The sequence below is a fragment of the Echiichthys vipera genome (genome assembly GCF_963691815.1).
Source record: "Echiichthys vipera genome assembly, chromosome: 4".
NCBI lineage: Eukaryota > Metazoa > Chordata > Actinopteri > Perciformes > Trachinidae > Echiichthys > Echiichthys vipera.
The window spans coordinates 22050194-22194372 of NC_139829.1; the positions used below are offsets into that span (position 1 = coordinate 22050194).

At 38.7% G+C, this 144179-nt stretch overlaps 1 protein-coding gene across 3 annotated transcripts; it reads right to left on the reverse strand.

Annotated features, from left to right (window-relative positions):
• Positions 1 to 5164: 5164 nt before the first annotated feature.
• Positions 5165 to 116392, reverse strand: edil3a (EGF-like repeats and discoidin I-like domains 3a). Of its 3 annotated transcripts, none has more exons than XM_083912855.1 (10): positions 116082 to 116392; positions 86556 to 86582; positions 76366 to 76494; positions 52651 to 52764; positions 44822 to 45003; positions 36769 to 36924; positions 35517 to 35661; positions 35150 to 35334; positions 17337 to 17492; positions 5165 to 5573 (listed from the first exon to the last, which is right to left on the reverse strand). In XM_083912855.1, exons 1-10 carry the CDS (start codon positions 116143 to 116145, stop codon positions 5424 to 5426), a joined length of 1308 nt encoding a protein of 435 aa, XP_083768981.1. In that variant the 5' UTR covers positions 116146 to 116392; the 3' UTR covers positions 5165 to 5423. The 3 variants fall into 3 exon arrangements, with proteins under 3 accessions (XP_083768981.1, XP_083768980.1, XP_083768982.1); XM_083912854.1 differs by having other exon boundaries at positions 86556 to 86585; XM_083912856.1 differs by lacking the exons at positions 76366 to 76494; positions 86556 to 86582.
• Positions 116393 to 144179: the final 27787 nt, after the last annotated feature.

Consider the following 144179-nt stretch of genomic DNA (forward strand, 5'->3'; position numbering starts at 1 on the left):
GCAGCTGAGGTGCACTTCAATCGTATCTCTGCCGACCATGAGGAAGTGTCAGTGGACAGGAAAGATGCTCACACCTCAGATGAGGCAATGCAGTTCTAAACATTGGTGGCTCATGAGACGAACAGGCCAAGCTAGCTGTACTGCTGGCTCAGTACATAGATGTGTTTACTCTTAAAGAGGAAGATCTAGGTTATACTGATAAGGTCCATCATGAGATACATTTAGTCGATGATATTCCAGTCATCCAGCCTTACCGACGTGTGCCTCCAACACAGTACAAAGAGGTTAGAGACCATATAACGCAGCTTCTAAAGAAGGGTGTCATTAAGGAGAGCACCAGCGCCTACGCGTAACCTATTGTACTTGTAAGAAAGGCAGACAACAGTTTGAGACGGTGCCTATTTAGCAGGGGAGAATGTAGTCAAGTGGGAAAGCTTATTACTCATCAACGCCACTAGATGGCACTCTCGCTGTTTGAGTAACCCTGTGAGGGCAAAGGATTTTGGGTAAGCACCATCTTGTTTTTTACCGCGATGCGGACATGCAGTTTTTCCCCGGAGTTCACAGAAGAGTTTTAAGATATGCAGACCTACACAATTGTGTCATGAGTATTGAGTCTGATAACTGATGCAGTATCATACCATCATGCTGTACTCTTGGATATGTTGAGTCAAGTCCGAGTCTAAGCTACTGTAGTTATTCTTGCACTCAAGGACTAGCCTGAAAACTGTAATTTCTGATATTAATTGCAAAGTACATTTAACTGGAGTTCTAAGTTAAATTTATAGTTTGTGGAAAACATTATATTTGGATTTATTTTATTAATTTTGATATCAAGCTGAATTACCAATTTTTTCATCCAGAATAAAAAACCCAAAAAGAAAGATTTCTGTGTCCTGAGCGAGTTTATTCTGCTGGGCTATAGTACTTATGTGAGTTCTAGCTGTCATTTGATGGAGGTAAAATACCGCACCGCAACATTCATTTAAAGAGGGAACAATCCTCCCCAAACATCCACCAAAACATGGTCACTTTGAATGAAGAATGATTACTGATCAAGCTTTAATGGAGAGGACATCAAGACTAAACTGATTGTATTCTAAACAGCTTTTAATTTTCCAAGTAGCTTCACTCACCTGAGTTACAAGCCAATTACCTCCCACTTTGATAACAGAATCATTACTGGACATTTCAGCTGCCGCTGTGTTGGCCTTGCGACTCACACTGGGATCCCCTGCCACAACTGTGAGAACTCATTTGAGAAACAGAAACCAGGCAGGACAAAGAAAATCAATGAAAAGAGCTTAATGTGGTAAAACCATGTTGACACTGAGACAAACTTAAAGGAGTAGAGGGCCAAGCAGTGCAAAGCCAACAGACTAGTTTACAAGATTTGTATCTGAGTAATAAAACAATTATATTATGTAAATGTAATTGCTGAGTCAGCACTGTAATGTCTATGTGTTACAACCTGCCAATTATTGTAACTAGAGAGCTGTTAAGACATGGACATGTGACATTGGATGGTCACTGCCATAGCCCGGTGAGTAAGCTAAGGGAAGAGGATACTTACCCCATGTTTTTATAAATTTAACATTTGTGGGCTTAAGTCTGTTTAACACACACAGATGTGCAAACGAATAGTTTGACATTTTGGCTAAAGTCTTTACAGGGGATATGAAGCTATCACCAGCAGCAGGTTAGCTTAGCTTGGGGACTTCGTGGAGTAACACCCCTGTAAAACTGATTATTGACATTATTACACAGATTAAATTAACTAGCTGTTTCCCTGTTTTAAGTCTTTATGCTAATCTGATTTGAACAATCATCTGCTAGCTCCAGCTACACCATAAAGCGTGAGTGATATCAATACTCTCATCTAACTTTTAGCAAGAATTTTCCTAACTCCATTTCCATAAAATTTTGAACCGTTTATTAAATTAGTCATCTTTAGGGGATCAATAAGCTGTCTTTTTATACATTAAAACATAGTAGCCTATTTTAATACAAAGCATTGTTGGAGGGAGTCTGCAGTTTAAGCCTTCCCCTTGCCAAAACCACTTCTTTGTAATTGTGCATATGACAATAAAGAACTCAAGACTTGATCAACAAGTCAGATTATACAATTTCTGACAAAAAGGTAACATCATTGTTAGTGTAAGAATCCTGTCTGCTCAGTTTTTGGAGTGTTCACTCTGATTTCTGAGTGATTTTGTTGAGATGTTACATACAAAATGGTCAGTGCACTATTCATTTGATTTGACTTACCAAGAATAATTCCCATAAGTCCTAGTCTTTGTAGTCATTTACAATGACAAGTTGTTTTGTAATTTCTTCTAGGAATAAAGCAACAATGTGCACAACCACAATCTGCTGTATGAACACCTGACTCAGCCATGGATACAGAATACATTGTGTATCTAGAAATAATAGAATAAGTAATCAGACATTTACAGAAAACAAAGCAACAACATCATTTTCACAGATATGTTTTTATTTGTCAAACTGAAAGAGCTTTTGTTTGAAGCAACATCTTTTTTGACATTACACAGTTTCTCACTCTTCTCTGCAGGCTTGAACCTAACCAGCATTACAGTTACGTCTTCCACATAGTGATTAACACTCAGACTGAGGAGGTAAGAAATAATTTGTGAACTGTGGACACAGAAATACAAAGACAGGCTGAGTTTCAACTTTACTCCCCCTTTGAACCTGTAAGAGGATGTTTTTAAATGCAAAAGACAATGGATGGTGAGTACAAAGTAAAGGCTATTAGCTCGATATGCAAGAACATAATGTGCCTGTGACATCTTTGTTGTTATACTGTACTGTTCAAACTCATACATCATGCAAACTTCCTCAAGGCTTTGTAGTGTGCCTGCTGACAGGAAGCTGACTACAAAGATCAATCAGAACAGATGCTGGCCGAGATATAGCTATTTGGCAATAAACAATTGAAGAATGCACACATAATAAGTTTATGCTTTTATTTTATGTGACCATGATTCTAAGGAATGGCAGTCACTGATTCACACCAATAACATTTTTTACATACTGGTAATCTACAACCAAATATTTCACTGTAACTTGAAGTAAAAAAAAAAATCGAGTTTGGCAACATAACACAAGTAACTTTTCCAAGATATCCTACTGTTATTCGCCAAACCAGAATACGAATTGGCCATACTCCAATTCCAGTTCCAACTATGCAGATAAGACGGAGAATATGTTTTTCATTTTTTATTTTTTTATAGTTACTTGTCAACTACAACAACATCCATGTTGATGGTATGACAGCTGAAAATGCCCTGGCTCACAACAATATAAAGTAAGCACCAACATATTTCGACGGTGACATATTTTCTTCATTTTTTACCTCACTGTGCTTTAAGAAAAATGTTTGATTTCAATGCATTTCCATTCATTGAATAGTGATAAAAATAACAAGTGGCACTCCAATCTAGTCAGGCAACCACAATTATTTGGAGAGGTTGGTGCATTAAACTAAATAAGGTTTTCCTTACTTTCCTTTCAGGCTTGGCTGCAATCTCAGAACAAATACATTGTATTCCTTCAATATGAAATGATTGGATAGTTACGTGACTGAAAGCTGGCAAGTCTTAAGTGAAACACAGAGCATAAAAGTAGTTCCTTTCAGCTGTTATTCAAGCACTTAAACACTTTTGAAAGAAAGAGTGGGGGCCACTAGAGTAATCCAGGCCTATTTTTAAGCTGTGTAGAATGAGCTTTAAGGTTGAACACTGCTGCAATACCTCAAGAACTTGTTTACTTACATTTATTTAACCAGCCAAGCATCACTGTTCATTTACTACAGGATGCAGCCAACAGCAGAATCCACAGTGAAAACTGCATAAAAAGAATAATTTGACGCGATTGGCATAACAGCATCTTTATTGACTGTAACCTTAACATGTCGAAATATCCCTGAAACCATTTGAACAGAAAGCTGCTGTCATGTTATGTCAAAATATACCCATAAGCTCTTTAACATTTCATTGCCATATTTCTCATCCAGCATGATAATAAAAATCAGATCCCCTGAAATAAAGAGGTTGTCTTATTTTGAGCTCTTTACTGTTACCATGGTTCATCCTCATTGAAGGTTTGAAATATATTATTATATTTTGATCTTGGACATTTTCTCTTTTGAAAAAAATAAGAAATGAATCAACAGTTATCATCCTATCAAAGGATTGAAGAAAATAAAAGACTCCATTCAATATTTGAATTATATATTTATGGATTTGATTCAAATAATTGCTCTCACTCATTTGACATTTTCTTTAAATAATAATACAGAGACATTTTTAAATAGGTTGCCAAAAATTATACATTTGTGGGTTTGTATTAATAATGACATCTATCCTGAGCTTTGTAATTGACAATGACAACACAAAGACATTGAACACAGTCTTTATGAGTCTGACAGCTGAGACAGATACATCTTAATAAATACAAAAAAAGAACAAGCACAAATGATGACTCAAATTATCTGAAAATGTAGCAATAAATACAAACATGGAACTCCTTATGACAGCATTAAGACAATTCAACTAGAGACAGCCTACAAGCCTCAGTGTCAGTGTTGTAGTACCACGTTTAACTGCAGTGCTTGTTTATTGTCTCACATATCAGTTATCTTCAGTACGTTTTTGCAGTGTGTTGTAATGTTTCAGAACTATTTAAAAATGCACATAAAAATAGGTCCCTAAATCAAAGCCATTGCTCTCAGGGCTGGAGGTTTTAAATGATTTGTCATAATATACATTTATAATTCACGCACCATGCAATTTCTTAGTCTTTTACATATAATACAAGAGCATTAATAGTGTTTTGATTGATGTAGTAATGCCAGTGTCCATTAGGGTAAAAGCATGGCTTGAGGACGTGTTGTAATCAAAGTAAAAATATATTTGATAACGTGTGATCCCTACATGGTATTTTTACATTTTAGTTACGGTATGAAGTTGGTTAATCATGTCCAATTAAGCACAGCAGACAGATTTCACATATTTGTTAAAAAGTGACACTGTACAATAGCTTTCATGGCAACAAGTTAAAACCACAGCGAGAACCCCACTCCGACTCCACCCCCGCCCCTCACATATATATTACAGAAGTTCATTTCAAACAGGATGGTCAATCTTGAGAAGAATAAAAAGACATCGATCACACTTTAAAGAGGAAAATTATAAGAAAAAAAGTGGATCTAGGGCAGGTTTGAAATCATTCTACAAAAAGAATTAACAGCAACCCACCACAACCAACAACGTATTCTTTAAAAATCCATTGGAAATTGATTATTTTTACAGGTTGCACAGTTTATTTTTGAAATACTGGGATAGATACTCCAGTATGCCAAGGGATAAGGGACAATGGCAAGAAAGATGGAAGAAAGGACTTCACTCTTCGTCTGTGCATCCCAGTACATCTGCACGCAAAGTGATCCTGCCATACCATGACCAGGGAAGGATCCGGATGAGCCGAGCGTAGATGGGTGGATCTATCACATTCTTTCGGTGTGTGTCGTTGTCAAAGTTCCCTTGGAATACCTATGAAGAAAAAAGCATGGATGAATTATTATTTTTTGCAAACGGAAATTCTAGGCACGTTTTGGTCTGTTTAATACCAAGAAAACTGAAATGTTAATGCTGCAGCAGTATTTGAGGGCTTGTCTGACTAAATGGTAGTGAAATACTTTGGAGGTCAACATGTTGTGAAAAAAAATTTTCAATGACAAACCCCTGAAACCACATTGAATGCCTATTTACTGAAAGACAGGTGCAGAACAATCCTGGTGCATTTCTTTACCTTGTTACCTTTAAGTCCTCATTGCCTGAACAGGCACTAAATGAAGTGCAGCCAATCAGAGCTTCAATCTAAACACGGCCCATAACTGTACATTCTCAGAATTCAGTCCTATTCTTAGTTCTTTTCTTTTATGCACCACACGTGAGCACGTTTGTGCATTGTTGGAACGGCACAACTAGAAATCCTACCTCTGCAATTAATGAGTGAAGAGTGGAGTTATTAACAAGCACCTTATGCTTGTTTTCCTTGATTTTTTTTCCACCTTGGCATTGAATAAAAGGTTTTGTTTGTTGCCAGAAATTTTGCTACAAAGGAGAGCTGTGTTTCTCTTTAGCACTGGCTCTGTGGAACTCAACATATTGTGCTCCAGACTAATATGCATCCTGGATCAACACACCTACACTCTCATTATGTAGCCACTGGCATATCAATTACTGAAGTGCTGAAAATCTATTTGTATCTAATTTAAGATAAACATTCAAGTCGTTAAGAGAGAGATTTCAGTGTCTGCACCACTTTTATACCAATTCAATGACATTTAAGAGACTATAGATAAGCCTTGAAAGAACAGTTAAAGGGTTAACTACCTACCATAGATACAAACAAGCTAATTGCCATACTGGGATGTGTGCTGTATTGTTGGTCATTAGAAGCATTGTGTTGGTGTGTGCTTAATAGACAGTAGAATTAAGTATATTAGGAAGAAATTAATCTACAGGGACTGCTTCATTGAAGGATATGATCGTTTCCATTAAACAGACATGATTACGCCTGTGTAATTAGGATCTAATAGGACTCACTGTTGTGTGGAATCAAAAATCAGTCAGCCAAATCCAGGCAGGTGATGGAGACAGAGGTTAAACTTTACAGATCAAAGCTTCAACTAATTTTCTTCTCGGAAAATCATAGGAGCCGGTGTGGAATTAAACCTTCAAAACATGATCTTAAAGGTTTTATTATAACAAGTGCTAGAAACAATGGCCATGCACCAAAGATCACATGAAGGACTTAAATAATAGTTTAGAGTTTGTGTTGATAAAAAAACACTACAGCTTCATCCACACTACTAAATTTTCATTTTAAAATACATAACTTGTTCATGCCTGGCATCCGCACTACTGTGGCGTTTCCAAGCCCCTATAACAGAGACTTTTGGAAATGCTTCTTACCCCATTTTAGTTTTGTTGCGTTTAAGTTTGAAATGGAGACCTTTGGAAACTATGATGCAGACACCCACATTTGCTTCAAGATTGGATCTACAGTCATGACATGTTCTTTCCTGTTTCTTCATGCCCCTACCATGTGACCCTTTTCCGTAAGAAAACGACGACATCAGCCTTGACTACAGGTGGTTAATTCAATGTGGACAATAAATTCCGTCTGTTTCTGGCCTTGTTGTCAATGCTAGTGGCTGTTGTTCAGTTAATTCTGCATAATAATGCTACTACGGCCTAATTGAGAATTCCCATGTCTAGAAGTGTTACTGGCCTTACACAGTGCACACATTATGCACATGCCCAGTGTATGTCAATGTGAAACATAGTAGTGTGGATGCAGCCAATATATCCTAAAAATAGAAGGTCAAGAGAGAAGGGGAGAAAAAGGCCAAAAGTTTTCTAGCTATATTTGATACTTCAAAGAGATTTTGGGTTGTGGCACTTTACGTACTCTACCAGCTGGAAGACACCATTCACATAAGCGTCCTATGTAATTACAAATAAGATAATAGAAATGGACAGGAGGAATTGGTCAGAGATATTTATTTAATGCATTGTTCACACATATGTGTTCTAGTGCAGGTTTAAAAAAGTGCATTCAATTTTAAAATATACAGGAACTTTCCATGAAATTACTTCATAAAAATATGCACTGTGAATACGAAGTTGTTGATTTTTAATTGCTTAACCCTTGTTTAAAACCTCAAGTTAACGTATCTTATTAGTAATTAAGTAAGTAATAAGTAGTTCAGCAACATCATAGACATTTTAGCATATTGTAAGTATATAATAGCTTCTCTGGGTATCATGTTAAAATGCTCTAATGATCCAACTGCCACTGTCATACTTTTAAAACCTTTATAAAATGATTCTCAACACAGCAAATATTTTTATAGGTCTAAATAAGAAGATGCAAGAGTTGTAGCATGAAAAATACGGTTTATAAATAGGCCTACTATTATAGATTCTCTTAGGGATCATTTATCAAGCAGCTGTTAGACATATATGATATAATTGTACCTTATCAATACGCGATGTAACATCAAGTTATCAAACCTCTCCTCTTCCTAGGATGTGTTTCCCCTAATACGACTGTTTTCATGTTATTCTTTATTCGGTTATTTCTGGTGCTTTTGTGAGTTACTCTTAAGCAGACTAAAGCTGAAATCATGTGACAGGTGTACTCTTTCATTACTGTCCTTATTTCACATGGCTAACACAAACGAGTGCCGGCCGCCTTTTCATCCTACATTCTTTGTCATCATTTTCCTTCTGCTGTGAAACACATCCCCTCCCCTGTGTTTCTCATCTGTATTGAAGCATGTAGCTTAGACTTTGTTCAGGCAAGGTTTGCATCTGCAGACAAACAACACTTCATCACATGGCATTCTGCCCTCTCTGTCATTTCTCCCACTTTCTTTGTATGTCCTCTCCTTCTTTCTATCCACATTATACTGTATGATGCCTTAATACATGTTTAATATACGTACGTCCAACACTGTTACTGCCTGAGAAGCAATTTAATGATAAATGTTTTAATGTTAATGAATACTTGGATATAATCACTTCATGCAATGTAAAGAGACCATTTTGACATACGATTTTGAGTGAACATAAACTAAATATTACTAAGGGTAACTTAGATGAGTTAGATTAGTTTTGTTCATGACATTTTTGTTCTATTCTTTGTTCAGTTATTGAAGATAAATATGTATAATGTTGAGCATGATTGAACAAACAAAGGCACATGCTTTTATTATCAGTGGAATGCGTATAAATTATCTCATGTTGCAGATTTTGTTGAAACAGGCCCATAACTCATGTACTGATTAAACGGTACTTTCAAATAACAAACAACCACAAACAAAAATAATGAATGTGCACTACAGCTGTGTGTTTCAGAAAAAAAAACCCACGTGAAAAAACATTTCACTGTCTGAATCCGCACATGTTGCACTTTCTGTTGTCTAACAGGCCAACAGGCACACGGTCGTTTAAAAAGATTCTGGACACTCTGCTGTATGAAAGAAAGGAAGAAATAAAAAACCCCAGAAGGCCATAATAAAAAAAAAAAACATTTAAAAAAACTGTTGAAATTGTATGAAGTTGATTCATTACGGTTTGTGTTGGAAATTGTTTAACCAAGATGAGCCTGGAAAAACTATTTCATGTCACTTATTTTTGTTCTCATCTCAGTTGGTGTTGAAGTATGCCAGTCTCAGGTTCCTCCAGCTAAGGTAACAACGTTATTACAGCTGGTGACTTTAACATCCACGTTGATGATTCCTCAAATAGATTTGCTACTGACTTTTTAAATATAACAGTCTTTTAATCTTGCTCAACACGTGGCGGGCCAACTCATAAACGTTCGCACACCTTAGCTTTAGAGATGAATATGCTGTTATATCTAACCACTCCCCTATTATATTTGACACTGTATTCCACTCTAAACCTATTAACCTATGTGTCTTGGGTCGTTCTTCCTGTGTTATCAACTCTGGCACCATCATATGTTTTTCTAACGCTCATGCAGCTTCTCCCACCACCCGCTCACCAGACTCTCTTCCTGCAAACATGAGTGCTGAGAGTGTCTCATTATTTAATTCCACCTGCAGTAATATTCTTGATGCTATTGCGCCTTTTAAGACCTGACGAGCTAAATTTAAATCCCAGCCCTGGCTTAATGACATTACTTGTGCTCTTAGACAGTGCTGCAGAGAGGCTGAGCAGAAATGGAAAAAGGACAAGTTACAAATCTCCTACGAGACGCTACAAAACGACTTGACCGAAAATCAGGACACGGTTAAAGCACCAAGGACGAAATACTTTTACGACTTAATATCCAACAACTGCTAAAGACCCAACACCCTTTTTAGCACTATAAATGCTGCTATTAACCCACCTGGCAATACTATTCCTGACCCCTCCACAGCAATTGTGAATATCTTCTCAACTTCAACACGATAGTTGATATTAGAAGGCAAATCCTCCCTTCCCTCAGTTGGCTCTTGATCATCCGTCTGTCTGTTTTTAATCAGCTTTAACCTGTGTTTCTTTCCTCTCTGCAGAAAGTAGTCTGTCATTTGAAGCCCACAACATGTCCTTCTGACTACATTCCCTCTCTCCTACTAAAAGAGGCATTTGATACTGTTGGCCCCAGCACCCTGTCTATTATAAATTATTGCTTTTCCACGGATTGTTTTCCCTCATCTTTTAAACATGCAGTGGTTCAACCACTCCTAAAAAAACCAACTTGGACCCAAATATTTTATCTAATTTTAGGCCCATTTCCAAGCTTCCATTTCTATCCAAAATACTTGTCCACCAACAACTTCATCCCTTTTCAAGCAAAAATTTAATATTTGAAGCTTTTCAATCTTTTTTTCAGCGAGCAATTTAGCATTGAATCAGCTCTTTTAAAAGTTCACAATGATTTGTCAGTAGCAGCAGACAATGGAGACTGTGCCATTCTAATACTGTTAGACCTTAGTGTGGCATTTGATACAGTCCATCACAAACGGCTTATTACCAGACTTGAACAATGGGATGGGGTCCAGTAGACAGCCCTAAATGGTTTGAGTCCTGTCTTGGAAATAGATGCTTCTCTGTTTGTGTGGGGAATGCTTCTTTCTCCTGGACCGCTTGCGCCGGTGGGGTCCTTCAAGGCTCTTTTCTTGCACCTCTCCTTTTTTTCTATACATGCCAAGACTGGGTCCCCTCATTAGGAAGCACAGCATCTCCTTCCATTGTTTTGCGGACGATACCCAGCTTTACCTCCCATTAAAAAGATCGTAGCCATCAGTCATTGCAGCCTATAAATGACTGCTGAAAACTGAAGTGATTCTCTTTGCCCCCCACCTCCCAAAGCCTTCTGTGTGGGAAGCTTGGCCCACTACATGAAACCATATGCAAAAAATCTTGGCATAATTTTCGATTCTGAAATTAAACTCGACAAACGGATCAATTCTGTGGTGGGAGATAGCTTTTTCCCAACTGCAAATCCCAGCAAAGGTAAAACCCTTTTTATCCTTCCAAGATTGTGAATAAGTAATCCATGCTTTTATTACCCCCTTGACTACTGTAACTCCCTTTACATGAGAGTCAGTCAGTCTTCACTCTCATGTCTGCAATATGTGCAGAGCACTGCTGCAAGCCTTTAAATTGGTTCTCATAAACGTGAGCATATCTCCCCCCTACTTGCCTCCCTCCACTTGCTCCACGGTCAGTTTTAGAGTTAACTTTAAGACTCTAAAACTCTTACTGTTTGTCTATAAAGAACTCCATGAACTGGCTCCCTCTTAGCTATCTGACATTTTAACTCCCTATACCCCACCTATAGGGAGGTATGTATTGAACAGTATATAGTATATATATAAACCTTGGAACTTTGGTCAACAAATGTTTTTTTTTAAATGTGCTATCAAAATAAACTTGACTTGACAATTTATGTCTAAAATGGTGTCTAAAACTGTTGCGCAACAGCAGTGTGTGCTGGTCCACATCTGTTTCTGTACATGTGTGACGCATTTCTCAATTGTATAACGCTGAGCAAAAACAGTGTATTTATGATATATTAAACCTGGAGTGAAAAAAATCAGTTTTGATACCAAGCACATAATTCTACCCCCTTTCTAAACCATTCTGTGTAGACATGCTCTTTTCACTATTTTACAGTATTTCAGAACTGCAACATTTGACATCAGGATGTGAGAAATGTGTCACTTTCAGGAGTGTTGCCACAACTGTAATGTGACAACCAGGTCACAAAATAAAATATAAAAGGCAGGACAGGAAGGGCATGAGAGCTGCAGCTGATTGAAATATGACAAGAATCTCTACTAGTCTGTCTGGGGACCTACACAGTGTCAAAGGCAGTGTCTCTAAAATAAACTGTCTAGAACAGGATGTGTGAAAGAAATCACAACAACAGGAAAATACTGTAATACTAGGAGGAAAAAACAGAACAGGGATAAGCAAAGTAATGAATATGTCCTCAACAACATCATATTGGAAAACAACTTTAGATGAATAAAATAATACAACCTTAGATGAATAAAATAACTGAATAAAATAATATTCACAGAAAAAGAGTGAGTAAAAAATACTGTATGTCATTTTGATTCTCTACACTGAACATAGACAATTACACATATCTTAAACTAGAGGTACTCCACTGTAAACAAATGGATGTTAGCCATCATCTGAACTGTATGAGACTTTGCCAGCTTCTGAAATTTCCCATAGCATTTTAAACAGTGTTTGCTGCACTATAACCAAGGGTTACAAGCTTCACAAGTATGCCATGTATAGAAATAATCAAGAGTTATTAAAAATGTTATTAAAAACGTCAGCTTGGTAGAAGTAGAACGTTATGCAATGATTAATTCTCATCATGTGACCATTGAGTGATGGCTGCTTTAAATGGTGACCTGGGTCAAAAAAAAAAATCAAAGTACTGTAACTACATGAATTACTACATTCACTTACATGAATGAGGCAGCCACTGCTGCTGAAGCCCAGTCTGTTGTGTGGCCAGCCTGCCACTTTCTGAGGCCTAGTTCACACGAAAACAGGTATTTTTGAAACCGAACTCTTATCGTCCCCGGAAAGAAAAAAAATCCCATCCACATGAAACCACAAAATCTGCCACTGTCGGCTGGTCAAGTCTAGAGTGCTCCACATTTCTCCATGGAAACAACTTACTATTTACCGTCGCACAGTGTGACCTCAAACAATGTCAACAAGAAATTTGCGGTTTTCCTCATGGACATAGAAAAAAGAATGGACAGCGGACCTAAAAATGGCACCCATTCATTCCTATAGAAAGCTGCTCAGTGGCGCAATCTCCCTTAAGGCCGCCGCCATTTTTGGTTCTCGTGTACGCGGTAGGACTTACCGGATTTAGAAATATTCGCGTTCCCAAGTCCATGCCCGAGCATCAAGCAAGAAACAACACGAAAAACAATACAAAAAACATTGGACACAATGCACAAAAACCATGCCAGAGCCTTGCGCTGGGCTTTACGGAGATGGGACCTAAGCTGCTGGAGGTGTTTCACTACGGCTCTTTTAAGCCGCATAGTTGTCTTCTCCTGCCCATAACTCGATTTTGGTAGGGTCTAAAATTATGCCCACATACATCTTTTTTTAGTAGAGGGTCTGAAGATAATCATGAGCCTTTCGATTCAACCAAAAAACATTTTGGAGGTGATCTCCTCTTCCCCGCATGTATAGGAGTGAATGGGCAAATGTGCTTCTGGGCAGAGGACCGTGCTTGGCCGCTAAGCACATGGTGGCATACACTAAGAGCGCCTGTCCTGGGGACCTGGTTTTCCTCAGTTTTCCTGTCCACACAAGACTGTTTAAACCGGACTTTTCAAAAAAGTTCACCCTTGACTCCGGTTCAGGAGCCCACGTCTGTAGTTACGTGTGGATGAAAGGCCAAACCGTGCAGAGAAACACACAGTTTAAAAAATACCCACGTTCGTATGGGAGGCCCCTGACAGTAGCAGAAACAGGACAATAGAGTAAGAGCCACCAGCCACTGACATAGTTGACTGGTCATATTTGTGCCAGCTACCAACTATTAGGAACTGAAGTACTATAACAAGTACTTACCATAACAAACCAAAGTGTTTTATATCTTTTATTTTTTTAGTCAAAGTTTTAGTCAAATATGTGGGAGTAAATCTCAGTTGGTATCCCCCAAGTATAATTATTTTATCCAGGGACACAAGCTTATTGTTTTATTATATATTCTTTTCTAAAATGTACCAAGGGGGAGTAGCACTCCAATTTCGTTGTATGCAAATGCAATGACAATAAAGGCTATTCTATTCTATTCTATTCTATTATGAGGCACATGTCTGTGTCTACAGACTGACCCAAGAGCCACAACTCTGCTCTATACTATTGATTTTCAAGTCTGGTGGAGTCATGGGTACACATTACTATGGCAGGCCTTGTGGGCCCTCCACACTTTATTATTTTAACCTGGTGCACAGGTCAAGGGAGCAAGACGCTCAGATCTCTTTGCTCTCTGCCCTTATGTTGCCTAGCTGGTCATGGTGATACCAGAGAAGCTCAGCCACATCTTCATTGAAAGGTCAAGAACAGCCTGTCAGCCTAGGAGACAACTTTTAAGAGGATGGCAATATGTATTCTAGATTTTTCTAATCCTGATGTGCATAAAACAGTCAACATTTTCCATGACTGTAGAAAAAGAAAATCTGACTGTTAGCGGTTAATCTTAAAATGATTGTATTCACAGCTATCTCACATTCAGTTACCCTCTGACCCAGGGGGAACTAACGACTAATGGATAATTAACCCTGTGCCACTTGAGTGAAACACTATTAAACATAAAATCAATTACTTTTGTGCTTGATTTGCCCCCATCAACGGCCTGTGTAAATATTGACACCCAGGAGAGAGCATTGGTGCAGCACTGGACTGTGTAGTGACCCAGGTGTGGAAAATGTGTGCATGTTGAAATGCAGCTCAAATGCAGCTGAACAAATATTTATAATCATGGAAATGTATCCTGGTTTTATTGTGTTTAAACAATGGACTATGCTGTTACTTGTCTCAGTTACATGTGCAATACACAGGTATTTGGGATTTGTGTGGAGTAGAAAAGGCAAACACGGCACTCTAAGGATTTTGTAGAGGGATACTGTTGTGTGTGTATGTGTGTGTGTGTGTGTGTGTGTGTGTGTGCGTGTGTGTGTGTGCGTTACTGTGCCCTGCTTTGACAACATCTGTATTCTGACAGAGTCTCCTCTCTCAATCTAGATCTAACTGCCTGCAGCCTCTGCCACATAGGAGCTGAAGGGGAAGAGCTGAGAAGAATACTTACAAGCCTCTACCACTGTGCCCGAACCAGACACCCAGACACCCAGACCCAGACACACACACAAACACACACACACACACACAAACACACACACACACACACACACACACACACACACACACACACACACACACACACACACACACACACACACACACACACACACACACACACACACACACACACACACACACACACACACACACACACACACACGTTCACAGTATATTCCTGGCGAGTCAAGCATTGTGGTGTGGCAGAAGGAGCCTCGGGAGTCCAACAGCCAAATGTGTCCTCTAGCATTAATGGCTGCTGCAGCTGACTGAAGGGGGAAAACACCTTGAAGAATCATACATCTGAACAGCCCCTTGGCTCCGTCGAGGGACAAACTGATTGACATCCTCAGAAGCCTTGCTCAACACGCCTTCCTTCTAATACAGAGCGCACACACTCAGATTGACTGCCTATCCTTGGATTTGCTCTGACTTATACAGCAATACCAACACAGGGGAGGCTATAGAAATGGCTTGTATCGAGTTTAAAGGTATCTTTTTATGATTTGCAAATTTCTGTTTTACGACAAACACATCAGTCATACAGTTTAAATGTGTTTTCTAATCCATGTGTAGCTTGGCGGAGGTGCTGCTCCCCACTGAGTTATTTTTGAAAATGAGATGTAAAGAAAAAAATGAAAGGTTCCTGAGGTGTCACCAGTACTTTTCTCTCTTTCCCTTTGCTACCTTAGAGGATGCTTGCCAAGCTTTTCGGAAGTCACCAGTGCTCGGTATGGAAATTACTTGGGTGAAAATCATGCTGAGCATGCAGTGGCTCATATCCAAAGATCATCGGGGGTGTTGAAATTATAAACTCCTCAAGCAAGAAATCTGAACTGCAGAGATGGAAACATATTTCTAGGCATTGGCTGCTGCACTGGCTCTGCAACAAGGATAAGGGCAAAAATTGACATCAGGCTATTGAGGGGTGTTATTTGCCTTAACAAGGTGCTGTCATATTTCAGCTTTAGGTCACCACACTGAGCCTAACAAAATAAGAAGCACTTCTTTAAGAAAATCTCATTTTGAAATGTCATTTGAAGCTGTTCAAAATCAGTTTTTATGAGAAAGCCCGGCACATAGCCGATGCTTCTATGTGCACAGACTGCAGGGCATGAACTGCAGTTAAACTATGAAATCAAGCATGACGGTAAATTAAAGACTAAAGAACTTCAAGCCATTAGAACACAATCAACACATGCTTTGATATTGCATTATTGTTTTTAAATGGGTGAAATAAATTTGCATGAATAAATGAATGAGTGCCAATCCGTGTTAAAAACTGAATCTAGGATAATCAAAATCAATCTCTCTTCAATTATGAATCAAAAACTATGTATTGTTATTTAAATCATCTTTCAATTAATTGGAATTCATTTGACATCATAACATGGATTTGTTTTTTCATGCATTCTTTATATGATCTCAAACACGAAAATCTGAATTACACTTCAGATTAGAACAGATTGTACAATAGATTATGCGTTAGATCATCGGGTTTACAGGACGTGCTGGGATAAAGCCTAACATTCGGCGCTTCTCTCAGCACTGACAGAGCGCTTTTGAGATCTGAAGGTCTGTCAATGTGAGACTATACTCTAGATATATCACATCATCTCAGTGTGTAATACTGTGAGTGATTTTAAGAAATATCTACATAATTTCTTGATTTACCATAGGAAACACATCACCAGTATGTGACTAGGCAGAAGAAATTGAGCTTATCTTTCAATAACATGGCAAGAGAGAAAAGTAAACATTACCTCTCTTGCCACCACTATCTGAAAGACAAGGGGCTTTTGCTTTAACTGTAACACTGTGCCTGCAGCTCTCCTGATATCAGCAAGGAGGCTGCAGCAGCCCTGCTCTGTGTCTGTTGTCGTGGGCGATCGCAGTAGACATGTACTCTGTTGAAGGGCCGTAAACAAGATTTTCAGCATAGGACTGGCCAGGCCAGATTGACAGCACAGTCTTATCTGATCCCATACCAGAGAGAGGCAGTAGGACAAACCAGGCAAGCTCAGTTCGAGCCACAGATAAGAAGGTGCTAAAAGGAAGTGGAAACAAGAAACAGACAGGTCCTGAAATTGACATTTTCACTTTTAATACTGAAAAAACTTTCTGACATTTTCAGCTTCGTGTTTTTGTCTGCTTCAGGTTTCTGTCCGTCCTGTGCATCATTCTGTTAACTCTCTACCCAGAATGCCCCTTTCCTCCGTGATGTAATATATAATTCAAAACATTCAGTACTCACAGTTCCCGCAGACACACATTCACATTCCACATTATTATTTAGTTTTGCCAGTTAATATGATGGTAGACGTGGTTTAATATTGTCCAATTAATGTTTGATTACTATGGGCTGTGATAGCTTCTTACCTTGTCCTTCCCCTGTTTTTCATCTTGGTATATATTCCACCGCTCTCCATCATTACTGTATGCCAGTTTGTATGAGCCAACAAACTGGACATGGCCAAAGTCTTTAGCTCCCTGGGTGATGATACCTGTGACCTTGGTAGGCACAAGCAAGTCCACCTGAAAGACGAAAGAAACAGAGAGAAACATAAAAGAATGATACGTTTTTCAGTGAACTGGTGAAAACTTGTCAGAGAAGTTACATTTTCACAATTTAGACAGCATTGTTTTTTTCTTTCGATGTCATCAAGAGGATTTAATGCACAAAGACACAGGGTGCAATAAGTCAGTCTCAATTATTCACAGAATATTGAACAACAAGGCTAAGTCCACAACCTCGCCTCAGCAAAAAAGAAATCGCACACCGCAGCAGCTTCTGAGACTGACTGCTCCATTTGGGTTAATTTTTAATAGGTTCTCTTTCATTGCAAACTATTTACAACGCAGAGATGTAGGGTTGTTAACACATACACTGTTACTTATATTGACATTTTGGGATTTAATTATGCTTCATCATTTAGAAAATTACACAACACTGTTGTCGAGATTCACTGGGTTGGGATTCAAAACGATGTTAGTCTGAACCCCTACAGCTTCCTCATATATACCTGGCTCACTCTGTTTCAGAAAATACTCAAGTCAAAAACAGGTAAAGCTTTCTTGATGCTACATTACATCAAATGAATAATGCATGTAAACAATCTAAAGTTAAGAGAAAGGCGTAGCCTACTAATATGAAGAAACACATTGAAGTGCAGAAATACAGTTCATACTGTTATGGAACATAAAGGTTAGTATCATAAAACGAGTCACTCCCACTGAGCTTTCATAAGCATAAAGCAGCGGGTGTTGTGTAATGTTATGAGTTCATTCCACATTATAGAGACAGCAGAAATACTCTGACATCTCTTTAGCACAATTAAGCCAAATGTTTAGTGTTATTTTGTATGCAATAAAACCAGTTTTATACTAGAGAAATATGATAAATTAAGGGTGAGGAATTCCCATAACTTCCCATGTGATTCACTCTCTTTATAGGAGCATATTGTTTTATAAAAATGTAATAATTGATATCATACTGTCTTTTGCTTTTTCAATCCTTAAATGCTAATGGCGCAAATGTCACTTTTAAACTGTCTCATTTATTACATACATCTATGCGGCACCGATTCATAGTCGATGCAGGATGAAAAAAAGCGTGTTACCTGACCTTTTGCTGTGACATGGAAAGAAAGTGGCATAATTTAGCCCAGAGAGAGCGAGAGAGAGAAACATACTGTGTGCATGCATATTTATTTCTTCTGCTGAATATACACAACATTGAGGCAACCACAGATCACACTAATTGGCCTGGTCATAGGCCAATATACGGTGCAACGGTGCTCTGACAAAACAAAATAGGACGCTGCGTAGATTAAACAAATAAGCAAACAAACTGAATGCATGAGTTATGGTTCAGTCTCATTCTACCTCCCGGTCCTGACACATAACAGAACACCACTGTGCATCCCAGCACATCACACCACATGTTTATTACCTGCAATATGTTACAAACCCTCAAACTACGTTTTTTTTTTCTGAGCAGTGATGCGAATGAGCTCACTCAGAGTTTACATCTCTTATGAGGTTTCAACACTGCTCGAGAACTTGTTTTTCCTCCCAGCTACTTTAGGCTAGAGGGCTGCTCTTTGGGTATTACAGGGGTCTTCTGAAATGCAGACACCCTGCTGTGTACATAAGCAGACATAGACCTGGGTTCTGACACACATGCAGACAAAGCCATGCTTTAGCAAGTACAAAGCAAAATCTTGGCTTTCCAAAAGGCACCCGAAGGGATGGTGTCAAGCTAATGAAAATAGGACAAAAGGCCTTGAGGTTTGCATGCAGACATACTTTTACTCTTAACGATGCTGTGGTCACAGGTATGCAATTATGCAGATGCTGCACAGTATGTATGCATGCTTCATTCGTTGTGAATACACTATTCATGAAGCTTCTCCTTCAAACAGAAGCAGCCTCTGTAATGCTCATTGCTGTGGCTGAATGGGTTATTTTCCTGTGATGTACTGTATATGGATACCTTTAAACAACAGCTATGTTATAATCACAATAATGTCCCAGCAACCAGCTGGATAAAGGGGACAGATAGACACAGTGGCAAGGGCTGCTTGGTCGATGTAGAGGGGCATGACATTTTGCATTGTGCAGCTTTGATTGTGCTCCAGTTGCAGAACGTTGAGGTAATCTCGTTCTGCCCAAGCAGTCAAGACTGCAACCAAAACAAAGGCAGGCATGAAGGGGAACCTGTAATTGCTGTCACAGGTAGCGGTCAAAAAATACAACCGCCCCTAGCGACATCAGCCCTCAACACTTTGATGGCCCAAACTGAATTAGGGAGCGAGATAAGCTTGTTAAAGCAAAGCCTCTCCTCCATCCCCCACCTTCTGTTCTTTCTTCAATCACACTCCTCCATGAGCTGTTCACCCAGTCAAACTAGGAGTGTGTGAAGCCTTTGTAGCAATCTCTGAACGCTCATGGCATAGATTTTTCAAAGAAAAAAACATGATCAACACATCAATTTTAGGATTTTGCTTGCTGTGAGATTAAAAACAAGATTTGTGTATCTCTAATCTGAGCCTGTAGTTTTCTCAACAATACAGCTACAAATCAAAAAGGAAGCGAGAGTCAATTACTACACTTATGCACTTCTGCCAGACAAACACTCATCTCCTCTGCTCTTTAGGAGAAGAGTTGATGTGTTAATATATTAGTCTCTGTTTGAAGTAGCATTTCCATCGCAGGAAACACTAAACTAAAAAGTGCTGGTTTTGACAGGCTCTGACTGTTATTAGAAGTGTCTGACAACATTATGGAAAGGTGGAGAAGTTGCAGTTTTTGTGTGTAGCTATCAGGCCCCCAGGAAGTGCATCAATTTTACATAGAGGCCATATTGTGGAATTATAACTTCTGTATCGGTCATGTGATGCCATTGGGCCCCAAAAGACTTTCGGATGCACCTATACTGTGCCCGGTTCACAGCTGCCAGGCTCGTGCACAATACTGGACTGATTAAAAAAAAAAAAAAACGTATGTTACCATTAGTTACTTAGACATAGGCTTGAAAAGTGAAGAAATTACCCTGTAATGCAGTGAAATGCAGCTTAATAAGGTTCCGGATAAGGGCCAGTGTCCCTTTTGATAAATGTAGCACTTGCATAAAAGGCATGCTGACATTCTCCCTTCAGCTGTGCTAATTTAACTGTTTTTCAATCTTCAAAACCTGCGGGACATATGTTTGTCTGTCAATGAATGCCTACAATCAGTATATTCTCCTACGTCACATTGGAGAATTCAGAATTGCATGCACACAACTCACAGAGGAATGAGGACAGTGCTATGGCCCATCAAGCCCACAACAGGGAAACTATCATTAAGACTTAAAGCTGTGGAGAGAGCTTGAAAAACACTCTGTTTCACTGCTCTTCTCTCTGCAGGAAGTCTTGAAAATCCTATAGAGGGTCCTTTTCTTTATCATACACTGAAACACCACAGCATGTCACAAAAATCTTTGCAATGCAAACCTCATGTGAGCTTGTTTAAAGGAGATAAATTGTGCATACTTTGGGTTTTTATTTGAACATGTTTATATGCTTCAATGTTCAAAAAACACATTCTTTTTCTCATACTGCCTGTCTGCCTGTTTCTTTAGGCCCCCTTGCTGAAAAAGCCCAGTCTGCTCTGATTGATCAGTATTCCTCTTCCACATCTGTGCTCTCGGTGTCTCTGCTCTGTCATTACAGCCAGGGAAATAATTGTAACAACATTGTATGATATAGCTACAGAGGTTCCTGTTCTCACATCGCAATGTCTGCTGTTGCTTTTTAGCAACAAGGCAGCTTGTTATGTTGTTATTTAAAAGCTTTAATTGCGAAGCAGCAAAATCAAGGAATGTTGGGTTTTTATCGGCAGACCCTTAACATGACTTCGTTACAGCTGAGCGCCTATAGGTGTCTCCAGGACCACATTTTGCCATGAAACACACAGACGCACAAGGTGAAAACAATACCAGTGTAGCTGTTGAGGCTGGTATAAAACCTGCAACAATGTAAAAACCTAGTAGTTCAGTAAAAAACAAAACAAATTATACCTCCTCACAGTATGTAATGGTAAAAGTTTTCATCTTATGGTGTGTGGTTGTGATTTCTTGTTCATTACTGTCACCTCACAAACATTCCCCGCCATTGATATTTATGGCATATACATGTATGTCTGACATATTTTGCTAATTGAATGTATAACAAACGATGAAGGAATGTTGTTGAAGAGTCTGACTATTTCATGCAAGTGGTCATTATGCAAATTGTAGACAATTACACTAACTCTTTTGCACACATGTGCCATAACATGTCATTTGAATGAATGAGACTTCAAATCTGTTGTGAAAAACTAACTAATTGTTCAGAGATTTGTACTTCTTGTATTGAAAATAATAAAGTGTCTAAACAATATGTAAAGGTTTGCAGACCAGGCGCCTCAACCATGGTGTTCAGAGGTTATGTCTTTGGTTGACATGGAATATGAGTCCCATTTGCATTAACTTTTATACAAGATGTCAGATCTAACTGCTATCTGAAATAACAAAAGACTACTGTGCTGCTGCAACCCTTCTATCTTCAGTAAAGCCCCTTAACCTGAATAGCAAAACTAAAATGACTAAAAAAAGAAAAATGAGGCTGAAGGCAGACAGTTTCCAAACAGATGGCTGACTGAGTACATCACTTCTCTACTGAGTGCAAAGTAAAGCCTGTTTCTGTCATGACACCTTTCTGAGTTGAATAACTCCATTCCACTCCATTCCACAGAGAGGTGAGCTGGCTGAGCAAATTCTATTACATGAACCAGGAGTCTTGCTAAGCTTGAAAGTTTGTAATGTGACATGAATGTTTTATTTTGAAAAGCAGATTGTCACAGTATGGTATACTTACAGCCCCACTCAGTATAAACATCAGCCCACACAAATTATACTGATACTCATGTTCATTCATTTTGTTTGTTTTGTTTATTGATGTAGAAAAACAGCCTGCAGCCCTTTATAAACTTAGCCTGTTGGACAAAGAAGCCATTTTAACTTATTAAAATCTGTGTGTGCTCATTATAAATAGCTGCGGGTCAAAATTAATAAATAGAGGGAAAAAATACTTTCTTAAGAGCAAACAGATTACTTATGGCCCAATTTAAATATTTTGACAAGGCACACCTTTACACCTTCAGGCAGCCTGTGGCCTGTGGCAGTAATAATCATAAGCATTGTTTGTGCCTCGGGTTAAATGTTGGAATAGGGAATGAGTAGATGCTCTGTTTGTAAATGTATAACTTAATTTCAGGAGAGTGTAATAGTTTGAATCAATATCACTGTTGCTGACTGCAGTTTACACCTTTGATTATATGCAGTAGCACACAGTGAAATAAAGTCTCTGAAGTCATCTTTTGAATATTAAGAATGCCTCTTATGGACAATCACATGCTGCAGACGCACAGCACACACAGAGAGTGAATCTCCTTTCTGACACCTTTTGTGACCGCCGTTTCCACATGGGGTGGTGGGATGTCAGAAGGTATAAATGCCTGCTGAGCGCTCAAAAAGAGAAAGAAAGGTGTGCAGACAGTTTGAAGTATGACTCAGTTGCCTTGGACCATTGAGGATAGTAAAGGCAATGCCACAGAGAGAAAGTTCCTTTATGTCTGCATTATATTGTCTCAGGCCGGTAAGTGTGGCACTGACCACATTCAAACATGAACTTCTTATAAATTAGATTTCTTTTTTGAAAGTGCTAAATTTGGAAGTTGAATCTAATGAACTCTTCATCTTCAAATTGAAAGAGCTGATGTAGAGAATAGAAGTATTTGTTACAGAGCAATATGACTTGTTTTGGCAGTGCACAAAGAGTCAACTGGCTGGCTGGTCAAGGCACATCTCACAGCCAAAATTGTGAGGATATAAATACAGGAAAGGCACTGTGCAGTGACTCACAGTGAATTGCAATATGGTGGCAAGCAGACAAATTTGTAAGCCAAACACTATTACATCGCAAGGACATCGCTATGCATGGAACATCCTCCCCCTTCCTCCTTTCCACTTCAGTCTTCATGCCAGCACACTTGCATGAAGCAATGTTGCATGTAATTTAAACTAAAATCTTTGCTATTCTAAAATTCTAAAAATATTGACATTTTTTCCATCTTCACAGTATGTCTAATATGCTTAAACACATAATGTATGGCACCTGAATGTAGATTACCCCAGGCAATCAGCAAAGACCAGAATTAATCTCTTTTTCAAACAGGATGCTCACAGTGCAGTCACACATTTTGAGCCATGGTACCACCACAGCTCTAGGGAAGCTAATGTCTATCTGACAGTCCATTGATCTACTACTTTGGCCATTAACTTTAGAACATATATATCAATGGTGCCCAGAGGATGAATCCTGACTTTGATGATCCCCAGTTTTTTTGTATTTAGAATAGGAAGCCATGAGACATTTGAGTTCCCCTCAGAATGAATTTGAATAAGGTCGGTCAACATTTAAAGTTCAGTACCTTGGATTATGACCAAATACTTGCAAAACTAATGGCATTACTATCAACCTCAGCTGTACTTTGTGTTAAGCGACAATTAGCAAATGTTAGCATGCTAACATTCTAAACTACTAGGATGGTAAACATGATAAACATTTCCATGCTAAAATTGTCATTAGCATGTAGCTCAAAGTACAGCCTCACAGAGCTATCATGGCTGTAAAATCTTGTTGTAAAGTCTTGTTTAGCAGTAGAACATATATACATATTTGACTATGCTATGAGCGTCTTGTACTTTTTTTTTTTTTTTTTAAGTAGATTTTGTTAAGAATGCATGAATACTGATATCAGATATTGGTCCAGCACTGACTCAAATAGCTGGATCCAGTATGGGCATCGGCACAAAAAGGTGGGTGCTGAGGGTGCTGCAGCACCTCCTGTTGACGAGGTGTACACAGTGTGTAGTTGGATATTTTACCATGACTAGTGGGCTATCTGAACATTTGTTTACAATTTTAAAAAGCATATGATATAGGGCACTTGTCAGAAAGAAACAAAACAATATATGTTATTTTCGCTTACAAAAGCACTAACAATAGCTGCAGAACAAGAGCACATGGAGCCCAGTTGCAGTATGAGTGTGTCTGCTACACCCCCTAGAGCCAGAGGAACATCGCCTTTTGTTAATGCAAAGAAGTGCTTCTTGGACCACTGCTTGCTGTTGCTGTGTTGCCCACTACTGGATTTTAAACGCCACATGTCAGCCAAACTTTAGCTTTCCAGGAAGGAGATCTGGGATAGAAACATTGGAATGATCATTTCGGCTGACTCAGAACAGCCACTGACATTGCAGATTTTTTGGGGGGACTGCATCGACAAACTCAGGAACCGCTGACAGAGGTGGAAAAGTTTATGGAACTTTGTCTCTGCTTGCCTTTGTATGTCGCATAAAGTAACAACCTTCACATATCCATAAATAAGGTGTATTTGATTAAAAGGTAAAAAGTAAAATAATTGTTTAAAATAAATACAATAATGTAGGTATATTTTAGTTAAAAAAAATATATGTGGAAATTAAACAGAACTTGAACTGGTATTGTTTTTCTTGACACATAGTTGTTGATAACAAAAAGTTAAATGCATATGTAAATGAAACATATATTTTCTTGTAAAAAAGTAAGTATGAAAATTGAACTGAACTAGATTCACTGAGGAAGACATTTGACTAAACATAATGTGATGCAAGTAGCCTCAAGTGATTGTAGCTAAATGCTGATACATGGTGGAATTTTGAACTCCTTATGATATTAAATATTAAAGTGTGTTTTTGGTCATTTATTGTGTTGTATTAGTTGCTTAATTTTGAAGATATTTTATATACAGGAAGTGAAAGTAAATTGCAATGTGTGTTTATGCAACGGAAAGAAGAGAGCACAAACTCAAATAAGTGGAAGTGGCAGGTAGGTATGGCACTTGTGGTGGTTTTGGCAGGAAAGTGAGAAAGCTTGTATTCGGTTCAGCACCCCTCAGTGAAAATATGTCCCTGTGCACGTTGGTGTCAGTGACAAACCTATTAAATTCAACTTTATTATCATTATTATTGACAGTATTTTTAATAAATCATCATTTGTTTTTATTTTATTCACTATTTTAATAATAATACATTGTAACGATGAATATACCGTATAAGTATTACGCAATGTGTAAGCAATGTTTAAGCCAAACCTGATGTTGCCTTAAACATAAAATGATCCCAGTCACTTCCACACACAGTGAGGATAACAGCGTATTAATTAAACACTGGTATCTGATCTGTCTTTATTGGACTATATAAAGTCAGAGCGGTGCATCCCTAGATTTTGTATAGGAAAGTAAGCCTCTACTGTGACAGCTTACAACACACCTGCATGGCCAGCTTATTGTTTTGAAGACATTTTTTTCTCCATCTATAATTTAACAAAATAACTTGAGTGCTTTAAAACAGAAAGTGCACAACTATTATTTAATTGTTATTCTTTCCTTCCCAACAAATGGAGCCTTCCATCAAATCCAGTGCATTAAAGCACAAACATAACCTCCTGAGATTCTAATAGGCCACTCAGAACACACTGCCATAAAACAGATGGAGCCTCAGTTCAGCATGTCAAGTATGGTCTAAGTGGTCGCTTGAACGGGTGAAGAGAATTAGCCTTGACAAAAGGAAATATAAATAAAATCAACCATGGTGGTCTAGATCCTCTGTTGTTAATACAGCAATGAGGACATCATCTATAGAACCAGCAGTTGCATACTGCGTTAGCATGTGTGGAGTGAGGGACCCTGTGTGTAAAAAATAGCCTTGATGCTGCACTAGTATGGGACATGGGTGGTTCTGCACTCTGTTAAATGTTCATCTTGTCTGAAATTAAATCTATATCTCATGCTGGGGATTCTGTTGGAATATTAAGCAAGTGTAAAATGTGAAATTATTTAATGATATAAAATATGGTGTTCTCATCCTAACAATAAGGGTTCCAGTTTTAAAGGTGCTACAAATAGGAGAGTAAAAAAATGTGTTTACGACTGGCTGTTGCACTTTCACCTCATCATCTCTCCTCTCTCCCTTTTCCTGCTTTTCACATGGCATATACAATATTCATATCAGATTCTCACACGTTTGTGCACATTCACACAATCACACAAAAACATTGTGTATTTCATACGCATTAAAGAAGAGAACCATGACATTGCAAAATAGAAAAAATGTATAGATAGAGGTGATCTTTGCAATATGATAATTACACTGGAATGAATCAATGCTTATTTTTCTACAGAGCCTTAGCTTAATTTTGCACTATTCGGAATGAATCATGTAACTATAGAATACAGCATGTAGTACTACTGCTTAAGTGCAGTCCACACTCTCCTGGGTGGACATCATAAATATGTCTGATTTAAGCATAGGATACCCTGCTTGTCAAGAGATGGATACACTCTGAAACCATAAGATACACATGCAGAACACATTGGACCCCAATCTCTGCTGCACTGATTTAAGCCTTTGCGCCCTCGCTTCTGACAATTCCTGTAGATACCACGATTACAGCAGACGCTGCTGCAGACTCATGAATCACTCATCCCCAGATAAAACAGATAAATGCATCCCACGTTAGCTGAGATGGAGTGAGAGGGACAGAGGTAGAGGGAGATAAAGATCAGCATGTGGTGTTGAAGGATAAGATTGCTTCCTTGGATAATGAAAACAAAGGATTGACATTACACAGGTTCCAAGCAGAACTGTGCATTTAAGGCTACAGTTGCAGGGATGGGACACTAAAAACCACCCAATTGAATCAGGGAAGCAGATGGATTTACCATCCCTTCCGTAACTTCATTTGGAAGCTAACTCAATCAGCATACTAGCTGCAGGGAAATTGAATAAAATAGAGCCACATTGGACAGGATTAAAATGAGGTTCTGACGATAATGCCTTAATGAAATTAACGTCAGGCATGTTTTGAAATTAGTGTGGATCCTTTCTAAAATTCTCTTGGATTCTTGGGTAATGTTCCCAAGATTATTGAATTAGCAATAGCTGCTGGCAACATTTTTTCGAACCAACATACTGTATTCATATCTCTTCAAATTAGACTATATTTTGTAATATGAAGGTGTCTCTAAATGGGTAGCCAGCAGAATATCCAGTATCAGATGGGTCCAATCTGACATGGCTCTTCATAGAAGTCTGATAATGACCTACAACAATCCCTCTTAATATATCCCTCCACATTCAAAAAACTTGCCAAGTCTTATAATCATGCACTAACTGTACATATTGCAAATTTAATCTTGCTTTTCTAAAACGGCGCTGCCAAAGCTTGTATTGGCTGAGCAATTTCCAGACATGATTACATCTGTTATCCTGGCGTCATAGCTTCATATCAGTGTGCAGTGCCATAGCTCAGATTTAGTCAACAAATCATGAAGAAAAAATAAAATAAAAAGATGCAATGCAGTTAGAATATCCGACACATCTGATAACTGACTTTGGAATGTGTAAATCTTACCAATGTAAATCAATATTGTCATGGTAACTCCTGTACAGGCTTAATTCAGATGGGGTTTACAGGTACACACGTGTAGATGCTACCTGATAGATTAGTTATGCTGAAGTCAATATTCATACATTTCATACATTTTTCAGCATCACAGCTGTTGCTAAATGGTTGTGTGCTTCTCACTGATTGCAACAGAAACCACCTGGAGACATTGTCCCTCTAACATTCTGTTTCTTTAATTAGTTCAGCAAGAAAACTTGGCTGCAGGTGCTGTTCTCATTGATTCAGTTTTGTGTGTACAGTAGTAGGACAAATAATAATAAAAAGCTGAGAAGCCAGTAGAATAGAGGATGTATCTAATGTGATTAGAACTTTGAATAGTCAGATCTGCAGGGACAATTGTCTTCATGTAGGTTCGAACAGATCAATATGGTATGACAGTAATACAAATGCTGGGTTTAAAAGGATAGACTCTGTATCTTCCCTAATAATTCATGGTTGTAAGGACTGTTTTCAATTGATCGGGGTATCAAGCTTGAAGAACGGAGAAGACATCTCACCCTTGAAAATTCCAGATAAATGATTGCTCAATTTTTCCAAGTAATTTTAACGGAGTACTAGTCTGTTGTTCTTGTAATATATACGTGATCGTTGGTTTTCCAGATGATCAAAATCCCTCTTCAGTCCTTTCATGCTACAATGACTTTACTCTCTTGGAGGCAGTTTTTCTGTCTCTTAGAAAGGACATGTTTCATCTTTGCTGCATAAACACTCAAGAAGAGATGAGAATTTCAATGGGACAAATGAAAGCCATTCTCCTCTGTGGGTGGATGAAACAAACACCCAGCTAATTCTATTGATTAAAAGAAATAGAGTTTGTTGTCAGCAACGCTGTATTTGAGGTAGCGATTTGATTAGGAAGCTGTGCTCAACAAAATTGGTGTAATGATAATACCCGGTTTGATTACAACAAATGCACACTCACAGGCACTGAGGAGGAATCAATCTTGCATTATGTCTACTTATTGTTCCTGCTAGCCTCAACTTCACATGGGAAAATGCTCTATTTGAAGTGTCAACATGTATTGATGGTTTGGGCACCACTGACAAACAGCTGGGGTAATTTACTTCTGCCATTATAATACACAATTGCATTTGAATAACACTACTGAATAAAACATTTAAATGCTTAATACAATGTCCACTTTTAAGACATTTAATGCCAAATGCAATTAAATAATGAAAATCATTTTAAGAGGCATTACATTGATACTGAAAATGATTCGCCATTTTAACTGGAATTTCCTTAAATGCTGGTCATTTAAATGTACCAACGTTTTGACCACGAACCTCACATTATAGTCATGTAAAAGTTAGAAACATTATTTAGGATGTCGAACTTCCTGTCCATAGAACATATTTCAATAATTACTATTTCTGAAATGAATTTAATGACTTGAATGGTCAGATACATCTATATGATAAAATGTACAAATTGCATTATGTAAGGCCTGTGTACTTAAGGGAGGACTAACTAAATGCATGCAAGATCTATGGTACAGTATGCTCTAATATGGCAATGTAACATTTATTTGATCCAATCTATTGTTTCAAATCGTGAGAACTGTGAGGACAGTAAATGCTACACCTAAAAGTAGAATATAGTAAAATTGCTCTTTGCAAGATTTATTTCATTTAACATTTGCTTACTGCAAAATGGATTTCACTGACGTCAACTGTCCTGAGTGTGTCCTTATTTGTATCTGAATCTTCAGCTCCTGTGTGCCCAACAGAGGGGATCACCCTTATCCCATTCAGTGCATCACCTCCCACTTACTGCATATCTATATCAACTATCAACAGTATGTGCTCTAGTAGCTGGGCTGCAGTATTTTAGTCTGCGACTGATAATGTCAGATTAATGAGACAGAGAAAGGTTCTGTCACTCACAAGATGAGGAAAAGGTGACCCAACGCAGCTGGGCAGCAGCTACAAGATTGATGACTACAGAGCAAGTGTTGGGTTGCATCTATCTGAAGTGCAGCTTATACTGTGCCCAGCCTGTACATAACAAGACTGTCCTCTTCAGACATTCAGCCTGATGGCAGTCTCCTCTGGTATATCCAGTATCCCTCCTTGGTGCTGGTAGAATTTAGATCCACGGAATGCTTTATTTATAGAGCTTTGGACCATGAATTAAGAATATCCACTTGAGCTACATAAATTCATGTTTAGGGACTTTCACATTCGTCTCTCCAGCATTATTAGTTGGTTAGTTGGCCAGTACTACCATGTTTATTGTCAGAAGTATGCTAAGGTAGCATTTTCTCCTGTCTCCATGACCTTCAGCGATGCCCTTTGTAGTGTTCCTTAAGTATTCAGAGCTGTCATCTCAATAGACATTGAGTGACCACATTTGCCCATGACAGATCATACCATTCTGCCAGGCACTACTCCCCCTAGACTGTACCCTTTTACAGGAGCAAAAAATGATACTAGTGGAGAAATACATTGAAATATTCATAGCTAACGCCAGATCTATCTAACCCTACTGTATGTTGATTATAGATTTGTTATTACTATAATCACCATCATGTGCCGCTCATCTCATTTTAAAGCATGGTCTGTGATATTGTTGGAAGGTTGTTAAACACAGTGGCTGGTGACACCTTCTAAGGTTGTCTGTATATAAAGACAACACTTTCCATTTCCTCACACTGTACTAAAGTGAAGCCCTATGGGTGCAACCATGTTGTAATTTTGCAACCAGAGTCTTCAAAGTAGGGGCAGGGCCGTAGATTCACATTATCAAAGGCCCGTCCATACACCCAACCGGCCAATTGCGAGTCGTTCATGGCTGTCAATCATGATGTTTCACCCTGTTTCTATAGTATCAAATAAATAAATGATTTTATTAATCAATGTCATGATATTGTTATTTCTGTGTTTTGTGTATTATCTGCCTGTATTATTAAAGTAAATAAAGATTGTATTAAAGAGGCGGCCATTGTCTGAGTGGTTAGAGCAGTCGCCCTATGGAAAGAGGCTGAAGGTCCTGCGGGCAAGCACCGCCCATCAAACTTTCCAAACATCCCACACTGCCCCTCTGCCAGAGAATCTTGTGATTTGGATGTGATTATCCCGGTGCTCTGCACATATCTGACAGATGCCTGCTCTCATTCCGCCATTGCCTGGCAAAGGTACCAGGTGTGAACTGGCCTACTAAGAGCTGTTCAGTTGTAATTGGATCACCCAAGACACATTTTAATACCAAGTATGAATGCCAGGGCTACTGATGTACATGTAAGCTGAATCTCACATTTGCATAGGGGCTGCTGTAGTTCTCTCAAAGTTTTCACACACAAGTTTGAGCCCATGTTGCATCATCAGAGGAAGAGGTGATTATCAGGGTGCCACAGACATACACCACATATATTTATCACTTTAAGGGGATAATTGGGTGTGAAAACCTTGGAGACACGGGATAACAAATGAAACACCAGAATGGAATTACTTTCATAGCTTGTTGTGTAACCTTTGCAGGGTACAAATAAATTAAAGGTGAAGATTAACACAACATAGCTGTGTTAGCAAAAGCCTAGTGAGGGTTCTCATTCTTGTTGCTACACTGGTGACTCCCACTGGTTGGAACTTTGGGAAGTAGTGGAAGGTAATAACCAGATGTGGAGTTACATAGCATAGTTACATAAGATTAATGTGAAAAAAAGATGTGAGCTGCAGCCATGTGGAATATATCTGATAGTACTATGGACCTGTTCTGTCTGTTTCACTTATAAACCATTCTACCACTAACGTACAACATATCATACCTACGTATGCAGTACAGCAATGGTTGTATGTGGCTACAAAACTGCTTTCCAATGTTTACAAAAATCAAATGTTTGGATTAGGACAGAAAATAAAAAAGACCTATTATGAAAGAAAACAACAGCGAAGCGTATATAAGTAGTGTAGTGTAGTGTAAAGTTATCTAAGTGATACATCACTTCCGTAGTCAAGTGTCTGCACAGCACTAGGTTAGGGGGCACTGGAACCAGTCACTCTTCTGTAGCATATAATAGTTAGTATTTTGATTAAGCTTGTTTACAAAGTTTAAAGACGGCAGCCAACTAAAGAAAACTCAAGGACAAGCTCTCATTTTTTTCCTGCTCTGCCACAGGCATTTGTAGGCTTAAAGGTATGAAAAAAGCATGCCTACAGTTCCTTCGGTGGATTTAATTTGAGACCTGTGATCTTTTCAACTTACTTTGAATAACAACACATTGGCAACCAGTTACCAATGCCCAGTTCATAGCCAAGTACTAATCTGATATCTTTCCAAGTCTGTTGAACGGATCAGTGAAGATGTAACACCACCGACTGTATAACCTTGAATATTACATACACCCTCTGATTATTTGAGAAACTTTCTCTGTATTTAAAAAACACATACATTGAAGCTAGATGTGTATAGTTGTAAAAGATTAAATGTTCTTTATATTTTGAAAATGAAACTCAAATAATAAGCATAAAGTTATTGAATACAAAGGCATTTATCTTCTATGTAATACTAGTCGATAGAATGAACAGTGTCTCAACATCCAACGTGGAACAAGCTGTTGGATATCTTTTTTTACATTTATTTTTTTAACTCAGAGCTTAGTTAATACAATTAAGTATGTCCCAGATCAGTGTCAGAATGTCATTACTGTGGACCCATATTAAACATATTCAAAATATAAACTTGGCCTACTTGGCCCAACATACTTTTTATGTGTGTTGGAGTTTTCCTCTTTGTATTTCAACTGGAACCTGTTCAGTGCTACACAAAGCATGAGGTGTGATTTATAATTCAACTTCATGATCCAGTAAAGTGATTTCTTGCCAAGTAGTTTGTTGACTGCAATGCAGTTAAGAGATGTGGGATGCAGAGTCACGAGCACGCCATTCCAAACCGTGTTTATTTCTTTGTCTGAGGAATGTTTACCATAATCCACCAAAACACTTGCCACAGTCCTGGAACACACTACTTGTCAGAAACTTTGCAGAGCATGTGTTGCATTTACAGAGACACTGTGAAATTGAAAAGTAGTGACAGTCTCTCTGGCAATTTTTCTTTGCTATGTGGACATGTTAATGTGTATAATTTACTAATCAGCTTACGCCAGCTGGAACACTTGGCAGCTCAGTGTGACAGCTTCAGCTCCTCTCTTGAAAACATCTTGAAAAATTGTGGTTACGTCTCCCTCTGAGTAATTTTATCTCCTGCCAGGCCAGAAAAACTTTTGCCTGGACAGTCCCCAAATAGATCCAGTTCTTGGTGTTTTTGTTAAGTTTTTACAGAGTTTTGTGGCACATAATTTCCATTCTGTAAGTATGTATTTATTTGCTGAAAGCTATGTTCTCCACTTGATGATTACATGATCACCATTCAAATAAGTCATTGCATGTATGATTGACATGACCACTAATTGTAATAATATGTCAATTTAATTCCTTGTGCTGTCAATGCTTTGTTGAACCTAGATGTTCAGTTGCTACCGACATAGTGTCTTGTCCAGTCCTCTGCATAACAAAAAAAGTTTGCTATTTGAAATCTGTAAAGAGTTTCCTGCTGCACACCAGAGCAGTTGTCTTGATTAATAGTAATACTTAATTTGTCATTAAGGCTGATTAATCCCATTAATCCCTTTAAAGCAATTCAGTAATCACAGAGAATCAATTATTTGCCATGGTAACCAGTCTAACGAAGACATTGATTGTGGGAGTTTAAAAAATGCATATAAGACAATCACTAAATATATAAAAGTGGTTAGCTCCAACAGCTGTATTGGTAAACATGTGACACAGTACTACTGTTTATAACTCTAAATGTCTACTTTTTCAAATCCAGATATTGTATATGCCTGTGTGTGCAGAAATGGTCCTTGGCAGCCACTGCGTCTGTATAGCATCTCTTCTTTCCTGCTGGCACAGCATGTAATATGAAACCACAAGTTTTCCTTTACCCAAAGCAATCAATTTTGCTTAGCCGAGCTCCCTGGCCTGGATAGGACCTGCCTAAGTACCTGTCTCCTCCAACATATAGCCCTGCACACCCTCACCCTAGGCAAAAAAGCTTTCAGCATAATAAAAAACATATCTGACTCAAGACCCGGCCAATCTAATAACGGCCAGACAAGTCAGCGTGACTACAGAGCGCTAACTGTGTCACTGGTAGGGAGGCGGTATGTATGGAGCGAGTGCAGCAGAAAGGCTACGGAATCACTCTGATCTTCAATTCCCTGAGAACATGATCCACATCACAATTTCTTCTATGCTATCAGTTTTACAGCTTGAAGTAAGATGTGGTTTCTTTCGCTAAAAGCAAAGAGCATTCACTGCCTTTTATCTTAAAAGAAAAAAATCAAATGTATGAGGCCATATGTGAGAGCATTCTGGGCATGATTGAGTCTGATTGATATGTATCTTAAACTCCCTGGGCCTCCATCAATCACATATTGTTAAGCAGACTGGGGTGTAAATGCTCACTTAGAGGCATGTCTTGTCTCTTTCAGTAGACATTTTCAGCCATCAGTAACTGAATGAAAACAAATGGCGTGGCTTTTTTCATAGAGATAGAAAGCCTGGGCTCCAGCCAAAAAAAAGAAAAAAAAAAACAGGGCATTCAGTAACTGAATGAAAACAAATGGCGTGGCTTTTTTCATAGAGATAGAAAGCCTGGGCTCCAGCCAAAAAAAAGAAAAAAAAAAACAGGGCTAAACTCTTCCTAACAGAGAGAGTGTGGGTGTTGGATTCAAAAAGACTGTCATGAATAATAAAAAAAAAAGATTACCCATTGCTGACTGTTTCTAAGATATATTGAGAATACTGAGAGCTACCTAATAGAGTGAAGATTTTATGATATACTTTCCTCCACAACTCACACTGTACACATCAATGAAGTCTTTCCCTATGAAATATAATTGAATCCATTGGCATGCATTACCATGTACACACCATCAGTTACTATGCCAGGGAGGTAAGAGCTAATCCTTCAGCTGAGTAAAAAATAGCTTTCTGCAAGAACTTGGGTATCTGTTAATTTCCCTACTAATATATTGATCAGACCTATACAGTAGCTACAACAAATAACACATTTAGCTACAGATAGAATCTTACCTGTAGCCACTGTGACTGGTCGCTGTGTCCAGCTGTCCAAGCGTTGACCTTGCCCTGTTTGTCCAGCCTGGCCTTTCCAGGCTCCCAAGTGAACATGTCCATGTTGAGTGTCCTGAAGATGCTGGAGGCAGTGACTTGGTAGTCCTGGATATGGCCTGACTTCATTCCCAGTGGTTCAGAGCAGCCTGAAAACAACAAAAACAAACAGATTTGTTCTAACCTCCCTGACCGTACAAACCCCCTCCCTGTTACAATATAAAAAATGCAGCATGACACAACTGTGCGGGACGCATACTGCAATGGATTTTCAGATCATTTCATGATTAATTTTTGTGTCCTATGGATGAAACATACCCAGCTCACTCACCTGTTAGCTCACAACCAAGCAGCTCCATGCGCAAGGTACAGTGCCTCCTGCAGACTTGGGGATAAATACGCACGTACTGGGCTTCAATGGGAGGGGTGAAGGAGTTGGCTGATGGAGCGTTGTTATCGACATTTCCTCTGAAAATCTGTTGCAGGGGATGAAAAGGCAGCAGATGGGGGCGGGAAGGAAGGTGAAGCACATCAGTTTTGCCGTAATGTAGCAGCCTATGCTGTCTCTAGTGTCTATTCCACACTCAACAAATTGCTGTCATTCAAGGTCAATGACTGAAAATTACAGGGAAAAATAGACAATTTCTTGCATCATTTGAGCCCGTAATTCATAAGAACAGTGCTGTGTTTCAAATTAGCGGTCCAATTACATCGCCATACCTTCTGGAGAGTTTTATCCAAATGACCTGAGTTAGTCTGACAGAAACTCTCTGATTTCAGTGACTGATGTTCTGCATGTGTGAGGTGTAGAGAGAGCGCAACACAAAAAGAGAAAGAAAGGGTGAGACAGAGCAGTTTGTTTTCATGCGTACAGGAAATATGAGCTCTCAGCTTTTAGGTGGCAACAAGTTATTGTGAAAACAAATCCCCATCTTATATCAGATCAAGGATCACTGCGTGTAACTTTCTCAAACACACTGACAGGTCCTGCTGTGAAAGTATTTATCCCAGTCTGCTCATATGGTCACTACTTCCACCTTAAACAATACTGTGTGCAAATGTACAACTAATTGCTTTCTCTATGCCAAATTGAACTTACACAAGAAAAGAAAAATACAAGATCGAGAAAAAAAACTGAGATAACAGAATTTTCAAGTCGAGACTCATTGTTCCGTTTAATGAATTTGAAAAGAAGCTTGAAAGTCAGGGTCATTCCGAGCTCGGCCAAATGGAGGACAGCTGTGGTTTGCTGTCAGGAATGATAGAACACTGTGTGGCCTATTTGGTGGCTGTTCATCCCCAAATAGTATAAAAATTCAATCTAGAAGTCATAAAAGTGGAGGGGGCTAAGGGGCAGCAAGATGGGCCCGGTGTGTGCTAGCTAATTAAAAAGCCATCTCATCATGTCCTCCACCCTGCCCTTGACTGAGTGCACAGTCTCTAGTCGCCGTGTGTGCACGTCTGTGAGTGTGTGTGTGCGTATCTTTGTCTGTGTACTACAGAGGGAGAGCGTACAGAGAAAGAGGTAGGGGATGACAATGGATGTGTATGTGTTGTGTTGTGTGTCCAGGTGTGTGTCTCACCATATCATCATCTTTGCCCTTGACTTTGTATGTTCTCCAGGTCTTCCCGTCATCACTGTAGGCTACTTTGTAAGACTTGATGTACTCTGGGCTGCCAATACGCTTTGCACCCTGGGTAATTAGGCCAGTGACCCTCATTCTCCTCTGTAGGTTTATCTGTGAAGTCAAAAATAAGAGGCAAAATTCAAGAGATTATCAGCTTCATTTCGAGACAGTTCGAATGCGGGCATCTGTGTGCCTATGTGTGTGAGCCCCCCCCCTTATCTTTTCTGTCAGGGCCATCCATCTTATTCGGAAAGTCTGTGATCAAATGGAACATTTAATCAATGCTTGTGCTCCAGATCCAGTCTGTCAACCCTGTGCAGACTGTCAATATGGTGCCAATGTGAAGCAGAAAGAGGAAAAGAGAGAGCTAAGGAAGGGAAAAGTGATGAATGCTTCAATAGATCCTGCTTAGCACACATCTTTATTATCTTAACATGATAGACATGTTACACACCAGTGTAAGATTTGCTTTGACACGTTTGTCGCTTTGATAGTCCATTTCAATAACAGTGTACCTGTTCCACATATTTTCCTCTTACCCATTTGGTGTTATGTGTATGTTTTAATTATGTTTTGGTGTTTAAATGCCAGTGTAAATCATCACTTCATATTCATAATGGCACATTTACAGTATTTAGGTGGCTTTTATTTCTTTATTTTATATATTTAAACTAAGTGGCCCCCACACTGTGTGGTCAAAACTGAAGCCAATGCTAAAGCTGTTCATCAATAATGACCACAGCATGATGGCTCCTTAAGGATTCCTTCATACAGGGCCAGCATCTCTCTCACAAGTCATTCTGTTAGGCTACATCCGCACTACTAAAATCTCTGTCCTCACAGGCATTCTAGCACCATTTTAGAACTTATCTCTGTCCATAATAACACGCCTTAGAAACTCTTCATTCATTCACATACAGGATGGGAACGTGGGTGTCAGCGTTATTGCTTCCAGATGTATCCATTTCTTCACGTCCAGATCTTAATGCAACACTGGAGTTCTCTCAAACAAAAACGGGGTCAGCTGCATTTCCAAACGTCTCAATTTCAGGGGCTCAGAAAACGCTGTAGTAGTGTATGCACTATATATGCGCCTATGTTATGTCATGTTATATCTATTTAAACACAAAGATATAACTGTGGATGCTTCTTGTGGTCGGCACTGTGCGGACAAATAGTCATTCATACTGAATTTGCCTGGTCCTGTAGCTAGCCAATCATTCATCATCAGTCCCTCAGGCTGCAATTGTGTAATATCGCCGTCCAGACCGCAACAACCACAAGAAGCATGAAACAAGTTTAGGTCTCGTATATTATAAAATATATGGCACATGCATGTTCTCCACAATCTATGTTTTAAACTTGTCATTGCTGACCTTGCTTGTGCTGTAATTCTGCTGAACTGAAAAAAGCGAGAAGCCGCTGGAGTTATTTTTCTCAACAGCTGGTGACAGCTGACGACAGCTCAATTCACATAAAGTAGCCTGTGGTGACTAAGGAGTGGATCTTTGTTGGATGACTCACACACTGTACTCACAGGCACGCACTCACACACTCATTTTTTTTTCTTTTTTACAGTGAATATTAATACTGATATAAAAAGTTGGGCAGGGTAACACAAAGCAATTTCAGAATTATAACACTGTAACACGGTGACAAATGAGATAAAGTAAATAAACAGCGATGACAATTATTCATTAATCATTTTGGCACTACATTCACCAGAAGTTGCTTTATTTTCAGGAAAAAAAGACCCTTTGGCTTGTCTACCTAACCCTCTGACAAAATATAAAAACACAGCTGTCGAGTCTTCCATAGCTGCAGAACAGACGGGCAGCAATAATACAGTAGTGAGTGAGTATGAAGCAAAGGACCATTAGTCTCAAAATGGCCAAACCTAAAGAAAGAAATGCAGACTAAAACTGACAGTGAAGCTGAAGTTGGTTTCTATTAAATAACATATTCATCCACAAGAAATGAAAGTCTAACTCACTGACAATGTGACCACATTCAGGATGGTATACCAGGGGCTTGAACTCATTTTACAGTGCAGGAATGTTCGCATTAATATGAAATAAGGCGATTCACAAGTTAAATATTTGAGAGTGAAAGCTAAAAAAGATAGTCTAAGCCCAGTAAGTAATACTCCCATTTTTTGTTAATGAAAAAAAACCTTTAAACTGTATCTTCTGAGAACATCAGAGATTAAAGTACTTGCTCTATGGGATCCAGCACCAGAACAGAAATGTTTAGGTTCACCAGCCTTGTCTGAGCTGTCAAAAACAAATGGAGTAATGTTTTAATAATCATATTGCTGGGTTGATGTCCTGTCTAATACAAATTTGTAGAGAAAAGACTAAATTGCACATTTCTGATTGCATACTTCAACTAACATATCAAGTTAATTATATATAAGGACCCCTCTTAGAGCCTCTTAGAGTTGGAATGACTCAATCTCTCTCACTCAGCATTTCATTGCTCTTCTCAGTTTTCTATATAGACATAGATACCGCTTGCACTAATTAGAAACTCTGTCACTAAAAGGCCACTGCTCGAGTAATTGGGGTGATCCTTTGCATTTTTAATGACCAGTCAAAAAAATGCATCCGTCACCTCAGTGCTAATAGTGATGCACTTATTTGTATGAGTGAGGCATTGTTTCAAACATTCTTCATGGACAAACCTTTGTCTACAGTCTATGAGTCAGTTGGAAGGAAACTACCTCAGTGTCAGGCCCTTGACCTAAAATGCTTAACACAAATATTATACAAAGTGCAGATTTCGCTACAACAAATTTAAGACATATTTTGAATTTGTTAGACCAGAAAAATGTTACCTCTTGTTGTTATTTCTTTTTGTATACCATCTTGCAATAATTCTCGAATGCATTGTGCAATTGAACCCAAAGTCCAATGGCACGTGCATATACAGTATGAACTCAAAATACATACGGCATTTCACTGCCTATTACTTGATGACACTGGTCTTCAGATTTTCACAGTCCATCCTTTAAGACCAAAAATTACTAGGATTCAAATATTTTCCAAAACTATCAGTCTACCACTATGTTATGGTTATTTTTATGCAAGGTGCAGATTAAAAATGTCTTATTGAAAAAACACTTTACAACAACTACTTTATTGTTCTCAGCAGATGGGTAAAATGCATGAATTGGTGAAATGGTGTGTGATTCAACCAGTTTTCCATCTGTATAACATTTCTCACTGCTGAGAGAAAAGATTCAGTATGTAACCAACATCCTGGAGCTGATTATGTCCTGGAGCAGTAATTCATACACTACCTTCGGGAAACACGGTTTTAAAGCATCTTTAATATGTTTGGAACTCAATAAGGTCATGGTACTATTAACAAATATATCTTTGATTTCCCACTGGACCTTTGCAATCACAGGTCTTTTCAAGTAATGACTGGTTCGTATTTATCGTACTTATAACAAGGCAAATGTTGAGTTACAGTGAACTTAGAAGCTGGCTGCATTAACATGTATGCAGAGTGAATGTAACAATTGGACGGCCATCGGAAAATTAATTGGCAATTGTTTTAATCATCTATAAATTAAAACAAGTAATCTGAATTAGTCAACTTGGGCTCTGTTGAATTATAACAGGGATGTTCACTATTTTCTGACATTTAATGGATAGAATGATAAGAAATTAACCGTTAAAATTACAAGCAGTTTAATACATGGTAGATTAATAATTTTTTGCAGCCTTAATCATGACTAAAACTTATATTCCTTCTCTAAAATGCTTTTAGTTTTGTAATGCTGCTGTAAGGAGCAGGTACCTACTTCATATTATACCAGAACCCAGAAGCCATCTGATACTGTAAGCATTACACAACAGCAGCAAATACCTTTTTAATACATTCTATTAAATGTTCTCCCGATCTCAGTAAGCCTGATTTAAACAGGCAAAAACACATTTGTTAACAGCTACAGCGGTGATGGAACTATAGAGTGGCTAAATTCAAGGCTTTAATATTGCCAAGACCACTAACGATTACCAAATATAATAATGCCAACAAGCAGACCTCACTCACACATGCAGGGGAAATATATTATGTTGATTACACACTGTGATCCAAAGTGTTGAGGGAATTGCAGCAGTATTGTAAAAATTACACTGCCCTGTGTCCTTGAAGCTTTCGAAAAGCCCTGTGGCACTAAAAAATGCATGCGAGCACATGGACACATACAAACAAGAGCCTTATTTCTCTTATTGTGCTCTCCTTTTCTAGAACACAAATTTGATACAGAGAAACAGCATGCTCAAATTACATCAGTGTTCTGTTTTTGTCCCTCTTCTTGGTTAATTTATAGGATGCTTGTAATAAACTTGTGGTTTGGTATTGCACATAAACACAGTCACACTCCAGAGAAAATTTGAGATACTGGTGATTCATTGTAAGTGTAACCACTCGAACCTACAGTATATCCATCCAAGAGCAGTGCACAGTGTACAAATAATCCAGACTGTCACAACCTCACAGTAATAGTCAGTGAAATGCAATCATGCTATCATAATGTCTGGTCCTAGGGGCATTGCAAACATTTAAAGGATCTGGACATACTGAAACAGCACTGAGATGTTGAGGTATCGCCTGAAAAAGGCAACACCAACAACCACCTGTCAGTGAACTGAAACAGATCTACCTGGGAAAAGGTGAGCAAAACTGTTAGACAGCTGTAGTAGACTGTTGAATTACTCTTAGACATCTGTTCCTATCTCCGAGTGCTGCATTCAATTTTGATAGCTTGCAGATCCAAAATGTTATGCAATAATGCAGAATATGACTTTTTGTACTGCAAATATATCCAACTACCCAAAAACTATATATCCAAAATCCTTAGTCAATTAGTAATGATTGCAGTTGTCCCTGTGATGATATAGTTAACGTTAATAACTGTAATGGAAAGGCATTTTTTCCCATTTCGATTGTAGGCTGTGGACTTATCGTTGTTTTAATATCAAAGTTCAGACTGGAATGAAAAGGGACAGACAGACATAGAGTCTAGACAGCTTATTTGAATACATATTAGCAAATGCAAAAAATGAAAACCCACTGATGGAGATCTGCAACTGAACATTATGTCATTAACAGTTTAGTTTACCTTCCATTAAACTATGCATGGACTCTCCTAGCCTTCACAAGTGATTTGAATTGCTGCATTCTTCACACACAGTCGGCTGGAGCTATATTTTCCAGATATTGGTCAGACCGGCAGCATATTTCCCTTGAGTGTTCAAACACCATTTTATGTGTGAGCTAGTCGTGGTGAGGTTGTGGAAAAACTGATATTTTTACAGTGCATGGGTATGTGAACAGTAGCAAGCTCAATTCACAAACACACAAACCAACATAAATACAAACAAAACATATATAGAGAATGCATGCTTCGTCTGCACTTCTCATGATGTATTATTCAAAATATGGTATGCTGCTTTGTGTTTGATTTGAAAGAGCTGACGCTGGCTGGCATCTAAAGCCACATACTGCACCACAGAAAACTGACACATCACCAGACAAATCTGATCCCTTTCCTGATAGGGTTGTCATCTGTCAACCTGTTCCACATGACAGACATGCAAACGCAGTCACGCTACATCACTTGCATCACTGCAAAAGCACACCGCCGGCTTCTTAACACAATACCAAAACACTGACATGACTGTACACCTCTGTACTTGCGTCCCAATTAGGCTCTCTGTAGAAACACAATGCCTACAGCATCCCGCGCACAGCCCACGTGGCATCATTAAAGTCAAACAAACCGCCTGAATGTTTTATGTCCCGTTCTCCTCAGCCTCTCCATGTGTCAGGCTCCTTTTTTTCACTCGTGTGGGCTGTTTTTTTTTTTTTACTCTATCTCTCTTTTTCTTTTTTTCACAAATCCATTTTTGCCCTGTGTTACTATGCTCTTGTTGTTAGGTACAGTTTCACTTTCTCCATCATGCTGTCACGCTGTAGTATGTTTTTCTATTACATTTTGTTCACGGCTCACTGTCCGTGTATCATGTATCTGATAACAGCCCACTTCATAGGTTGCCATCAGCATTTTTGCCATTACTGAGTACTCAAGAGTAAGAGAAATATTACAGAGCTGAAAAACATTATTTAATTAATCAACTAGCTAAATGAGTAGTTACTATAAACTATGTATATATATTTCTATCTGGAATACTGGACTGGAGTTTGGGGTAAGGCTGTTAATGAATATTCTAAATTCAAATATACCTTTAAATATAAAAATAAACAAACAGATATTTGAATATGAACACTAATATTAAATTGTGAAAAAAAAAAAGTATTAACTAACTTCCCCGAAGGAAAGTGGATGCTGGAAACAGACAAGCTGTGCGTCCCCTGTGCCGCTGTACGCTATCCACAGTGAAATAGTTTACAAGGGGCAGGGAGTGAGGCAAAGGGACCATGGTTACAGCCTGCTGTAACGAGCCACCTGCAGAACCATGTCTAAGCCAGCAAACATCTGCATCTCCGCTTTCAAATAGCCAGTGCCACAACTGAAGTGCACTCATATTCTGACATGCATGGTGAATTCATTCAGCAGTGTCGGTCATTAAGGTGTTAAATTTCACTCATTTAGCAGCTCAGTTTTCACTCCAACTACAGAGCAGGGAGAGAGAGTGAAGTCTAGGGTTTTTAAGTTAAGATTTACAGTATGAGACATTATTTTATTTGTTAATTTTGTAATGTGTAGCTTTGTGAATCTTTTAAAACCCTCTTTATATTGAAATCAATATACCTATATAAGTAGTTATGTCTCTCTTTGTATTCATTTGCCCTCTTATGGACAGATATTTGAATATATCCGAAACTATGTGGGTGTTTTTTTGAAGGGATATCTCTAAGATATACATCATCAGTTGTTCTATATGCCATGGGTATTTCAGCACAGGGTCATGATATATGACTAATTGCTCAACATAAATCCAGACAGTTTCATAGGTCATAGCCTGGAGCCAGATCATTTCATTTGAGGGAGCTGCAGCAGCTTCATTACAACCGCTTTAATTACTACCTAATGCAATGATACCTACAGCATATAGATTCCTAGGGTTGTATATAATGTTATACATTGGCAGAGATTTTTCTGCATTTAAACAGGCCCAATGAATTAAAAGCAATGGGCATTGAGGAGCACCATGAAATCTACCGTATCGATCTGTGTACTGTCACTCTTTGTCAATAAGTCCAGACTAATGGCAGCATGAAGGTCAACTTTAACAAAGCAAAAGTAAGATGAGACTTTCATGTATCAGTGCTTTGCTTCTTTTCTTTTAATGTTATAACATATAGGGCTGTTTTATATGAGGGTCCCTTGGTGGTCCTAAATTTTTTTTGAGGTGTTTACAAAGGGACAAAAATTAGTGTTTTATTTTTTTTAGCTGAAGTCAGTATTTTTGTGGAGAGCAAGCACATTGCTGTAAATGTAACTGTTGAGTGCTGTGCAAAATTATATATCAAATTTCCCTCGACAGCACATTGATTTGCAAATCAGAATTTACAGCAGACATTAAAAAGAGGAAGCATGGATGCATTGTGATTTCAATAATGTGCATCATACTTTTGTTTCCACACTAAATGTACGACAGAAAATACAGCAAGGGACATTGCAGTTAAAAAATATGAGCATGTCACAACTAAACGTCAAAACTCACATTGTTCATCACACTTGACTACCTACAGCTACCCCCTGCTTACAATTTGGATTGCTCTTTGTTACCAGTAAATCAAACATCACTTTTTCAGTACCAGTTATAACCCTTAAGTTGCATTTTTCACATTTTATTTCAATCATTAACTACAGACAATTAACGTTATACAGTAGGGATCTTAAATTTAACAATTTATAGCCACAACAAACAAGATGATATAATGTATCTATAATTTGGATTGTGTTCATTAATTTGTGTCTGGCCCTGGCCCGGCTCTGTCTGTGTCCTGTTCAGTGACTGTGCTTTACCTGGATCCACGGCCATCTGTCATTTTCGGCAGCAGTCCAGGCATTGACTAGGCCCTTTTTGTTGAGGCGTGCGAAGTATGGGTACCATTTCTGCAAGCCGAAGAGAGCGCGGTGGGTGGACGAGGCTGTTATCTGTTGATTGGAGATTATACCACCCTCCATGCCCAGTGGTCCAGAGCATCCTGAGTAAAGAGAGGGAGAAAGAGACAAATGAGCCTACATGTCATTCCATCACTAAAAAGTATGTATGACTTAGGTTTTAGCAATGCAGATAGATTTCTGAAAAAATACCACAAAGACCACATTTTGTAATGTCAGTGATTTTGCCCTCCACGTCCTATTTCATATTTCTCCACATCAGAGTCGATATCCTTGTTTATCTCAGAGATGAAAACCTCAGTCTCTTCTACTTATTATATCTTTGTGATAACCTCCTATTGAGACCCTGTCTTTGAGATCATCATAGTTGTGTCCACCTTAACTCCTGTCTCTCTTATTATAAATGTTGCAAGAACATTCCTGATGTTTTCATTATGGCAAAATCCTTGTGGGTCTCTGCATTCAACAACAGGACTTTTTTTGCCTTAAAGCTGTCCACAGTCAATGGACTAAAAGGCTGCTCCTTCATGTCTTCCATCCGTAACAGAGGCCTAAGGCCCATGGAGCTGCAGCCAATTCCGGACAGCATTATACCCAAAGTCAACAAGCTTTGCAACAGCTTGAAACATCCTAAAGGAAGCAGTATTGAAGTGGAGAGGCATGACAGCAATATCTTTGTCTTTATCGAGTAGACAGTTTATGGCACTGCAAAACAACTACTTATTTGTGTTTCCATTTATAATAAAGCCTATTGAGAAATCAAGTAATGATAGAAAACACATGAGAAGCTAAAAGGGCACTGAAATTAAAAATAATTTGTGGATCCGCCCCATGATTTGGATCTGCTCCAAAATTTAAAAGGTTCTTTCTGAACCGTGCGTCACCCTTCCACCAAGTTTCATGAAAATCAGGCCAGTAGTCTTTTCCGTAATGCTGATGACAAACAGACAAACAAAGAAACAAACTGAACCAAAAACATAACATTCTTGGCAAAATAATAGTACTCTTTCTGTAATTCTGCTTACAAACAGCCGGACAAACAGACAAACCTAACAGAAAACACAACCTCCTAGGAGAAGGTAATGAAATACACAGTTGGAAAGGTGAGTACGTATGTACGGTACATTAGATAAGAGATACCACAACGTATGTAACAGAGTTGTGTAACAGATTGTAAATTAGAATTAGTAATTGGTTTTCCCATTCTGTGCAATTGAAAGGAAAACCAAACAGCTGAGAGTGACACACAGTCTTTTTAAATTCTGCTACAGTCAGGATGCAAAGATCACTGCATAATTACATTTATTCTAGCCCACAGCGTCTCAGCAGCACATCTGTATCTAAGATGTGCTGTGTTAGTTGTTACAGATGCTTAAGTTTTAATGAGTCTTTAAGTCAAGCACGCACTTGACATATATGCAACAAATTATAGCTGAGCATTTTTAGTTTTAAATGTATAATACATATAAACAACATTTCCTAATGAACATGATTTGCAGTTATATACTGTGAAGCTACCATCTACTCAGCCAGTACATTTTTAACTGCATAAGGAGCGGCTTGATATTTCAGTATTTCATGAAATCAAAGATGAACATCGATTGTAAAAATAAGATACACCCCAGTGAAGAACAGCTAACATTGGCTAAATAGTCTAAGAGGATTTTACTGGATGGTTTGACATCATGTGTAATCTTAATGTAGTATATGCTGCACAGAGAAACTACCTGGATTTGTCTGGGACAATAAAACAAATGTCTGGTACAATTAAAACGCAGTAGTGTGGGCATTTTATTTATTTTTTGCTCTTCAAATGTATTTTCTAATGTAATGATGGTTTAGTATTACAGAGAAGAAAAGAGTATAAGTGATGCAGTATTTAATTTCATCGACGGACAATCGCATCCAGTTTATAATGGAAATGATGTGGGAGGTATTCCTCCTACTCTGTTGCCTGGTGTTTATTTATATACAATTTAAATTTATATACAAAAGGGATAAAAGTAATTAGAGTAAAAAAACAGAGAGAACATACGTCATGTGTTATACTTCTTTTTGTGAACAACAGTGACTCTTTTGATTTGTACTGTTAGCACAGCACTGTTAGCACAGTACAGGTCACAGCTGATTAAATAGCTGTGTTTAACAGCCTAGAAACCACAAGTGTTGGGAAAGCTGAAGAAACTTGGAAGTGTCCCAAAAATAATGAGGACATATCAAGCGCAAGGTTCAGCCAGAGGCAGTGCTCGCTCATGTCGGCTGAACTGTAGGTATCCATGTAAACCAGCCTTTGGGGAAAGCCTGGAGCAGCGGCTGCAATGCCTTCACCATTTAGGCAAAACACCTCAGCATTTCGATCCCAACGCTGACACACAGACAGCGGAGGCACACACATACACATAACAAAAGACAACGAACCTGGCAACGCTGAGAGCTATGAGAGGACATTCACGAAAGAAAGAGAGCCAATAGTCAGAAAGAATGGAACAATGAAAACAACCCTAGCAGGACTCATCCAGCTCCTAAAACAGTGGGGCTCTAGGCAACAGGGAGGCACGGAGACAGTGAGTAATGTCCGAGGACAGTCCAGGGGGATCGACCGGAGGCTGGGAATGAGCAAATAGTATATCTCAGTGTGTGTTTGTACTGACAGAGATGTGTTTATATAATCCACTATGGTAAATCACTCTTGCTTCAATAGGTCTTCCTTGTGTGTGACTCATTGCTTCCAGACTAAAGAGAGGATGGTGTAGGTGGATGTGTGGGCTTACTGCTGAAGCTAAGAGAACCTTCAGATTTTCCGATATTTGATGGATGAACTTCATTCGGGCCTTTTAACAAGTCTTAGAAAGAACAAACAGCTTCCAGTTTGAGAGATTGTAAACCAGTTAAAACCCATGGCTCAGAGTGTAGTTTAGCACCTAGGCTATGCAGAATGACCCATGTGTTGGATGTACAGTAATCAGTTGCATTTTAGCATTCTATGTCTAATCCTTGTAAGTCAGAGAAAATACATATATGTTCATATTAGTTACTTTCTTTCCTTAACAGTTAGGGGAAACAATTGTCAAGGAGATTCATCCGTCAGCAAGCTATATCAAACTTTAAAACATAAACATGGACATATACACTTTAGGCAGGAGCAATTGGTTAGAATTGGTGTATCCCATTCTATACTTTTTAGCCATAAATATGAAAATAAACTTGCAATATGCATGACCACTTTAAGGTTATGTTTTCAGGACAAAATATCAAATATAAAGTGATAGTTTTATGTTTTTAGGTGTGCAGTATTTTGAACAAGAGCCCCTTTGAAATGGCACAATGCATGGAACATTTTTTCTTTTTCCAACTCTAAGAAAAAAACAAGACTACAAGTCTACATCAGGGCTAACAACTCTGAAAGGTTGTACAACAATTGACATAGCTTCGAGCTATGAGCTCATGTCATTTATTTCCCAGGTATAATGTTTGATATGTTCACAATCTTTGTTAAGAGTATGCTAACATTTGCTACTTAGTATTAAACAAGTACAGCTCACAAATGTACATAGTCAGGGAATATGTACAGGATTTTGCACCAATCCATCTTGCAGATGTTTTAATATTTCACAACATATGTTGAAACCTGGATTTTGCTGTCATACATGTCTAAAACATACCCACAGATATATGAACAACAAAAAATGTACCTAATGAATAAACTAATGAAAATAATTTTCTTTGAGCAATCGGTCATCTAAATCAATTGCAGTCTAAAAGGTGTTAATTGAGGGTGATATCTCCTCACCAGATGTAAAGCATGTAGAGGGTGCAAATCAATACTAAAAGCAATACAATGCTGTTTGTGAATCCTGTCTTTCAATTTGTCAGGGGCCCTGTGGATTTACAAGTGCTATTCTGGCACATATCACCCAGATTCAATCCCTGAAGGTGAAATGGAATCTAATTTTCCTTTTTACGACCTGACATTAGGGCTGAGGTGCAATGTTGCATCACCACAGTATCATAATTGTCTAGCTGTTGTAGCGCTTGGGAAGCTCCTTTGTAAGGTATTCTGTGTGGATGTTCTGGTAAGACACTGTTGCAAAGGCTCAGTCCTTCTCACCTTGCGGCAATGAAGGGCCACTCTTAACGAGCTGCCTGCCAGTCGTCCGTCAGAGCAGCAGAGGCAGCCAGCCTCCAGGCCTTGGCCTGATGGCCCCTGAGCATACATCAGCCCTTCGACAGCAAACATCACTAACATTACCACTACCGTGATGTGACAGCTGAATCCATCTCCCACAAGCCCTACCTACAGCCTAAACAAATAAGAGCCACATTGAAATTACTGCCAGCTCACCAATACTAATGAGCATGTGGGGGAAAGGTGGATGAGGAAAATAATAATAAACAAAACAGACATCAGCCATAAACTGGAGATTCCACAGGTAACACTTTTTTATACAAATTATAAAAACAGAACTTCTGAAGAAGACACAGGTAGAGTGTAAAGAAAGTGTATAGTAATGATGAATTGGATGAATACGTTTAATAAACTTTTTTGATAAAGTTCTGACAGTACAAGGTGAGACATTTTATAGTTGAAGAATACACTTTTTACTACTCCCTGGTGAACAAATGATAGAATGGTGACAATGTTCTAACATATGTTTTAGACTTTCTGTACCTTTAAACACTATGACATACAAATGTCATATAGCTGCTGTGTAGTTTTATTATAATGGAGTCAGAATTATGTGTTAGAACTTGGAGTAGAACTTTAACAACATTAAATAGTGTGTTTACAACATGCCTGCGCATTTCAACACTCACACACTCACTCATTAGTAATGCAACACATTCTGACACATAATTTTTCTGTGTATACACAGTAGCAGTCGGAATGGTGATCATGACAAGTGATGGGAAGATTTGTCACTGCAAATAGAGCTTAAAGAAACACTTACACACATCAGCAATGAACATGGTCTAAGACTAATTTGCAGTAGACTGCCAGCGCTTTCCTGCTTACTACAGTGTAGTTAATACAAGGCTAAAACAAGAAATTATTATTATATTATTATTATATTATTATTAGGTAGCCTATTATTAGTGCTGTGTAAACCAGTTGCTGTCTGATACAAAACCATAAACACAAAACATTTTGACATCTCCTGTTTCCGCAGGAGAGAGAGAGAGAGAAGTTCGTCCAGAGGCTTCAAGATTCAAGATTTAAGATTAAAGATCCAAGAAAACTTTATTTATCCCCAAGGGACATTGCACAATGACAAATAAGAAAGAAAAGAGTGATTTAGAATAAATAGATAAATAAGTTATAAACCTAACATAATAAAAAAACAAAAGACAACAAATATGTACATGTTAAACAGTGGCCACTGTATTTTCACCTAATGAAGGATGCTTCATTTAGCTACAAGTGTGACTCCACACAAAGTTACAGTCATTTGTCAGGTGTAGGGGCCAGACTGGACCTCGGTTTTAACATTTTGGTGATTACTGATATTAGTTGGAGGAGCAATTACAATCTCACTACTTAGCCTAAAATATTAATCTTTGTACTGTTTTCTTTTATAAATTTTGTGATTATGATTACAAGATTACAAGCATTTTTTCTGTTGCTTGTAATAAAGTCTCTCGCTTCAGGCTGTGTTCTTGACATAAAGCAGCCTTGTCTGACACATATAATTAAGTCAGAAAGGCATGGTATGTTTGGGTATACTCCAGTGCATTGGATTTTAAGTGAAATAAAGAACAGGAGGGTTTGGGGTTGTTTACATCTATATTGGGTGGACACTGTACAACTTATTGCCCACTTCATCCTTGAGGTGTTTATATAAAAAGGGTTACAATTTATACACACATCTCTGGTGGATGTAAATACCATTACATTTAAGCTGAGAGTCAGCACTTTCACCTCAGGGCATTGTTTCATTTCAAATCTAATGTGTTGAAGTACATACCCAACATAAACCATCCTAATAATTACAGACCAAGCTGCAAATTTGGCTGGATGAATTAATGGTTGTATAATATGTTGTACAAATATTGCATTTTTATGAGACGATGGAAATGAGCAACAAATAATGGAGCTTAGAATATGTTCAATCAGCAAGACTAAATAATTCTCTTCGAGTTCTTCACTCATCCTCCTTCAGGCGGTGCCTCTTTACTCCTCTCTATTCTCAAATCCCCCTCCTGCCTTCTGCCATTCAGTTTATAAAAACAAATGAAGCAACTTCCAGAATTTTTCTCTTTCTGATAGTTTTGTTCCTGTAAATTCCTGAGTCTGTTGCCGAACAAATGTGCTGCACCTAAGATAGAGTAGAAGTGCAAGGGTGGCTCAAGGCGCCGGGTCCACTTATACATTAATCCTAATACAGTATATTCCTCGAGTGAGCAGACAAAATCCCCACAATAGCATAATAAACATGAGGCCATTTTAAGCTCTCTGCTGTCTTGTAAAAAGAAAGTGATAAGAGGAAAGCTCTCTTTCGTTCTACAGCCACTGGGCAAAAAAATAGAGTATAGAAATGAGGGCTTGCAAGCAGAAAGCGGCCATGGCTTTTATTATTATTATGCTTTAGGGTTTATTGTGTTTGCCTGAACATGCAGAGCAGTTCTTTCTAGTTACTTGGGTATATTTATATAGTGTATTAGAAATTTTGATTGACTTTTAGATGTTAATGAAATGTAATTAAATTCTACGGATGGGGAAAATCATACTATCCCTTAGTACAGGGGTGTCAAACCTCAATTCACAGTGGGCCAAATTTAAAAACTGGGATAAGGTTGCGGGCCAAACTCAATATTTACTAAAAAAAAAAAAAAGACTGCAAATGCATGTTTTCCCCCTTCTCCAGATATGTAATGTTGAACCTTTTCAGTGCAGGTCCTTGTACTTGCCGTGGTGTTTCTTGTTTTATATTGTTTTGTTACAGCCATGGTGACTCTGCAGACGAGACAAACAGGTCTTTACCTTCATAAACAGATAATCTGCCTCCCACCTGTGTTGAAAGCTCCTGTTTTCCATCTTTCTTTTGGCCATTTTTGGGGAGGGAGAGTTTAAGTTTGTCCAAAGAGACTGGTCGCATGGATGCTCATGTTTGTCAACAGAAAAGTAGCGGAGTATGTGCTATATACTCGTGGGCCAGCTCTCATAGATCTTGCAGGCCAAAAATAATTACACCGCGGGCCAGATCTGGCCCACGGGCCTGAGTTACACACCTCTGCCTTAGTATGATCAACCCACACTTCATTAGGATTTTCAAGTGATATGTATTTAAGAAACACTTCCTATATTAGAAAAAAAACTTTGACTTCTAAAAAATTCTTCTGTGACAGAGAATATGGACAAATCAAATGTCAACCTTTTTTTCTTTCTCTGTGGCTTGATTTCAGTGAAACATAATTCTGCAATCACAGTTCAACTAATGATGCACTGAACACCTTCAGTGTGTTTACTAACAGTAAGCGATACTTTCTAAATTCTATACCCTGAAATTTGTATTAACTCATAAGTTCTCATAAAAGGTTGGCACACTATCCACTGAATCATGATTAGATGTTCTTTGTGGGAAATACCAGCACACTGTCTTTGATTGATCCGTTTGCTTGGCTAATTCTTCCCACTGTGGATTACCTGCAGCATTGGGTGCACTGTTAGGAATGAATGGATAGTTGTAAAAGAGTTAAAAGACAAACATAAAACAGGAAACATGAGCACTTACTGTATTGACAGTTCCTCCCCATGTACTCCCCTGGGCATTCGCAGGAATAGTTGGCAACCAGATCTGTGCAAATGCCCCCGTTCTTGCATGGGTCCCTTTCGCATTCATTAATATCTGAAAGAGCAATGAAACAAGAAGAAGGTGCATTCATTAATTTAAAGGAGACATGTAGGCAATTAAAAGGACCTCATCCTCATTAGAATGCATTGGTATGGAGCATATATTGAATTTCCTCTGTGTTATTTGATTCTGTCTGCCTATAGAAGCTCACACAAAAGCACCGGCTTCTTGAAACTAATAAATGAAATAGTTCATTGGGAGACCATTCATGCTAGAAGATATAACCACATTTTGAAATGTTAATAACAACTAACTTTGTGTACTCTTTGTAGTTTAAATAATTATCATACCTTTCAGTGTATCGTTCTTGCTCAGTTCCCCAAAGTGATAAGCTTGGCAAATATTGCCAGTCTCTTTATTTAAGTATCATAGAAGAGCAGAACGGACTGTCAATATGCTAAATTATAATCTATTGTACAGTTATCTTCACTCTTTAATTGCTCTCTGGAACAGCTCTTCTCTGATTGATTCATCTAACCAATTGCAGAAAGTGACAGACCCACTACCCCACCCATCACACCCATTTGCACTGTGGTCTATTACATGTGGAGTGAAGGGGAATGTATCGGCGCGGGAAGTTGGGGAGTTAAAGGTGCTGCAGCCACCCCCACCCGCTTCGTCTGTAGTCCTATTTGTTTAACTGCAATGGAAATTCAAAATGTTTAAATCATCAACATACTGTGTTTTTACTTGATTTAATTGGGACATAAGCAGACATAAGTATTCTGTCATCCAATCCACACTCAGTCTTTCCAAATGCCTGTATATGAAGAGTCGTGAATGAGAATGTGTTGGTCTCAGACATGTGTCAACAGCAGCTCCTGTGAAGCCGAGTGGACTGCGTCTGGATAACCTGCCATCATCAGGTCGACTGACAGCATAAATTTACTGAACCAGAGTAGTTTTCATGTTGGCGCCATGGGAAGAGATCAACAGTGTTTTGTATTGATGTATTGGTGTATTGATTTCATTTCTGCGGCCACCACAGCGAGTGAGGGGAATCAGCCTATAGTGACACAGACACACACTCACAGACGGACCGGAAACCTTGATCAATCAATGAAGACACTATTAATAAGTTCAAAACAAATATGCATACGGATATTGGTATGATTTTAACAGCTGTATATGCAGATACTTCACTAAACGTGACAAAAATAGACTTGATGCATAAGACAAATGAGGGTGAAAATGATTTGCTCCATTTAATAAGATTGAAGTGTATCCATGCTCATCTCCTGTATGAAATGGCTGTATCCTCACTGTCCTGCATTTTATCAGCTATAATAACCTGGTTATGGGTCATATCTCTGGATCGCATCCATCCATACACTGCCTCATTCCCTCTTCTCTATACGATTGCATGCATTAGTTGTATGTTGCTGACTGTGAACTTGCTTGCTTGGGCTGCTTGGTGTTAGTTTTCTGTCTGCTTTAGTGCAAAACATTTTAAGATGAACATGAAATACTGTTAACTGTTAAATGAGAATGATCCTGGCTGTTCAAATGAATGCAGGAAACATGGATGTCATGCAGCATTTAGTATGATGTCACTCTATAGACCTACTTTCTCTCAGCACCCCAAGCTCTGACTGACTTCCAGCAGGGTAATGGGATTACAGTGAAAGTTCACAAGGGGCAGGGAGGGAGGGAAAAAAACTAAACTTTAAAGTCATTTCTAATGATTTACAAACCTCCCCATGGTTGCTATACTTTTAATCCTCTAACATGCCATGAGTCGTCTGTGACTCATAGGTACATTTTGGCTTCATGAATATCTAACTAGGCTTGAGATTTGGAAATCTTAGGAAAGTGAAACATGATTAAAATAAGTCTTGCATGGTACTTCAACTCCCAGAGATTGTATCTATATTATCTATAATAGTCACTTGGGCACAATTGTAATCTCAAAATACATCTTTTTTTCGGTGAATGTCCTATATGCTCCGGAGAAATACAGTCATGGTCTTCACACATAATGGTCACTGAGGGACTGTGACTGGAAGCAGTAGCATCTTTAATCTGCAGCAAAGCAGAATAAAAAAATAAAAGGTCGACATAAAAGAGAGGGAGAGAGGCACAGAGAAGGAGAGAGATAAGAGAAATGTTTTGTGATTCACCGAAAAATTCACGGGGGACTGGCGAGACAACTGTATTTGGGTGAAAATATATTTGAGAAAATCTAGCTATAAAACCATTCCCTGACGATAATGAGACGATAACAAAAGTTGTGCAGATTGAACTTGAAACACACATCTATTTAGTTTTTCTCATTTGTCTGGAATGCATAGGGAGATACTTTGTTTGTGTGTCTATCTGGATTCTGAATTCTTTATATAATCTTCTCTATATAATCTTGAAATCTGCTTTTATCTGACTGCTATAATTGTAAAGTGGTTAGTGTGTTTGTATATGCTTATGTGTCCTTGCATATTTCGAGAACTATTCATTTGATCTACTTAACACTACGGAGGTGTATTTGCTAGGGACCTGATGGCATGTTGTGTCAAATTTTCTTGCAACTTGGACACCCACCACATGGGATATTAATAAACTGTGGACCTTATAACCCTGGTTATGTCAAAGCAAGCTGCTTACTATGCCTTTTTTGAGATTAATAACTTTGCTAAGTGTATTTAGGACCCTGAGTCTGTAATTAAGTATTGATTGATTGATATTCACTGTGTATGTTTCTGACAGTGGATGTTAGATATACTAAGGTTACAACTGAGCTCTTTAACGATCACAAGCTGATATCCCACAGGAACAGCAGTGCCACAACTCAAATTGTGAACATTTGCCATACTTATACTAATAACATTACTCTGGCAAAATATCTCTGCTGGGTTGCTATTTAACACAACTACAATGAGTTGTTAAGCATTATGAAACGGTCTCAATTTAATACTGATGTCTCTATTTCAGACAGCAGCACAGGCAAACAAGGGTCAAGGCATTTTTCTTTCTGTTCTTATTTTTAGCATGTTGTAAAGCAAGCTTTGCATGTACTGGCCTAATGCTATTTGTTATTCAAGACAAGGCCTGCTGTTTATTTTTATAAGCGGCTACATTCTGCTTTAGGCATAGCTGATGACAGAGAAGGCCTTCTATTTGTTAATACTCTGCCATACGCTCATTTTTAGAGAAATACAGTAAGTGATAAATCAAATGTATATGTACTGCACACGAAATAAACTGAAAAATACTTATCCTCTGAGTGTGATGTGACTCAGTATATGTTTATTTTAGCACTTTATTCTTGGGAAATTGAAGAAAATAGTTTAACTAGCCAGGACGGTGTCTTGTGGCTATACAGAGCATGACAAAATAACCAATTTTCACAGTTGGCACTAAATACACTATTCGAAAGAGACTGCAGCAACACTCAAACCGCAGGGGCCACTCATCTTTAATTTTGATGGGATGTATAAATTACAACGGAGAGAAGTAAAACATATTTCCTTAATTATCTGACCTGTCAAGCTATGAAGGTTCAAATATATGACATTTATTGTGAGCAGTGTGTCTTATTTTTTGCATTTTGTAAAGATGGTTGGTGACTGCATGATTAAGTGTGTGGCTGCTTTAAGTGGCAGGTGGCTGCCATCACAGGAGGCTAATGTTAGCTGCTAACTGTCTGTTCTGCTACCGTAACCAACACCTGAGCTGTCGGCCACGATTGTGGAGTTGGTGCATGTGTGAGACCGAGCTTACTCCCATGACACATATGTTAATGACTTTTTCAGAAATTATTCAAACAAATACCCTAACTACTAACATGGCTTTGTTTGCATTTAACGTTCATAAAGTATGTGCCAGTTTAATGTGGGCATTATTATTTCTCAACATTCATATTCAAGATACTAATATTGTACAGGGCGGTCAAATGCAGTGATGTCAATTTAAGTCTCCTGCAGACTTCTATCAGTACCAACATAATTAATATATGATCTAAAGATTATCAACATCTCATGCAGACTCATCAGTTTAATCTAAATTCAGGTTATTGTTAATTGATTTGTAATCAGTTGTTTTTGTACTTTTCCATAGCTAATTCCAGTACCTGTCACGGTACAAATGTGATTCAGAATCATGCTTTCTTCATGTTTACCTGTGAGTTTTTCTCATGCTCCAGCCTCATCTACTGTGTTTTGATGAGCCAGTACAGGATAATCTGATATAATTACAAATCCCAAAACAGCTAGCAATGCTAATATAAGGAACTATCCTACTACTTACAACATACTATTAACATAAAGATTAACAAACAAGCACTTATCAGAAGGAAACATCTTGATTATTGGAGGTTACCGCAATCAAGGGGGTTTATGTTGTAACTAATTCCAGTTTGAGGGTCTGTACAAGACTGTTAAGAGCTGTTAACCTGATAAATGCCAACTAGAGCCAGCCTTATAGAAAACAACAATGGTCAATCCTCATTAAACAATTCAGCTTCTATGTTTTTAATGGCTCCTTTCCACTAACTGTTAGCGACTGTGACAACAACAATAAAATACAGTTATTAACCACAGAAAGAGCATGGTGAAATGAAACATCATTCATGCATTTCACAGCATAATCATTTGCAAAGGCGATATTTGGTTTTTACTAATTACCTTAGTGGAACACTCGAATGGAAATGCAATTTTACTGCCACTTGTGTGATAATGCATTCAATACATTAACTGAATGTAAATCAATCTGTGAATAAATGCAGTAGCATTAATGTGAAAACGTTAACATAAATGACACACGTTGCTGTTGTTTTAGCTAAGCAAGCTCTTAAGTAAGATATATGGGAAGTGAACAGTGTGCCATATATAGAGACAACTACCTCAAATGTCAAAGGAGTAAGAAACTGAGAGAAATAAAATATTAGAAACATGAATATACATCCATTCATCCATCCATTAGTCATACCCACTTATCCCTGATGAGTGCGGGTGAGGCACCCTGCCTTAGGTCACCAGGCAATCCCAGAGCAGAAATGTGAAACGCCAAAAAGATATATCCATAATCCAATGTTATTCACCACTGCAATATCGCCACTTAGATAAGTGATGCTGTTATTGCCCTTTAAGTTAATATCCTGCTTTGCTGCCACCAGTACTGTAGGTTCAAATACAAAGGTGAGCAAAATGGGCAAGCCACTCAAGTAGCCTGGAGCAAAACATACCACAGAGAGAGGAAAACACAGCTAGCCCACCTTACGACTTGTTTCCCTTTTATGAGAGGCCATCAACCCCTGGGAGATCGTGGCAGGAAAAGTGAGGCTTAAAAGTGGTGTATTGGCAGTAAATCAGGTGGGACAACAGAATATTACTTCAGGGAATGCAGTTAATTCACTCGATAAAAACTAGAGAAGAGAGGTGATGAGAAGCATGGAGAGGATTGGAGAGAAACCGAGGAGAGGGTGAACAAAATGCACAGAGAGAAAGATGTGCTAGCCCAGTGGTCAAGTAAATAAACTCTGTTTACACAACTTCTTTAATACAGTTTCAGGCATACATCCAAGGTGCTCACCTCACCAATAATGGTCTGAGTCTACCATTCTGCAATAAAATAGATCATAAAAGTCTTATGGTAAAACAGCATTTTGCAACTAATGTCTTCAGTTTAATGGGAATGGTGCTATCTTAGTTGTAACGATTTAACAAGCCTGTTTGAGTAAAGATTTCTACAGTGGTTGGAGACAATGAAACTAGAGGGTGTACAACTTAATGTAATACAACACACTGTCTCTTTAATAATACCACTTTAGTGAAGCTTATAATGTTCACTTTTTGTTGAAACTGTGCCAAGATGATGCTGATTCAACTGAGCCTGCATTTAGTGCCAATACACTTGATTATACTGTTTTGTCTATCCACTGCAAATAGTGGTGGACATAATGCAATTGTGTTACAATGCAGTGTCACTGTGGGGCTGGAATTTATTTAAGAAATAACAATTCCAGCTCCAATACAGAGTACAGTACAGAGTACACTATACCTTTTTTTTCTACCTCATTCGATAACCATCATGTCAATAGAAGCATCCTCACACACTGAATGGACAACTACGTTATATACACGATGCTCGACTTCACCACACCACAGGCCGTGCAAAACCATACATACTGTAATTTTTTTCTAGATCTGGACACAATTGATTGCAGGTATTTTTTGACTGGAGAAGTTTCAATACTATTTGGTACTGGGTTATTTCGGTACCTTAAAGGTATAATTAATTTCTTTATTAATGAATCGATTGTACTTCACTATGATTTTGTTATAAATGATAATTGATTGTTCTTGTGAGACATATAAAAATTAAGATGGATAAAAGGATTAATACACTAGAGTCTATGTTATCATCATTAAGATCATCATCCTTACCTCTTGCACACAGATACGGCCTTTGGAAACTCAGGCTATGAACTCCAGAATAAATTTGCTCAACCTCTGGTCAGACCCTCACAATGATCTTATCGGTCCACTGGAACGTCTCACTCCCTGACTTTGCTCCTCTCTCTCAAAAGTGTCTCAGTCGGACAATAATGATTGCAATGAGTAGTGCTATGTGTCAGGAGCTAGCACTGGTTGTGAGTGCTAAATTGGCTATGGTGTGTCCAGAGCAGGAACAGACCTGCATTGGGATGAGGGACACCTGCGTCCTCTCTACTGGGCCGCACTAACATCTGCGGCACCTGCACCTGCTACAGCCACACAAATCCACAGCCCAATGAATCGGCTTTCCAGCTCATTCAACAGTAATGCTATTGTGTCAAATCTTGCACAATGAAGGCCATAAATGTGCCATAAAGATGAGGCGAAAAATGATGAAATTCCACCAAGTGTATTAAACCTTTGATGCTTTTCTGACTGTGAATGATTCAGCAGTAATAGGTGAGAAGAAGGTTGGATGTTAGAGAACTGACACCGACCAAAGTTAGAAAACAGATCATTTCTGCAGTCAGAGAGACACATACATACAATATATTTTACCTGTGAGCAACTCAACCTCAATACAGCTAGCTCTGTCAGTTGGTTGGTCCACAAAAAGTTCCCCACTCTTTGGCGACCATAGTTTGGCACTAGGAGGCGGAAATTTGTGATTGAAGGTTGAGTGTGTGAATGTGTGAATGCATGCTTGTACTCTATTTGGCAGCTATTGTAAAATTTGCGCTTGTTTCAATACTATTTTTAAAAGGAAGAAAACAATAGCTATTCTTCATCTGGTTGTTTTCCCAGTAAAGGACTAAGGAATCTGACGGAGCGTGTGTCGGAGCGTGTGTGTAATTTCTGCTGGACTTAAATGTACATGCAGTAGCATCAGTACGTTTAAACTGGCCCTAAACAACACCATAAATCAGTTAGCATTTCTCTCACAGTTGTAATGCCCCCAGACTTAATTTGCGGATTGAAAAGTAATGTCACAGCGGCATTGCCCCTACATCTCACCCACTTTCTTCATGAAATTACAGTCAGATGTTGGGTCAATCTGAGTAAATACTTATATTTATCTCTGCCAAGACACTGTAATCCACACAATTCGAGGTTAGTCAAGACTTTGCTTTCATGTGAAGACGTCTCTAATCGAGGTACATCACTCCATCTGGACTCATACACAGTTTCCCCTGGGGAAGCTCTATCCTATCTGTTTTTATGTCACAGAGCCAGTGAACCCACATGTTTGGTAAGCAAGCTGGCCCTCTTGACCTCTCTATCTAGGCAAGGAATAGTGCTTTGACCTATATGGTCAACGATCGACAGGGATAAAGTGGACATCCGGTTGTTTATGCTTGCCACATAATTAACCCCTGACCTTGAACACTCGTACATCCTTGGAAGTAATCATCCTATTTTTTATAGGGTTTCCCCTGGGACAGGCTGCTGCCGATACCCTGTGATTCATGGTGGTATACTGCAGATGTTGGATTTGATACTGAAAAGAGATTACAAACTGTGGACACATGGAACGAATTTATCAGGAGAAAAAAATTTTTTTTACATTTCTTGAGTGCTAGTCTAGACTAGGACAAATGTGTATCACCAGCTTAATAATGGAGGTGACCAAGCACTTTTATTAGGGAAGCTGTGAGAAAAAAATGTGTGAGCATTTCCCGTCTGACGATAAAGAAAATTTGGAAAAATTTATATCAGCTCCACCAAGTACATAATATACATCACTAGTTTAAGTACCTACTGTACACTCAACAGCACATTCTGTTCATCTAAGGGAACAGAACAAATGTGATTAAATGTTTTACGAGACATGTTATACACATGACACTGTACTGTATGAACTCCATTCATCCATCTTCAACCGCTTGTCACTATAGGGGTTGCAGGGTGGCTGGAACCAATCCCAGCTGACATCGGGCGCAAGGCGGGGTACACCCTGGACAGCACACCAGTCTATCACAGGGAACATAGAGACAAACAGAGACAGACAACCATGCACACTCACATTCACATCTACGTGCAATTTAGAGTCACCAATTAACCTAACACGTGCATGTCTTTGGATCGTGGGAGGAAGTCGGAGAACCCGGAGAAAAAGAACATGCAAACTACACACAGAAGGGCCCCAGCCAGGATTCGAACCAAAAACCCTCTTGAACCCTCAAAAAACTAGATATATGCAATATTTATCTATCTGCATTTCATCACGTCTTATCTAATCTCTTCTGTTGTGTGTGCTTCTGACACATGTTTTTCATGACCGAATGCTCACACATGATTTAGCATATACTATAGATTCAATTGACATGCATACACACATACTGTAACACGCATTTTGAATAGCCTATGTAAATTCCACCATAAACAGTTCTATAATGCTAGAGTACTTCAAGAAGTGCCGACTCTTCCTCAGAGCTGCATCTTTGGATATGGCCTTGTATGTTGTGTTTAACAGGTCCTGGTGCAGTGAAATGTGTCAAGTCCACTCGACACAAGGCCAAGACAAGACCTGTCTCTCAAAGTTGAGTCAGAGATAGAAGATGGAACATGGAAGAGCCTGTCTCCACTGTCAATCTATGCTGTCAATCTATCCTTGCCTTACCCATACCACTGAAGTGACTATCATCACATGAGACAAGATCCCTATCCGGGGTCTGAGGAAGTCCCACAACCAGTTTAAAAAGAGATTTTTAAAAATGTCTTTTTAACATCAATAGCTTTATTAATAATTTTCAATTTGCCTCCATTAACAGGGAAAAAATAATCTGGGAACGACAACAATGAAACAACATAATAGGCTATAGATCAAAAAAGGAGAACATTTTCTGTTTTTCAAAAAGGGGTTGTCTAAAGAGAGATTTAATATCAACCAGTGTAGCCTCGGACTGTGTTTTCAGAGCAGTATATCTCAGCCTTGGTCATACGTGTCCAAGCTCAGAGTATTGATTTTATTGATCTAGTACACAGATATTTCAAAAAAGCCCATCTCATATGCAGGTTAGTTTTCACAGTGGTGCATGCTGTATGTTTCAAGGGATATAATGATGCATGCAGCTGTGAATTCAGGATTAAGAATAATGTTGAAGACATGCTTTTTGAAGTGGGATTAACCCACTGAGAAGTTATTCACAGCACCACTCCAGAAGCCCTTGAAAAGGTATTTTAGGATGCATTGCAGAGGGGTTTGAGTATCTAAGTGGCAAAACACTCTTCATTTTGAAGGCATGCAGACCGAGGGGCTCTGCCGAAGCTGGGGTGCAGAATGTGAAGAGCCCACAGCTCGGAGGCAGAATGACACTTGGAGGAAAGACTTGCATGTCATTTTAAGATTACGGATGGAGCCTTCACAGCAGGTGTATGAGGTGAATACTGATCTACCTTGGGAAAGCATAGTGTGGTCCACAAACTATTTAACATCATCAAGGTACAATGTTTAAGAAACACTCAGATGGTATGAGATGTAGAAAGAAATTGGCGGTAGGTGATAGCCAAAGAGCAATCATGGGCTTTATGTGGGGAGACAATATATGTCTGGTCTTAGGACACCACTATTAAGTATACGATTTTAACACACAACAAGTATAATTACAATATGTTTTTTTTTTAACTATTACTGACAACCGTAGTTACATTTAAACGGTATTTATGACGGCAAGTATGACAACCAAACCTAAGTGCAGCACTGTTATCTACTCATGTATTAAATATATGTTGACCATTTTAGATCAACACTTTAGACAACATTTTAGAATGCTAACTAACCACGGTGCAAAATCTAACTTTTTGTCCATTGGCCTAATGGCTATTGTCATTGATGTTTTTGGCTGATGGGTGAATCAAATCACTAGCCACTTGAGTATTTTACATTTCTTTAATTAGCAGTAAGACAAAGTACAGTTGTGTGTGCTGACAATACTAGGGGTGTCCCCGTTTAAAAATGTTCATAGTCAAATTCAGATTCATCACATCTTGCCTATAGTCAACTAATTGTTGAATCTGTTTTTTTTTTTTTTTTATTAAAAACCCTCTTGTCCAGGTTGGTGAGCCATAGACATGAAGCAGACAGCTGTGGATGCATGTGAGTCCAGTGCTGCAAGGTCACCCGTATACAGGCAGAGGGTTACTGAGAGATGTGATTTCTGAGCATCTTATTAAAAGTATTTGTTGGTATAACATAAACGTGTAGTGTTTGTATCTTTCTTTGACAATAGCTGATGGTATATTTAGAACTGTAGTTTCACTTTCATGGATTGAGCGTCTATAATGAAAAACAACAAATGGGCAAATATTCAAATAAAATGGTACTGAAGATTAAGCAGTAGCAAATTGTTCTATTTGTGATGGGCAGATAGATTTGAAGCCCAGCCAAGATGCGCTCTGACGGTGCCGGATCCCGGATAGTACAACTTAGTCTACGAGGGGGAGGGGGTTAATCCTGCACACTAAGGAGATGGATTAAAAGCACATGAGTTATTTTCACATTTTTAGCAACATTATTTGTTAATAGGCTTATATTCATACCAAATAGGCTATTTATCATGGTTCATTGGGAGAAACCAAGCATCTATATGTAAAATCAGACATCCAGCATCCCAATTGCCATTGTTCCTAGAATCTCCAAAAGTAGAATGGGAGGCAGCTATCAAGCTCCTCTCCTGTGGAACCAACTCCCAAGTGTTATTCGGAAGACAGACACTGTCCCCATATTTAAGAGTAAACTTAAAACTTTCCTTTTTGATAAAGCTTACAGCTAGGGCTTACGAGCCCTTAGCAATGTTGTTATTTTTAAGCTGATTTTGTTCTGCTTAATTATGCTGCTATAGGCCTAGTCTGCTGGGGGATAATACTTTTCCAGATACTCTGAGCTCGTCTCCTCTCTGTCTGTATCATTCATGTCTCATCAATGCATGTTACTAATACAACTTCTTCCTCGGAGTTGTTTGTGCTGTCGTCTCGCAGGTCTCTGCTGATCATGGTGGTGCCTGCTGCCGTGGTCCTGTATGACGCTTCCTGCTACTATTATAATCTATAACCTTAGCTGTGCTTGTTTCTACTACTCTGCTGTAGTAACTGCCATAACTTAAAAGTCATATTCACATTACTATAGATATTACTAGTTACTGGAAGTGTGTCTGTCTCTGTCTTTGTGTCTGTCTTTGTCTCTCTCTGTCCATCTGTCCGTCTTTTCTCTCTTCCTCTCTTCTTTTCTATCTCCCCAACCGGTGCAGACAGATGTCTGTCCTCCATAGAGTTGGGTCTGTCTGACGTTCCTGCCTGTTATGGGGAAGGTTTTCGTTGCCACCGTACTCTACAAAGGAATTGTTGGGTCTATGTAAATTATAAATAAGTAGAGTAGATAAATAAATAGAGTGTGGTCTATATCTAGTCTGTAAAGTGTCCTGAGATAACTTTTGTTATGATTTGGCCCTATAAATAAAATTGAATTGAATGGAGTTTGCATGTTCTCCCCGTGTCTGTGTGGGTTTTCTCCAGGTTCTCCAGTTTCCTCCCACAGTCCAAAGACATGCACGTGTTAGGTTAATTGATGACTCTAAAATTGCCCATAGGTGTAAATGGTTGTCTGTCTCTGTTCGTCTATATGTGCCCTGTGATAGACTGGCGTCCTGTCCAGGGTGTACCCCACCGCACGCCCCGATGTCAGCTGGGACAAGCGGTTGACGATGAATGAATGAATGAATTGAATTCCAAAGCATGAACTGAAGACAAGTAGATATGTAGGATTTAACAAGTTTAGTTTAAAACATCACATCTGAAGAAAAAGTTGCATGAGGACCAAATATTTAAAGTCATATCCACTAAAGGAAAAAAAAGGATTTTGATAAGGGTCAGCTTTACGCTACTGCTGCCAAATTAAGATGCATCAGTGGTTTCAGGGATAAATTACACACTTATTTTATTCAGTCATTTTCTTGCTGACCCTCTCTATGATCTTTCCGTATCTGTCGAGAGGAGATTTTGTGAAATGCTTTGGGAGAACTTGAGTACTATCATCCCCTTAAAAGCAATTCACACATCAATGTAATTGTTTCCACAGAGGTCATATTTATGTTAAAATGTTAAATGGAATAATTATATAAGATCTCCCTGCTTGGCACCAGCTTCAATAGTTTAAAAACAAAACATTCTTATGGCTGTCTTGCATTTCAGTCATATTTAACCGAGTATCTAGTAAAACAACACAGACACTAATTTGGCCACGCACTAACCATCCTGAATCAATGCCGCCCTGTGTAGTCAACCTGAACATTGATGAGCGTTCTGCTATGGCTTTTAGTAGCAGCCAGAGGCCCTGGGCAGGACTGTGTGTATTTTTTTTCACCACCTGGGGTTCCGAAATGGATCTCTATTTATGCTTTGGCCATCTTCCAAAAGGCCCATCGTTAATACAGGGGCTAGGAAGTGACAGCGACGCTCAAATGTCCAAGGGGGCCTTACACAATTAGGCCCTGGTAACAGCTCGTTCCCTACAACTCCTCCACAGAAAGGATAAACCAGGTGAAGGGGTGCTCAGGGACTGAGAACAAGGGAGGTGGGAAAGAAACCCACTACATTGAACAAATATATTCATGCTCCTTTTTTGGCAAATCTTATTTCATTATCTAATTGCGGTTTCTTCTTTATAACACCCAAAGTACATATTTCCAAGGATGTTGTTACTTATCATTTTCTCTTTTAATCTGAACAAACATACTGTACTAGAAGAAGACTCCAAGAAAACCTCTCCCAAAGCTTGCGCATTTAACATTCTTTCAAAAGTGCTGGCCTTTCCCAAGGAGACTAACAAGATTGCACTTCAAGCCATTGGCCTGACCACTTTATATAGCTTTCACTACTGTACCTGAAGGAATTCTGTGTCATTATATTTGGTTTTAACAGCAAAGATTTATTGTCGAAAAAAAAGTATGACTGTAATTTTTCAAACAAAACACTACCTTGACAACCAAGAAAGGTCATCTTACTTAAAGCCTGTTTCTACAGCAGTTTTTATTTGGCAGGAATTGGAAATCTGAGTGCTAACTGAAGGCATATCGAAATTACGATAAATCACTATTATGTTATCAATGCTGGGTCACAGTACTGACATATGAGAGTGAGAGCGCAACGTCATAAGTCAATGCTTACAAGATCAGAACCAAGCACAGATAGAGCCTGGTAAACAGTGTATGGTGCCATTCCTTTTATTCAATAAACCTGAATAAGAACTCAGTTTTGTTCCATCAAGTTATAGGTTCTATCAATAAGGCTCAATAATAATGTATGTCAGTGGCACCGAAAAAGTGTCCCTAAACACCTTGATTCCAGCTTATCTCCCTAGCTTGTTCCACAATGCCTTCTGGCAGAGACAAGATATGGTCAGATCCTCCTGGGATGGAGAAAGGAGCAGCAGGATACCAGAGAAAATACACATTTAAAGTACAAAACTGATCTTTGAGCAGGTCTCCTTTACTTTGTGGCTGCATGTACACGCATTCAATCACAATCATTTTACTGGCATATAAGTGAACAATTCTTATTGCACCTTATATTAACATATTTCCCATTTGAAGTAGATTCATTTACTGCGTATCCTGTACAGGGTCATGGCTTGATCGAGTTGTGCGAACAGCTGCAAGCCCATATTCTCACCCACCTACATTTTCCATATTTATGAAGGCCCTTTGAGACACACTGCAAGGAGACATGAATAGTGCTGTCTTTCAACAACGTAGCATCAGAGAACTGAGTTTTTCAAATGTTCTCCAACAGAATGGCGGAACCAGATTGTATTCCAAAAGATGAGCTATTTCGAAATGTAAAATATACATATACTCATAGGACCGCAAGTACTGCCACACACCAGTGCTGCTATATCAAGACAAACTAAGAATGTATCAAAGTGACAGGGCTGCACGTCAACCCCAATAGATGCAGCTGACTGGAAAAGGTTGGTGGAAATCCCTCATCTGGGATGTCTATTGATGGAAATACCAAGCATATGCTCCCCAAATTAGATGCCCACAGCTAAGGCAGTAGAAATGCAGGCAGGTAAAGTGGCAGTGATGCATATCTCACTAAGAGTGGCACCACACCACGATGCCTATGATGCCATCTTTCCACAGGTAAAATAAACACTTATGCCCTCTGTAGTGGCACACAAGAAGCCCTGTACAGTAGGTCTGCTGTACTTATTAAGGTATTTAAAGCCTCTGTGGAAATGACCTTTACAATTCAATTAAATTTAATTCTAGAGACAGGCGGACAGACTGACACAAAGACAGACAGACAGACATACAGACAGACAGACAGACAGGCAGACAGACAAACATCAACAGATAGACAGACACAAAGACAGGCAGACAGACAGACACAAAGACAGACAGTCAAACATCTACAGACAGACAGACAGACAGACAGACAGACAGACAGACAGACAGACGGATAGACAAACATCTGCAGACATACAGACAGACACAAAGACAGACAGATGAACATCAAAAGACAGACACAAAGACAGGCAGACAACCAGAGAGACATCTGTGTTAACCTTTTGTCAGGACAACCCAGTGTGGCACCTTTGCAAGTGTTTTCGAGTCAGAAAGAAAACTGTCAACAGTCAGCAAGGGCGAGAGCTTCGAAAGCCCCGGATTTGACTGAAGCCTCCTTACCTGAGAATGCAAACTCTTCCTCACAGTCTTATGCTATGTATGTCTTCTGTAGCCCAGGTGAAATTGAATCAAACATATTAAAGTAACCCACTAATAGCTAAATTTTGCAAACAGGAGACATCTGCTTCCACAATAATCATACAGTGCGCAGGGGATAACAAAAACAACATATTGTTCCATTGGTTCTCTCTTTTAATTATTATTTCTTTCTCCTCAGATATTTAAATGAACACCATGGGCACAAAGCAAGTGGATTTTAAATGTTTTGTACCAAAGGTGAGACTCTGTTGTCTATTTCTAAAAGACATTCTTTTTCTCTTATAAAAAAGTAAACCCACAAAACATCTAAATGCCAGATTTACTGACCAGATGATGATTGAACTGCCACATAAGGAGGTGCTCTGCTGTTTCCAGTGACACAAATATGGGGTTTTTTGAAGAAAGAAAGACAAAATGTGCAATGAGCTAAAAGAAAAGGGCTGCTGGCTCACAAGCATATCTATCTTCAATTTGATCTGCAGAGAGACCTGCAAGACAGAAAGAGGGTACGCAGACACACCCATCGACTCTCCATGAGTTGTTGATTACTGGCGTCTGATGGTTTGGCTGCGTGATTGTGGTCGCTTCTTTGGATGTTCGGTGGACTATGGGCCCTTCCCCCAGGATTCTCTACACTCATCTCTTCCTGTAAATGCAGCTTTGTAGCCACAGACTGTGAACAGTGGGTGGGCTGTGGGATTGTGAGTGTAATGCTGAGAGAGTGTCTGGAAATGGCCTTGTCTTCCACACAGCTCTACATCACAGTAAAGTAGCAGTGGGGAGAGCCTTGAGGCTGGGTGCTCTGAGTGTTCACAATAGTTCTGAGGGCACTTTAGGTCATGAGGGATATTTTTAGATATGTGATGCAATGATGACCTTGGGAAAATCTAGCAGGAGCAGGAATGATTCTATACTGACAAGATAAACAATGGGAGGTTGTGGCAGAATTTTACAAAATATGACACAGTGAAGTAAAATACACTGGTGACTCTTATAATATATATATATATATATATATATATCTATATATATACATATATATATATATATAGATATATAGATTCTTATATTTAATTCTATGAAATATTGATGTCCTGATAAGCTGCTACAATAGGTAGTAAGTAACACAATCATGTATGTTATTTGACCCTAAGAAGACGAGAAGAGCACTACTAAACCTTAGAATACTGTAGGTGTAATTTATTCTGAGAAAACAAACTGGTGTTAAAAGTTATGCATGCTAATTTATGCATATAAAAATAAAAGTGGTGATTAGATTAGCATAATTTCAGTAAAACTTCCCAATTCTCATAACCCAGAGGCTGTTAAGATGAGGCAGGTTCATACAGAACAAACCTCAGGCACTATGATTTAACCAACGCCTCTGTTTATTTTGAAAATAGGTTAACTTTTGTGTTAGTCCCCCCTGTTTACCATGGAAAAGTTTTTCTTTAATAAACTTTCTTTCACTAACTCATAGTTGAACTTAAATCAATCTTAATCCATTTTAGCTAAGCCTGCCCCGAAAACATGTTTTTTTGGGAGTTGTGCTTAAACTCAAAATTAAAATTTGCCCCAAAACACAATTCAGCTATACTGCTCATAGACAGTTCCCTAAGACAGTTAGGGGATTTCTGTACATGAACAACATTCTCCTGGAGCTATAAACAAAATAGAAAAATCACTTTGTGGCGCATCACCACTGAGATGAATAGGAAGCTGATAATGTGGACACAGTGGCAATTCGCAAGATCATTTGGTGGAGACATGAGCCAATTTTCTGGTCCATAACTGTTTCACAGTTTCAACAAAATAACTGGGAACAGAGAGAGAAATATATCAATATTTTAAAGGTCCCATATAGTAGAAAATGAGATTTCCACGTTTTTTTTTTTTTTTGTATAATGTTTAGGTGCTATATAAACAGTGTATAAGTATCGAAACACTCAATCCAGAGCAATGCACACAGCCCATATTCAGAAACTGTGACTTTAGATAAGCCATCAGGACTTCTGTATTGTTTGTGATGTCACAACTATACTATATTTATTTTCAGTGGTATTTCATTAACATTTAACAACAGCTACAAAATTTTTATGCTTCATCATAATCTCTGCTGGAGTGGCTTTACCTGCGTCGCATCACAGTAAGAAGGAGAAAACCAACCCCCCCCCCCCCCCCCCCCCAAAACCACAAACACACACACACACAAACACACACACACATGCACGTACAAACACACACAAACAATATACCCGCTGTCCTTAGTGGCATCCATCGGAGCAGTGGAAGATATGCCGGCTAACAAGAGCTCCCTCCCTCGCCCTGCCATCATAAGAAACTGAAGAAACGCTGCTACAAACTCACCTCCCGTGAGGCAGTGGCAGGTTTGAGAAGGGCAAGTCATTTCTAGCTTGAAGAGGTGCCGGTAACCACTGTGAGGTGTGCTGGTAAAGTGAAGGGGTGGATGTTCATGGGGGCGGAAGGGGCACTGGGAGAAACTGTGGGACATCTGACTCACACCTGACAAATAAAGTCTGTTGTTGCAGTCAAATGTTAAGATGTACATAACCACTGTTCTTTTCTGGGGCTTCTATTGTGTATCCTATCATCTAGCTCTTACACAATAAAGTGAAAGAAAAGGAAATATGAACATCAATAGATACCTCCTTTTTTGCTGCAAAACACTACTAAACAGGTCACTAATGAAGTCCTAAATGAGGTACCAAAGAGTAAGCACAGAGTCAGTCCTTATGGAGCCTATTTCTCTCTCTTGTGCTGATGAAAGGCTGCCTGTGATCGGCCCTAGGTGAACTGAGTAATAGTAATGGCTTTGCATTGTGCCACAGCCATAAACACTGGCTGAATATCACGTTGAAAACAATTGTGGAGGCAACCTGGCTAATACAGCATGATGGCAAATGTCAATACATGATCAAATACAGGGCCAGGCATTAAAAAGATTCTCACACATCCTACATTTAGCCCCAATCAATCTTGCCACACTGGGCTGTTTCAGAAAGAAAGGCAAAGACACCTATTGATCACAGTGCAAGATAGAATCTGCTCCGATGATTTACGGGCAATTGGAGGATGGAAAGAGATCGGATTAGAAAGTAAACACAATAATCTAAGAGACAATTTAGCCATTTTTCTACAGTCTTTTACAGTGACTGTATATGTCTCTATATAGTTACTGTAAGCACCAGCTCATACAATGTGTAAACTGTTTCTCTAACAGCTTTAACGTTCTCTGTCACTTGCAGTGAGCTCCACATACAGTATCCCTGAGTGATAGCTTAAAGGAATAAGACAAAAACAACATCTCTGAATGAGAGTAATGTACAAAAAGCAGCAGAAAACTTGTGCTCAAGCTTGGCTACTCAAAGTGAAAAAGAGAGCGACATATCGTCATCGGATCTGCCAACTTCCAAGGATATGATACTACATCAAATGAAATGAAAATGTTTGTGACACAAGGCTGTTTTATGGTGAGACAACAGCAAATGTCTGAAAACACATCCAATAAAAATCCAGACAGTTTATTCTTCATTTGTCCTTCATACACTGAAATCTAAAAATGACCTGCAACCTCATGAAGACTAAGGCAATCAGTCCCAATCTTCACACTGTGACAGGTCATTACAATGTTTGGCTACTTGCCCAATAACGTGGCACTTGGTTCTCTTGTCACCACAGGGATGTGACGCCACACTATTGAAAAGTTGAATGACTTTGTGATAAAAAGGGAACTGATAATAAAGCGGTGACATTAGCCCGATATTAACCCTGAATTTCTGATGTGGTGTTGAGACTTAAACTTAGTAAAACTTAGTAAAACTGATTAAAACGTGTATTTCTTCTGAGTATCATTTCAAAAGTACTATGCAATAAAGACTCCATTCAGCATTTGCACGTTATTAATGCAAGAAGCAAAAGACACCTTTGGAATTTAACATTTAAGCAACATTTAAATTATTAGTATTTAATAATTGTATTGTTTATTAAGACAGGAACAAGACCCTGTCAGAAGGAGTTGCATATAAAGTGGCTGAGTGGAATTAAACCTATAAAACATTCACTTAAATGGCTTCTGTGACTACACTCTGCCAGCACCTTTAGCTGTAACCGTCTGCCCTGAAGATCGAAATATCATCACCTCAAGATGAGTCATTGACAGTTGTGTTCTAAAAACAAAACAAAGCAATCAACAGCACTAAATGCATACAGTATCAGCCCATTAAATAAGTCTGAAAAGCTTGTACTTATTTGAGCTGTCTCTGTCTGACGTCCTCCCTGGCTGTGCTTCATAAAACATGCAGGATATGTAGTTCCTGTATTTAGGATAACGTTCAAAGGTGTGAAATTGGATTTGGCACTGACAGAGCAAGGAGATAGTAAGAGCGACAGTGAAACGCCAGAGCTGGCTCAGAATCTGTATTATACAGCATTCTATGTACTACGTACTAACAGTACACATTGTATACAATACCAAACACTGATCTGGGCCAGTACTGATTTAAAACATAACACTAGATATCACAGGAAATAAAGGGTAATCCCACAGTAGTACATTATCCTGAATCATATTTAAAAAAGGACTGTAGAGACTGTACACTAAAATGTTTGTTCCTTATTTGGCATAATATTAGGGATATTTAAACAATTTCCCCCTGGGATTATTAAAGTATTTCTGATTCTGATGCATTATTTGGATTTTTTTTAAACAATATCTATATCAAAAACTGCTTGCTTCTCATCGCTGATACTGATAACGAATGATTTCTAATTTTTTGTATTTTTAAAAAAAGTTCATGACCTGCAGTTCATAGATGTAGTTAGCTAAAATTGATGATTTAATATTCCAATGCTCTGACCTAATGAAATCTACCTTACAGTGTGCGTTTTGCAAGTTGAAAACATGAGGTGCACCACACTTCCTTTTTTGACTAAGATGCCCTGATCAGACAGAGCGTTGCCAGCTGCATCTTTTTGTTATTCTTGCTACTGGGCAACTACCAAATCATCCGTTTACAGCCATTATTTTTGCTGTGAAGCTAAATGACATAGGGCACTTTTTTGAGTTTAAGTTTTTTTAACTTGAGGTGCTTAGTAACGCAAAAACAGCAAGCAACATGTGTCATTTTTATTAAAAAACTATTACTAAAAGGTGCCCCAGGCTGCTAAAATGTGCTCTGTCTGATCAGGGCCTAACTCTTCAAATGTTAATTGATGTTACATAAAAATAACATAAAAAGTACATCAAAATAACTTCACATTCATACTTTCTCTAAGAATTCAAATGAAATGCTTTGACATCTGTTAAAAGATACATGTCAATGTATTCTCAATAGTGTTTATTAGTAGATCACAAATCAACTTTAAAGGTGCATACCACTACCTACTGTATTGAAGTGTGTAGATAATGCACTTGTTAATTCAATGAAAGCAATCTGGCTTAATATTCTTGGACAATAATTTATCAGTCCTTATATAAATATTGTACATATCTATCTAATATTTAAAATAACTACAAATTATAACAAGCAACAGACTGTTGCAACAGCTGTGAGCTATTTAATGAAAAGAGCACAGACAGACGCAGTGCCAAAAAGTTATGTACAAGTTATGAACTGCCAGCAGCAGGGAAAATGGGTGCATCATTATCCTTCCATAAAATTGTGCACTATTCATTAAAATAACACACACTTCAAGACAGATTGTTCAGCAGGATTAGAACGCCTCTTGTTTTTGTCTTGTTTCTTGTATTCTACCGAATTCTCAGCCAATGTTTTGTTCTCATTTATCTTTTTCGGTAAGCTTGTCACCCATTAAAAAAGCGAACACCATACCATAACAAAGCCAGCTAAGCTGCCGTTCTAAAGGAAGAATTACTTACGTGCATTTATCATTTAATTGCAGGAATTATCCAGACGCTAGATTAGATTATTACAAAAAAAAATCACTCTCTCTTTCCCTCTCTCTCTACCAGACACCCACAGTATTCCATTCAACTGTAATGACGGTGAGGAAAATTGGCAGACATTAATGTGTTTTCAGTCCATATCAAATCAGTTTCTCACCACCCTAAGGGCTTAATAGGAAACAATAACTGAATTATGACTGCTCACAATTATGGCTTGAGACAAACACAATGACATACCGTTGATTTTGCGACTCACTCCATTTCCTTTTATGTTTTGTAAATTTTCATCAATAGGTAAACTATTATGTAGAAAAATAAACAATGACTAACACTGACTGTCCTAAAATATAAGCCTTTTTTGCAGTTGACCATTAAAGTGCTGTCTTGTTTAACCAGTTGGTGTAAGTGTGGCCAAGTTATGAGACCGGTGTAAATTGTTTCTGTACGTACTGTACGTTTCTTTCTCTGTGAGTTTATCCCTCTTTCTCTTTCAAATGAATAATGATCCATCTTACCACAAGTTGAACTGTGATACATTAAACCCATTACTTATTAGCACACCTGCAATGAAATGAAGGGCAACTGTGCTGTGCTGGCTAATGCAATGCTCAGCCAAGCACACACAAAGGCAGGGCAGACGCAGGACTTGGCCTATATATCATACTGCAAGATTTAGCATTTACATGCGGAGAGGTATATGCAGTTTTGAAATCCTAAGATCTGTTCAAAGTGCTGAATGTATAAATGAATATGAATGTATATGCTTAATTGACACATTAAAGGTCCAATATTGTAAAAAGGTTAGATTTACATGTCTCCTTTGAGTATAACTCAATACGGGGTGCTATATAAATATTGTGATTGCTCAATTCAGAGAGAAATACACACAGCTTGTTTTCAGAAACTGTGCCTTCAAACGAGCTGTCAGAATTTTTGTATGATTATGATGTCACAACTTTTCTTTACATACCGTATATTATGGCAGTACGGTATGGTCTAAAATTTACAGAATATCACGGCAACGGTATTACATACATGAGGCTCATGGAGCAGGTCACCCAGAACACCGGAATTTGACGTGATGAGACATCTGCGCTGAGATGCGAGAGAGGACGGCAGTCAACATTGGCCACTATGGCCATGAATTACTTTGTCACACAGGCTTCTACTCAAAGGGCCAGTAAATGCTGTTAAAGTAATCCCCGGGGTGCAATGGCGGTAAAGAAACGCTGGGAGCGTAGAAGGGGAAGACCTGAATATGCTGACCAATCTGAGCAAACTAGGCTTTTTCAGGAGGGGGCCTTAAAGAGACAGGCGTTAAAACTGAGCATTTCAGACAGAGAGTGAACACAGGTATTTTCAGACAGACAATATGAGAAAAACAGTGTGTTTTTGAACATAAAATCATAAAAACATGTTCTAGTCAAAACCCCAAATCTCAGTATTAACCTTAAAAAATAAACATAATATGTCCCCAATAACCAAGTTTCACTTCCTGACAGACTTTTTTGGTAGGTGCTGCTGCAAGTGGTAGTGACATGGGTAACTGTTGACATTGACCTCTAAACTGCTGAGAACAGTAAAAAGTGAAACAGATGGCTTCACAAAAGAAAAAAACAAACTTTTGAAATATCAAAACATCTCACTCAGGCTGCTTGTTGTTGTTGCCGTGAACAGTTATCAAATCAAACAGTTCAGTAGTTTCTTGTGGATTTTCAGGGGAAAAGCTGTAGAAAGCTTTGCAACAACAATCAATAGAGTATTTTTTTTGTTTCAATGAAAGTGATGTTCTTTCTTTGTAAGATTTCTTTATCTAATTACATCATGGTGCAAAGCCAGTAGAGCACTCACACAGCTGCACTGACACGTTTGTCGTGTACATGTTTTTACATGATTCTGACGTTGGGTAGAATGAATAGAATATAAATACTTTATTGATCCCAAGCTGGGAAATTGCATTGGTACACCACCATTCACTTTTAACTCACATTTGTGTTAGCTTTTACCCTTATGCCCAGTCTCAGGCTGAAGGCTTAAGAGTCAGAAAGTCAGTTTAAAGGTACTGCATACTGTAAATTGTACTGGGCTGGAGAACAATGCCCCTGGTCTAATGAAACCTATTATCTCATAGGCAGCAAAAACCCTCTGACACTAACCTTTATTAAGAGCATGCTCAACAAAAGAAAGCCAGTTCAGCATTTCTTTTCTCTACCAAATCCACTATAATTTTGCTGAACTCATCCTATCCTCCAACAGCGATTTACTTCCTGTCAGCTGTTTGACATTTATTCACTGCTCAAGGTCATTATTTGTGTCGGGAAAATCTGTCAGATAAAACCGACACATCATACTCCATGAAAATGTGTAAAATGAGACAATGATTAAAATTAAAATCATTAAAATGAGGTTTTTTTCCAAGGCCTTGCAAACTCTTTGATTTAATTGTTCTATTTTGAGAGAGTTAATGTGTTTCAAGTTTTTTAAGAGAAGGCAGGGGGGGGGGGATGGCCCAACTTACTGTGTTGGCAGTGAACTCCACTGAAGCCTGGTGGACACTTGCAGACGTAACCGATGAAGGTGTCGCCCCGGTAGGTCTCACTGATCTCACATGTTCCTCTGTTGTGACAAGGGTTTGGATGACAAGGTCCTGCTTTGCAAAAAAAGAGGGAAGCATTGTTAAGAGGTCTGTTTTGTGCCAATTTTACAACAGTGTCTTACGCCATGAGACACTGATGATGAGCTACATATTTTACTTCCTCATTTACTGTGTATACAAGTACACAGTGTTCTAGGTAATTGATTCACTCTGGCGTAGCACACTGTTCCTTACATGTTTGCATTAATAAAATGAACATTACCATGTTAACCAAACAAAACAAAAATATTCCTACACAGGTTTACCCAGCAAGTGATTTGAAACTAAGTAAACTAATCAAAAGTCTACCTGTGCGCCTTAACTTCAAAAGGACACTGAATTGAACCTTGTGAGTAAGTACAACAGTTTGACAGGCATGAAGATGAGAGAAGAACGGGGAGAGGCTTGTTTTCTGTGACTGCTGCTGGACTCTGTGGTTTGGAGGGCAGCCCAAGGCACAGTCTAAAAGTCATTGAATATGTCCCCTGCAGCACTTCAACACTTCATCCTCAGAGCACCAATTGGAGAGCACAGACTAGCTGCAAGGTAGAGCACAATCATCTACAGTATATGCACAGGAAAGCGCGCACACACACACACACACACACACACACGCACACACGCACACACGCACACACGCACACGCACACGCACACGCACACACACACTCGCACATGCACATGCACAAAAAAAATACTGTACACTGACAGAGAGCAGGGGAGTGAAGTGAACCAGGTTTTGGATGGCTGAGTACTGAGTGGCATAACTTGAAAATGATACCAACCATATCAAAACATAAAATATGCAATTGGTGGGTCATTTGTTAGAATCAAGAATGTTTCCTTTAAAATACAGTAAATATAACTAAAACTGTGCAATTATGCACAATGCAAATATTAAACTAGCCAAATAACTTAGTGTTGGTCTTTGCATCTCCCAATTTATATGGCCAATTATCAATACAGTGCTATTCCACAGAGGAAAACAGTGTTTGCTTGAGAGACTGCATAGACTTTTCCTGCTCCACTGGGTATGAGACAAAAGCTTGCTGGATAATTAATAAACGACCTTTTACCATTGGTGCAATACAGTAGCCAACTGTAACACTGCAGAAAGCTATTACAACAATCTTTGATCTTTTTGAGTAGCTCACTTTGCATCAGATTCAGTTTCTAATAATGACATAAAAAACAGCATAAGATTGATTACAGTGAAACTCATTTGAACTGTCAAGGTGCCCCTGCGTGTATTTTATTGGCAGGTAACTGGTAATCTGTGACTCTACCACATGCAGAGAAAAGTACACATGTTCAGTGCAACTCCTTTAATGATGTATGAGTTTGAAATCATTACCAGGAGGTAATACCTGTTCATTAAATTATGCTATTTTATCAGAAAGTTCATAAAGTAGCAAAATTATACATATTTTACAAATACAAATAAGATCTTGCCCTTTAAAAAAGTAGGAACTGCAAGGATGCTTAAGTCATGTAGGAATGTATCAGTTTTTGCATAGTTTGTATCAATTAGTGTGTATTTCCCAATAGTTGTGTAACTTACTTTGAAGTGTACTCAATGCCTCCGATCGACTAGTGCTGGACTGGTGTATACCAATAACCTGTGCGAGGGTCAGTACAGCTAAGTGGGAAAAAAAGCTCTTATGTGCAAAACATTAATTTGCAAGGGAATTCATATTCATATTCAGCTACTAAGCATATGTATTCTTTATGTGTGTGCAGTGCATATTCTTCATTACCATTGTGTTCTTTTTAACATCTGGGTGTAGTGAACACTGAGTAGCGTTGCTGCCGCTTGTGAATTCACACCTTGGGGTTTTTAACGAACAAAATAATTTCAACCTAAAAAACACCCTTAAATTTCTGCTTGTTATAATCAATCATTAACTTGGAGAACGTTTGCATGTTTTTTTCATGATTTTTTTTTTCATAATTGTATATTTTAGGGAGCAATGGCTATAGCAATCCAACTAAAATGGATATGGCAGCAATATACTGTATTATCTAAATGGTAGTGCCTACAATGTGGTGTCATATTACTGCCATTTAAAATCTTTCTCAGACAAACCTGCAGCGTGGGGCCAAATATACTATAAATGAAAAGGCATTGATGCAGGGTTATTAGATTCATAACTCAAAGGTCTGCCAATAGCTTTCTCATGTTTTAAACATTGAGTTGTACAACTGCACAGAATGCTGTCAAAACTATGTGGATTGAGATTGGATGAGAACACTTTAGAAGTCTACCGTTACGGTTAATGCAAACCTGACTAAAGCTCAACACATGTTAAACATTAAAAGGAAGAAAGTCTGGTGGTTTCTATAATAACTTGTGGTCATTCTGAAGCTTTTACAGTATTTTGGCAGAAAAAGCAAAAGAAATACACTTCCACACGCCTTTTTTTGTTCCTTTTCTCTTGATATTATTTCTATTCTCGCCTATCTACAGTCATCTCTTGTGGTTGACAGGTAAACCATTTTGACAGGTCTGCCATTTCATTCTAATTGATAAGCAACAAGAAGTCTCAAGGGTGAGGCTATCATGCCCTTTTAAGTCAATTTGACAAATGAGCAGCCATGGGCACAAAATTTGACAATGTCAAGTAAACGGGTGCAGCCTTGGATTGTATCCTACATCATCTGCTCAACCAAGACTAGGCCCAATTCAGAAAATGTATAGGCTGAACTTGAAGTCAGTAAAATAAATAAATAAACACAACTTGAAAGCTTATTATTGTTCTCTCATTGGAATAAGTAGGCCTCTGGATATGAATTACAATTGAGTTTATCCAGTCGAAGTCATGCCATTTGAAAGCCAGGACCTGTATCAGTAATGATGAGAGCAGTGGCTAATCAGTTGAACAGAGGAATGTATAATAGCTTTCACAGAGGCCCTGCTCTCTGAGGGAGAGTGGGGTGACAGGTTTCAGGGCTGTTTTGACGTTACGATCTATAGTCACACCCAGGCTTACTGACAGCATCCCTAATGGAGTGCATGTAAAGCAGAACAGAAAGAGAGAAAGAGAGAGAGAGAGAGAGAGAGAGAGAGATAGATAGAGAGAGAGAGAGAGAGAGAGAGAGAGAGAGAGAGAGAGAGAGAGAGAGAAAGAGAGAGAGAGAGAGAGAGAGAAAGAGAGAGAGGGAGAGGAATAGTTCTGTATGACAGCTCGGTTCGAGTCTAAAATGTGTGATTTCTTTTGGATAAAAAAAGACTTCAATATTTCAGAAAGACTGATTCACTGAATCCGTAATTTCGGGAGCTGTTGAAAAATTTAAACCAAAAATATTTTGAGGTTAAGTAAATACTGCATATTTTTACACAAGCCTGATGCACTACAACAATGGAGTTATATTAGCACACACACAAATTAGACACCTAATCAACACATTATATCAAAAATGATTATTCTGGGAGAATACAAACTAAACTCACCAATATGAAAACATAATGACTTGCTTTTGCTACCATCTTGTCCTTGGTGAATTGAGCTTCAAAATCGTTTTTAAAACCTACTGGTTTTTGTTTTACAATAAAAATTAAAACAAAGAAACCAGACTTCTTAGTCCATCAGCCATATATATATATATACTGTATGTGGTATCACCCTCTGACAAGTTGACATTTACAATTAGGGATACATTTGTAGATACTATAGGCTTTAAACTAACTGCAACACAATATTTGCTTTATAAGGAGTGCTTTAGAGAGATACATTCAGTAATTCACTGCAACAACTGAGCGTTTTTAGTTATGCATTAATCATGCATAAAGGAATGATAGCCATGCCAACCAGCAGGGATTAGAGGGCACAAAACTGGAGATCACAATTGAAAACACATTTACGTTCATTTTGATCTCCACTACACACCTGTAAAGTTTTGTGACTGTATCTTGATATGGGGCCAGGGACGCTAACGTGAAATTCCGGTGTAAAATCATCCCAGGGTCTTTTTAGGCAAATCAAATAAGCCATCGAGACATTTTTTTTTCGTGTATGAATTATTAGTATGATTTTCCGGAGAGTCGCTAACAGCCTGCCACGGCTAACACAGATAACCACTAATACGTGTGTGGGCGTGTGTTGCCGGAAGACAGAGATTGAGTGCAGGTACAGGTAAAGCCGACTAGCCTGCAACTTGAAGTGAAGAGACAGAATGGTTCATGTTTGTATATTTCCCGGCTGCGAAACAAAAATGAAAGCTTACAACCCAGAAACTTTTTCATAGGCTGCCATTACGGTACAATGACCGTGGCTTATTGTTTTGAATCTGGACATTGAGATGACGATCGAGACGCTTAGGCAGAGTGATTACCGTGTCTGCCACAAACCACAACATGTACGTGTTTTGTTACAATAAATCATCAGTGGGCTCCTTCCCTTTGGATTGCATTTGGTTATTGACTTGAATGGAGCAGCTTGTACTGGGGCCAGTAGGTAAGTCTTTCAAAACACTCTTTTAATACACTCCGTGATCACATACTACATTATTGGTGCTTCGGTTAATGTGTAAGGACTCTTATTATGCTACTGCAGAGGTTTGGTGTTATTTGGAGCAGTATTAGTGGTTAAACAAATCCTTTTAATGCATCCAACTCTCCGCCCCAAGCTCATCCATGTTAGCCAAGGCAGGCTGTTAGCGACTTTCCGGAAAATCTACTTTTGGCGACCTTGCTCGAACCACTCCCATCTTCGACCTTGACCTTCATTTTTTAATCTAAATTTTTACAGTAGTGTCTTCAGGACCAAAATTTACCATGTGCACGCACGCACGCACACACACACACACACACAGACACACACACAGACACACACACAGACACACACACACACACACACACACACACACACACACACACAGGTGAAATACCAGCTTCGTTGTCACGGCTGGTAACAAGCAACTTTTACAGAAAAAGCAGGTGGACATTGTGTGCCATCTGTGGAGATCTCATCAGGCTGTTAGCGGATGCCCTCTTCACTCTGCGTGCAAGTTGTGTGATGTGTGTTTAGAGGAAAAATTGGCAGCTATCTTGTGTGAATGTCAGCTGCTGCTCTGCTGTATAAGCCAACGCTCGCTCAGTGATTGATGTGAGTCTGTGTTGTGTCCAGCACGAGCACTGTGATTTCTTTTCTGGCTCCAAAGAGAATCCAATCCATCAGCTGTGAAAACCTGAACATTGGTTAAACAAAGGAAGGCATCCTTTGTTTCCTTGTAGATCAATCACATTGGCCTGACATTTTCAGGGTTCAAGTTACATATGTGCTCTTACAGCTTAGCTGACAGCTGTGACAAGCATTAGCTTGTTTCAAATGTACAAGCAAACAATAATTTCATTAGATTGCACCTTATAAGCGATTTTGTTCACAACACTAAATTTCACAATGCTCCATGTAGGCTAAGAGGTATTGAGACTCGCTGGATTTCACAAGAGGGATATAATTAACTGAGCCTCTTGTTCACTTCGTTTTCTATTAAAGTGACTCAGAGAAAACATTCCTTTGTACAAATGTCAACAATACACAATAATACAGCTATTTCACTGACAATAAAATGCAAGAAAAAAGAAAGATGTACTGAGTCTGTGTTGGTTGGGGTCATGGGGAGGTCAGACAAAGCATTACTGACTCTTTCTTGATAAAGATTTCTGCTGATCCCAGTGAAGTGGGTCAGGTTGTGGGGGCAGCTGTCCATTGACAGCAACAGTGCAGGAAGTGTACTACCTTTACTGAAAAATGTGGAGGTGCAGTAGATAATTTAACTGACTGTCAATGAACATTCAAACTGAAAATTAAATTGTCAACTCTGAATTGCAGTTCCAATTTCTTAATCTGAAACAGCTCTGAGTAAAAAAACCCCAACCACCTTCTTAATCGCTTATGAAAATCTTATGCAGAAAATACATTTTTCCTGCCTCAAGGGTGAAATTTACATTGAAGCTCTTCAGCTCTGAATGTCCACCCAACCAAGTCTGAGAGAAGTCTGACATGGCCTAATTGTGTCAAATCTATTTTAACCCAGGCCCTTTCTCTAGGATGGCTTCACTGGTTCACAGACTCATGGTCACTGCACCCATCCTTCACCTCGACTGATGGAAGTTGGCACCGCACCACCAATATTACACCAGTTCTCTCAGCATGAGCCGCTGTACGTTCATGCTTTTAGTGAGTCCTTGGCCTCCTATTCTCCTGTGCCCTTGGCTGCCACTGTGCCATTTCAGCCCATCAACATTTCACAATGTCAGACAAATGCACTTGAATTTATAAGTATTAAGATTCACACAGAAACAAAATTCTTTGGAATATGTCAAACATATATCTAAATGGAGAGGTCATGCTGGAAATTAGCATGGTTCTTGGAAGGCCGAAAGAAAGGCAGAAATGGAGGTTATCTTGTCAGATACTAAATGCCATGAAAATGTCAGAGCAATGTCCCTGCCTCCCAAAGGTCTTCTCTTAAAAAAAGGCATCTTCCTGATTGTTTGTAAGCAAAGCCAAATCGTATATGGTAAGAGAAATTAGCTTTAACCTAATAATATTAGAGATAATCAGACAGAGGCTCTCTTTCTGCAAATAGACTTTTTGTTATCTGGTTAACCTTAAGGATCAATTATGCTTCTTGGTGTCTCAGCAACAAAGGGGCTTTTGCAATCACAATAATTGTTGTGATATGATTTGTGATGCTCCTGCAATGGGCATTGGAAACATTCGATTTCAGTTGGTGCAGGGAAGTCTAAACTGACTCCTCATGGTATGAGATTTCCCCATATTGTTCAATAATTCTAGTTTCAGACAATATCAGGGTTTCAAGGTTTCATGGTAAAGAACGATACACCACACACTGTACCACAGAGACACAGTTCTCATCTCTCAGATGAAGAAGATGACAGAAGAAACTATTGAAGCTCTCTCGCTCTCTCTGTTTGTCTTTAATTGTTATGTTGAGAGACTGAGAAATTAATTTCCTACTTCAGACACTGTCTTCTGCACATGATGAGCTCATATAGCGGTGCTGAAAGCAAGTGAAGAGCTTTGAGCATGTAACGATCTGAGAGGACAGATGTTGAAGAGGAACATTTGTCTCAATGTAGATTATTTGAGTATTAGAGTCTCTTGATACATAATGAAAGTGCCCATTAAAATGACTCCCTGTTTGTAAAAGGTGGGGGGAGGGTGGGTATCTAAATGTACTTTTAATGAGCAGATTATTTCTTTCTGTGTGTGGCTGCAGATACTGAATAAAGACAATATGCTCATTTAATACACTAACATTCAAGCCAAAATTAAAGAATTAACCAACATGATCAACAATCAAGAATATTTAACATTAAAATGGCATTCACTAAACCATAAAATACAATCAAGAAGTTGCCAAATTATAATTTTTAATAGTAGCAGTAGTATTAGTAGTATGCATGCAGACAAAGAGTGTAAATATGTAGCATAAAAATATGAAGGCTGTGAAATAGCAGCTGATATGTTCAATTTTTCAAACCTGTCATGAGTAATTTAGCCTTCCACATCACCCTGTCCTATTTTCTCTCTAAGTCCAGTTCCAGGTCAGTGGTCACGAGTTACACATAATTCGGGTCAGTTTCAGATTGGATAATTATTTCTTGCACTGTTTCTTCTCTGTCATCTAAAAATGTGTACAGTGCATACAAAAAGCTTTGGAAAGACTATGAAAATATTATTTGCTGCAATAATTGACCTGAATATTTAGGCTAAGATAAGTGGATCCATTAAATTAATAACACTGAATTATTAAAAATATAAATAACTAGAAATCATTTACAATATGGTCACAGTTAACATTCATATGCCAAAGATTTGTTAAAAGTAGGCGTGACATACTGTCAAACTCCAATTCCATATGCTGAGTGCTAGTTGCTGAATGCTAGTTATATAGCTGTTTTGTGACATTCATACCACCCCACAATTACATTTAAAAATAAGTAGACATTTGAATGTTGACATTTAAATGAACATTTTCAATTATTCACTCATATCATGTCTCAATATTCTATCTTTGAAAGGGTTCATCCTAATGTTCTATAGCAGCAAATGTTTATTCAGGTTATGTGTATATGTTTGTGATGGCATGTGCAGATGTTTACATGTGGTTGTGTTTCTATTTTCTAACTAACTGATTACAGTCTGAGATTAAACTGAGTTAAGCATCACAACAACAAGTGCTTTAATTTCTGGGCTATTATGTCTTATCTAAGTCATTCTTGTTTAAACCCATCTGATCTCAAATAAACCAGAATATATTAATATTAATGAAATAAACAGACAAAGACAATTAGGTGCTAAGGATGCACTTAGAAGTAGGACGTTTGTATTCAGTTAGGGTTCTTCCCCAGGATGTGATATGACATTTTAATTATATCAGTGATGAAGATACATTCGGTTGTTGTTTACTGTTGTCCTTTGTGGTCTTGCTTTTGTAATAAAATAATAATGAGACACAGTATTTCTGAATGCCAAACATGGTCTCTAAGGAAGATGATTTTTAAAGGAACTTTTTGTATGATATTTCACAGATCTTCACTTTACTCCCTATTAAAAACACTAAGAGCAGCACAAAACACACTCAAAGCCCTCCTTAGGGAATGGACCCACATCACATTCAGACTGATGCTAATGGTATGCATTTAAGGATGCAATGCATTGTACTTTAGATAAAAGACTAAGGTTTTAAGATTTTGAAATTGCTCTAGATTAATGCTGCTTTTAAATTAATGGATTATAAAGTCAACACTCTTACACACTAAGGGCCCGATCTAGACAATATAAAGTGCATGTTCTTGAGTGCATTTTCTAAAGTGCAAGTGCATTTAGGGCGTGTTCAACTTCACTACTGCTAGTTAGACGGCACCTATTCTGGGTGCAAAGTAAGGTGTACAGGGCAAATGGGTTGTATTTCATCTCTTAATTAAATAAAGGTTTGTTTTTGGCATAAAATGTACTAAACCTACTGTCACCCAGCTGAATGACTGACTTTGACTCCCAGCTCCTAGTAAATTAAATTAAACCCTAAATTGCTCCCTATGGTTGGCCGGCACTTTTTACGATAGCTTGCTGCCATCGGTGTTGGAGTGTGAATGGGTGAATGAGAGGCTAAATAAATGTAAAGTATAAAGTGCTTTATATATATATAGGTGCTGTCAATTTACAAGCAGCTAAACTAAAACTAATAATGATAACTTAAAAAAAAGGTTGTCATAAACTTGACAGAGTTTTGCTTCTGCCTTCTTTCATGCGTAATTGCTTGCAGCGGAGCAACTCTTTTAACGTTTTAAAGAATTTAGTTAGGTAATGATGTATTATTTCACCCACGCACAACCCATCCACTATTAATTAACTGTGACCACGTATATAACTGCAGTCTGTGAATCTCACCAGATCTGAATACTGCGCCCTTTAAATAGCAATATTCTGCACTGTGACTTCAGAACAGGTTTTTGTTGGGCACAGAATGGCACAAGTACTTGCACAATTTGGGCGCTGTACGTGAAAATTACAACTGTGTCAGTCTGAAACTGGCAGTGACAGTTGTACTGTGCCCTGCGCAGCTTTGCGCCGGCTGGATGACAAAGCCCTAAGAGTGAATGTCAAAAACAGGCCTAAAAATTAAGCTTAATGATCAGATATTCAGAAAAGCAATCAAGCTTAAGCAATCACGGAGCTGAATTGGATTGTGAGGTTCTGAGAGCAAAGAAAAGCTATTTCTCATGAGTCACTCTGAAGAGGTTTAAATAGGAATGACTTATGAACTGAACTACCAACTTACATAATAATGAGTGCTGCTGACCAGCCATGATCAGTGGGTCGATTAAGGATTTAGTAGTAGTGAATGGTAATGAAGGAAGGGGGCTTGGCCAAGATTAAGATAGCGAAAGAGCCCTCCACCACACACACAATACTTTTATCACACAGACACACACACACACACACACACACACACACACACACACACACACACACACACACACACACACACACACACACACACACACACAGGGAAATCATGTTACCAGGCATAAAAATGTCTCACCTGCTGAAGTTGGTTCCTCACCATCTGCTGCTGTAGAGACACAGAGGATAAAAAAGGGAGGAGGGGGAGAGAGAAAGAAAATATTTTATCACAACTATTTCAGAGTATTGAGTGCTTCAGCTGCATACAACATTGCTGACTCAACTATATTATACTATATTTTATTAGTTGCACTGTTACCTGTAGGATAACACATCCTGCCAGCAGAAATAGTCCACACTGGCACCATGAAGTGAAGCCTGGCAGGGTGTAACAGCCAGCACATCCCCCATTTATACAATGGTACAATGCTAGACCCTGGTCGGTGGCCTTTGACAAATACGTGTTCATCATTCTGGACCAGTGTAGGATTAGCCCGTGGCATACATTGCTGCATCATTGGCTACTTAGACCCGGTCGAGCTTCATGGCTGAGATTTGGTCTGTCTGCCATCATTAGTACAACCCTCCATATCCATCATCACTCACTAAAAATGCTCCAGAAATGTGCCTGAAAGATGGACTCAGTTACAGAGGCAAAAGACCAAGGGCATCATAGGAGTGGGATGAAGAGTAGCATTTGCCATTATTGTTAGGGATGATCAAAAAAGTGTTGCAGGACGAACCTATTCCCTTGGTCGGTTGGATGGATAAACATAATTGTTAGGATTTGTTTTCTGAAGCAAGCCGGTTCGTTCTCAGTAGCTTATGATACTGCCTAAAAATGAGCATGCTAGCTTAATTAAAGTATGATTCAATGTCATGTACATGTTTTCATCCACATCGTTGCATACTAATTAGGTATTAGCATATGGAGAGGGTTAAGGCCACATAGATCATGACGCAGACAGGAAGGCAGTTATGAATGCCAGTATTTCATGCAGCTACAAATGCATATAAATCCATCTTAGAAAAAACAATAAAGTCTCATTTCCAATCATAACACAGTTTTCTTTCTTCTCTCTACACAAACCAAACATCAGTTATGTCAGTCCGCATTCCCTGTGGTGTCTTTGGATGTGAAAATAAAAAACACTTCACAGAGCACTCTCTGAGGGTTATAAAGCAAATTATATTGCCAATCTAATGTGGTACCTTATTTCTGGGGGGATCTGTATTAAGTGTAACTACTAAATGTCTAGCGAAACTGGTTGAGTTGACAAAGCTAGGACACCCCTGGATCAAATGATTTAATCTAAGACAGCAGCGATGAATCTTTCCTCAATAGCTATAAAGTGAAGGGGAAAGTGGATTCACTCAGGCACCACTGTGATAAACAGACAGAATTAAAGAGTAAACCACAGCCTTTAACTGGTATAAAACTAATATTGAAGTTGCAAGGAGCCAAAGCAAAGCACTTTTCCAGCCTCTCGTCTGTCTGGCAGTAGATGCTCCCCTTTGTGTTTTCCCATGCACATGGGCCAATGTAATCCCCAAACCAAGCACATTCCACGCTTCACTTACTGCGGTTTTCTTCCTGCCATTTCCTCTCCTCTCTTACCATAGGGGTCAAGACACACATGTTCAAGCCCTCAGACATAACTGTATATAGTGTACACACAATTACACGCTCACAAAGAAAAAAATAAACATGCCTCAGAGTGCAGACAGCTATTCACACCCTCACATCAATACACATGCTGAGAAGATAAACGTATAAAAGGGGGTGTCTTTGTTTATCCATGTGCTGATGTGGTGAATCAAGATTGCATCCCTAAGATGGGTCAAAATGCACTATTGGTTACTTTTCAACGGGAATAAGCATCACTATAAATGTATTGTTGTCTGACAAGAGAAATGTACTTTCCATTCAATGAATAGATTTTAAGATGAGAGAAATGTTCGCCTCTACTGAGATGATGAAAAAGCACACTTATTCGGCTGGTCACCGGTACTGGGTAAATGCCTCAGCAGTACACACGGCAGACAAAACTGGCTTAATCTTACATATAGCACATGCATGTGATATGTAGGTGTGTTAGCTTGCTTAGATGAGACACTAAAAAAAATGCATGTTTACATTTTCAGGACAATATAGGTCCTCTCTAAGTGGCAAAGGCAGATAAATTAATCAGAAAATGTTATAGTAAAACCTCTTAAAGAGGAAATCAGGATGGGTGGCTGGGTTAACAAGGTGAGCACATTTGTGACATTTTTGTCAGCACACAGTTCACGCCCCATCTTTACCAACAGCCAGGATGCTATTCCGGGCATTAATAAATGGCTTCACAGACTGTTCTGTCCCACTCTGCTGTTGCAGCCTCACACATAATCTGGTGGAAGTACTTCCAAAATTGTGTAACAAGGCCACAATAGAAAAAATAACATCACATAACATACTGCAAAGATAGTAAGAAAGCCAGACCATCTTTGCCAAATAAACAGCTGTATAGGTTGACTGTACAAGCAGCTTATTATGGGCCCTATTTATTTCTATTGTTAAGCGGCGACCTCTGGTTGCTGTAGTAATTATCGCGGGACCAAAAACAAAGCTAGGAGACGTAGTATAAGAGCATCAAAGTCTAGATGGTGGGTCCAAAAAATACAGGACTTGCACCCAGGAAACCGATGTGTGAAACCAAAACTACACAGTTTCCCAAAAAATAAATATAATGGTCACGTGTTAAAAACAGCGTCTGTGTCCATGTTAAATAGAATAGATGTTAAATATAGTCATATGTCATCTTGGGAGTCATTGGCAAATCACATTTTCTGTCATTTAGGTAGGAGGGTGTGTTGATGCTGCTACTTTTACACTCAATAATAAAGACAACGAGTTGTTTTAGTCATACTCTGGCAACATGTGCCTTTCTTTGAGCATTGAAATGTTTCTTCACATAAAATCCTGCAAATCTAACATCTTTTAATTCCCCTTCCCATAAAAGTGGTCATCAAAGCAAAACTAGCACATTTCCCTCAGCAGTAGGGCTATAAACAGATCCATAATGAATCTTGAAACACTCGTGATTTACCACTCGGGTGTGCTTGCTTCATACTGTATAAAAACAACAAACAAACATTATAGGAAGTCAGTTCAGTTTGATGTTTATCATCATCAATCCGCATACACACATTTGAGTTTTAAGCATACATAATATAAAACAGTATGTTGATTGTCTTCATTATTTAGCATGTTTAGTTATCCCCAAGTGCCAAGAGTGGAAGACAGTAAAATAGTCCTAAGATTATAAAGATAGATAGATGTATTTCCATGGATGGAGACAGCCAGTAAAATGACCTTACCTCACATATTGTTCCATTTTGTAAAACAGAAACTTGGACAGACACTTGGATAAATCTTGAGACTGCACTAATACATTTGTAAAACATGGGATGTTATGGAGATGACTCATTTTTAAACATCCTCTCCTTCCCAGGAGAAGGTCCTCTATGTTTCCCAATGAGCCGCCATCATGGTATATATTAGTCTAATCTGACTGACAGCTGGGAGGCAGTAATAACCATCCATAATCGAAATAGGAACCAGCAAGCATGTCCAGCGTAGGGGTGCTGTGACCTCAAGGTGTTCAGTGGAGATAGAGGGACTGGTGCATAGGATGAACAAGGACAAAACCAATAGAAAACACACACACACACACATTTTTAAGGCAGAGGATTCTCATATTTTATTGTTCAGAATTTGATAGAATATCACCTGTGGCTATATCACTGCTGTACAAGCATGTTTTTTTTTAAATAACCAAGGCAATACAACAAAAACATTTATTTTGTGGGAAAAAAACAGTGGGCAAAATTTGAGGACAGTAACCATTGTGTCAGAAGAGAAGATTTAAACAATGTTTTCTCAGGGCTATAGGATTAAAAAATGAATAGAAAGTATAGAGGCTCTGCTTTGAATGACTTCAGAACATCTGTGCCCACAGGACATCACTAGTTTCTCATACTGCTCTGGTTTGATCTTGGTCAATTATTCCTGCAGTCTCTTCCACAATTCAGTAACTGTAGTTGGTTTCTTAGCCATTATTTTGTTGCCAAGGATTTTCCAGAGGTTCTCCATGAGGTTTAGATCTGGACTCTGGGCTGGCCATTTCATTGTTCAATATTCTTAGCTTCAAGGAACTCCTTAACCTGTTTTGCAGTGTGACAGGGGGCATTGTCTTCCGTGAAAATTGCGGGCTAATTGGGAGATAATTGCAGTGAAGGTATTGCATGTTGCTGAAGGATGTTCGCATACACATTTGCATTCACCCTGCCACATAGCTGTACAAGAGGCCAAACTCCTGCTGCAGAAAACATCCCCAAAACCAGGATGCAACATTGCTTAAGTTCAATGTATTTGGTTCTGATGGGAAACCTTATGCTCAGTGACAGACTGATAAAAGACTGAACCCACAGTGTCTTAAGAAGTCAGTTAAATTTGGAGGAGGAAGTGTCAGAATCCAGATCTAAACCCAGTAGAGAAACTCTGGAAAATCCTTGGCAACAAAGTAATGGCTAAGAAATCCACTACAGTTACTGAACTGTGGAAGAGTAACATTACAAGCTTAGGTTGTGGGAAATGTGTTTAATGTAATATTTCATTTCATTCATCATTAGCAGCAGTAGTTTTGACTTTGTCTCTACATTGCGGTTGTCTAGACATGCCCTTTAACATAAATTATCTGTATTATATAAATTATAGAAAATCAATAATACAATATGGATCAACAGTATATTTAATGTTTATGTTTCTTGGTGATACAGGAAGAAAACAAACCTCCAAGGGTGAAGAAGAAGGATGATTAATAAGACAATAATGGGACTATCTAACTGGAGAGATGAATAGATTCAGAGACTTCTGTCAGTAAGGGACCACATTGAAATTGTCAGAAAATTCACTTTACAGCAATAACCTCGGTTGTTTATGACCAAATTACGAACCGGTTCCGTCTCCAAGATGCTATCAGCCTCCTGTCTGGCCTCCTGTACTCTCTATCCGGCGCCACCCCTCGCCTACACCAAAGTTTACTTAGTTCTTCCAGTTAGTGAGAAAGCATTTAACACGGGGAGAAGAAGGGAATCTCCTGTTGTGTGCTGCATGTGTGAGAGAGAATCTCCGGATCGAATTCTCCTGAGTTCTTATGTGAAAATGGCTTCAGTTACTTTATATCATTTCTTTGACCAGCAGCCTATAGCACCTTAAGGGCTTGGTGCTGAATTAAAGACTACAGAGTTAGCTGTGAAATCTGGCTTAACAGAAACACCCCCACTTAATTAAGGTGGATCAGCAGGACCCAGATCAAAGCCAGTGGTTAAGAACATATTTTCTCTAGTTTTTGAGGTGTTCAATTTCAATGTAGTACACAATCTAACTAGAGTGTTAGCAAAATAATGAGTCTTAACCTTGGAACAAACTTAATGACATGTCATGTCTGCTTTAATGTGGTGTTTTAAAAAAAAAAGCAATTGCATGCAATGCAAGTGTAATGCATCAGCAATGATTTGGAGATTCATAGAGTTGATAGTTGATGTGAAATATTCGTGTGATGCGCCAAGAGAAAAGTGGTGACGTGAAGTGAATGAGAGCACAAAATGTATTTTCTGATGAACTATGTGATCGCAATTTCACAAGCTGACAGACACCCAGAAATAGAATCAGAGAAGGTGAGAAGGGACAGAGAGAAAACCCTCAAGACTACAGAAAACTGCAGCGCTGTAAGTCAGTCGTATTAGTTAAACTGATAAAAAATGATGACCTCACTGTATCACATGGGTGTCAATAGAATAAATAATCAATTGGTACAATAAAAGCAGAGAAAGAAGAAAACTATTTTGTTCTCTGTTAAAGTTTCACAACAGTGTTTCATCTGGTCTGTGGTTGTGTTCACTTGTGTTGTCTTTAATGTAGCACTCTTAAATTCCAACAAGCGAAAGCCCTACTTAAATTCTTGACAGCTGTGAGAGCCCTAGCAAATAATGTCAGTGTAATTGATTTCACAGACAGAGAATACAGACAACAGAGTGTCTATGTACTTGTGTCTCAACATCACTTGAGGTGACAAGAGATTCAGCGTACAAGGATTTCATAGGATACTTGTTACCTGCCTAAGACACCAATATGACTGGCAGGCTGAGTGATGAGACACAGTAGATGCTGTGAACATTGAGAAGAGCAGAGCCAGTAATGTAGCGGATTGATACACATATGTAGATGAGAGATTATCATTGTGCTTGAAGAGATAAAAAATATGTATCATTCTAAGAAATAATTAGCCATTAGATACAATGTGTTGACGTTAATACATTTAGATCGTTTTGAGAGGGATGAGGTTGCATGAATATTTTTCTGGGTTTTTTTATTTTTTTCACTGTTGTCTCCTCAGCATCAGCATTAACCTCATAACCCTATAATAAAGATGAAAGTATTGTTTTGATGTACCCACATTTGTCTGGATAAGAGAGGTCAACACACAATGATTGCAATAACTGTAATTATGATAGCAATCCATTACACAGTCGCGGGAGCCAGCGACTGTTTCGTGATTATGTGTTTCATCGCAATGACCTGGTGGATGTTTTGTAAAATGGGAAGGTTGAGGAAGTTTGTTTTAATGTTTAGTTTATTACAATTACAGGCTTTATTTTGCTTATTTTATGTGTCATTGCCCCTGACAAGGCATAAGCAAAAATTAAAAATTGTACAAAGTAAGCTTTCCATGTCTTTTTTTTTTTTTTTTTTTCATAAAGCATGTTGAGGTGCCACATAAATGCAATGGAAGTATAAAAAAGCTACAGTCATTCCCCGGTTGCAATGACAGTGTTGAGATGCTGAGAACACACTACAGGCAAAATTCCTGGAGATTTTGACCAATCAGAGCAAATGAGCTTTGGAAGGAAGCTTCAGGAGGAAGGCTTAAGGAGACAGGCGCTAAAATGTATGGGTGTGTTTAAAGCGTGACATACCGTATTTCCTCTAAATAAAGGCTGGTTCTCGAATAATGGCTGGGGCATGGTCAACACAAACAAATAAAGGCTGTGGAAAAACAACAGTGAATAATTTTCCTGTGGCTGCTTCCTGTGCATGCAAACTAAGCATGATGTATTTCCATTGCTTTAATTTAATACATTTAACAATATAATCATGCTTCAACAACTTGTTGTTTGAAGTGTATTTCATTTGAAACGGATACAAAAAGTGTATTTTAACAGCCTAATGCAGTAACTTCAAAAGAGCAAACAGGAGCAGATCAAAAAGAGGCTTCATACTAAAATATGACCAATTATACGTATCCTACAAATAATACAAGCCTGCGTCAGATAAAGGCCTGTTACCTTTTTTTTTAGTTGAGGTAATTTAAGGCCCTGGTCACTATTTGAGGAAATACGGTATTTGTATATTAAGGCAGACAGTTAGAGAAAAAATATGTTTTTTAATGACAGTAAAGCATGAATTTTTAAGAAGAAACCCAAAATATACCCAAGTATTAGTAATTAGCTGGGATGTAACAACTGAAAACCCCAACAATGATAGCTGGACAGCACTCAAAATGAGCTCCATCTGAAATGATGTCTCCATAGAGCTTATCACTTTTACCTTCATGGCCACAACAAAGTCAAAAACAATCCGACTAATGGATTGTATTACCATTAAGCGGTATTGCATGAAGAGTGACAGTCAGCTGTCACTGCTAATGCTGGCAGCTCAGACACCACTCGCTGGGGCTGACAAATCTTGTTTGCGTCTGTCAAGTGTTTCATGTTGTGAATCTCAAGCAGTAAAACTTTTGTTTTTTGAGTTTTCATGTTTCTCTGGCAGTGAGTAAGAGACATGAGCTGTTTTAATCATGAAAAAGACATAATCCATAAAATTAGCACACAAACCAGTTTAATTTGCCTGGACTGTATTTAATTTCTGCACAAGTCTAAGTCACAGTTTAAAAGGTTCCATGTGTTTTCAGTCATAAATGAGCAGCAGTATCACAATTAACTTGCCAAGCAGCTGCAAAATAAGATTGACATCCATTTTTATAGACTACTTGAAACGCTAATTATTGTGTAGTTCTAGAGTTATGATAAATGTAAGGAACACAATTCAACAAATCCATATTTTCACGAACTAACCTTTAATGGAACTCAAATTACAAGGTCAAAATATTTAGAAGAGCTGACTGGAAAGGGTGGTTTTGTTTGTTTGTTTGTTTGTTTGTTTGAAGACAGTTACAGATTCAGTCCAGCTGGTAATAAACAGTCAGAATTTATATAATCATCTCATTCTTGCTTTTCCTGACAGAAACTAAAATACAATGTTAAGTAGTGTGCTGCAAATGAGGATTTAGTTAGCTTCAGTAACACATATGGTAAGCAGTGTACTTGTGCTAAATAAGTGCTACATCTATCACCTTTTCTTGTACCCCTTACCCACGCATGCACGCACGCACGCACGCACGCATGCACGCACGCACACACACACACACACACACAGCAGATGCTCATTGCAAATCTATCTCCCACACAAGTGTTTGTTCCATCACAGCAGTGCTTATTAACATTAAATCATCTTGCTATGGAGGGGGTGGCTAACTGTGAAATGACTTATAGACACAATACCAACAATAATTATGATGGTATTGTTAATGTCCTTCCAGCTAATGACAAGGAAGTGCAGTAGCACATCCCTTTATATCGCAAACACTTTCTCTCTCAGTAAGTAAATAACCCATCCATCCTCGTTTTATTTTTTTGTCACCGTAGCAGGAGGGTAAAATCCTTTATTAACAAGTGACTCTTTGACATGGGTTTAAGGAAGAAAATAAGTTAAAAAAAAAAAGATGCCACTCTCTGGGATGGAATTAGGGTTGTCTTCCGTTTAGCTCACCTTCCTTCTAGGGATACTTTACAGGCCGTGCAAATTTTAAGTATATTACAATTCCTTGAAAGGATAAATATTGTGAAAAGCACTGCTGCAAAGTTAATTTTTCTGCCAACACTACAAGTATGGTTTACCAGTTTTGCTCTAGAGTTGAATTTCCCAATGTAGTGGTGAAAGCAATGCCAAAACAGTTTATTATGTGAATACACATAATGCTTAATATTGCAACATTTTATACATGTATATTTTTTATCTGGCTGTAGTACAGCTGGCCCAATGAAGAGCACAATATACTGGAGGGAATGTTACAGGTCCTGTAGACTGTATGAGAAAAATAGTGTTTTTGTTTTTTTCAAATTAGAGCATGTAAACGTGTTCTAGTAGAAAGTCATAATACAAGTATAAACCTGGAAATGAACTTGAAAATGTCCTCATGTGCATCTGTAACGCTGTAAACAGCAGGCACATCTAAAAAAACATTGAATATTGAAAAACTAATGGTAGCATTCACTGTGTTAAAAAAAAAAGACAGCCCACTGTGTTGGTGATTCTCAATATCAAAATGAATTTAACATATTGTTTTGGCTTAAAATAAATCTTAGAGTCATTTTCCTTGTGTGCATGTTGAAATGTCAAATGCAAGAAACTATGAAATGGTTTTAAATCCATACTAATACAGACTGTGTACTGTATGTGATTGCTTGTGCAGGGGATGTTCAGTCAGACAGAGTATTAAATTGCTATTCCGAGCATAACATAAAGCCAAATCCATTGAATCCGATGGTCTACAGGGAAGTGTTTTTGTAATGTGGTCAATACGGAGTGCAGACATATCCAAGGCCTGATTCACACTGTTTTTGACACACAATCAATAAGTATTTTTAAAGTCTGCTGTTAAGTGTCAGTGTGCAAAACCAAGTGTCAGCAAAAAAATATGTTCTCAATAGTGCTATGGTTAGTATTGATTGCCCGTACCCTATAGAAGGATACCATAAGAATACAGAAGTGGTCCATGATGCTGGTCACTCAACACATTCTGAGATTTTATCAATTGCAAGGCATCCAGTCTGATGACAAAACTATTCATTTTCATTTTAACTGTTGCTATTCTTCCAAAAGTAATTCCAAACTGAATAACGGTTGTTGCACTGTTTAATGAGCAGAAACAACCAGATACCTTGGCAAAGAGGCTGATATGCATGGCAGTGCAGCATGTTTTTGGTTTCAGCAAATTTACTGTTTCTAAGGAATATTTTTCCATCTTTTTTAAGCATAAAGTGTCATACTGTGCAGGAAAACATAATATCATATATGGTAGATTGTATGGACGTATAGAATGAAGGTCATAAAGTTGTCATCATGTTAGTGACGCTGCTGACAGCGGTTGGTCTGCCGGCACAGATCATCACTAATAGTGCTGTGTTCACTTGTAATTGGAAATTGAGCACTTCCAACTTCGAATTCAGGCTTGTATTAAGGGCAGAAGTGTAATAGGAACATGTGTAGGCGTCTGGATTTAAGAGGGTAACATATAGGGGACGGAGTGGAAGTGTGTTTAAATAAAGTTAACAAAAGAGCAACAAAAAAAAAGTCAACACAGTGACCGTAATAAAATGGAGGGCTCTGAAAAAACAGGCCACTTGAAACAACGTATCTCAATTCTTACTGATTATTACTTTTAACCTAACACTTAACTCAGATGGATGGAGGTGGGGCTTTTGAATCTGTCAAGTAAAAGATGATCCCAGGAGAGTTTGGGAAATGTATCGCTTTTCCTCATGTAGCCTACTAAACAAAGAAACCCACATAAACAGTATGAGACCATTATTGCCGCTATTGTAAAAATGAATGTATATAATATAAAGCTTGTAATATTATTGTGGTCAGATCAAAAGCACAGCTTCTCTGGTTTCACTTCTTGTGGCTTTCAAAACAGCAAATAAAACATAAAGCAAGACAGTCAGTGGGTACAAACAGAGAAGTTGCCCCTTCCAAGAATAATGTAAATTTATTTGATCTGTGTATCCAAATGAATAATGCAAGTAGGGATTATAACTGCAACAGTGCCAAGGAGAAGAAAAATGGAGAAGGGAGGCAGAGAAGAAGAAAGGGAAGGAAGCAAAAACAGCAGACTACAGCAGTACAAGCCAAAGAGCGAAAGCCTCCATAAGAGACAGCGCACAACCATCTTAAAGGAACAGTTCACAACTAGGGCTGGGCAATATGGCCTATAAATATTGTTGCAATATTTTTAGGCTATATATCGTGATACACAACATATATCTTGATATCTGCAATCTAAATTGCTTCATAAATACTCAATTTAAACCTCCATTTAATGCAAACAATCAAACCAGCATGATGATTCTGATTGCCCCTGCAACATATGCCTGCATGAAAACGTTGTTGTTTATGATTACATATTCACAACCAAAGTTAGATTTGACAAAAAATATATTTATTCACACCAGGTTGCATACACATATGCTTTCAACTGCTGTTAAATGAAAACAAGCTAGGCTATTACGCTGAAGCATCTCATCGGCTACTACTACCCAGTATGAAGCAAAAAAACTTCACTACCATACATATTTTTGACACATCCTGCATACAACAAGCATGATACATTAAGTGTATTCAATATATTGACCACCTCTTTCCATAACAAATGAAAATTCTGTCATTACCTTCACTCTCCTGTCTGTAACACACAAATGTGTGTATGACCAGTAAACAAAAGCAAATAATCTTCCTGAGTGCTAAAGTGTGCTGACCTCCTTGTGTTACACAAGCGGTTCCCAGAAACTTGATGGTAGTTCTCCGCCCCTTTTGGATCGCACACCTCTGTTCACTTCAATTATCTGAAATGGAACTCTAAAGGTTATGTCCCATTGTCTTGGAAAAGAGAGCTCTCTATGGATTGTATCTATTTATTTGTAAAACTGCTCTTTTGAGAATGTAATACAGGAACACTTTATCACATTTTAAACACATGATATTGTACGAAACGTTTAATCAAAGACACCACCAGTCTGATGCACAATACTATGTCTTTATTCCATTTCTTTCATCAATACTAGCTTTAATGACAGTACTGATATTGGTCACAAAGCTTTGAAGCGCTCTTACTTTAGGTAATTTGTAGACCATGGCCTCTGCAAAAGAATGAGGTGTTCAAACGTCATCTTGAATATTCTTCACACCTGCAGCCCCACTTTATATTTATTTATATTCAAGGGTCTACTCACATTTGGCCCAGTTGATTTGTGCCTTACTTCAGCGTGATTGTCCCCCCTCCCCCGCCGGCCAGACACTGCCAGCACTCATATTACTTCAAAAGATCCGGGCCATGGTATGATTGCTTATTACTTATACATCATCACCTCTCTCAGTTTTTGTTTTGTCAAATTTTTTTTTAATTTTTTTCATCTGACAAAATCTGCAGTAAACATCCACCTCCGCATGAGACCATCGCAAAGCCTTCGGTGGGATTTTTTAAAAATGTTTGTTGAAAGGAGAAGACACATATACATAGTCGGGTGCTTTTTATGCTTGTGCATGTGCAATCGTGCCATGCCGAAGCCCACCTCTCTCAACCATTGCACTTATACTGGTCAAACGAACTAGACAAGGTGGAAGGTGGCTCATACACATGTCCTGGAGAAAGAAGCCCTGAATACTATTAGAACAGATAAGCTTGTACTTCAGAAATGGGGCTAAACAATGTGATGCTCATAGTTTGCGATAAGCTAAAATGTTAAAGCACAAATATGTACACGTGTATTTAGTGTCATTCAAATCCAATTTAGGCAAGGTTTTGAAAGAGAACAAGTGAAATAAAAGAAGCTATCAACAAACAAAAAATGATCTCTTCTTCCATTATGTATCTTGTTTTTCCCTGAATGACAAAGAATCTAAACTTGAAAGGGTAAACTGGATCTTTGTTTCCTTGCCAAGTGTGAATCTGAAGCGTAATTTGTTCACATCAAAGAAGAGAAGCGAAAACCCTGACTCACTCTACTGTATTCCACATTGTTAGTGTAGAAAGGGAGGAGGGGTGAAACTCTCCCTCCCCCTAATTGGATGTAATAGTTAGGGGGAATAAGCTCACTTTGGCCTCAGGGAGAGAAAAGCGAGAAGAGAGAGAAGATGTTTAGAGAGTGCTGAAAATGCTAAATATCCATGAAGGAGTAAAAAGACAGACAGTGTGGTCCTAGCAAGCTGAACACAACCTACTGTTCAGAAAGAGCACTATAAAGATGCACAAAGGGGAACACGCAGGAATGTGGACTGGAATTAAAAGGAGCGGGGCTGTGGAGAGAGGCTAAGAAAAAGCAACACATCAAACAGATGAAATGAGTATTGATAACACAGAGCATGCTGGCAGATAAGTCTGTGAAAGCTTTTGGGAGGACCTAGTCCAGAGAGAAGAGATCTAGGTCTGCATTGCAGGGACATTTTGAAGATGAGAGAAACCTTTGGTTCTCTTGTGAAGTCAGTCAATTGCTCAGAGCAGACCTTTAAACTTTACCCTTCATCAAGTTAAACAGATCGCTACAGTGAGCGAAACTGAGGCAGAATGGCCCGATATCAGTGTTTAGAGAGGTCCAACTAGTGATTTCCTCGTATCAAACAGGTCGAAATCTAATGGCTCAGACCAGTTTTTATTACAGGGACATTTGAAATTGAAGTCATTTCACTGCTATGGAATTTCTGCCATCAGTAATTTTGCTCATGGCTGCAAAATCAATCTGTGAGGAGCTTATGTGGATGGTTCAATGTAGGTGAGCTTTGACGTGCAAATTTGAGCTATTGACCAGTTGCTGTGTTGTCTTGTTAAGGTTGGCCGTCGAGGTACGTGGGACCAGCTTTATGTTACCATTGGACAGAGCCAGGCTTGCTCTTTGTTTCCCCGTTTCCAGTCTTTATGCTAAGCTACACTTACGCAGGTGCAGGTGTTTTACAAACATGAGTGAGCAATCAAGCTTATTTCTCAAAACAGAATCTTCAACTTACTTCATGTCAGAGACTGCAAGTAGTTTAACTTGCACAGCAGCCAAATTCCCGCGATGACACAACATCATGTGAGAATCATGCTCACATGTGACATGAAAGTCCATCTTGTCAGGATCCAAGTAATGCATTTGTGCTACGGCACTGAAGGCTTTTCTTGATGGGAAAGATGTTTTCCCCCTTTACTGATTGACTTTGGCAAAAGTTTAATAGACAAATGGTTCATCCAAACCCCTGCTAGATATGTTTTGAAAGTGCCTGCCCTTTCCCAATCAGTTTACAATCACATCTTCTCGGATGGTTCTGTGAACAAAACAATCAGGTTAGCCAGTAGTCACATGTCATTAATCTTCCAGCACCATCTATTCTGTCTGGTTGCAGAATATATTTTCACTTTCTGGTCTCAGCAAGCACAAACACAGACTCATATGAGTAGCATATAATACAAATACAATGATACTACATAAAAAAAAATGTTGGGCATAAAAACAAACTTTTGTTACAACTCCTCATCATCATACAATATGATCTATGAGCTTTGGAAAAGCCTATCCAAAACCTGCAGCGGCCATGGCTCTGAATCAGCACCCATAATAACAGTGGCGTGGTTGAGCTTTGGTCACTGTGCACTTAGAGGCAACATAATCATCATCTCAAATTCTTGCACACACAAAGTCTTCTCTTTGGAGTCCTTGTGTCAAAAACAACTTATGTTGCCACAAAAGCCTCTGACCATAGCACTCAAAAGAGTGGGGATCTATCTCCCCAGACAGAGGTATCCTTCCCTCTTAGGTCTGGGTAAGCTCCAACCACATTCTCTGAGAAATGCTTTTAATCGTTTGAGACCACCTCCACATGCTCTACTGACTTCATACAGGGAGTAAACCAAATTTACTTTTCAAACAGTCTGCACTGAGATAAATTCCCACAGGAGTCCTACACATAAGACCATCGAGGCTGCAGTGCATAGTGTGGTTAAGACCTGAAGAAAGAAAGAACTGAGCATCTTGAAGGGAGGGGTTAAAAACAAACAAACAAGCAAAAGTGCCAAGCAAGCGTCTTTCTTTTCTTTTGTGTAAAGGTCTCCATCCTTGTTAGCAAGAAGCTGGTCCCCCATGCTGCCCTCTATTGCTCTCATTACTGTGCATCCTGCTTCAGCCATCTCTAAGCCCTGCAGAGGTGCACAGGGGGCTTTCGTCTGCAGATAAGATCGATACCTCTCCTCATCATGGGCCAGGGGCAACAGTAATGCACTCAGCCCCATGCCTAGAGGGTTGGCCTAGAGGGTTGGCCTGGGACCAAGGAGTCAAGCTTTGCTCAGGTGAAGCTGTTACCCATGTACAGTTTCGAATACTGTGATGGTTCGAATACTTTGGCAACATTTTAGATGTGCAGCTTTTAAGAAATTAAATATACAGTATATCAATGTTTATGTTAAATCGCATACGGTGATTAAAAGGGATATAATGCCATGCTGCCATTATAAATCACTATCAAAATGATCAGATGCAGTAGCACCACAAACTATAATTGTTACAGGGTTAATAATACACTAACTGCATCATGCCCATTTAATGAATTAATGCCTAATTCACGTGGTAGTAGAAAACTGGATTTGGCAACCTTTGGTTTCTCCACAGTGTAAAGCTCAGGTGGCCCAACCCTGCCAACATTTCCTTTCATATATAGCATTTTCCATGAAAGTGCAGGCTCAGGAACATATACTTTCATCTAGGTCTCACATACCTAGCTCGGCTCTAACCACCCTTAGCTGGTCTTAAATTGAAACTATTAAAACTATTTATTTTATGTGTTGGTCTCGGCAGGTAAGTGATAAAAACTGTTCAGAGGCAAGCTAATTGCTGGAAGTATTTAATCTAGGTTTAATATCCCGTAAGACTAATAGTTCAGTTTAATTAATGATGATTATGACTGTTAATACTCTTATATGGTTATTTATTCAATATAACATTTAGCGGGAATACAGAGTTGACTACACTCACATCGGGCATGAAAAGCCCTAAAAAATAAAGTGTAACCATCCCAAACTATGAATTTTACGCTGTACAATGTATGATGTACGATGTACAATTATTTTTTTCTTCTATGGTAACCAAACATATATAACCCAAACAGATTGTTGTTGCATCTAAATATCTGTCTGTTGTAAATCAAACACTGGCAGATAAACATAACGTCAAGGCCCTATGACGGATTGTGTTAATTAAAAATATCCCTATTCCAGGTCCTTGCTTATTGAGAGTCAGCTAATGCCATTACACGGAGAGACTAATGTCACTTTGGAAATGAAACAACATTTAATTTGAAATGCTTGCAGTTATCAGATCATTGCTGTGAATGTATACAGAACAGTGTGATACATTGTGTTTGCTATTATCAATTTTCTACAAATGTCTCTTAAACCATCTGTTATAATAATAAAATAATAAAGCTTGTGTTTCTTTTCTCAGTGACAAGCAATGTTGAGAAAAATATATATTGAGAAAGATATGGAGAAATTCTATATGCCCTTCTCAAATTAAGCAATTGGTTTCTGGGGAGAAACACCCCTTAGGACTAAAGACAGTGGTAATTTTCAAATTAATTCAGTATCCTGTTGAGCAGGAGCTACAGTATCACTGACCACTCCTTCATCCAAACATCCACTGGACGGCTTAACTTCCGGCTCAATTCAGGTTCGCAACATGCCTCTCTCCATTCTCTCTGCCCCCACCTCCTCATTTCTCTGCACGCTCATTACAGATGCCCTAGTTTGCTTGTGAGCCAGAAGAGCCTCGCTAGCCTCATTACAAACTTGGAAACCTCCCATCTTTTGTACCTTTTATTTCCAGACAAGATCTCACACATTCATGCTTGTATCCCAGAAGTGGAATAAAAAAGATTCATCAAACATGTATAAAGAAGTGAAGCCCACATCTCATCTGAATCTTCACAGTTACCGCTGAAGAGGAAGGTGTCTGTGATGGAAAGTGGTAGTGAATATTAACTGGGGAGGAAAGAAAAAAAACGGGCGAGGGGAATGAGCACTTCACTTGAAAACTGTGTCACTAATTCACAGGATTAATGCATATTCAACGGCACATGAAGGCATTTCTGTGACCCTGTTCGTTAAATGTTTACCTCATTATCTCTCTTGTTGTCTTGATGTTTTCCATGTGGCATTTTGGATGAAAGGGAAACTATGCCACATAAATACACTCAGTGACTGAGCAACCCTCATTTTCAAATTCACAAAGGATGCACTAGTACGGCAAATTCAAATGTTTCGTCTTGTTGCATGTGCGCGGGTGTGTGTGTGTGGGGGGGGATGCGTGCGTGTAAGAGACAGGAAGACACAGATAGCTTCAAATATGCAATCATAAGTTTGATAAATCCAGAAGAGCATTTAATTTAATATTAAAATATTCTTATTACACGTTTCTTTGCACAAAATTGAACAAGAGGAATCACCCCGATAAGCCCAGATATCGGTATCGGGAAAGTTGTATTGGTGCATCGGTGCAAAGAACCACAGTATGCCTACCTAAATGTCATTTTTAAATGTCATCTCACCACATATTACAGAAATATACGTCATCACAGCTCTAACGCAGCTACCATATCAGTCACCAGTCAGATTTAAGGCACATTGGGGTTTCAGTGGAGATCGGATGATCACCTAGACTGGCATCACCAGAATAATCGCACATGTGTATTGGTCTGGGCCCTCTCAGTTAATTTTGCAAGGGGCGTTATCAGCAGGTGCAGAGAAAAATGCCACAGGATACAATTGTATAGATCTATATCCAATCAGAGCAACGAAAACAGTGGTGCTCGCTCTGCGAAAAACAATGATGGCTGGGTCACAAACTTTCTCATATTATAGCGAAACAGTACACTAAAATGTTTTTCTGAAAACACAGGACAGGACAACCTGCACTGGATATCTTAAATCCACCCCAAATTGTACGATCACAAGCTGCTGGAAATCTTTCTGAATGAGTGAGGTGCCTGGCGTATCTACCAGATCTACCAGGGCAAATGAAACATGAGTTTGGCCGATTTGTCTGGTTTCCAGGCTAATTGTCACCTATACAGCTAACACTGCCCCACTTCTCAATGTCTCACTGCATAAAAGCAGGCTAAGGTCATACTGGCAATTTACACCGTAAAACTGTGAAACTATAACAAAGGAAGCTGCATGTGGTCTTGCTCTAGGACACTATGCATGTAAGAAGTGCATGAAGAAGTAGCTACAAAATAGATCCTGATCCCTGTTCCACATAGACATCACACCCGCTGGCCTAAGCTGTGCATTGTGTGTACTGGAAAGGGCAGGCCTTGACGAATTGAATTTCTTCATCCTGCTTACTCCTTGGTCAGTGAATTTCATGTAGTCGGCGCTACTTCCATAAAGAGCCACAGTGTTGAGCAAGACGAGTCTCAGTGTACAGTAGCTTTATGAGTGTTGATGTATACAGTCACAGCTGATTGCTGGACATCAACATGTTAAATTGAAGCTAAACTTCAGTTATTTTGTGTATATTAGAACAACATTCAGTTTGCTTCTGAAGCAAAACTGAGCAGGAGAATGCACATAAACAATCAGAGACTTAACACACATTTTGGAAATGATGTATACCTGAAGAACAGCAGGCACAACACAGGTATCACAGATAAACAGGGAACCAAAATAACCACACTTCACAATCAAACATGCAAGTCCAATAAACAGTACAGGGGAAATCTATTGCACAGTTTTATTTATAACATCAAGATAAATCTTCACCCAGCTGCAGCCGCCACCTTAGAACCATGGTTTGATGTGTTATAATTATAACTGCGAGTTTGAGTGTGTGTGTGTGTGTTTGTGTGTGTGTCAGAGAGAGAGAGGGGAAGGCAGAATGAGAAATATTCGACAAAAGATTCCTCTTCAATGCTTTGAACCTTGTTCAAAATATGCCATGTGATTTAAAATTTTCGAACAGCTAATTTAACTTGTCAGATTCTTCACAGCTTCAACACAGGATACAGTACAAGCTTTGAAAGCAAAGTGCTCATAATTCTGTGGCAGGTTACAGAGATCACACCAATATATCATACCTCAAACAGTGGTGAATCATACAGAGAGCCTGCTGTCAAACTAGCTGGTTTAGAAGAAAAATAGAAGGCAGTGTTCAGCAAGGGGAATTATGTCAATGGAATAAGCTTAAATCTACCACATTTAGACAAAAAACAAACTGTGAGTAACATTAATTTAAATAAAGGTCCCTCGACGCACAAGGCGCTAACTTGCACGCACACTGGACCAGCTTTTGAAACAAACAGACAAACTTGGATTACAGCACACGCAGAGGGAGAGTGTCGTCATTTTCTGCTCAGAATGCCATCACTCCACTATAAATACGTATCTTAATATTTGTTTGCAGCTATATTAATGTTCGGAAAGTATAGCCCCTTTAAAGAAAATTAAATTAATGTTTTCTCCTGTCTTTCCTCCTGCTTTCCTCTCATTGTTTTCCTAAAATGTTCAAAGATATGCATAGCAGTAACATTGAATGAATTAATGAATTAATGCTTTATTTCAAACATATGAAAAATAAATTACACTTGAAGCACTAGCTTATTAATTCCTACCCCTTCTCCACTTAGTACCAAGTACTATAGGTTTTCTTACTTCTTGTGTATCCTGTTTTTTTGTTTTTTGTTTTTTTAATATGCTCAACAAAACAAACAATCACCAACAGACAACACAATAACCGCTTGTGTAAGAATAATAAATGACAAGTATGGCAAAATGTGAGAACCCTAATGTTTGTCATACCCTTTTTCTTCCCTGCACCTTGTAAGCACCATCCGTTTTGTATTAGTAATGAGACGGGTCTGTAATTTGTACTATTCAGCATCTCATATTATTTCACGTATACTAAAAACACACATATCTATAAACAATAATTGATGATTCATGTGATAACCATAATTGTCAGAAGGTGAGATTGTGCGTCTATCTGAGCTGGCACTGTGATAGACACAGTTTGTGAGGGGTGTACTGTGACTCACGCCATGAGCCTCAGGCTCCTGAGTGATGTTTCAATGACACGGTATACGAGGCAATTACACCTGCAGCAAATTTTTTGGTGTGTACCACACGTTCAGAGCAGTTGTATCTTAACATCACTGTGTCTGCTTTGCCCTGTGGGCTTTTCTGTCCATAGAGAGGAATCCTTCAGGATATACACAAACCAAAGCAATCATCTCCGTATTAAATTGTTATCTTTTTAATAAAGTAATAAAATATTATCCTTTTTTGGAATTATTCCACTATTATTTCCCTGTAAATATGCATCGATATAACCTATAGTAATGGCTTCAGCAACAATCAAATTGTCCTAACTTTTCTTATTGAACTAAAAGTTTAAAAATCCCATATTGTAAAATGTAAGATTGCCTTTTCTATTTTTTGTTATCCAGCAGGTCGAGGTGCTATATACATACTGTGAAAGTATCAGTGTTTCCCCTGTTGTCATTCTGCAGCAATGCACCACTATGACTGAGCTATTGCCAGATGAGTGACAACTTTGTTCAGCTCATTTTCTGTAACAAGTGTAGCATTAATGCATGACGGAATTAGCAAGCTAGCTTACCAGCCAGGTACTTAGTAAGCTTGTTTGGCTTGTTTGCATTTGCCAGCGGTGGTCACTAAACTCATAGGCTGTGGACATAATGTAGGCCCATGTCATCCTCATTGCATACATCAGTGTTGATCAATGATTATTGTTTCATCACATTGACTGCCTATACATGGTGGCCACTTTGTGACTGCTTATGGGCATTGCAAGATACAGTATGTGTCTCCAGTCCATTATATCCATGTGTGTCTCTCTCTTTATTGTTTTTTCTGGAATTTTATCATATATAAATTTTCTGGAAGCAATATCATAATTAGGGGAATTTCAGTATTGCCCAACAGTGATATGTCCAGTATACATTGAAACTGTAGTAAAAGAGCTGTTATGGTGTCAATATGATTGTCAAAAAAAACATTTGAGTTGCCTCACAGCCCACCTCAGCATCATGGCTCTGTGTAGCTGCTCCAACCATCAACATTGGCGATGAATGCATACAGTGACACACACATGCTGCTCACGCAGATAATCTGGCCTAGCTGTAGGGCTTCTGTTGGTCCATAATTACCCCTAAAAAAATATTTTGGAGAATTGCCATACCCTGTACCTAAAAATTACCAAAATGGTGCAACTTGTCGCAACCCTTGCCCTTTTTGTAAGTGGCAATGGATTGCAAGTTCTCTAATGGCCTTTACTTTGAGGTTTGAAGGTGAGTGGTTGCTGTTCATTGAACTTCACATTAAAGGAGATTTCCTTCCTGGCTCTCAGCTCTCCCCCTGTCCCTCCCCCGCCTGGCACTACATATCCCAAGGGTAATCTAAAGCATCTGGACTGGAGATATTCCTCTTCCACAAAAAATGCAGTTTACTTCACTATGGATTATGGGTGGAATGGTTCACAAAATCCACTGCTTTTTTCTATTTCTTTTAGATTCTAAAAATACCATGAATCAGATCTATAGCCTAATAATTAGATTATTTTTAATCAGATATTCTTAAGGACATGTCATGCAATCATGCAAAAACTGAAATAATGAGGCAGCTTGTTTAGGGATTACTGTAACAATCTTAAATTAAAGTGAAGTGAGATTTTCAAACAGTAGGAGAGACATGGCTGCATTTACGTGTTTCTATATTTATTTGGCAAAAAGGTAAAGAATTGTTTGCCTTCTAGGTAAGAATATAAACACTTATACATTATCAAATCTTGAAAGAAAATGAAGAAAATAGGTTTTCTCCCACTAAATTACGCACTGAACTGACTGAAATAGGCTACATGTATTCTCTGACAAACATTGTATCCTATAAAGTAGAAAGAAGAAAATGGCTCTTAAAGCTCTGACTGAAAATAATTTAACTTTCCCATTTTTATGGTCACATAACTTTCTTTAAAATGAACACAAAAATACAACATCAATAATATTTCCATTCCCTGATTGTCAGTTCTTAATAGAAACATTAGTTTTTCCACTTGGAAAAAACGTGCAGTATCTGGTATACAATCATATGAATATGGCGCAAGGCTTATGCTACGTTGCACCTCATAAACCGAACAGTAAACACATGTCCCGAACCGTGACAAGCGTAGCGAACAGGACAGATTATTTTAATAAACCGTTCCACCCCTACTATGGATATCATATACTGTATGCCATTACCTCAAATAATCCTTCTGAAAAGTACTTGTTCATATTTTAGTTGAAGAACAGGCTTCTCGTCAACTTTGGCATATAAAGATTGCTAAAATTAAAAAAAAAATCTTTCAACAGACAATTTTACGCAATCTTGTTCTCAATCACGCATCAAACACCCTCTTTTTGGCATTTAGCACAATTTAGTGAAAAAGCAGTCTGGCTGACATCATAAATACAGGGATGTTGTTTTTGTTTTTTGGCAAATGAGTAAAGTATGGATGCATATCTACCCTCTGCTAAAGGGATAGAATTGCTGCCTAGACTTCGTTTGATGACATTTCTGGGTTACCTCTCCCAGCTTCACACACACACACACACACACACACACACACACACACACACACACACACACACACACACACACACACACACACACACACACACACACACACACACACACACACACACACACACACACACACACACACACACACACAGAAAATAACAGGTATTGGCAAAATCAAATAGATTGAGAAAGAGTTAGAATGCTGTAAGCTAGAGGTGATGCTTCTGGGAATGAAATTAAATCCACAAAACAATCCTAAAACAAGGCCTATATCTCCTACACTTCACTCATTATCGGAATAGAGAAAAAGAAAGAAAGAGATAATGAGAATGATGGATGAATGGAAAAAGAATATTTAAAGATGGATGGTACCTGGCACACCTAAAGTAACTTTTTTGGCTCTGGTGTGCAGACTGTAACATAGGGGCTCATGATTTAGCTATGCCTCTAGAATAAGAATAGATAGCCCACATCTCCTCAGTGCTTGTTGGAAGTTAAGAACTTAAGCCACCTGCACCCATCTGATCTCAAATAAGGAGATTGGGCTTAGTAAAAATGAAGTGGTGTTCCAAAGCCCAACGGAGGAACGTTATCCAACCAAAACAAAGCTTATTGCTTTTAACTCCGAGATCATATTTTGACTAAAGCAGGCTTAACTTCAGTCTGCAGAAACTAATGTGTGTTTTTCCAATAAACACAAGCACAAACGTTGCAAGCTTCGGTTTCATTTGAAAAAAGAACCCATAAAATATCCTCCTATTACAGATTTAATATGGGACTAGATGGCCTATAAAATTGAAAGCATTACACACATTGTTAAAACAGTATTTGAGAGATGGGAACAACTACATATATTACAAGCATAAGAGACATCACACATCGGATATTACATTGCAAAAATGTGTCGGGAGCTGGCTTTTTGTGTAAAGATAAAACATCCGATCATTCAAAGGTCTATGTGTCATTCATCCATCTGTGTACAAGCTTTAAACTTTGAAAAATGACATTTCATTTTTAATCGTGCTGTCCTGAAGCTTTGGTCTCACAACAGAGCTTTAGCGGGCTGAAACTGCTCACACCTCCTCAGATTTGCAGACAGCTGCAGTTCTGCACCTAATCCAAAATAATATATTCTGCCTATTGATCTGCTGTGGAAAGTTGGACTCTTTCACTCATGACCAGCACTGTTAATGAATGGCTGCTGCTGCTGTTGACATTTTCCTGACAAAAAAAGGGTGTGTCCAGAAAACTCAGGATCCACTCCAACTACAATACTGAAGTTGTGCTTGGCTCACGTAAGGAATGCAATGAAAATCCACCCTAATGCTTGTCAGTGAGCTTCGGATTCCAGCCTCCCACTCCCTTTCTACACACACACACACACACACACACACACAGACACAGACACACACACACACACACACACACACACACACACACACACACAGACAGACAGACAGACACACACACACACACACACACACAATCTAGTGAATTTAAAAAAGCAAAATATATTCATTTATATGGCAATTACAAGCCCCTATTGTTGAAGACTGCAGGCTTTAACTTGAGATGCTTTTTAGTTTGCAGTGAACATAGCAATTAAGTTATTACTTACTGTATGCATTATAAGTTTTGAGTTGATTGTTAAATTATATTGACATAAAGTACAGCTGGCATGCACAGAGCTGAAGTAGTCTGCTTGTATTTGCAAATAATAGACATGCAGACTGCTAATAGGTGGAAGAGGATGGTAGACAGGAAAGTTATGACAGTATATAACAAGAACAGAAAAATTATTTGAACAGTTTATTTCAGAGTAAAAGCTTGAATATAATTTGAGTTCTGATGTAAACCGTGTTTGATGAGGCAAGGCAACTTCAGGGATGGTAGAGTAATCTAATGTTTCTCAGTATCTTAGCAGAAAGCATTCAGTCTACACGTCCTGTCCACAGAGCGGACCTGGCACAGGGTAACATTTACGGCGTAACTAGTTAACGCTGAAAACCACTGCACCGGGAATCACAGCAGGATGGACAGGAACACTGCTGGGTCTAACCTGAGTCTAGCCTAGTCAATAAGATAATGATAACGATATTTAGATTATCATTTCCTGCCCCGCTGTAGCAAACAGTGCACATATTTATTGTTTTGCCACTGTCCATGTGACAGACTTTTATCAGATTACTCAATTAATCATTGTAATAATTGGTAGAAGACTGGATTATTAAAATAATTGATAGATGCAGCCCTAGTTCTCATGAAACCACTGTTCTGCCACATATCACCATCCATTAACGGTAAGGTTATCTACTGTGCAGTAATGTTGAATAGTGTGTTTTATTCTACTTTATCTATGCTACTGAACCTGTACCTTATAATGTTGCATGTTAAAAATGATTTGTCTCAACAACAATTTAAGACCAACTGTACCAAAAAATTACATTATCTACTTCAGGCTAAAGGCGTTCTGTCTGGATGGCTTTTCCCTTAATACAATATTTATTTATAGTGAGTAAAGAATGTAGCGAGCCTCAGCAAACTCAAAAATTACCCCAAACATTATGTTACAGTTCATTTGAAACATGACATCATAATTTCACTATCTGCAATGTTGTTGCCACACACACAAACACACAGACTACAAGCCTGCACTGTGAGCTTGCTTGCGCCTCCAAAAGTTGACTCATTAATCGCAACCCAGTGGGATTACTTAAAAGCAGCATGTGGTCCTCTGAATGCTCACACTATGAAAGGACGGACTGCTGCATGTTCTCTTAGCTGAAAAGTGAAGTACACTCAACAAAAAAATGACACTACAAACGAAGTATTCGTATAATCCCTTCACTGTTACAGAGCAGAGGACCCTTTTTTCATTTTTCTGGCACGATCGGTCTGAATTTTGACACTGACTTAAATAGAATGCTAAGAAGATCACTGTTTAGGTCGGCCATCATCATGTTAGATGCTGCTTTAAGTAAATGGTTGGTCTCACATTTAGACCTATCTCCACAGTGCTGTGTCAGTGTTCGGAGTATGGTCTGGCCTTAACAGCTTATCATTCTGGGAAGCGGCGAAAAACACTTTGGGTTGTTTGTACTTCTTTAAACCAATAAGAGTTTTCTTGGATGCAGCGATGGTGCCCTTGCAAAATAGATCATCAGATAGAGCAGGGATAGCGAAGGGGGCCTGACGTCAGGCTGTACAACTGGTATGCAGGACTAGTCAATTTCCTTTGGCATGTCTGAGCAAATTCAGAAGGGCTTCGTGCATAGAAACATCCGACACTGGTTTAAGAATTGTATTAGAGTGTTCCTTTTCACTGTCAAATGCAGAGTTGAAAAGCCTCAAGTCACTTTGAAAATCTACAACTGGGCTTAACGCAAATATTTTAGTTGAGATATTCAATTATGACTACTCAGGTGATAACACAATTGCATTCATTTATTTTCTATTTGGATGCCCATATGAATGTGTGTTGGCTCAAACAACTTATTTTACCATTGTGCTACCAATTCTTATCTCAGGACCACATCAAAGTTCTTTGGTAAGCACTTCCTCAGCATGTGTCCTTGCGACCTGTGCAACTGTCCCTCTTAGTGCCCTCACAATAATTCAAGCATGAAATGTAGGCAGGATAACAGAGGCCACGCTACAGCAAAGACGAACGGCTACATATCTATTAACATGTCAGCAAAGGAGACACGTGTACTCTCCTTTGAATATTAATGGGATTAGGTACATCTGCAATGACAATGAATATCCCAATCAAGGTCTGCAAACATGAAAAAAATAAAGATAGTAGCTGATGTCACTACAGCAGCCAGAGAATGCTTGATTCCTTACCGTATGTTCTGTCCTATGTGTCCTTTTTGTGTGTGTGGGTTGCTGTCCAATTAGTTGCCATAATTCCCTTCGTTATCATGGTTGCTGATCTGACAGGGGTCTGACCTCTCTCGGCTGATTGAAGACTGTGCCATTTAAAACTACAGTGAAGGGCAATGTAGAGGTAGGTTTCAGTCATTGTTATTAAGAGTCACCTGTACATCTACCATAACCTTCAGTGGCCAGTAAATGTAATGAGCTTTAAGATATATCGCTATCATCTGCATGCATTTAATGAGAGAATCTTTCATTAATATTGCCAACTGCAAACACAAGCTATTTCTATTCTGCATAAGAGCGACCATCATTCATTCATCAGCTGACTTATAATGTATTTCTTCTAAAGTAAGCCAAGGACAATTCAACCTTTAACGTCATCACATATATTGTCTCCATGCGTAAGATAGCTAATTATAAAAAAATACGTTGTACTTTTGACGAAAAGGCCAATAGGACTGCCACTCTATTTCTACAAAAGTCACAGTTCTGTGCAATTGCAAATACATTGCAAACAACTGTGACACATAAAATGGCTAATGCTCTGAACACCCTGCTATGTTTGAATGGAATTTGTCTGTTCTACTCTCATTCTTTTTCTATGGCTGCAAGAAAGGGTTAATATCAGCCACAAAAGCGGCACTATCATTGTTTTAACCTAGTACGAAGTAGTGAAGCCGCCATTGTCTCCCCACTTTAGGCTCCTGGCCCGATTTGGTGTTGTAGCTGGTGTGATCCCATCACATTAATTTTATGTTGTTTGACTAATCAATGATTGCGGTGATCAATACATTATATAAATCATGACAATGATTAGCCCACTGTACATATACTGTAGTAAAATAATGTGTCTGAGGAAAGTGTCAGTGAGTAAGCGTGTACTGTGTTCTATGGCCTCATGATATCCCAAGCAGTATTGTGTTACATCCAGCCAACAGTTTCCACCCTACTCATTTCCAGAGAGGTCCATTGTTTACTAGCAAAGAAGTGGCATCCATCAGGCTTTCCGTCAGGTTTTAAAGTGACCATAATCAACAGTCTGTGAGCAGACGGAACGACGGATCAGGCCAATCTAAATCCACAATCATTCTAGAAAACACAATGTTTCTACATCAGTGCATTATGTTCCACAAACTTCTTCAACTGTGTTATGCAAATTAAACATTTGAGCCAAATGAACAGTGACCAACAATATTAACACTAATCATGATTCACCAATGGCAGACAATCACATTGCCCCTCCAGATGGCTGTCCATTTGCCTAAAAGGCTATCATTGCACAGTCATTAGAACAAGACTGGAACGAAAATTAAGATGCAGAAAATTCATTAAAACTGACTCTCTGAACAAGCACAAAAGCTTATTGCATGCAGAAGGCCCACTGGTGCAGTCATGTGCTTTTGTCCAGGCTGACAGGCTGAATCGCAAACAATGTGTGAGAGTCAGCACCAGTAACCAACCAGAGGAAGTGATGTATTGCACACTGACTTGGAACAATGCAGTCTGTTTTACCTGAAGGCGAATGTTTCTACCCCATCAATTTGTTTCAGTGGGCAGAGGCTCCCTGTGACATCCTCAAACGAGTGTTTGTTAGAAGCTGTCTCTGAAGACACCACAGAGACCACAAAAGGTATAACGTAGTTTTTATACAATAGAAAAAGCATCACAATGCATTCTTTGTGATGGGGAGCTTGAATGCTGTTGGACCTTTGGAGCACTGTCCAGTCCCGCAGTCACATCGCTAAAGTAGCTCTGCCAGGGTAACCAAGAATAGTTAGGATGCTCACACAAACATCAAATACTGTTAACACCCTCCATTCACCTCCATCTGCTCCTCAAACTAGCCCCTCACTGTGCACGAGGTTACAGCTGTACTTAGTATGGAAACAGATGGACAAAAATCCCTTTACAATAGTACCAATTTGATGGGGGATATGATTAATTGAGGGACACATTCAGGGTGGATTTTTAACCCTACTGAGTCTTGAAACAAGTCGACCCGCAGCACCACAGCTCCCTGTTTTTTCCTGAGCATCCATTATGCCAGCCTACCAGTGAGTATTACGTCTTGTAGCGGCTGATACGGAGTTGACACTGCGAGGCTTAGGGAGCCTGAAAACCTCCTCTTACTAAGAGACTGAGCTCTGTCTGACATCTGTGACTCCTGAGGCAAGCATGTTGCTAAATTAATAGAGACAGAACGAATAGCATGACCCACTTCCACCACAGCTACACTGCTTTCTTTACACAAATCCCACAGGTACTGTTCTGCACTGTTCATGGAGAATATAAGGCGGCCACAATCTTAAATATTCCTATCACCAGGAACTGAAAGGGCAAAGGAGGGAGGGTTGTGAAATGATATGAATGCTGATCCGGCGAGTCAGGTGAATCTATAAACTTTCAACAATCTCCTGTCTACATAAGGAAGTCTCACAGTATTTGCCAAAACTCTACATTAGACTTGCAATGCACAGCTGACCTTCTCCTGGTGTCATCCTGGTCAATAATGCTGTCGTGACGCAACTAATACAGGATGCTCTCTAGTATATCTTCTTTAACTGATAGCATCTGGGTCTGTCTAAAGCCCACATTGGAGACATCTATCCATTTATCTTTTCTTCTTAATTCACTTTGTGAAATAGCAAACAAGTGATCTCCTTTCTGTCTTAACCGACCGGGGCTGTAAATAGACGCACAGCTTCTTTTTTATCCTCTGAGATCATCGGAGAGGAGCGAAGCAAACAGCAGAAGATAATCACTGTGAGGGCGCACAATAAGCTGGAGCAGTACATAGTTCTACCTTAAAATGAGCGCGCCTGATACACGCACTGATCCGGTCCCTTATCACAGACAAATTACGCACGGATGAAACACATTTTAAAAATGTGATTATCGGTCTCATCGTTTCAAACAAGTGTTTATAAAACGCAAGTACACCAATTAACTAATGAGTCGTGCACAGGTTAGCGCGCAAGCGGTAGTTTTCTGTTGCCAAACCGTGCTGACCGACTGCTCCTTTCCGCAAACAATACAGATTTCCCATTAACGCACATTACATTTCTGCTTTGCTATTTAAAATAATCAGTTCACTTGGTCACTTCCAATATGTGAAGATGCCCCGATCGCTTGTGATCAACGTGGGGGTACTCCCACGGTAAAGGGCTAGTCTTGTTAAAAAAAAAAAATTAAAAAAAAAAGGTTACGAGAATTAAGAGAACATGCACTTTCCCACTCACCTTTCACATGCTGCGGGACAGCGGCGCCCAAACACAGGGCGATGGAAAGGAGTAGCAGCCCCATCCTCTCACAATAAACAGGTCTGACTTCCAAGGTTAACGGAGGTGTGGTAAACAAAATAAATTACTGAGCAAAATCGCCAAAAGTTCTCCCTTCGCCGCTCTCGCTGGGCTGTAGGGTTGGCCTGGGAGCTGCCACTATATGTCCTCTGAGGTAAAGTCCCCTCTCTGTGATAAAGTCGGCAGAGAGACGCACTCTTCGTGCAGGAACAAGCGAACTGTGCCGGGTCCGCTCTCTTTGCTGCTGCCTTCCCCGCTCCTACCGCAGTGGTGCGATGTAGTGGAGAGCGGCGCGTGAGCTCAGATGCTCCCGGACAACAACTGTCAAGCCTCCCTGAGCTACTTAAAACATCACTTCCGGACCAGACTTCCAAAATAACACCAGGCAATGCATTAATTTTGGTTAAAAAATGTGCCGTATTTGAATTCTAGTAATGCCAAATGGGTTAATACATGACATTTTACGGTAAAAACACTCTATGACTATGCCGCTTTAAGTAAATGGTAAATCTCCTATTTAGACCTATCTCCACAGCGCTGTGTCAGTGTTCGGAGTATGGTCTGTGCTTAACAGCTTATCATTTTGGGAAGCGGCGAAAAACACTCTGGGTTGTTTGTACTTGTACTTGTACTTGTACTAAACCAATAAGAGTTTTCTTGGATGCAGCGATGGTGCCCTTGCAAAATAGATCATCAGATAGAGCAGGGATAGCGAAGGGGGCCTGACGTCAGGCTGTACATCTGGTATGCAGGACTAGTAAATTTCCTTTGGCATGTCTGAGCAAATTCAGAAGGGCTAGATATTTGTTTCTTTCAATTCAAACTATGAAGGTTTATGCAAGACATAGTTGCACTGCTAGATTATTTAAAGCATTTTTTAAAAACTAATGTAATTTGTAATGCTTTATGCATGTTCTTCATAATTTAACTTTTTTATAAAAATAGTTTCTTTTGAAGGTACGATCCTGAAATCCAGGCAAGGCGATGCAAATTGACGCAGCTTCAAGGACAAGCGACTTTCGCTCACCAGAGGATGTGCGCTTCACGGTCCGTCACAGTAAACGGACTAGGGCGCTGTCTCGCTGTCTCAATGATGGAGACAACTTTTCCTCCTCCTGAAGAGCACTTCCAAAAAGTCTTCAGGGGTTTGGACTTTAAATTGAGTAGAACCAGCCTCCTTGCCTTTCCTTAACCTATTTTTTCCCCCACTCCACATGATGGCTTTAAGCCAAAGAAAGTTGGATAGTACCTTCTCTCTAAAAACCCCTGTTGGCTTTTAAGGCGCAGACTTTGAACCAACATTCTCACCCAAAAAACTTAATTGGTAATATTTAAACCTAAAGTCAGTAAGATAGAATATTAGGTTAATGTGAGATGTGTAACAAAAGTTAGCCTACTTATGAACAACATTCATGAATATGATGTCATTATCATTATACCTCTTGTCAGTGGTGGGATGCAACTAAGTCTTAATTTACTCAAGCAGGCCACTGTAGTAGTCTACAATTTAGAGGTAGGATATTTGTAATTTACTTGGGCATTGCCATTATATGTTGTTATATATTTATATACACTCTATACTCCAGTTTAATTTTGATGCAAATATTGTAGCTCATTTTTCACTCCACTAAAGATACCTGTAGTTACTTTGTAGGATTAATTCAATTCAATTCAATTTTATTTATAGTGTCAAATCATAACAAAAGTTATCTCAGGACACTTTACAGAGTAGGTAAAGACCACACTCAATGACTTATTTATGATTTACATAGACCCAACAATTCCTCTGTAGAGTACAGTGGCAACGAAAACCTTGCCTATAACAGGCAGGAACGTCAGACAGACCCAGCTCTGTGGAGGACGGACATCTGTCTTGACCGGTTGGGGAGGAAGAAAAGGAGAGAGAAAGAGAGAAAAGACACACAGATGGACAGAGAGAGACAGACACACTTCCAGAGATGCAAGCAAAGCCTAACAGTAACTATAATATTTATAGTAATGTGAATATAACGTATATGTTAAGGCAATTAATACAACAGAATAGTAGAAACAAGCACAGCTAAGGTGACAGAATATGAAAATGATAATAATTATGGTGGCAAACATGATTAATGATGAGTAGTGGCAATAGCAGCTACGATACAGCTACAAATTGTATAGTTTATTAAACTAGTGATAGTATATATGAGTAACAGTGACAATAGCAACAGGAAGCGTCATGTAGGACCACGGCAACAAGCACCACCACGATCAGCAGGATTAGATTATTAATAAAAAATGTAAATGGTATATTTCGGATTGAGCTGCACAGCAATAGGCTATATAAAGGGCTGAAATGAGCTCCACCTGTACCGGCTGTGATTTACACATGAATGCATCACTAAATATAATCCGGTGATACTATTATGAGTTTAGTTGTAGTACTTGATTTTGTTGCTGATACTTACTTTTACTTAAGTAAGATATTGAATCCAAGACTTTTATTTTTTTGTAGCCTGTCAGAGTATTCTTATTCTTTGGTATTAAGTAAAAGATCTGAGAACTGCTTCTTCCGCTGTCCCTTGTCTTTTTATCGTGATACTGTTTGTTGTTCCTGGAAAAGAAAGATTCTAAGAGTTGTGATAGGTCAGTAAAACATACTGTAACAACATGCAAGTTGCTCTGATTTCAAGGATATCAAAAGTTAACTGCCCTTTCTGGAACATACTTATCATGACTCCACGAATAACAGTGATACCCAGGTAGACCATTTCATGTCATAGATCTTGCTGTTCCAGTTAAAAAGTCAATTCAGCTACTTAGTGAAATGACACACAATCTGATGATCTTACTGAAAGGTTGATTTTAAAGACCAGCTTGGGATTTCATCATTCTATCCATTCAGGCACCACTGACAAGGCACTGATTAAACCAGAATCCAAACTGCTGTAGGTATCTGACGGAGCTGTGGCATTTTCAAAATTAGATTATTTTGCACATGGGTGGCACCACACTGATTCTTGTTCCATGTGTGATATTTCAGACACAACTGATTGGATTTTGATTAAACTTGGGGTTAAATGATTGTGACAATTGCACTGTGGCAATTTCAAATTTAAACTGATTAACCCATGGTGGAGACTATAATTACAGGTCAAATTAAGTGCTACTGTATCTTCCGCCTTGTATTTTTGCATATTAATGTATACCATGTTAACTGTTAAGTATAATATTCCATTGCCATTATATAGGGAGGATGATGTATTCGCTATGTTCAAAATGTTAAGATGTTGAAAATTTGATGTTCTCCTCAGGTGACATTTTCTCTAGGTCAGTTATTGGTCATTAGGGAGTATGCATGTTTTGTAAAAAAAAAAAAAAAAAAGGTCCCATATTGTACAATTGCTTTCCATCTTTTTTTTAAGTGTAAAACAGATTGAGGTGCTATATAGATTGAGGTGCTATATATATATATATATATATATATATATATATATATATGTATAGGACTTTAGACTTTAGCTGATGTCATCATCAAACATCCCATAGTCTGACCTTGAGGTGTTTCCAAGCCCCTCGTTATGAATCATGAAAGATATCAAGTGTCATTTGGTTTAATGTAGATAGAGACCTACAGCCGTTGATCAAGACCTATAAATCATCTGCAGTTCCCACAGTAAAGTTTGCTATCATCCTAATGAGACACTTCCTTGTAATCCTACAATCACAGCACCTCCCATTGTTTCTGCTTTACAGGCTCTGTCTCCATAGCAGATCATACTTTGTGTAAAATGTGATCTCTACTCTCCTCTAAATTATAATCACTAAGGAGGATTATTAATGAGAAGAAAACAAAAAATGTGCACTGAACTGGAGCCACTGAGGATATCATATGCTAATCCTGCATATCAAGACATCAATATAATGGTGTTACATTTACTGTTATTACCTTTTGTTTGGAGTCGGATTAGGACTTTACTCTTTAAATCAGATAAACATGGGATTTTTCCCCCCCATTTAACCAGCTAGTGTGCCGATACAATAATAAAACAGACACAAAAGTCCTCATTAGGCTTCAGTTTCATGTGTGCCAGAGAGAAAGACAGAGAGAAAAAAAAAAATCAGACAACAGAGAGATGATCAGAGAGGATTCACAGAGGCTTGCTGGTAAAGCTGTACACTAAATACAGGCCCCTTGACCTCCTTCCAGTCTCCACTGCCAGCCTACACACTGAACACAGCTCCGACAACCGTATTCTGTAAATCCTCCACACTATATATCTAAACCTCGCCACAGACAGTCCTTCTTCGAACTCAACTCTGCTCGCGTCCTTCGCCCTTGTCGAGAAGCTGAGCTCAGACCAGTGAATCCTCTTCAGCTCACATCCATCCTCATTTAGGCCATGGGGACCCATTTAGGATGAGCAACGGGCTGGAAAACACAGTGACCTTCTCATATTTTCCTCATTTACAACTGTTTTTTTTTCTCTTTCCATTTCAGCCACTAAAAAGGGGCACAGTGTTTCTATTTCTAGCAAAAGTTACTGAGTTTGAGAAAAGAAGCTATGATTTGTCTTCTAACAAATTATCCACACCTTGAAGGGCATGGAGATCTGATCCTTTCATCCAAATGGACAGGGGTCTAAAGAACCTTTAGGATGCAGAAGTAATCTTTAATTGAAGCTTAATGGGTGAAGTATCTATGAATTCAGACTGAGAATGTACTGTTGGTATGAGGCTTTATAATCTGCTGGGCCCTCAGCATTTTCATAACCACAGTTTTAATGAGGTTAACCTCTTTAAAACAGTGGATAAGGGGATAATCACTTTTTTTTCTTCCTTACCTCTCTGTCTTTCTATCAGTATGATCCCTCTCCTTTCTCATTCCCTCTCACAGGGGGGAGAAGAGGCTTTTCATATCCACTCACTTCTCTCATCTCCCATGTCTCCAGGTTCTTGCACTCTCCTTCCCAATCAGACTGCTCGAGTCGTGTTCAAGGCCTCCCTCTTTCTCTCTACACTCACCACAAAGACAGTCTAACAAAGGCCTAAGGCAGAGAAAGAAAGAAGGAGAGACGGCAAAGGAAAAAAGAGGTGGTGGTTAGGAGGGTGGTGATGGTGGTGCTGGTGGGAGGGGAGGCACAGAGCAGCACAACGAGATAGTAAAGGAGATGACTGAAGACAGTGGGAGAGACAGAGAGAGCAAGGGCAAGATTGAGACAGTAAGGAAGGCAAGCAACACTAAATTAGATGCTCTTGGAGAAGAGACAGTGAATTAATTCCAAAGAGAATATTGTATTGTATCTTCTTTTTCCCTTCCTCTCTCAGCACTGGGACACAGAGCGGAGTTGTGTGTTCCCCCAGCAGGCTTCTCTATTTCTCTCCTCTCTCTTCTGTTAGTCCCAGACCGATGATACCACTGACAACAGCTCATGCTTTCCCTCTCTTTGTCAATCTGCTTATTATTATACTTTTTTTCTGCTGAAAATGTGCTAGCAATACAAATGCACGGAAAATTAGATTTTGATTGAACTAAGATTGTGGCGTTCAATATAAAACTACATTGAGCATTTGGACATTTTGCCATTGAACATCAGACAAATTGCTATAATAACACTCTGTATTTTATCTCTAAATAACAAAAAATAAAAAAACAATCGTCAAGCTATTGCATTCACATCAAAAGTGTTCTTATTTTTTTATACTTTTACAATGTCACCCATTGCTTTTAGTTTTCCAGAGTGAATGAACCGTGATACACTGCCTAACAAGAAACACTTTCCATAACTCTCCCCCACTGTGTGACCATAATAACAATGATCTGCCGCTGTGCACCCTGTCCCATCTGTTTCTAATACAAATATGTCCAAGGCAGCAATCTGGCAATTCTTGCCTGAAACACTGGCCTGAGCCCTATCCTCGACAAACCTGCATTTCTTATTTAAACTGCGGTTGGAAATCATAATATTTGGCTGGGATTGCTTTGCTCAGCTGAAGTTACGCTTTACAGTGTATTTGTCAGTTTGTGCTGAATGCATAATGAAGTTTATATATATATATATATATATATATATATATACATATATGTGATATGAGCTTTTCACACTATTCTAGTCTTGTTTAGACATCTCTGTTATAATTTACCATCTGTTTGAACTGACTTAATGTAAAGTGTTCAACGCCATACTTTCCACTCTTTCCAAGTCTTTAATTTTGTGGTACGGTGTCAGTCGGTGTCTGAAAATATTTTAATTTCAGACATCCTGAAGATACCAATACCACCAAATTTCAGGTGCAAAAAACAAATGTTTCAAACAATCAATTATCTTTAGCTGACTCAGCAAGGCTTCTTTTAACTCCACAGACCAAGACGATTTTGCAAGGTTCAGACTCAAATTTCTTGTTGGGCTTTAAAACAGCTTTTAATTATAGACAGCACTGTTTGTCCTGAATTTCAGGATTCAGTTTGGATTATAGTTTGTTCAAAGGTGTCCCAAGTAAAGCTTGACACATTCAAATTTTGTTCCTATAACTGCTAAAATCAAGGGTAGAATTTTACCATTCTCCTCGCTCAGATTGAGCAAACATTGTCGTCACTGGCTGAGGCTTGGGGCTTTTATTTATATATGACTCGCAACCCTTCACTGAAGACTGAAGACTTTACTTCAAAGCCCACATAAGCGCAAATTGCAATCATGACACAACACTGGTATACTTTGATACAAAACAGACAATAGTAAGAAGAACAAAAACACATGGTCATATGGAGGAGTAGGTCTTTAAGTGAGTCTTCTTCCCCAAGACCTCCAAAACTCATTCTCCACATCACAATGCCACATATTAAGAAAAGCAACTTAATTAGAAGGACTATATATCTTGTGCAGAGATCAATATGCTGTCTCACTCGCATGAAACAGCAGGATTTATAATGTAACAATGGGTGAGTTATGAGGAAGTCCTCCCATCCACATTCTTCACCACCCTGATCATGAAAGACTTGAGTAAAGACAAAACGCTTACTTAACACACCAAAATCCCCACTCCTTCATTTTGTCTTTCTGCTCATCCGTAGTTCCCCACATAGACCAAGAGGAGTCTTTACTGATTAAAAGTGGAACCTCATTTTGTGGGGATCTTGAGTGAGTTAATCACAAGTGTTGTTTGGTTTGATTTGATTAACATTTCAAGCAATCTACTGTTACACTGCTGGCTGAGTGATCAAATCAACAGCCAGGATATACTGGTATTTGGCACTGCTATGCTTTGCATCTTTTCAGTTATAGACAGACATACATGTAGAAATGACGAGTCATGGTGGATGAGACACATAAAATGCCGGTTTGTATGTTCTGTTATGAAACAGGAAAACAAAACTAGGTATTCCTGATTAAGGGCAGTGTTTTTCCGTATCAGCAGTGATGATTAATCTTGTTTGAAGTTTGCTTCTCAGCAATAAGCAGTAGCAGCTGGCCCCTGGTTGGCCTCTGCACTAACCTCAGTCTAGTCTAAACTCTTAAAATCTATTCAGCTTAAGCCAGAAATATCTTGAGAAAACTTGAGTCACAAAGAATTTGGGCTTTGATTTTTGGATTTTCCTAATGTAAGAGTTCCTAGAGGTTTGCTGTAAGGCTGGTGTCTGAAGCACATGGACACATGAGTGACTCACTCTCTTTGAAAAGCATTTTAGCCTAATCAATGGAATCAATCAAGGGAATCGTTGGTCTTTGCCACAATTGCTTGAAAATAAATTATATCAGTGGTAGTATCTCATCTCATCTCATCTTCAACCGTTTATCCGGGGTCGGTGAGGGATAATGGTAAGGGGTTTCAGGTAAGGTGACGCAATGCTCCGGTGAACTGCTTATAAAATAATTTACTGAGGCTACTTAAGACCTCTGTTCCAGTGAAATCACAGAACTAGACACCAGAGGGTCCCACGCATTATCAAGCTGAACACAAAAGGCATTTGGAAATCATATGAACGTGTATGTTCGGTTATATTGCATGATGCTTAAGTGTATGTGTATGTGTATGGATTGTTGAATGCACTTCTCAGAAGTCGCTTTGGACAAAAGCGTCAATTAAATGAAATGTACTGCAATGTAATGGAATATTTGCTCATGATTGCATGTGTTTGTGTAGTATTTAAATTTCCATTGTCATTCTGCCTCATGGCATTCTTTCTAGAGTACTAAAATAATTGTTGTCTTGGACTTGGCTATTGAGAACTGGTCAAGTTGTTCCTGGCTACTGATTCAGGATCAGGTGTACAGTGTGAGAGAGTGTTGCCTACATTCTATGCATTGATTGGTTTAGAGTTAGAAGAGAGATTCATATGGTTTAAAGATAAATTCTAAACTCCTTAATCGCTTTATTCGCATTGAAAAGATTCTTGCCTATTATGGTCTTGAACAGGAATCAATTTGCTTGACTGACTCAATTAAGGTGGTCTTGACTATAGCCCTGTATCCAACTATTCCTTACAATACATGGAAAAACGTGTAGCGCATAAATTGTTTCAGACATCGACCGAAAAATTGCATATGACTTTGTTTAGGCCACTGAGCACCAGATTGTACTAATTTCCAACAACTACAAGGGGATTTCCATACTACTGTCAAAGGTTTCTCAGGGATTCCAAAGCCAACAACACTGAAAACACACTGTAGTTAAAGGTTATGACCTTGCTGTGGTTTTGTTGTTTTCTGTGTCTTTCTGTGAGGTTTGTTAACTGTTATGTAGGGAGTTTATGGATGTCATGATTGCTGCTGACCGTCTGCTATCTATACCGAATGTCTAGATGTTGTTCTGGGGATATGTGGGGAGAGGATCTATTTGTCATTTGTTGGGAGAGGGTGTGTTGTCTGTGTTATCTGTATATGATGTCCATGTGTTGTGCCTTTTTAAATGTATGCTGCTGTGAAAATAAGTGACTTGTGTAGAAATGATTATCCCCATGGGGACATCAAAGAACCTAACCTAACCATAACCTTCAATCTTGTCGGCCCAAAAATTAAGAGGATAGATGAGTTTGTTCTGTGGAACTTAAGTCCTTCATTTTAAACTATATTCTAAATACTTGACACAAAGTATGATTAAATGTTTCTGTGTGTTTTTCCACCATAGCCCATACACAATGATGCTCATACATCTTAAGCCAAAACACACACAGTCACTCTGTGGATGGAAAAGGAGCAGATGAAAGAGAGACACGAGAGGTGACACTTAACATCGAGCTTCCATTTATAGAAAGTAAACAACGGCATTACAGTATTTACTTTCAAGTGTGAGCATTATTTTTCCAAGTTGATTCAGTGAATCATTTCAGGAAGATGCGGACAAACTGTAATGACAGCAAACGTCACAGATTACTAATACTGCATTTTAATTGTATTGTTCCATTATTTGTGGGAGGAGGCTCAGTTCAGACATCATTGGAAGAACTCAACGATTAGGGTACACTGTTGAATAAATATTATGAATATATATGAATATATATTTAATGGGTCAATAGCATACAAAGAAAGCTGTGTTGAAAAATAAAACAGACGGTACAGAAAAAGAAAGAACCTCATTTATAATGAAAACAAACAAATAGGTAGGCCTATGTTCAACAATCCAATGTCTTCTTTCAGTATGCTACTGACACATTCCTTGTATACTGCTATTGATAGAGAACAGTACCCTGGAGACCGCCATATTTGAAAAGATGTCTTTTCATGATAGGTCATCAAACAGAACTATGTTTTGTATTTTACTTTCAATCCCAAACAAGAACTCTTTTGGTGGAAACCAATTTAAAATGCAGTGCTCTGACATTATGCAATGTGTCTGTATAGCCAGTGGGAAGGTAGATGTTAAGGATTAATCCCTGCATCCCCATGCCATCATCATCATGAATGCCTTGAAAAAAAAACTATTAAATGATCAATAAGTTAAGTGGAGCAAGGATGGCCACTGACATGACAGTACCATTGGTCCCTTGGTTAAGATCAATATATTGACCCCGCCTGCAGATGTCCTCTTTTTCTCTATGGACTTTTCCGCCATTACATGGTCTGAGGCTGAATACTGTAATATGATAGCTGTCAAGGCATGTTTGTGTCCCTTCTCACACAGCCATGCATATAACAGTAATGTTTATGCAACCCCACTGGAATATGTAAATAATTCAGAGGTTATGCAGGGGATGTCTTGGCTCTCTCTCTCTCTCTCTCTCTCTCTCTCTCTCTCTCTCTCTCTCTCTCTCTCTCTCTCTCTCTCTCTCTCTCTCTCTCTCTCTCTCTCTCTCTCTCTCTCTCTCTCTCTCTCTCTCTCTCTCTCCCTCCCTCCCTCCCTCCCTCCTAGGGAGAGCTAACCACATGATGATTTTCAATGTTCTCATCCCTCTCTTTACAAAGCAGCACTTGACATTTTTCGATTCCAATTCAAGAGTCATCTTTGAGCAGTGTAAGCCTTCCAAATTTGGGTTATTTTTCCCTTAGAGTTTTGGAAACCAGCTATGGGAACCGAGGACACTCTGGGGTAATTAGTACACTGCTGGAGGAAATGATGCTGGCGATACAAAATTTGCTTTTCCTATAAGAGATAAGGAGATTTTTAGCCTATCACAAGACTTAAAGACTCAAAATGCCAAGTTGCAATACAATTTCTAATGCATTTGGATACAGTTCAGTTACAGTAGGTTCAACCCAGTACTATAGTAAAATGGAGACAAGCCATTGTTGAATATCAGCAAACATTACCGCATTATTCCGATATAAGAAAAATGTGTAAATGAATTTTTGCAAATTAAAATAAGTTTTCCAAACAAATATATTTCCTTTCAAACATGTTTAAAAAAAATTCTGTGAATGATTTAAGACTCGACAAAACTTGCATGCGCAACAAAGATATTGTTGATATGTCATATTTTTATGTTTCAGGTAAAATGAATGAAGATGAATGAATGAGGTAAGCTACAATAGCTTCATATGCTTTGATCTAAAAAGTAAAAAAAACACATTATATTTCACATCTTGCCCATTGCTGCAGCACCTCTTTGTGGAACGCTCTGTCTGAGCTTCTGCCGCTCCCCTCTCCCGAATAGCCCAGTGTCTGTGAATCAAAGGTGGTCCAGCAGTTTAGCAGAATCTGAACAGTGTCAACTAAAACGTCCCCACTACCAAGTATTGCATTGAAAACATGTATCTCAGGCGGCATGTATGAGATGAACAGACAAATGGGTATCGGTAGTTTTGTTTAACATCTTTAACACAATTTTAACTCAATTCAAAGAGTATTTATTGGAATAACCTTATTGAGACATAGTTTTGCCAAAGCACATAGTATAATGGGGGGAAATGAGTGTAGAGTTAATGAGACACAAGTGGGTTTTTTCTCCATACGGATGATATGTACACTCATTTACATACTTTATCCGAAATTGTATTTAGTTAGAAACGTATTAACCGTAGACTGTATATAGCTCCCCAAAAGTGAAGCCTAAGCTTTTTGATTGCCCCCTGGTGTCTGGGTAATTTAGGTCATAGTGGATGGGACTTGGGCCAAACTAAAAACTCAAAGTTTACCTCAGATAGATTTTTTCCAAAGATGGTTTATTTTGATGTAGATATAGGTTTGGTTTTAATTAGTTATTTAATGCTATAAAAATGGGGTAAAACGTCACGATTGACAGCCGTGAATGACTCACGTTTGGCCAGATACTACTGCACAGACTCTGGTTGCAAAATAACAACATTGCGTTGCCTGTATGCAGGATATTTTAGCTTTACTTTTGTACAGTGGGAGGAAGTGGAGCTGTGTCATCCATCAATACAGTCTGTGGTTTGAATACAGACACATACTGTACACAGGCAGTGAATCTTTCCAAATGTCAGTTCTAGTTCAACAAAGGATCGTGAAGACAAATAAGTTGCTTTGATCTAAATCTGACGTCAAAAGAATCTCTATGAAACCATGGCCTAGATAATAAACTTTGAATGGTTAAGAAATAATGAACACACAAAGTGGTTGGAAAGACTACAAAGAAAACCACCTCAAAATGTATTCATTATTTTCAATTTCCTTCTATTTTTTTTGAAAAGGTGGATTCTTTTTTTGCCCAGTTTTCATTGCAACATATACATTTTGAACACTATTACACTCAAATCAGAAACCATACCAACACTAATCAGACCGCCATTAATGCAAAGCTGGGTTACTGGATATAAGGAAACAATTAAATTTAATTGAATGTATTTTGAAATCCACTCGCATTTTTTATACAAGAATGATATACAATCTAATATCCAATCACAAGTCCGGGTGGTGGGTGCAGGAATGCCCAAGGACTGTCTCAGGTTATATTTTTGTACAGATGTTTGTACAGTTTTGTAAAGTTTTTGGCAGCCAAGATCCTGCTTGACTGAATTAATTGGACACTGCCTTTTTGGACCACACATCCAAGCCTATTCCCAAAAATGCATGTAGATTTTATTTCTTTCGGCATAAAACACAGGATCACCCGCAGCAGGTTCAGTTCAGCTCCTTGTCAAATTGCAATATACATTTTTACTGTGTAATTAAGGCAAGCCCAGAGTATAAACAATTCTGGCATAAGATTAAACCCTCCCCCCAAAAACCCTTAAAGGCTTCACAAATTAAAAGCCAGTGAGGGCGCTCATGAGGTATTTTCTCCTGGGTTTTTTGTTCCCTCTAGACTAACCATCTAATACAGTATATCATTACAATGTGGTAATTGTTTTCTTGTTTGATAATTTGTACATGATGTGATATTAAAAAAAAATAATAATACCAGAGCAACATACTGTATATAGATTTTCTCTATTAAATTTGACTGTATTGCTTTTCTTTATGACATAAAAAAACAAACAAACAAGCAAAAAAATGCATGCATTTCATTGCTCTTTATGTCTTGTTTTCTTTTGGGGGGTAAGCCGGGAAAAAAGTTAACATCAATCACACATACAGTTGAACTAGAACAAGAACAAACTGGATGGACAACAACATCATATAAACCGTATTGAGATGCACTCATGTGCTATATGTAAAAGAACTGAAGAGTGACCAACAAAAATGAGAACAACTGACCTGAGAAAAGCGGTAATAGTTAATGCAACAAAATTATCCAGGCTCCACGTGTTAGGTTCTTGTTTTCATGTTAAAACAGCGCATTGGCAGCGCTCAAAGAGACTTTGGGGAGTAACACTTCCCAAATGGTTCTCCATGTTTTTCTACTATCTGATGAATAGCAGCTGTTTTTCCATTCATGTGTGGATCTGCTTGCTTTTGGGAATTTATAGAGTTTTTGTTTTTGGTGTCAGGCGTGGTGCTGACATGTGAGTGCATGAGCGTGTGTGTGCATTTGTGTGTGTGTGTTTAAGTGTGTATTAACAAACTTTTAAGATAAGGAGAGGCAAAGATGTGGTTTTGGCACAGCATCATAAAACTCCTGAGGGGTATAGTGTATAGGGCGGAATATTTAAGGTTGCCATTTCCAATGTCCTGTGGAATACAGTACTACACATCAGGGCTGTGTATTGGCAATAATTTGGGCGTACAATATGTATCATGATACAGGGGTTACAATTTATTATAGTGTAAGCAAGGGAATGTATTGGGATTTTTTTAAAATCACGATATACATACATTGTTTTGTTAGAGTGTGAAAGTCAAAGGGCTGAAGATACGTTACAACACTGCCAAGTAGTGATCGGGGGTTTAACCAACAAAGTGAACCTGTCACAAATTTGGCATGCAAAGTATTATTATTTTTTTTTTACAGAAACGATACAGTATCAAAAACATAATAGCATATACTCAAGTGTATGTACATATATTTTTTTTATATTACACCCCTACCGCATATTCTGAATTAGTAGTTTATTTACTGCTGTGTGCAACAGCTTTTATAATTGGTATCACAATTTTATAACCAACTGTTAATGGGATAAAAGGCAGTTTTGATGACAATAATTTGGACTGCACGACACTAAGTACATTAGAGACCGAGAGATGAGTGTACAGCTAACTAAACCCTGAAAGCATTTTCTTTTACCTTTGAGAAAATGAATTCTGTCGAACACATACCATCTCACAGTCAACACAACTGATGAATGAGAAAACATTCTGTTTATCTGTCACCTCTGAACCTCTTGTCTGAATGTTCAGCGCATTTTTCCAATCTTGCCAGTAAGTCAGATTCTTGTTTATTGAATTCTATCTTCTCATTTTGGCCCGTGTCGAGTTTTGTTTGACTGATCTTCTGTCTCCCATGCCAACAACAACAGTGAACACATTTCATATTGGAGACACTCAAGCCCCCTCTCTCTCTCTTCTTGTCAGCACATCTGTCATGGTCTCTCTTTTAAGTGTTTCTCTTTTTTCCTAAGAATTGTCACCCAGGAGGGATGTCCCTGCATCTGCATTAGGTTACCCGAGCATGTATTGTAGCGCTTCAAAGTCACGTTGGATACGATCTACCTAATAGACCACGGGGTCACACTGGAATTCTGTATAATCTCGAAAACAACTCAGCGCAAACAATAAAGTTCATCTAAGGTGAAAATTAATAAATGCATTGACATAAAGTGTTGACAGTTCCCTTGCTTTCTTTTGTTTTACTGATGATTTCCCCATGGCATTGAAAGGAGAGGATGAATAATAAATAGTTTTGCTGCAGTTTGGGTAACTCCCACCACTTGTGTCATGTGATTTTGAAGCAAGCTACGTTCACACTGCAGGTCTTGCACAATTCCAAATTATCGCCCAAATCCAATTTTTTGCTTGGCTGTTCACAATACAGGTGACATGGTGGTGTGGTGGTCAGCACTGTCGCTGCACAACAAGATGGTTCCTGGTTCGAATCCCAGTTGGGGCCCCCTCTGTGTGGAGTTTGCCTGTTTTCCCCGTGTCTGCGTGGGTTTTCTCAGGTTTCCTCCCACAGTCCAAAGACATGCTCGTGTTAGGTTAATGGATGACTCTAAATTGCCCGTAGGTGTGAATGGTCTGTCTCTGTTTGTCTCTTTGTGCCCTGTGATAGACTGGCATCCTGTCCAGGGGACCCCCCCTCATGCCCAATGTCAGCTGGGATCGCCTCCAGCCCCCCCTGCAACCCCGACAGGGACAAGCTGATGAAAATGAATGAATGAATGTTCACATTACATCTTTAAATGTGGCCTGTTAACGGATTGCTGTGTGAAAAGCTCACCCTCCTGAAGTGACCCTCATGTGCAGTTGATTATTGATGACATCATGCCACAACAGTGTTCACAAAAGCAAACATGGCAACAAAAAAATCGGTATTGCATTGATATAACACCCATCAAGTCTAAAACTTCACTATCCCATTACTGGCTGCCTACTTTACTTCTGTCCTCCATGTTGGTTTTGACTTGTTCCTGATCGTGACATCCCTAAGCATAACACACCCAAATCTTCTAAATGTTGACAGGCAAGTTGCATTTTGGGTAAGGTAGAGGCCAGATCTTGAAGGTGGAGGAGAATGTGTGAAAAAAGACAATATCTCATATAAACATATTATATACAATGAAATGCCAAATCAATTAAGTAGTCTCTCTCTGTATCCTTCAATCATTTCATAAAAAAATATTAATTTGGCAATAACTACACTTCTGCCTGTAAGCCAAATATAAATTGGAGAATCTAAAACTCTAATTTACTCTGAGTTGATGTGTGCTTGCAACATTTTATGCAGTTTGTCTTGCTCTACCCCAGGCCCAGACATAGGTCTCGCCACCTACAATCAATACACAGCAGCAATTCACATTTCAATCAACATTTTCAAAGCATCACACATTTAGAAAATCATACAGAAATTTTAACCATTGGGTCCAACTTAAAACTCCACCTAAAGCTGTATCCAGACATTATTTCTCTCAGCAGGGCTCAGCCAGGTAACCACACTAATTCACATATGAGAAACCTTTCTGGTGTTTGCTCCATGTGAATCCAGGTTCACTGGAATGAATGAGCAGCCATGTTTGACTAACTCAGTCATTGTATTATACATTCATATATCTACTTCACTCTGAACCCACCGTCGGATCTGGCAGTGTCTCTGCAAGAAGACTCGTCAAGGGAATGAAGTGGCACTTGTGACTGACTGCCACTTCAAATACTGGAAACGGGTGCTTTCCTGCCAACTTCATCTTCAGCATGGGTGGCTCATTTCCAAGGGTCTGCATGCATAATGTCACATCATCACTGGGCAAGTCGGAATATCCAGACCCCATTTTGTGTCTCTGACACAGATTGATAAGTCATCATCAGCAGGCCCATTTGCGGCCGTGCCTTGTGATTCGTGTTTTTCTTCACATGAGAACAAACTGTTACTGGACAAATTTGAAAAGGCCAGACAATTCAGGGGCTGGAACCATGCTAGTTTAGCACCTCTTGTGCTTATCACTATTCGGTTCTGTCAAAGTTCTAGGCCTGTGCAAACAGGTTTTTTTAATTGCATTTTTATCTGGCCAGGTTCCAGGCATGCCTTTTGAGGCTCTGTGGCAACAGCAGTACTGTACATGCAGTACAGGGACTTTCTTGGTCTAAATTAAGACTCTACACTTCTTCTGATGCTGTGAGCCTGATGCTGGAACTGGACAGCCTGAGAGGAAGAGCTGCCTCAGATACTTAATTCAGGGCACAAAAGACCCTTTGTCAGTACACAGCAAATTAGCAAAGACACTTGCTATGCACCTAATTAGGATGTCAACAATGCTATGGTGTAAGGATGGGAAAGAAAGCTGAACTTTGTGATAGCTGTTTCAAACTCAAAAATATAAAGATACTTTCATTATTACTGCCAAACCAGACATAACAGTAAACGTTGACAAACATGCCAGTGTTAAGTCAAAATCCATCGTATGCAGCTGGGAGCTAGAAATGACTAAATATTAAAGGTATCTTCATTTTCAGATGGTGAAAGAATGTATGATTTATTTATAGTTGGTTGTATAGATTTTATAGCTCCGTATTCAAGTCTGACTACCATAATGTAAGCAGTTCAGATATTCAAGGTCATCTCATGATTTACACCTACACCCACAGAACATACAGAGAGAAGCAAAAAAGAGCTGTTCTATGGTTTTCTTTTTGTATTATGATTTTGGAAGAATGCGGTGAAGATGGTGTCATTTTGAACTTCAAAATATCAGAAAATGCTGAGCTTAAGCACATAATTCTTTTTTTCTTACTGAAATTTAAATATGCAGCAATCTGCAGAGATCCACATTTTGTTCAGAGATGTGCAGTATTCTTAGAAGCCACTGAGGTCCATGATATCCATGAAGCAGTGGGTGCTCCGCCCATACACATAGTTTTATCTCTAGAGGCAGAATATTTAGTACGCTCCAGGATACTGTTGCAGTATCCTGCCTTTGCGTACATCTGTGGGGGTTGTTGACAAACACAGGAGGGAACACTATGTGTCTCTGAAAGAAACTTGATTCCTGCTCTGCACAAATGCTTAATGGTTACACGCAGTACAATTCATTTGGTACACATGGGTATTCCTGATTGTGCTGCAGTCAGGTAGGCTGAACTAACCTGACATATGGTTTGCAAAGCTCGGTGCATGTTAGAATGCATGGTATACAGTATATACATGACAACAGCAGTATCACCGTGCAGTTTTAGCTATTATCTTATCTTATGGAGAGATGGGGAGAGAGAGAGAGAGAGAGAGAGAGAGAGAGAGAGAGAGAGAGAGAGAGAGAGAGAGAGAGAGAGAGAGAGAGTCACATTAGTCACATTTAATAATGAAGTCTGGTTTGGTTATTTAGCATGGGTTTACAGGGATAGAAATATGCATATTTCTTGTTTCTTGTTCTTCTTGTTGAGAGGTAGATGATTGCTCTTTACAGTATCAATGAATCTATTGCAAGCAACTGTTAAGTTTGCTGTTAAGTTTTAACTTTGACCATGCCCCTGCAGTCTCTGCTTTACTTACATGTAATTACAGCATGTAAGAGGAGAATAACTTAACCTTCACACAGCATCAAGTCCACGGCTGCAAGCCAATGTCACATGGACACATACTGTAATTAGTTTGTTGTGTTAAATAATGTTAAACTATTGAAAGTTAAAGCAAATATATTGTATTTCAGAAGCTAGACAAACTGTGATAGCTGTGGATATGAAAAGCAATTATAGACTATTATTGCATTAGACCTTGAAGACACAAACACAGCCATTGTTACTGGACACCTTTTCACTGCGCAATGCAACTCTCCTATCTCTGAACAATGTGTTTTGCCTTTGTTCTCTTTTTTTTACTCCCTGCTTAAAGCTTCTCACTCTGGGGACAGCATATGAGCAACATAACAAACTGGTGGTGGGTGTCGGGAGAGTTGTTGCTGGTGATGCTTGCCCTATCTTTGTGTGTGAGTGTGTGTGTGTGTGTGTGTGTGTGTGTGTGTGTGTGTGTGTGTGTGTGTGTGTGTGTGTGTGTGTGTCTGCTGTTTAGATCTGTGATATGTTGAATGAGACAAAGCATGAACATGTATGTTCATGTGTGTGTACCTGCTGTGCACAAGTGTGTGTCGTTGTCTGTTAATTACAGTGTGTGTACCATCAGCCATGACTGTGTGCAGTTGTTATCCTAGATGCTATTTTTCTTTGTAAGCATGTATGTACTGTATGTGCCTGTGAACAAGTTCCATACTTAAATGTGTACTTCTTAATTTGGGCTTTATATAGTTAAAATGATAAACCGATTAATTTGGATTAGTTAATTTTCAGCAAAAATGTTTAGGTCTGTTTTACATACTTGCAGTTTGGATATCTTTCGACCATTAGTTAAATCAAACCACTGACATTGATCAATATATTACAGACCAAACATTAAATTGATCACAATCATCATTCAATTAAAAAAGGCATGTTGTCAGATAAATCAAGATAATTAAAAATACATGTGAATTGTTGCCCTAACATCGTTCTTACACCACAATCCCTTACCAAGGGCAAAAACACATTTTTAATTTATTGGTTATCATTAGTTTGGTTTGTGGTAGGGTCTGTTTCACCACTGTAAGTCAAGTAGGATTGTGTCACAAAGTGGAAGCACTGATAACACCACCAAACTGTGACGGTGGGTGTAACAGAGCCCATAGAGGTTAGTGGAGCAATACTTTTCCTTCACAGCAGATTTGTTGCGGAGATGCTCTTTAAGAGCCTTGCAAAGTTGCCACCGTGAACCTTTAGACCTTAGGCAGGATGGATCTCTAGAGTGAGTGGCCTCTGCTCCAAGGTATTTTATCACAATCCATTTAATGTGTCCGTGGAGACTGGGCTATGTTAGCTCATATCACCACTACTGCACCTACTATACACCACTGCAAGAGTTCCTTTTTACTCATGATATAAAGCATGGAGCTTCAGGCTTAGCACCGATGACTGTTCAAAGCTGCCCATATGGAGCCTGTCTGTACTGTTACTCATCTAACACACTGTATGTGTTTTTCTTTCTTTTTTTTGTATTGACGTTATCAATGCCATGTAGCATTAAATGGAAACTAACATTGTCTCTTGCGAACATATCACTGTGTCCCTCAAAAACACAAACAGTGCACTGTATATTCCAGCACATCAGGCAAAAGCCAAAATGCTGAGTCCAAGGAACCTGCTTTCTGCAAACTGTGCTACCTCCCTTTGCCTTTTCTGCTTACACGTACACTTTATCTGCATGCAATATTTACTCGAGACATGGGCCTTCACCACACAGACAAGAAGATGCTGGCCCGTTGCTTCTGATTTCTCTTTTATGCTGTCGGATCTGTGCTTGATTAATATTACTCGTCCGCTGAAGGACCTATCCATAAAGTTGTCTTTGATGATAAATAGGCGCTGTGTAAACAGGAGATGTGGGATATGTAAATGACTGTCTTTGGTGTGCGGCTTGGTCCCCAGTCAGCTATCACATGGGAGGATTCTCCATGGCTTCGATACAGAAGAGAGGGAGGTTGATATGAAAGGGGTTCCTGGGGGTTTGTGCTAAGGCAAGAGCATGTCACAGAGGGAATTAACTAATGCAGGCAGTTGTTCTATCAAAGGGGGCTGCAAAATGAACCCAATATACGATACTCAGATATGACTGAATCATTGATGTCTTACATTTGGAGGAGCAAATTTTATTTGTTTGGAAGGATGGACTTTAGGATCTCCTTTTACAGCTTTGGCATTTACACATATTGGGTAGTTCTTGAAGCAGCGCCGAATGAATGATCATAATGAGTAAATTTAGGATTCCTTCAGATTAATAGAGGATGGTGCCTGGAGATATCAAAGGCTGAGCAGCTGCCAGTGGAGTTAAATATAGCAAGCCACAATGAAATAATTCACTTTTCCAACTTGTTAGTGAATGCCCTGCATCACGGTGTACAAGTTCTAACAGATTTATCTGGTTTATATCCCTCTTCATTACTTTTACTTCCCCTTTGATATAAAATCTGCATCTTCAAAACTCACAAAAAGACTGAAATAATAGTATGCTGTTTCCCAAATAAATATTTATTTTGCAGTATAAATAAACTATCAAAATATGGTTTCCCTAAGGCCTGAAGTGAATTTAAGGCAGTCTTTGTTTTGAAACCCTGATACAATTTTGCAGTAAATGGACTAAGACCACTTTAAAAGCTATCTAAACTAAACTGTAACCTTTCATCAGTTATATCCACCCTCAAGGTGGTGTGGGTTTTTTCGCCTTTGTTCAATTACCTCTCATATCACTGTTAAGCACGTCCATTTTATTAACAACATTACATGGCTGATCCTGAAGAGAGACAGCGTCAGATGGTGTTCAGATCATCCAACCTGACTCCGGGGAGCCAGTGTTCATCCCATATCCTTCAGCTCCTTCCCCTTCCTGCGGTGACTGGAAACTATAAAATATATTGAAATATTGATTTTCAAAAGGGATATTTACAGGAACTCACAACCCACCGTGGACAGGGCATATTCCTAAGGATTTAAGAGTATAATTATCTGTTGTTAACAGTGTTGAAATGGAGTCAAGCCTGATTAACTGCACGGTATCATACGGTCAGGATGAAAAGAGTCCAGATGGGGAAATGAGCCAAGTTCATAAAACTGACAGATGCCCTAGATGGAAAAATAATCATGCTTGTAAATATTTTATGCATTTTAGTTCCGACATGGTATTTGGAAACTGCACCGGGGATTGCTGTTTTTTCTTACTTAGAAAGCTATGTTTTATGTGATTAAAATTCAAATAAATGCAAGGTCAGATATAAAAAAAAATCACTTATGCTTTTCATATCTAGGATAAAGCACTGACAAAATTATACAAATAAAAAAAGAAAGGAGTAAGACAGTGAAATCTTAGTGTTTTTATGGTTCAGAGTGATAAGAGCAGTTGTCTAGAGTCCTGAAATAATTTGGCTCAAAAAGTAACTGAGTGATTTTGCCTACTTTGGAATAAGCCGTCTGTTTACTATCTGGCAGGAATACAGTCACACATCATTTGAAGGAGAACATCTTGCCAAAGGGCCTGTATTTATTTCTCTATGTGAGAGCTGTGTAATACTGTAGTTAGGAGTCCTGAGAAACATAAACCATAAAACCTTTGAAACGCCTTCTCTCCTTCACTGCTTGTCTCCCACTCCTATTAAATCTGAATAGATTTATCATGACCACCTCATAGGGTAGTGTCCTGCTACCAGTAATTTAAGTGAAACTTTATCACTGTGAACACCTTTTGTGCATAAAAAAAGAGGAAAAAAAAATTCTTGCTTAAACAGACACTGACTGTAGAAACATCAAACATCAACTCTATGAAAAATGGAAGATGCCTATGATGTGTGGATGTTTGCTTATTTATGATTTATTCATTTTTTTTCCTCTGGCTTAACATGCCAAAGGCGTTAGGCGGTAGCTATCTCCAGGCACAAGAGGATGTCTGTCAGTTGGTGAGCAAAATTGGAGAACCGAACAGTCTGTTCACCTGCTATCTACCTCTGAGGGCAAGATAACACCGGTGTTGTTGCATATGCACACTGCCCTACACAACGCACAAATTCCTATTGTGTAGACTGCAGAAGACTTATGCTAAATATAATGTATCTCAGTGATGTTCATGATGCAGGAACATGACAACTCTGCTGTCTCTATTTCAATGAAATATGTGTATGTACATTAATTATACTGTTAGAATGAACCACCACAATGTCAACTTGAAGGTTGGAATGTGAATAAAACATTCTAATTGATCAGTAGAAATGGTCTGTATAGCAAATGTGTCCTGTCCCTGACAACAAGAATGTAATTTTAAGAGATGTAATTACTGTAGGTAAAGCACAATTTTCAAATACTCAATCTGATTTGTATGAAAGAGGCATATCTATATTTAATTTGGAGAAAACTGCACATACAAATTATAACATGTAAAATTATGTTAACAGAGAGGCGGCATATTTTCAAACATGCAACTTCCCCCTGACACATAAAAATTCAGTTTTGGTGTTGCAAACATCTCTCTCACACTCACACTCACATGCACACACACACTCACATTCACACACAACTGCTGCCATGCAGAGCTGCGCTGCTGTGTTTGTGGCTCGATGCTCTGCCATCTGTGAGTCTTGAAAGTATGTTTGTGAAACATTCATAAGTGGAAATCAAGTCACCAATGGTTTGGTACTCTGCCATGGCCAGGAACATTGGCAGGGAAGTAGCCCAACACTGCATGATTGAATGACGATTGGCTCAAACAGCAGCAGTGGTGTAGGGGAAAAAAACTCTTATCATGACTTTACAGACAAAACTGTTCAGAAATGATAAATGTGCACATAAACATAAGTTTCATTGTTTATACAGAATATACTGTATATTACAGAATTCATTGTTTCACCACCTCAACTCAACGGAGAATGAATTCAACACAATATACTACAGTTCCTCAGCCAGAATGACTCAAACATGATTAAGTGAATAACTAAGGTGATGCATTGTTGTGCAAACAGTGTTCATAAAACAGAATACAGGATCCTGCTTATTATCTGAAAATGTATACTGTAGCTATCTATCTAGAGGAGAGAAGATATCTTCTTGGAAAAATAACTAAACAACAATGCCACACAATTAAATACGAACATGACCTGTTGCTTTTGTTGTTTTTAAGAGTGAGAGCATCCCCAAAGTCATTGACTGTACAGTACATAATCAAAATAAAAACCAAAACATATACAAAAACATAACAAAAAAGAATCTGTCAATATTTGACTTGCACAAGCTTACCTGAAAGTCCAAGACTGATCATATCATCATGAATCATCATCCGGAGCTGAAGGCTCAGAGCTGCCATTAATATTTCATGGTACACTTTTACAGCAGCCTATTTTTCATGTGTCATGAAACTGCAGACACTCTCACATTTATAAAATATGTAATGCCAGCAAGCCAGGCACGCATTAAACCAGAGATAGCCATTTTTTACTTAGCATACAAAAAGATTAGTGACATGTTTTATGTTGTAAATTATTATTCCATTGTGAATTTTTGAAAAGCTGCACCATAGACTTAACATATTTAGATGGGATGATTCAATGGCTGCTCTCACACAATTATAACACAATTAAGATAATACATTACAATTGTGTGAGATTTAAGCTACCATACCCTGTGTACATACATTCTTGCTAAAAAAAAACTCCAGTTCTGATAAAACTGATGCTATTGCAGCATCTAAGATAACATGTTTAGGTTGTTGTTTTGAATGAGGGGTCACCTCTCTGTGTTGTCCACACCCCCTGTCCCCTTAGGATACTGGAGAAAACTTGACAATTGTCCATCAAGTTTTGGAGTTATAAGGAGATTTCCAAGTAGATTTTAAACATTTATTCTCAATTGGTTATCAACTCTGTGTGGATATCAGACCACATTGAACATCAAAATATGTACAGTGTGTCTGTGCGGTCAGATTTTATTGAGCTAAGCCTCTAAGAAGTAGTTTTGGCGCAATTAAAACTATTGAGCACTAAGGTATTTAAACCACCTTGATGAACATGAATAACCAATGATAAAGGGCCAAACCACAGACACTTGCAGTTGTTTTCAGCACACCTGCATGTAGCTGTCCCTTTCACCTAACAAAGTATCTTTGCCTCCCATCTCTTACTCCACACCTCCACTTCAACCTTCCCCTGGGGGGAGCATGCCTCACATTTTGAAAACCTTGATCAGTTTTTGTTTTTAGTGATTTTTGGTTGCACCAGGAAACATAAAAACAGATATTTCTCCTGCTCTGCTGTATAAAATTTGTGACCAGTTCCAATGGTAAGGTTTCAATTTGTATTTATAGATAACATACTTGTTCTACAAATATGTTCAATTCCCTTTTTAATATGATTTAATATATAGGTAGTGCCCATTTAAGTTAAAAGTTAAAAATGTCCTCACAAGAAGCTTAAAAAGTTATTTTAAAATATATGCTTTCCTCATGTCCTCTTCCCCACCCTAGCCACAGGGAATCAAATAGAGTATCATTAGATTATATGACAGCAACCAAACAATCAACATAAATGTGATACATGCAGAGATGGCCCTAACATTACATTGGCACTTGGGTCTGTTTATTGCAAAACCTAAACACCTAAAAATACTTTAAAATTGAAATTGAATGTACTCCCCTGGAGATTTCTGATGAAAGGATCTTAGCTGGAAATCGAAGTGCTTATCAAATAGACGGTGTGGCTGGCAGCTGCTACAGGAGTTAAATCTGGCATGGGATGACCTCATATATTCCCATGGCTCAACACTTGGCTGGAAATGAGAGATGATGACAGATGGGCAGATGGGTATGAAGACAGGGAGCTGCAGTGACACAGGTAGAAAGCAAAGCTAACATCAAGACAAAAAAAAGCAAGAGGGTATGACGTGTTTTTTTAAGTCTTTTATTTGTGTCAACACCTCAAGACACCAAATATACTGTATAGGTTGCATTCATTGCGGCTCAATATAACATTGTTTTCTAACACTTCAGTTGTCTTGAAGTCAAATTTACTGGCATTAAAAAAAAAGTGACAGAAGAAATACACTCACCGGCCACTTTATTAGGTACACCTGTCCAACTGCTTGTTAACACAAATTTCTAATCAGCCAATCACATGGCAGCAACTCAATGCATTTAGGCATGTAGACATCCTCAAGACGATCTGCTGCAGTTCAAACCGAGCATCAGAATGGGGAAGAAGGGTGATTTAAGTGACTTTGAACGTGGCATGGTTGTTGGTACCAGACGGGCTGATCTGAGTATTTCAGGAACTGCTGATCTACTGGGCACAACCATCCCTAGGGTTTAAAGAGAATGGTCCGAAAAAGAGAAAATATCCAATGAGCGGCAGCTCGGTGGGCGCAAATGCCTTGTTGATGCCAGAGGTCAGAGGAGAATGGCCAGACTGGTTCGAGCTGATAGAAAGGCAACATTAACTCAAATATCCACTGGTTACAACAGAGTAATGCAGGAGAGCATCTGTGAACACACAAGACGACCTACTTTCTAGCAGATAGGTAACAGCAGCAGAAGACCACACCGGGTGCCACTCCTGTCAGCTAAGAACAGGAAACTGAGGCTACAATTCGCACAGGCTCACCAAAACTGAACAATAGAAGATTGGAAAAAGGTTCCCTGGTCTGAGGAGTCTCAATTTCTGTTGCAACATTCGGGTGGCAGGGTCAGATTTTGGCATCAACAACATGAAAGCATGGATCCATCCTACTTTGTATCAACGGTTCAGGCTGGTGGTGGTGGTGTAATGGTGTGGGGGATATTTTCCTGGCACACTTCTGCCATACATTTTGAAATAATTCCATTCAGATCGTGGGACAATGAATGGCATATTGCATATTGCATATGAGGGATGTACATCTCCAATCTGAGGTCAATGTGATATGCATCTGGATGCATTGCCAAAGATGCGAAAAATAAAAGATACAAATTCAGCACCTACCAGTGTGATCCAAAATGATACAGTCCTCAGTCCTGACAATTGACAATACTACTGTAATGCATACACTGGCCGTTTGCAGGCCTCTACTAATAATTCATGAATCAGATATTACTTTGCAAATACATTAAAATGTGCATCTGTTAATTCATCCTGAATTGCAGACAAAATAAAACAAACAATGATTTGCATTGCCTATAGAGTATAGCGACAGTACCTCAGACCTACAGTATATCAAAAAAATATAATGAATAAAGTCCATGGCCAGATGGGATGAGATCTGCTTGTTATGCAACTAAATTAACTTGTGGATTTTGTTTTAAGTGAATGATTGTAGTCATTTGAAGGCAAGAGGTGAACCATTGTAGTCAACTTTTGCCCCCGCTGTCTAAAATAAGTGTGCATCAACATAATTTTTGCAAGTAATCAGTGCATGCTGTTTTTTAATGCGAAATGAGCACTGATTTAAATCAAGACAATAATCACCACCTTGTGCCAAGATCTCTTGGAGCATTTTTGTCCTTCATTTCTGAAAATTAAGGGAACAAAACATTCAGTGCAACCAAGATAAAATGCAAAGTCACAATTCCAGAATCAATAAAAGTCTCTACTAAAACTTTTAAATTTACACCACAGAAATCTAGATTGTCCATTGATTTTCTGAGCCTGAGCGGAGATATAGAATTAAATTTTTAAAATCAGAAAGTAATTGTTTTTAGAAAATGCTCTGTAAGCTGCACCAGAGGAGAGTACAGTAGATGGACAATGCTGTCAAAAAAGAAATATCTATATCATAGTTCACTGTGTCTTGTGGTATACACTGGTCCCATTTATTTCTTCAAGGGCAACACCAAAGGTAGCAACAACACATAAAATAAAATGATAGCCAGCAATCATGTTGGCCCTCCATCATACCTAATGCCTTTTCAGAATCGCCCACAATTCATCTGACGTTATTTCTGCTTGTTGATGAGACTCTGTAACGTCTCTTTCATGCTTTTCAAATCACCAGGTAAAAAGGAACACTGTCATCCTGGAAATCACCATCCCCATCATGAAAGAAATTCATCATGGAGTGAAAGCATTGCATCTAATAACAGAATCACCAGATGCTTTAAATTGTGGGGGACAATTTGTGTTTCCATTATCCTGCTTTTCCTTGCACATACCATAGTAAGATAATACAATGCTATTATTGTAAAAAATATGGGTGGAAATCTCATTTTAAATACCCAGCATCACATAATTACGTGAGATCTGGTCATCTTACAAAGATTATTAACCAAAATGGTGAAACAAAATACAACATAACCAAGATCACGATTGCAATTATTAGCAAACACACACAGTATTCTAAGCAATAGAAAGTTTAATTCAAACTCATACATTTTTCAATTAACACATTCAATTGATACATTTTTAAATGAGACCAAAGCTGAATCTTAGTGTGGTACATTCCAAAAAAAAGATTCTGTCACATCATACACTAACATGCAGCATATCTTTAAGAATAACAACAACATGTAAATGACAGTAGTCAGGGCATAAAATCAATGATCTGTTGATCTTTAAGAGTCAAAACTCAATAGTCCAATAACGACATAGCTGTCAGTTCTGAAAAAAAGTGACCTTAAAATTGACTGAATCTAAATGGATTGTGTATTTATAGAATTGTATCACCCTTTATTAATTTTTTTTTCGGATTAAATTTATTCTTTAAGTAAAATGACTAGCCCATATTTTAATGAGGTAAACACATACACAGTAGCGAGGGCCTCAAGATAAATAAAAGGCTCTCCGTAAACAATATTATCCTGCCCTTGAGCAGAGGCATTATTCCATTGAAAGCATACACTTTATATGTAAATGCCAGAAGTGATGATTATGTTATTCTAATCAAAATAGCCCTTTAATATTTTATAAGTTGTGGGCGGAAGGCAGAAAACAAATTGCGGCTGTAGCACTCAACCTCATGCCTTAATGCCCGCTGTGACTGCTAACTCCTGCCTCTGTTTGTTGCGGAGGTGTTGAGAATGCTATAAGCCATTTTTGATATGACTTTTTTTTGGCT

Coding starts and splice junctions, on each gene's coding strand:
- edil3a (XM_083912854.1), bottom strand. CDS start 116,145: ATGGGGCTGCTACTCCTTTCCATCGCCCTGTGTTTGGGCGCCGCTGTC. Junction 36,925..44,821: donor ACAGATGGCCGTGGATCCAG/GTAAAGCACAGT, acceptor TTGACTTCACAG/ATAAACCTACAGAGGAGAAT. Junction 35,335..35,516: donor GCTTGGTTGTGAGCTAACAG/GTGAGTGAGCTG, acceptor TGTTGTTTTCAG/GCTGCTCTGAACCACTGGGA.